Below are 144,179 nucleotides of genomic sequence, written 5' to 3'. Positions count from 1 at the left end.
CCAAACCAACGCCCATATTTAAAAGCATAGGACCACCATTAGTATATAGGGGTGGGTATGGGGTGCTATTAAAAACCACATGAAGCTAAGCCACAGCTTCAGGCTAATACAATGTACAAAATTGGGGGGTTGTGGAAGCACTCCTAAGGCTAAATCAAAGTATATTTAAGTATAATGGAAGTGCTACTTACAATGCACTTCCCTGGGCCCCTGTCTCATAAGTAATTCAATATAAATGCAAGTGCATGTGTTTACAAAAAATTGGGAAGCAAAAAAGTAACATTTCAAGTTCGGAATTCCAAGGCCCCCCCCTTTGTACCGACTGCGGCAAGCTGTAGAGAAATTCAATCTGGGTCTCCTACCGTTCCATACAAACATATTAAAAGACTTTTGTAACGTGTCAAGCAAACCTCTTGGAGGGTAGGTTGGCAAAGTGCGGAAAACATACAACAGAAGTGGGAGAGCAGACATTTTCAAGGCCATAACCCTCCCCAACCAGGACAGGTTAAGTTTACCCCAGGATGTTATCATGGCTAATACTTTATGATCAATTTTAGTGTAATTGTCTGAGGCCAGAGTAGAGAAGTGGGAAGATATCAGTGTCCCTAAATATTTAATGGTTTTCGCCTGCCATTGAAATTCAAAGTTTATTTCCAGGAGCTTCCTTTGATGGTCAGGGAGGCAGATGTTCAGTGCCTCTGATTTAGAGGAGTTCACCACTAGGCAGGACTCTATCTTAAGGGATAGATGGGATTTCCTGGTAGAAAACAGGTCTGAGTGCTCATATAATTATGGAGTGAAGCCAACAATGACATATATGTAGAATTTTCTTTAGTTGTACTTATTGTCTTTGTAGAATTGATCTATGTGTAAAAATACATGGATGGTTAGTTACATGAAGTCAAGAAAGAAGATAGCAAATAGCACCGTTCACCCTGGCAGATATTACATGTTTATACCTTTGGCTCCTCCTCCTAGAAATCATTAATCTACATGCTGTTTTTTCCCCAGCAGGGCTCAGATAACATGTGTGCTATGCAAATTTTCTTGCAGCTCCTGAACCTATTGCACACACCTAGGGAAAGTCCCATTCTTCTGCTATCTATATGGGCAGAGGTGTGGTCAGGTTACAGGCATATATAATTAACTTGCTGCAATATTTAGTTTCATTCTTCTGCTCCTGCTTTCAGATTACCCTGTGGATTATTTCAGTTACTGGAAATGCACACAGGTATAGTAAGAATACAGATTGACATCTATTACTGTAGATAATAAAAATGCAATATTTATGTTTAAGAAAGCAAATTTATCCTAATCATACCCAGTGGAGAAATTAATTTGGTTTCCGCTTTGGTTGCCTGAATTGTTTATGCTTTGGATATTTATTTAGACGGTTAAAAAGCTGTGTATTCATTTTATTGTTTTCCATGCTTACATAGTATTCCTTATGGCTGAGATAAAGGAAAGAACATTCTATATGTTTTATGCATCAAGATTTTTTTCAGATTACTTCAGGGGTTTTGCCAGGGGTGCTTCGCCAATGAGGCGAGTTGAGGCTGTCGCCTCAGGCGGCAGCGCCCCACTAGGTACCAGGGGCAGCAAAAATGCTGCTCCTGGTACTTTAAGAGCGAATTTCTGGGGGAGGGGGGGCAGCAGCAACTGCTGCCTCAGGCGGCGGAGGGGCCAGGATCGCCCCTGGGTTTTGCAAAAATGTAAAAGAGATACCCAGTCCTTCAGTCTGTTGTTGAACTGTCCTAATGAATCAACAACTCTTCCTGTACTGTAGGCTATGAGGAGTTGCTAGTTGCTAGGAGTTGTAGTTATAATACAGAATTTGGGTTTTCAAGTTGGAAATACAAGCTTTTGTATCATATGCAGCACATGAGAACATAAAGGCTTTTAAACAGCCTAACTCTTGCCTTCTTGTGATATCTATAGATACAGTATTAGTGTTGTTAAATACTAGAATTCCCAAATAATTTATTTTTTATTACATTGTAGGCATTATTTCATTTTTAAAAGCAGAAAAGCATTGTGGTTACAGTTTTGATCCCATTGCTTGCAATGTTTGGTTATAATCTACTCTGATTAAAATGTACTCAGCAGCAGTTTTGCTTTGCTTTTACTATATTTTTGTGGTTGTTGTACTCTTTCTTTCATGAGCTGTTTTGTCTAGATATTTAGAACAATGAATGTGAGATACAGTGCCGATAGAGAACTTATATTCCTGTGTTTAACCTTAGAACCGGCAATGGCGACAAGTGAGATTGGCAACATCTTCAGCACTTACTTCTCTACCATGTACTCCGTGTCTCCAGTGCAACCTGTGCCAGACAGTTTAATGCCAACCCAGGATGGGGACAAGTTCCTGACATTTGTAACACAAGACCTCACCAGTGAACTAACAGGTATCAATCAAGCAAAACATTGCGAATGGGGCTATTTAGTAATGATACAAGAGAGTATTTGAAGATTAAACCCCTACCCCTTTGGTTTAATGTTTATAGCTCAGCCTTCTGGGTGGTCCTCTGATGTGCCCGACATGTGGTCCCAGCAGCAAGTCATGGACTGGATCAGTTACAATGTGGAGAAAAACAAATGGGATGCCAGCACCATTAATACAAGTCAGTGTGAAATGGATGGACAGCATCTGTGTCAGCTGAACAAAGAAGACATGACCAGAATATTTGGGGGACTTGGAGACAAATTATATGATCACCTTTGCCATCTTAGAGAATGTAAGTGATATATATTTTATTTCTTGGCCATTAGATATTGCATAGTTAAAAATGAAACCTTACCAGTGCATATAGTATAAGTGTCATTATTCAGTGTAGTTCTATGGCCATTATCAATGTAAAAATATAATTATGATATATTGTAAAAGCATAGCTATTAAAACCAGGCAACGGCAATTATAGTCTTCAGAATACAAAAATAAGAATCGTGGAATAAATACACAACAGAACCAATTATAGCTCAAGGATGACCAACATGTGCAGAGGCTAACTTCCATAATGTGCTTCTATTTGAGTATTGACACTCATCAAAGGGCAGTTTTTCACCATTGCCAGTAAAAAAAATATTTTGTTACATTATAAGGAATAATTTTAATTATACCCAATTTTAGGTTTTGTTCAGGACATTATCTGACACCATCTAGTAATTAGAGATGTCGCGAACTGTTCGCCGGCGAACTTGTTCGCGCGAACATCGGGTGTTCGCGCTCGCCGGAAGTTCGCGAACGTCGCGCGACGTTCGCCATTTTGGGTTCGCCATTGTTGGCGCTTTTTTTTGCCCTCTCACCCCAGACCAGCAGGTACATGGCAGCCAATCAGGAAGCTCTCCCCTGGACCACTCCCCTTCCCTATAAAAACCGAAGCCCTGCAGCGTTTTTTCACTCTGCCTGTGTGTGCTGAAGAGATAGTGTAGGGAGAGAGCTGCTGCCTGTTAGTGATTTCAGGGACAGTTGAAAGTTTGCTGGCTAGTAATCGTTTTGATACTGCTCTGTTATTGGAGGGACAGAAGTCTGCAGGGGTTTGAGGGACATTTAAGCTTAGGTAGCTTTGCTGGCTAGTAATCTACCTTCTACTGCAGTGCTCTGTATGTAGCTGCAGTGGGCAGCTGTCCTGCTTCTGATCTCATCTGCTGACTGCTGCAATAACAGTAGTCCTTGTAAGGACTGCTTTTATTTATTTTTTTGTTGTTTTACTACTACTACTACTACTACTACTATAAGAGCCCAGTGCTATTAGTCTAGCAGTGTTGGGGAGTGGGACTGGTGTGCTAATCTGCTGCTCCTAGTAGTTCAGCAGCACCAACTTTAATTTTTTTTTTTTAATATTCATTTTTTTTTTATTTTACTTTTTTTATTTTACTACCGCTGTAGTAGTGTATAAGTTGACCTTTTAGGCATTATTTGCCCTGTAGGCATTATTTGCACACTGTTTTCTTCAACCCGCCATCGAGCTGTGTGACCTTGTTCACATTCTGTCTAAATATCCATAATATTACCGTCTCCAGAAAAAACACCGGAGTCACTTCAGTGGCTGCGTCCAAAAAAACTGGGCAAACAATGTCTACAAGGTCAACGTATGGCGAAAAATGACTATTTTCAGCATTTATATGGCATATTTTTTCTGGCAACTGTGCTTCAGTGGCTGCGTCCAAAAAAACTGGGCAAACAATGCCTACAAGGTCAACGTATGGCAGTTGTTTAAAGAGAACAGTAGATTACTAGCCAGCAAAGCTACCTAAGCTAAAATGTCCCTCAAATCCCTGCAGACTTCTGTCCCTCCAATACAGAGCAGTATCAAGCAGATTACTAGCCAGCAAACTTACTATCATCTGTCCCTGAAATCACTAACAGCTCTCCCCCTACACTATCTCTTCCAAGCACACACAGGCAGATTTTTCAGATACATTTTTGCCCTTGATCCCCCTCTGGCATGCCACTGTCCAGGTCGTTGCACCCTTTAAACAACTTTAAAATCATTTTTCTGGCCAGAAATGTCTTTTCTAGATGTTAAAGTTCGCCTTCCCATTGAAGTCTATGGGGTTCGCGAACCGTTCGCGAACCGCTCGCATTTTTGCGCAAGTTCGCGAATATGTTCGCGAACTTTTTTTCCGACGTTCGCTACATCCCTACTAGTAATATGGTGTACTGTACAGTGTGGAAACTGAATGTATAAATGCAGCATAGTGATAATATGTGTGTTCCTCACAGGGACATTCTCTTGTGACTCTTCTCCTGGCGAGTATATGCTCAAGTTTCATCTTACAAAAGGTGAGTTATTCACACTGAAAAACGCCTGCATTTTTGCCACTGGCTATGTATTGCTCTCACTCACCAGTATAATTTAATTTGTTATTCAGATCCTTCTGACTGGGATTTGATATGCGATTTTATCAAAAGTGAAGATAATCAGCTTGGGATCAAGAAGGAAATAGGTAAGAAGAACAGGAAATGACTATTCAGGTTTATAAAAATAGGATTACTGTCACCTAGACTACTGAGTTGCACATATTGTCGGAAGGGGTCATCAGAAAGCTGGTTGCTTTAGCACATATTATCCCATTTTAATCACATGCAAATAAAGTCTCTTGTATATTTCATTTCAGAATATGATGACTTTTCTATAAAGATGGCAGACTATGGCTATTACCCTGATCCAATTTCTCCAGCAAGCTCTGGATCCTGTGGCTCTGGTAAGTGGAAAAAAAGGAACTATTACAACCAACTATAGGCCAGTTTCAAAAGTCAGGAAAAATCTTGTGGCTTTTCCAATGAAAACGCAATGGGATTCAAAAGAGAATTTGGAACTGAATTATTAACTCATTATGTTGAAACTTGCTCTGTATTGGCACTATACACAATTCAAAGCGTTCTGGCAGTTCACTCAACTCTTTTTTCATTTTTTCTATCAGGTATGGAAGCATACAGCCCCCAAACTAGAGACTCTCTGGGAAGTGACCTTGAAGTGGAAGTCAAACATTCCAGAGGTAAAGGGCAACAGAACATTTACATAAAATGCACAAACATTTCCTTTCTGCCCCTAATGTGACAAAAAGACTGGATTCAGTTTGAACCTCCTACTCCAATTCCAGAGGATACAGTCAAAAGATTGTCATTGATCTATTACAATATAGTGACAGTGTGCAAGCAATATCAGCCCTGAACATTAGTTTACCTGATTTAAGTATAAAAGTCTAGTACACGAAAGATAAAAGTAAAGCTGACCATGCACAAGTTAGTAATGGCTCCCAATTAGGTCTTTTATGACCAAGTTTACAGCCAATAAGTTGGGCAAAATCAGCAACTTCCCTGATCAATACATAACCAGGGCTCATCAATAGCCTCAGCGTTCATCAATTATTTGGGGCTAACTTGGTGGTCAAACTGGTTAGCAATCTACTCATTTACTCATATATGGCCATATTAAGGCAGCATCAGCCCCTTGGTAAAAAAAAACACCAACTAAATCTAATGGTTATGGTACAGAAACAGTTTGACAAGGCCACCTATTTATTTTATTTCAAAGAGAAATGCCATAGGACACTGTTGACCTATGATTATCGACATGTAATTTGCATCTATAAAAAGTAGAAATACCTTTATCTGATCTTAATAATGAGTTATAGGCCATTTTCTCCTTTATAGTATCATAGTAGTGTCCTGCACCTTTTTGAGTGCTAACACATTTATTTTTTTGTTTCAGATGACTTTTTAAGTTGTAACAAGAATGATGGAGCCCTAAATAAGCGTAGGAGGGGCAGACCACGAAAACTCAACTTGGATAGTCGGGATATCCTGGAAACGAAGAAAAGTAAGAACTGTAAGTATAATTTTATGCATTGGGAATACACAGATACACAGACATGTACACAAACCAATTTAAAGTAAAAAGGAATCCTTGCCTAGGCCTTAGGTTAAAGTCTCTCTTCCTGCAGCTGCACGTGGTAGTCACCTTTGGGAGTTTATTCGGGACATCCTTCTGCATCCAGATTTGAATCAAGGGCTCTTAAAATGGGAGGACCGGTCAGAAGGGGTGTTCAAGTTCCTGCGATCAGAGGCAGTAGCCCAGCTGTGGGGACAGAAGAAGAAAAATTCAAGTATGACCTACGAGAAGCTTAGTCGTGCTATGAGGTTAGTGTCACCCAACAAGGATAAAATTCTATACAGATGACGCTTACTTTTTTTATAATTCTTTACTATGCTTTACAAAGATTATACATCATTGACATTTGTGCCTCCTCAAGTGGAGCTTACAGTCTAATTATTTATTAATTACTAGTTCCTGTATTATCAGGAACCAATTAACTTGCAGGAGAGCATATAGTGTCATACTCAACTACTGGACAGCAGTAGTACTAACCATTATGCCACCAGGCTGACCATGCTATTCACCCAATGTAAGTGAATAAAGCGTTGACATTCCTCTGAAGAACAGTCTGTACAATGTTTGCTAAATACGACCCATGGGATTAGACAAAATGTACTTACAAAGGAGTAGCTTGCATTATGTTTTGGCATTACTTGACATCTACACAATTTGTCATGCATTTAAAGAAAGAGCAAAACCAGAAACAGTACTACAGATTATATTAACAACCTGTTGTATAACCATCGGAGCAGCCATTCAAAGCAAAAGTTACATAGCAGATATCACATGCACTATGTTGCATCCCATTATATTCTATTACACAGCTTATCTGTTATGGCCCAAGTTGCCTGTGCCTTTTCTCCTTTTATAGCTTGAATGGCTGCCCCTATAGCCAAACATTAGCCTATTTACATAAACTATATTTGTCTTTCTAAAGCAAACACATAACGTGTACCAATGCAAAACAACAGTACATTATATTTTAAGTGCCTTAAAATTATTTTATCTTTGGCTTTACTATTCTTTTAACAAACCCTGAGGAAACATGTACTTAGCTATTGCAGTATGACCAAATGATGTATTTGCCAGCTCCTTCACTAATATTTGGAGTTTTATAGTTAGCAGCCTGTACTTACAACTGTTTTGTCCAAAGAGTTTTAATTCAGTTTATTCTTGTAATAAAGTCAGTTTCAAAAAATTAACATATAAAGCATTTTTCAACATGGCAACATTTCATCAGCTTAGTATCTCTGTATCACTCTATGATCTTGTTTTATGCAGGTACTACTATAAGCGAGAAATCCTGGAGCGTGTTGATGGCAGACGATTAGTATATAAATTCGGGAAGAACGCCAGTGGATGGCGTTTGGGGGATAACGGGATCAGTGGGAGCTAAATCAATGGACCCACAGATTATGTGGATAGTTCCCAACGCAGACTGCTCAGTGTCCTGCGATCAGGAACCTCCTGAGTAAATGTATTTGTCAGACTCCAACCTTTTTTGAAGGACATTCACGTAGCACCATTTTTGCGGTGCCTGTATCTTAAGCTGATATTTTAGCTTCAGTAGGTTGTTGTAAACCAGATTTTATTCATGTTTTTAAAGTGCTTTTTTATTTTGTTCATATTGAGTTTCTTGAAATGTAATTTTAAGACTGTAACTACAAAAATCCCAGTTATTCATTCAATATATGAGAGTGCAGGTTATTAGTGTTTTGTACCTGGTGTTAGCAGGGCATTTTTACTACAATACACTTACAATACTTTATACGATATACTTTTTAAAATAAAACATTCTGTTACTAGAATGTCAAGCTCCAAATAGAGGATAACAGAAAATACACAACATTCATGTTTCTAACAAAGATATACAGGGCCAGATTCAATTGCATGAGAAAACATTATTGTATGGTTTATCACATCTAAAGTTTTTCAGTGAAATTCGGTTTGAGGAGAACTTTCCTCCTAATGCAGTTCCCATTTTCCCCCTTAAACTTTAGTAGAGTTTTTATGTAATAAACAGCAGGATATGTTTTTTTCTCACTGAATTGCTTCTGTTACATGATCAAATCTAAAATTGAATTAGGAGAAGTCTTTCTCTTCTAATTGAATCTGACCCTTTAAGTAATAAAGCCTTTCTTTTTTTCTCTCATTAATGCAGATATCTACCTCCTGCCCTCTAAATAGAACATATAACAATAAACTGTAAATTCAGCTGAAGGAGGAGTCACAGTCTTGTGCAAATTGTAAATATTTTACAAACAAAGAAATAAAAACCTCTTTATATCTAATAATTCCTACCTTTCAACAAATTAGCTTGCAGTTATAAATTAGATATGTTACTGTGAATTTATCTTTTATGTAAATAATACATAGATGTACATATAATGTAGATATATATGTCTATATGGATCATATAGTATCTTTATAGTTACTTTTCAAAAGCACTTATAAAAGGCTATTTCAAAATCTCAAAGCATTCTCTTCCCTTGTTTTTTTACACATAAATTTTTTTTCAGCTGGACTGTCAAAATGTACACGTTATTTTTTCTGTATATGTATGTATATATATTGATAATTTTTATAACTTTGTGAGCTGAAATAGATTTTGTGAGAATTTTAATGTTTGTGAAAATAAACTACTTATTGGAACACAAAGGATGGGAGAATCAATTATTCTGCACTGCTTAGAGGCTTATGATCAAAGCAATGGATTGTGCAGGTGGCATCTCAACAATCTATAAATGGAGCCTTATATTCAGTATAAATGACTGTGGCAAAGAACTTGGTCAAACGCAGAACATTACTGCAAAAGTTGTGCTTTTATTGATCCACTACATGATAACAGAATCAAAGAACACACAGTTAGGTTAAACCATGAACCCCACCCCGAATTAGTGAAAAAAGAGGTAGTGGCCTAGCCACAAAAAATGTAAAATTCACAAAGGCAATACAGTCCACTTATAATAATCCCAACATAGTGAAAATGAAACTTCCAGTATAAAGCTGGCCATAGATGCAAAGATCCGATCGTACGAATCATCGTACGATCGGACTTTCCCATCTCCCGACCCGCCACTAACCATTCAGATCAAAGTCTTACCAGTCAGATTAGTAAAAGAACAGATCAGCAATGTTCTGCCCCTGACAGAAATCGTACAATATCTAGGTCCAACCAAAGCTAGTGACAGTCTCCCACTGAAAATCGTACGATTGGCAATACACGCAGAGATATTATCGGCAGCCGACAGAAATTTTCTAACCTGTCCGATTGACCAAACGACCGATCTCCGCCGGACGAAAAATGTCGGGACTCTCCACACACGTTCCGAAAATCGTACGAATCCTCGATTCGTACAATCAGATCTTTGCGTCTATGGCCAGCTTTACACTAGCTAGGGGCCGATTCACTAAGCTCGAGTGAAGGATTCGAATGAAAAATACTTCGAATTTCGAAGTATTTTTTGGGTACTTCGACCATCGAATTGGTTAAATTCGATCGAATTCGATCGAATTCGATCGAATTCGAACGATTTGAACGATTCGAAGTAAAAATCGTTCGACTATTCGACCATTCGATAGTCGAAGTACTTGCCCTTTAAAAAAAACTTTGACCCCCTACTTCGGCAGCTAAAAGCTACCGAAGTCAATGTTAGCCTATGGGGAAGGTCCCCATAGGCTTGCTAACCTTTTTTTGATCGAAGGATTTTAGTTCGATCGTTGGATTAAAATCCTTCGAAACGTTCGATTCGAAGGATTTAATCGTTCGATCGAACGAAAAATCCTTTGATCGTTCGATCGAAGGATTAGCGCTAAATCCTTCGACTTCGATATTCGAAGTCGAAGGATTTAAATTCGAGGGTCGAATTTCGAAGTATTTTTAACTTCGAAATTCGACCCTTAGTGAATCTGCCCCTAAGTCCATACAAGTAGATAGGGATAAGTAGAAGTAGTCTTTATCCTAAAGGTAATCTTCAACGGAATACTTAACATTCAACCCTGGCTCTGCAAAACACCTGCCTAGAAGTTCAATATGCTTCATTCAAATCTAGAATATAGCTAATAAAGAAAAAGGAACCAATCTTACCCTTCAGTAGTACATTCATATTCAAATAAAAATAAAAGGTAGTTATTTGATCTGATGAAGGAATAAGGAATAGGTGGATTAACAACATGTAAGGTGAATTATGCATACCTAAGTAGTAGTCAGTTTTGTGTATGCATAATTTACCTTACATGTTGTTAATCCTCCTATTCCGTATTCCTTCCTCCTCAAATAAAATGACTACCTTAGAAATTTTAATTATGTACTACTGAAGGGTAAGATTGTTTCCCTTTCTGCGTTTGACCCAGTTCTTTGCCACATTCGTTTCTACTTAATCTATAAATGGCTTGCTGTCATGATAACAGCAGTTGAACAGTACTAATGCATACAGTAAAACTGGCCATGGAAAGATACAGAGAAAAGGAAGAGATTAAGGGGTATATTTATCAAAGAGTGAAGTTAATAGTGAAGTTCCTCCACTAGAGTGAAATTCCGCCACTCTCCATTCATTTCTATGGGATTTTTATAGGCGTATTTATCAAAGGGTGAACTTTCACTTTCACCCATTGATAAATACGCCTTTAAAATCCCATAGAAATGAATTTTGAAAAAATACAATGTTACTAGTATTAATAATGAAAATGCAATGTTTATCTAGGGTCAATCTGAATATTTAAAAAAAAGAAATACTCATTATAACCTCTTTCTGTCTGCCCTGTTGATGCCAATATATCCTGACAAGCCTGAGCCTAGTATAATAGTATTGCTTTTGGTTGAATTTTAAAGAGTCTTGGGAGTTTAAACATAAATGGAATCCTTATAATATGGAAAGATTGAAAGACAGGATGGTCAATGAACAGTTGAGGCAGATAGGTCCAATCCATCAGCATTTCTTTAACTGTAACAGTACATTTAGCTAACCCCAATTTTTTATGCTTGTATATAATATGAAAGTTCTGTTTACTTGCATCTTCCCAGTATCCTGTTTAAATAAAAAGGAAAATATATCCCTTTTTGAACTCGTTCATTTATAGTTCATGTAGAAAAGGTACTATACATAAACACTATGTGAACCTCCAAAAATAATTATACATTTTACAAATGTATAATTATTTCCACAAATTGAAAGGAAACCATAATATCATGTCAACATAACCTTCATCTTGTTCCATTGTAAAATGATGGATCTTGGACCTTGATGAGAATCTGTTTACCATCCACTATAGATCCCAGAATGCACCACTTGGATTTATCACAATGGAACAAAAGAGATATAGGTAAATGGGTTGTCAGAGTAACTAAGTTTTATTGCAATCTGTAGAATTGGTTATGTTTGTGTAAATAAATATATGTATTTATTGGAGTTTAGTTTATTGTTCATAGTTAGTGTGTCTCTTCTACATAAACCAAAGGTATTAATCCCAATCACCTGGTTCTGTATAGATAAAGAATTTAAGTATTAAATAAATTCAGTAGTTATGTAAAAAATAAGTATGTATCTAGTTCTAATTCTATAGTATGACAGAGCTACTATTTGTTTTGCCTATCTATTCATGTTATTTTGCAATTTATGTTCACTCTAAAACAAACACAAATATAGTTTTATGTTGTTGCATTACCACATAAACACTGTAAACTAGATTGAAATGAGATATTAACCCATGAAAACTCTCAAGAGAGTAATCCAAGGGAAGTATACTAAAGATAATAAACAATTATTTTGAACAGTCTACTAAAAGAACTTTCTGCTTCTTCTTGTTATTATTTTCTCTTTCAAATAGGAAATCAGTCTGAAGAAGAACAGGTTAGAAAGGACAGAAACCATGTATTTATAACCTATGAGTGCTAAAACAAGTGCTGAAAAGGGATATATGATTGGGTACTTAGAGCTTACCATTTTTGATTTTTTTTATTCATCTCTTATATCTGGTATAGTACCAGGATTGGACCTGGTTATAATACAATATTTAAAAAGAGTTTATGGTGACAATTAGTCTCTGGACTTTTTCTATTTCATTCATTTCTCTTTTGAGTACTAGAGACCAGGGGGCAAATTCACTAACCTGTGGAGTTGCGCTAGCGCAGGCTTCGCTGCACTTCGCCAGACAAAGTTTCGCCAGGGCGCCACTAATTCACTAAAATTTGAAGTTGCACTCAGGGAGGCGAAAGGTAGCGAGGTTGCACTAGCATTAATTCGTCAAGCAAAGCAAAGTTACGCTAGCGATGCCTTATTTGCATACGGCGCCAAGTTAAAGTACAATGAACGTATATGTAGCAGCAAATACATTACACAAGCCTTGGAAAGCTTTATAAAATAAAACAGAGGTGTTATTTTGCCTATACATGTGCCCACTGTATAGTTTAGGTGCCATATGTTAGGAAATGTAGGGGGTAGGAGGGTACCCCCCAAAAAAATTTACGATCTTTTTCAGCCTATCACCCTTAAAAAAGGAAAAGACGTCAGCGTTTTTTGGGATGTCAACTATCTACTCTATTGCACTTCGCCTGGTCTGAGGTGGTAACATTCAGTAAATTGCGGAAGTTAGTGAATTAGCGTAGTTACGTCCTTTCACCATAGCGCAACTTCGCCTGGCGTAAGGGTGCGAAGTAGCGCTAGATTATGTCCACTTTGCTAGTGAATTTGCACTAGCGTTAGCCGATTCGCGCTTTAGTGAATTTGCCCCTCAGAACTTTGCTTCTAGATATGGGCCTATTAGTGATTTCTAGTTGAGAAGAACTAGCCTCTTCTCCTGTAAAGCTATACCCCTCTAAATACAGGTTGATATCATACTGGGCCCTGCTGCTGCCCACTGGGGACGCTCCAACAACTGGATCTCAGCCTGACTTGGTCACTCGTGTGCTGGGCCAAATCCGATATTCTGATCGAGAACCGTTTATCGAATTATACAGAGGTGACTGTGGAGACCTGTCAAAGACCGTATGAACCTGCTGATGCAGTTTTTGACTGATAGGATTTTCAAACCTGCAAGATAGATATCTGCATGATTTTTGACAGATAGCGCTCACACTGGCTGGACATTGAGTTCCATGTACAGGCCAGTAATCTACAATCTCGATCTGGAGAGACCAAATTGCCAGTTTTTATAGGCCAGTGTTTGGCAGACTTTAGTTCCTTTTCCATCACGGATTTGCATTTTTGTAATCTCATTAGGGGAATAAGTAGCCTGCATATTTTTAAATTCCAAGCACATAATAATGAATTTCATCTGCCACTTAGCAGACAAGTTCTCAGATAAGTTCCCCTCTGCAAGGATGACACAAGTTGGAAAAATATATTACTCTAAATGCCCTTTGTAAAGTCATTAATGAACAGATGAAATTAAATTACACCCAGCACAGAACCCTCTGGCACATCATTTATGGTCCCACTTTGGCCATAGAAGAAGCTATACAATATGGTTTATACTTTATCCACCAGTTTATATTTTTAAAAGACCCATACGCACTGATATTAGAAAGTCTCAAAGAATGGGAAGACTGTACACTGTACCCTTTAAAGGGGCGACCAGCTTTTGAGAGGCAGAACAAAAGCTACAATATGATGTAATGCTACTGTTCAACAATACCTTTTGGATGCAAAACAAGTCTAGAATTACTTAATATAGTATTGCAACATTATTCTCTAAACATATATTTAGAATTTACTGCTCAATCCAACTATAAAAGAGTGCATTCATGACAAGATGCATGTAATTACAATGTCATGCCTGGTTTCATTAACAGAAAATGTCACCCTGGATAGATATCAATTCACCTGAGTTTTTTGTCTGATAAAGCAAAACTTCAACCATGTGTTTGGGGACTTGGGTGAGTGCCTGCTGGCAGCAAATTGTAGAGCGTGACAAGGAGTAAAATGGTAACCAGGTCACAAAGTCACTCTAATTACTTAGAAAAGCAGTAAAGGATTGTTTGTTTGATTAAAAGGCCTGGCATGACACAGGTATCTATTATAACAGGTGTGTCTCTGTAAATGGTAATTCGTTATAACATTAGATCTCGCATTAAAATCCATAAAGAAAAAACAAGAGGGCTGCATATAAACATGCCTGTAGTGTGAAAACTGACATTGTAAACAATGTCAAAAAAGTAAAATGAGGTCACTGCAAAAAGCGAATGAGTCAAAATGTGCATTGAAAATGCTATTGATGCTGATTGTGATGTTGCATTTCTAAAGGGCAACACCCTTGACCTGATATTTGTGACAAGTTCTGTGCCAACATGGCAAATCTGCATTGATGTGTGTTAGTGATAAAACCCTTTAGAGCTCACATTATGGTCCAAGAGCAAAAGTGCAGCAACAAGAGCTGCAGGGCTGTTTAATATATGGACAAAGCAATATTTGTACAGAAAGGGGACCTATAAGTCTGTTACAATTTTTTTGTGCCACCACATAAGTTGCCAGTTTCAGACTGGATTACAATGTAATTCTCCTACCGCACACCTGTAGTTCACCAATCCTGCAAGGTGGTGGTGCGTTCCTTCCGTTGACCCGGCCGGGTCCCTTAGCAACCAATGTGTAAAAGAAACGGATCCGCACACACACCGATTAGTGCAGTCGGGGATTATCCCCTTTTATTCAGCCACCAAACATCAACGTTTCGGGGGGAACACCTGATGAAGGGTGGGTGTTTGTTCCCCCCCCCCGAAACGTTGATGTTTGGTGGCTGAATAAAAGGGGATAATCCCCGACTGCACTAATCGGTGTATGTGCGGATCCGTTTCTTTTACACATCAGTTTCAGACTGGGCCAGCAAGTAACTGGCAAAAAACATGTTGGGCCCCGCCAACCCAGAGCCACCTGAAACATCTGCTCTTTCACCTGACCTCCCCTCCCAACCACAACCACAATGAATACTACAAAGTGTGCTCGAGGAAATAGTGGGGAGGGGGTTATGGTGTCTGTGAGGGACCTCCCGGCTGTGGTGGTGGGTACCTGAGCTGGTAGCCCTGGATCCCCCCCATAGGGACTTTAGGGGCTTTAGGGGCCTATTATTCAGTGTAAAACAATTAACGCCAGAAACATGCGAATAGCTGTGTAAAATAAATGGAAAATTTATCAAGATTTATCAAGATTACACAGCTTGATGAGTACTTTGTTTTTTTTATTTATATTGTCATAGCATGATACTGTAAATAGGCCCCTGAGTACCCTAACCCATAGAGGGAACAACACATCAGATAATTTTGTGGCAGATATCCTTTTGATCAGTGTCACTACTAAGTTCAGTTTTGTTACCTAACAATCCTTCTGTTTTACAAATGAAGTAAATCCACAAGAAATTATAATTACATTATGGAATTCTTGATTCTCTTTTAGAGCAAAAGTAAATTTCCATAGCTATTTCTAGTGCAGTAAATGTGCAATCTTCACGACTGCACTCTTTCTTTGAGAATTATTTTAGTATGGGGGACAAGGTAATGTGTGCAGAGTAATGTTAACACCTTTTATAATATAGTTGTTTTTCAGTCTCGCTCAGTTTTGTCTACCTGTCAGACAGGTGTGCCTGGCTTCATTCCAGTATCTCAGGTTACCTGAGTCATTTACGGTAAGAGAGGATGTGAGAGGAGGGGGAGGGGAGAGAAAGGCGGGGTGCTGAAGACAAGAGCTGTCCTTCTAGTTGAGCAGACAAATAGCACAGAATTGTTTATCGCTCACCAAAAGGAAGTTTACCATTAAGGTCATGGGTTTTTCAGAAATGAAACTAGAAAGGGAGTGGTTGTTGCTTGAGGGTGAAAAAAGAGATGAGAGAGACCTATAAATGGGCAGAGAGGTAATATAAAAGAAAATTAGTCTAGTTACACCGCAATATCTACATAAGGGATGATTTTTAATATATCCAATTTCTCCTTCCGGCAAACATCAACAACCAGGGGTGTCCAAACTTTTTGCAACGAGGGCCAGATTTAGTGAGGTGAAAATGTGTGAGGGCCGACCATTTAGCCTGACATCCATTCTGAGTTAGCTAGCTTGCTATCAGGATCATTCACTCCTGGAGTTGTATGCGTACACAGCGTTTAGGAAGTGGAGTCTGTTTGGACTTATTCTCCAGGCCTCATTTAAATAAGGAATCGGGTGGTCGTAATATTTGGACACATTAGTCATTAGTGAAATGATCTGCCACTTGGTCTATACTGCTGCCTCTGGTACGTTGTAACGCGCCGCTCTAACCTACTTTTTTAGTTTACTGTACTAGCAAGTCCGTACGTCTATTGCACCTTCAGCCCTAAAGAAGTATGTGAGAGAGGCACATCACTATGTACCAATTCGTGTCTATTGCTAACACCTTCAGCACACAGGCAGCAGTATAGACCAATTGGCAGATCATTTCACTAATAAGCCCAAATATTACGGCTACGCGATTCCTGATTGCACTGTGCCGGAGGGCCACATTATTATTAATTTTATAACAGAGGCTGAGGGCCAGTGTAAATTTGAAAACGGGCCACAATTAGTCCCCGGGCCACACTTTGGACATGCCTGTGTTAAACCATTTTGCAAGAAGCCAGTTAGGGGTCATTGCCTGATGTCGCTTGAGGGTTGTGACTGGCCAAAAATGATTGGTAATGGAAAAGCAGTATTGGTGATGTTTTCCCTCCATCAGTTCTGTAGAAAAGTTCTTCATACAATAGTCCCAACTTTATAAATCAGCAACAAATTTCACTCTGGAGAAATATATAAATCATCCAGTCATCAGTTTATTGTGAAATGCACAACAAGTTTTGAAATGTCACTTGTTTTTATTCGTGGGGCCACATTATTATTAATTTTATAACAGAGGCTGAGGGCCAGTGTAAATTTGAAAACGGGCCACAATTAGTCCCCGGGCCACACTTTGGACATGCCTGTGTTAAACCATTTTGCAAGAAGCCAGTTAGGGGTCATTGCCTGATGTCGCTTGAGGGTTGTGACTGGCCAAAAATGATTGGTAATGGAAAAGCAGTATTGGTGATGTTTTCCCTCCATCAGTTCTGTAGAAAAGTTCTTCATACAATAGTCCCAACTTTATAAATCAGCAACAAATTTCACTCTGGAGAAATATATAAATCATCCAGTCATCAGTTTATTGTGAAATGCACAACAAGTTTTGAAATGTCACTTGTTTTTATTCGTGGGGGTTTATAGGTGACTTGGGCGTTGTTGAATATGCACCCGATGAAGGGTTGTTGGATCCAAAACATATTGTGCATAATGTGGTTCTTCAGAGTGACATAATTTATTGCTGATTTATAAAGTAATGGTAAGCAGAGATTAAAGTAAAGTAATGGTAAGAGAGAGCTACCATAAAACTAAGCCACCATCAAACATCAAAACAGTTGTTCTCAGGCTCACTGGATGCTATACATTTCAGTGCAGATAAACTTAGATGTGGAAGGGTTTGGATCCAGTTCTCTCAGCCTGCACAAAAAAGATAAGCCGAGAGCAGCCGAGCCAATACTCTTTTTGCCAGGGAATACCCCACCATTTATGTGGCAGTTGACTTACTAGATATTGCATGATCTGGAGCAATGACCATAACAAAATAGCCAAAAACGTTAACATTCAGCTAGAATAGATAGTGAGAACGACTTCTTGCAGATAAACGAGTTTCCTAACAAGAAAAGAGAGCCAATGCAATGCTCAGAAGGAAACCTCTGCTTGAAACACTCACAGATAACTTGAAACAATGTTACTATTACTGTTGTTAGTGCTAACAGTTGGTTGCTATAATCCTGGATTATGAGATGTGCCACCACCTGCAAGGGACAACAAAAATGTATTTTTGATTTGTAGTAGCAAGATCAAAGTGACAGAATGGTTCAGCCAGCAGTAAAACTATAGTGGATACTACTTGCATACAACAGGATTTTTGATGATGATCTATGCTAATGCTTCTTATTGAAGCTCAATAATGAGAACAAACAATATTTTGCTTTCTTGAAACTATTTATAAGTGCTGTTTATCACATATGCAACTTGGTTTAGCTGGTCAACCCTGCTAAAATTGTCTGTTAGGGCGAGAAGGAACCTTATACTTGCCTTCTGCCATCTCTATACAGAGTTTAGACATATGTGACACAAGACATTTTCTTGGCTGGTAGAAAAATGCTGATACAGAAAGTGCAAATCTGCTCCTACAGTCTTCTCCAGCCACATGGGGTGGATTTGAGCACAAAAATACACAAGACAATCTAGACAGAAGGAAGAAAGTCTTGATAAAATGGACTTTGTATGTATGCATTTCCCTACAAGGGCATAGGCCAGGCCAACCGAAACATTGGTGGCTCAGTGGTAGAATGTTCTCCTTGTAGGATCAGGGCTGCTTTAATAAATGGGCAAATGGGCCATCCCATCTCATGTGGTCTAAACTTTTTAACAAGTTATTAACCAGAAACATAAATTAAAGCACCAGTAGCAGCATGTAAGCCAGAGGGTCAGTTCAGGTTCTTTAACAGTTACATAGTTAAATCGGGTTGAAAAAAGACAAAGTCCATCAAGTTCAACCCCTCCAAATGAAAACCCAGCATCCATACACACACCCCTCCCTACTTTCACACAAATTATATATACCCATGTCTATACTAACTATAGAGTTTAGTATCACAATAGCCTTTGATAATTATGTCTGTCCAAAAAATCATCCAAGCCACTCTTAAAGGCATTAACAGAATAAGACATCACAAAATCACCCGGCAGTGCATTCCACAACCTCACTGTCATCACTGTGAAGAACCATCTACAATGCTTCAAATGAAAGTTATTTTCTTCTAGTCTGAAGGGGTGGCCTCTTTTACGGTGATCCACTTTATGGGTAAAAAGGTCCCCTGCTATTTGTCTATAATGTCCTCTAATGTACTTGTAAAGTGTAATCATGTCCCCTCGCGAGCACCTTTTTTCCAGAGAAAACAACCCCAACCTTGACAATCTACCTTCATAAATTAAGTCTTCCATCCCTCTAACCAATTTATTTGCACGTCTCTGCACTCTCTCCAGCTCATTTATATCCTCTTAAGGACTGAAGTCCAAAACTGCACAGCATACTCCAGATGAGGCCTTACCAGGGACCTATAAAGAGGCATAATTATGTTTTCATCCCTTGAGTTAATGCCCTTTTTTATGCAAGACAGAACCTTATTTGCTTTAGTAGCCACAGAATGACACTGCCCAGAATTAGATAACTTGTTATATACAAAAACCCCAAGATCCTTCTCATTTAAGGAAACTCCCAATGCACTGCCATTTAGTGTATAAAGCTGGCCATAGACGCAACAATATCTCTGCGTGTATTGCCAATCGTGCGATTTTCAGTGGGAGACTGTCACTAGCTTTGTCTATCGTACGATTGCTGTCAGGGGCAGAACATCGGCTGATCTGTTCTTTAACTACTTTATTTGGTCGGAATGGTAAGACTTTGATCTGAATGGTTAGTGACAGGTCGGGAGATGGGAAAGTCCGATCGTGCAATGATTCGTATGATCAGATCTTTGCGTCTATGGCCAGCTTTACTTGCGTTTATATTATTTTTGCCAAAGCGCATAACCTTGCATTTATCATTGAACCACATTTTTGCTGCCCAGTTTCCCAACTTGAACAAATTACACTGCAAAGTGGCAACATCCGTTGGGCTAACTGGCCTATAGTTTTGAGGCTGAGAACGGGATCCATTTTTTAATCGAAGCACCACATTAACAATTCGCAAGTCTCTCTGCACTATGCCAGACCTCAAAGAATCCTGTAAAGAGTAAAGAGGTTTGGCAATCACAGAGCTAAGCTTGCTAAGTACCCTGGGATGAATACCATTTGGCCCGGACCTTTATTTATCTTAACATGTTCTAGTCTGTTTTGAATTTCTTCATGTGTGAGCCACGCATCATTAGTTGTATTACTAGAATTGGGACAATTAATAAGGAAACCTTCATTAACTGGTTCCTCATTTGTGTAGACAGATGAAAAATACGAGTTCAGAATCTGAGCTTTTTTTGTTCTCATCAACCAGCTAACCACCCTCTGATATTAAAGGTCTCACCCCTACCTGCTTAATTTTTTACTATTAACATATTTAAAAATAATTTTGGATTCTTTTTACTGCTTGCTGCAATATCCTTTCGATTTTAGCTTGCTTGATTTATTGGCCTCCTTGTACCTTAAAAATGATTCGGCTGTCCCAGCTAACTTGAAAGCCTTAAAAGCAAGTCTTTTCGTACCCACCTCAACACCAACACTTCCATTGAACTGAAATTTTTGCAACGACGTTCCTTGCTTATAAGGGAAATATACTGACATGTATATTTATTAAGCAGCATTTTTAATGCCATGTTTTTGTTTTTGCTTAGCCTTCCTAAGGGTTTAAATGCACTACAATTTAACGGAAGAAGCTAATCAGATAGAAAGCAATCTAGGCCTGGCACTAAGGAGGATCTGAATGATTGCACTTTTATATTACTGATCTCAACTAGTGGCAAGCCTACTGGGGTTTTATGTCTGAATATATTTTTGGGAAAGTTCAAGCATTAAAACAAAACATATAATAAATAAGAAGCAGAGGTAGAAGCTTAATTGTGTGTGCACTGGGAAGGTCCAGGTAATTACTATTCAAGTAAACAAAGGGGCAATTCCCAGAGTATTGTTGTCTTCCTGCCCAATTGCCCTAAGACCAAACATCCTGAACGAAAAAGTTAAAGCAAGAAATCATCCTGGTAAACAAAAGAATTTAATGAAACTGTTGGTATCTGGATACTGAAAAAGAAGCTAGATGAGAGCAATGAAGATAAAATTAGGGATAAAGACTTGCGAGTTGAGAGTGCTTGCTTATTGTTTGTTGCAAAAGATTACACCTGTAACATACTTTGCACCTTTGATTACATAAATCTCGGTAGCCAAGGAATGAAAGAAAATGGACACAGAAAACACACAGAAATCTATGGAAGTGCTGATTGCAGAGTTAGGAAGCAAGTTCCATGGTTCTTAATTCCTAATTCTTAATGTCAGAGTTATGAAGCTGTTAAGATAACATAAAGAGCTCTGTGAATTCATTTGTTATTAAGCTTTTGCAGTGCAAGCTAGAGTACGTGCAAGCCACCATTTTGTTATCCTAAGGAATGCCCACAGACTGGTGTTACTGCTTTTGTTGGAGCATTTGCTCCTTTACATAAACCAAGCACTGCAGGGTAGTGTGCAAAACATGACAATGACCTGGATCATGTGTCAAAAAAGGAATTCATCTACACAAACAACATAATCTCTCATATAGTGGATTTTGTAACTAAGGCTATACACTATATAAACCTTAAGTTGCCAAAAGTTTATGTACACCAGGTATTTCAGCTTCTTATGAAATATTTTATTACATCAATGATTCAGTACTCAGTAAGGCCTGTAGCAATTAAGATAGGTTCCTATTTTTAACCAAAATATTTACTGAATAAAATTTTAGATATAAAAATAAAATAAAATTGTACCTTTTCATATTAGAAGTGATGTCCCCTTATTTATGTGTGTAGTGGCTATATAAAAAGTACACAAGTATTTTCCTTCAGAATAGCACTAGTTCTGGAATACTGGAATACAAGTTCTTCTGAACAACATATAGCTGAATAATGGACAATACTTTAAAAGGGGGATGAATATGGTAGATATCTACTGTATTTGCCAGTCAGCTCTCTAGAACATCCCATGAAGGTTCAATGATGTTTAGATCTGGTGATTAGGGAAGTGTTGGAAGGCATTTGACAACATATTGGTGTCCATAAAACTACTCTTGAAATTATCATCATCATTTATTTATATAGCGCTGACAAGATACGCAGTGCTTTGTCTTGGAAACTGTCTTCGAATCTTGGAATGTGGGGACATTATTACTCTTTTAGTATTTCATTCACAGGATATTGTGGATTTGTAAAATGGGCTCATATTCCTTGACCATAATACAATGTAGTAGTGATGTGAGGGCTGACCCGAAGTCCGTGGGGCAGGCAGGTTCGAGTCTACTGCTGCACAAAGGTTGCAGGCCATGGGTGGGTTGGACTTTAACTTCAGTCCACCCAGCCCCGTGACCTCCTAGTGCCCCACTTCTGCTATATGCACTCCTTTTTATATACTTGCATGTCTGCGTACCCCGCCTCCTTTTGTGACATCACAGCGGAGCTGGCAGGGGTACATAAACAGGAGCACTCGGTGGATTAGTCAGGTGCTTGTTCTCTGAGATCGGGTTAGGGTTCGGTCTAGGTTGAGTTTTTCTCGACCCGCACATCACTACTCTGTAGCTATGACCTTGAGTGGGTGTGGTCAAGGGGAGTGGTCAAAAAGTAGGCATGATCGAAATAAAAATTTGCAAGACACTTTTAGGATCACTGTTAAAGTGTGGTAACCTTGTTTAATACATTTACATCAAGTTGGTTTTGTCATAGGATGCCAAGTGGGGATAATACCTGGAGAGTTATAGATATAGTGGATGTAATGCATCCAGCAGTGGCCCTTAGCTTAAGCGGAAAAAGTGTTTGATTGCTTAGATTGCAACTATATGTTGAACCTTTAAAAGCACATTGGTTTCAGGGGGCCTTTTCTTATATAAAGTATGACTTCTATACTCACATCTAGTGATGGGCAAATTTATTCGCCAGGCGCAAATTCACAGCGAATATGCCCGTTTCGCCGCCGGCGAAAAAAATTGCGAGTTTGCCGCGAAAAGTTTTTTCCACACTGTTGACGATAAACGGACGCCCATTGACCTTCAAATTTGACAAATTTTCCCATCACTACACACACCCCAAAGCCTATCTTACACTAAATGGAGATGGGGGATTTCCTAATAAATAATGGGACCTGACAAGGATATCCGTTATCTCCACTATTATATGCAATCAGCATAGAATCTTTAGTTGCTAAAATATGACAACACTAAGATATTACCAGGATAGACATTGGTACAGATACCTACAATGTTTTTCCATTCACAGACAATGTTTTCCAAGGGTAAATACTGCTAGTAGCAGCTACTTGTCATGGCTACAAAATAGACAATAGTTATAAATTACTTTGACATTTTTGCCACAACAAGCAGCTGCTGCTAGTAGCCCCATGTGTTTTCATCCTAATACTTAGTAACACAGTCATCTCACTAGGGATAGGAACAGAGGCCCCTTTAATGGTTTGACAACAAAGCTATTATAAAATATACTACCCAAATAATTATATTTATTTGAGACCTTGCCGATCCCCATCCCTGTGGATAAATCTTTAGATTTATCTGGGCAGATACAAAAGGTAGGATACCTAGATCAGGCTTATTGTCAAGTAGACACCAAGGAGAATTAGCAGTCTCAGTCATTTGCAAGTATTATGGCAAACTCTGGCATAGATGCTGTTGACTATTGATTGGAAAGGCTAGAGTGGAAGTTCAAACTTGACCCATCCAATTCCTGTACAGCTTTAATGGGACTTAGACTTCAGTGATCAATCAGCAGTACAGAAAGAGGCACCTAAGCAGGGTCGGACCCGGGGTTCACTGGAGCTGCTGTCTCAGGGCCCCCCTCCGCCCCCCCCTTCTGAGCCGCACATTGTGTTTTTGGCGTGACCAACCAGAAGAAGGGAGGTCACGGCAGGAAGAAGAAGCACAGGAAGCGGGTCTGGGCCGACGGGGCCCACAAGAGCCGGGGGCCTACCGGGGTTTTCGTGGTGTCCTGCCAGCCCAGTCCGAACCTCCACTTAAGCTTTCGTCCTCCCTTCTGAAGTCTGCATTTCCTTGACAGCACTGGGGGGCTCTTAATGAAGTAAGTAAGGTATGGGGAACTCTGGCCACCAATGTTTTTTATTAATATGTAGGGGAAACCCTGGCCACCAATGTTTTTTTTTTTTTTTTTACTTTTAGGAGGGGGCGCTGGCCACCACTGTTTTTAACTTGTAGGGGGGCCCTGGCCACCAATTTTTTTTTTAACTTATAGGGGGGCCTGACCACCAATGATTTTTGTTTAACTTGTAGGGGGGGCCTGGCCACCAATGTTTTTCGTTTATTTTGTAGGGGGGCCTTGCCACCAATGTTTTTTTTGTTTAACTTGTATGGGGGGTCTGGCCACCAATGATTTTTGTTTAACTTGTGGGGGGAGGGGTGGCCACCAATGTTTTTTTACTTGTGTAGGGGGGCCCTGGCCACTAGTGGATTTTCGGACCAACTGATTAAACCAAATGACTCTGATAATCAATGCATGAACTACATTGGGGATTAAATATTCTACCCCACACCGGCTCCGCTCCCACATACCGCAAGGCATATTATTGATTAACCCTGTGGGACCAACTACCTCTCTTGCCACAGAATTAAGCACCTTAGTGGCGACACATACCACTTTAGATATCTCTACATTTAGATGTCAGATGTGATGGAACATCGTTATCCTCCTTACATGAACATCCATTCATGGGTTTACCTAGACCAGGGATCCCCAACCTTTTGAACCCGTGAGCAACATTCAGAAGTAAAAGGAGTTGGGAAGCAACACAAGCATGAAAAATGTTCTTGGGGTGCCAAATAAGGGCTGTGATTGGCCATTTAGTAGCCCCTATGTGGATTGTCAACCTACATTGAGGCTCTGGTAGTGAACCTGGTTTTTATACAACTAAAACTTGCCTCCAAGCCTGGAATTCAAAAATAAGCTCCTGCTTTGAGGACCCTGAGAGCAACATCCAAGGGGTTGGAGAGCAACATGTTGCTCATGAGCTACTGGTTGGGGATCACTGACCTAGACTGATGCATTGTGTACCGCCAAAAAATTAGTTATAATTGGGAACAATCTGGCGGTTTTTACCAACAGCGTGCACGCAGTTCCCATCATTTAATTGTATTCAACAGTGAGAGTTAATTGGGGTATTGGGATCCCTACCCCCCAAGCAGCGCTGTTTTAAATGGTTTTAGTATTTTTGGCATGGTGAAAATAAATATTGCTTTTTAATTCATTTACTTTTGTATGGCCATTGGTTATCTAATATTGCTTGAATTGCATTTGGAGGTTAAGTCCCATATTGGTGTGGGTATATATGCCAAATGACTCTTATTTGTACCATCACAGACATAAAATCAACACCAAATGATGTAATACACCAGTGGGGCAACACTTCTGCAGTCAAAATCGCACACTATGTGACCTGACTGAATTCAGACTCCTGGACTATTTACAGCCCACCCTAATTCATTGTATTATGTCTACAATTGACCTCTCTCTATCTGTAATTTCCTAATTTATTGCCCATGAATACCTTTCACTAGTCTGAAACCCATGGGATTCACATGTTTATCTATGAGCAGTATAGGTATGGGCCAATGATTAAGGAGAGGCATAAGCCAGGGTTTTTAAAGTTCTTTGCCTGTCTTGTTGATGCCACTAGCATTCTGTTTGGTTGGGCGAGGTAGAAAAACAATGGCAAACTTTCAGGCTGGGTTGGACAAATTTATAACAGGGTCAGGCACATGTCAAGAAAATCCTTATCTACAAATCATAAGTAAAAAGAGCTTCAGCCCTCCAGTAAGTCTAAAGCGCAAGTGCAGTGTGCAAAGTCGACATTTTTTTTTACACAAATGCAGCATTTCTTCAAACAATTTGAGTGTAATTTCAGACACAAGGTGGTGATGTACCTGCAAGTCTAGCTATTGCATTAACACATGAAACTGAATGTGAATTGGATGCAATTGCACTGTTCAGATGTTGTCATTCCTGCCACTCAGCTTCAAAATTACACCTGCTCTAGATTCTTTAGGAGCACAACATGATTAACAAGATAAGGCAGGACAGAATTAGCAGCATGAAGTGCAAGCAGAAATGCAGAGTGGCTTTAGCACCTTTTTTAAAAGTACCTTCAAGTTACATTATGCAGAAAAAAAATGGTTTGGGTGGAGATCGCCTTTAGTGATAAATGACAATTGGATGGCAAAAGATAGCTAAAAATTCATGGAATGACTTGAGTCATTTCAACCCTATCTAAAATCTGAAAGTGTAAAATATGATAAAAGTCAAGAATATTAAGTATTTCCAGACTGTTTACATTCCCCATAAAAAAACTTTCTCTGCCCTTGCAAAGACTGCAAAGGGCAAATAAATTATTTTGCATGTAAGGGATAGTTCAGGTAACTAAGCTTTTAGCATGTTATAGAATGTCGTGTTCAATTGTTCTATTTTTTTAAATTATAGTCATAAACCATCACATATATACATACTTGGTTAGGAACTGCACCAGGGAGCAGGATGGCAGGCTGCCGCTGAGCTCTCAAAGCAGGTACAAAACTTCCAACAGACGTATATTATAAACTTGTTTATTTAGTGCTAAGAATCTAAAATGCAAACCCTAAAAATGAATATGTCTAAAAATGCCATATTTTATATACTGAACTTTTTGCCCCAGACTAAAGTTTCATCTTCTCAATAGCAGCAATGATCCAGTGCTTCAAACTTGTCACAGGGGGTCACCATCTTGGAAAGTGTCTTTGACACTCACATGCTCTGTGGGCTCTGAGCAGCTGTTGAGAAGCTAAGCTTAGGGGTTGTCGCAAATTATCAAGCAGAAAATGAGGTTGTCCTGTAATATTAGCTGATACTACAAGGCTGATTATTAAATTATGATGCTAGTTGCACTGGTTTGTGTGCTGCCATGTACTATTTATCTGTATTAATTACTAATCAGCCTTGTATTGTGACATGTATTCTATGTGTACTGTATATTTTGAGTCAGTCCCTAAGCTCAGTAAGTAACAGCAGCACAGAGCATCTGCAGTGAATTAGCAGAAAAGATGGTGGGGAGCTACTGGGGCATCTTCAGAGACAAAGCACCACAGAGCGATCATCTTCCGGCTTCTTTTTTCTTCAACTTTCCCGGGGCAGACGCAGTACAAAAAATAGTCAGCTTTTTCATTTAAGTTTGGCTTTTCGCTCTACTGCGCATGCGCAGCCACGAGAAGGAAGAAGCCAGAAGATGATCGCTTTGTGGTACTCACTTGAAAGAATTCAATCCTAAAGTAAAAAAAAAAAACCCTAGCCCCTACCCAACATAGACCCCCTCCCTCCTCAGCCCCAGCCTACCTGCTACCCCGGGCAAATAACCCCCTAACTCTTTACTTACCCCTCGGTGCAGATTGTGTCCAGCTTAGTTCACGGCAGCCATCTTATTCTCTTTGGTAATCTACGGGTAGTAAGTGCCATATTGGCGCATGCGCAGTTGGAGCATTTTCCCAAGTCGTGACAACTGTGAATGCGCCAAAAGTGATGAAAATTGCCGAAGCACCACTCTCATTCAGAAGATCACAGAAGAGCCGGAAGATGGCTGCCGTGAACTCCACTGGACAGAATCTGCACCGAGGGGTAAGTAAAGAGTTAGGGGCATTTGCCTGGGGTAGCAGCTAGGCTGGGGAGGAGGAGGGAGGGGGTCTATGTAGGGGGGGTATGGTTTTTTTTACTTTAGGGTTGGATTCTCCTTTAAGAGTCCTGGGCCTGTACAGTTTCTCCTAATAGGTGCACCTGCCCAGGCTTTAAGGTAAGTACATGTGATCACTTGGGGTGCCTACATTTTGGCACCCCCAAGTAAAAAGACCTTTACATCTCCTTTAAATTGATCATATCTATATGTTTACCTGTATATACTTTATGGTGTTTGAGAAGTAAAATATACTTTAATATAAAAACACATCTGGGTTTATAGGAGCAAAGAGTTCACAGAGAGTTGTGGGAGAGGTCATATACTCCTGGGAAATTATGTGTCCACCTACTAAGTAAACACATGACTAAATACTAACATCATCAGACAAAACAGGACTTTGATCTGTTCCACAATCCCTAAGAATGACAAACGTGATATATATATATATAATTATAACTGCATTCAAATCAATAGCAAATCCACAAAGTAATACGCAATACACATTGGAACATGGTAGATTGGGTTAAAAAAAAGTCACTTGCCCATCATGTACAACCTTTTTGCATAAGTAACACTTGCCTAACTGCTAGTTGATTCAGAAGAAGGAAAACATTCTGTAGCCTCTCCAATTTTCCTTGGAGGAGAAATATTCTTTAATTTTTTAAATAAAAAAAACATTATAAAAATAACATTTGACAATGCTATTACATGTGCAGCAGTTCGAGGAGGACTACCAAGAGGGTAATCGGATCAGGACAATAATATTGTAATTAATATTATTACAATGTTATGGTAATATGCTAAAATTACGACATATATATGGTATGTAGTGAAACTATATATGTACCTTCTTAATTTTTGTATGTGTCTAATATTAATATAAAACTTTTTTTGTGTTTGGTTCTCTCAGATTGTATGACTTAGAGCTTTTCATTTGAAGAATTTTACTTTTTGCATTTTCAATTCAGGTTATGTAAATTCTGTTTACTTAAATCTTGTGGTTACAAAATGAACTCAGCACATAATGCATTCTGTGAATACAAAAATTATTTTGTAGTCAATAATGTTTACAAGTTGTTATGCTACCTCAAAATGCATGAATCAAATCATTGGTATTATATACTGTAGCTGTGAACTGGGCATTGTTAAAAGGGATTGTGCACCTTTAAATTAACTGTGAGTAGAAGGTAGAGCAGGGGTCCCCAAACTTTTATACACATGAGCCCCATTCAGATGTATAAAAGAGTTGGGGATCAACACAAGCATGAAAAAAAGTTCCTGGGGGTGCCAAATAAGGGCTGTGATTAACTATTTGGTAGCCCCTATGTCGACTTGTGGCATACAGGAAGCTTTGTTTGGCAGCACAGCTCGCTTCTGTGCAACCAAAATTTGCCTCCAAGTCTGGACCTCAAATATAAGAACCTGCTTTGAGCCCACTGGGAGCAACTTCCAAGGAATTGGTGAGCAACATGTTGCTCGTTTTTATTTGTGGCTTTTAACAACCTGGTTGCTAGGGTCAAAATTACCATAGCAACCATACATTGATTTGAATAAGAGGCTGGAATATGATTAGGACAGGACCTGAATAGAAAGATGAGTAATCTTTTAGCAATAACATGAAATTGGTACCCTTGTTTTTTATATAGAGTCAGTGACCCTCATTGAATGCTAAAAAAATAATATAAAAATAATAATTTAAAAAAACTATGAAAATAAATAATGAAGAGCAATTGAAACGTTGCTTAGACTTGGCCATTCTATAACATACTAAAAGTTACTGTAACTTAAAGGTGAACCACCCCTTTAAACTAAAAGAACGGGGTTCTGGAAGTTATAATTTGACATCTAAAATGCCTTTGGTTGGCATTAGTTTACCATAAATTAGACATTTCTGAGATCTGTGGCTGTGCTTTTATGACCCTGTGGCCCATAACACACAGGTGTTTTGACTGCCATACTGTGGAACAACAGCTACAATTAAAATACCCCTGTCACAGATTGTAATGTTACAGAATAAAAAGGGCTCTCTCTGGTGCACATGGGTTGTCAATTTTCCTGCTACTTTTTCGTGGTCAAAATACACTGTGTGCTCATGTCCTTGATAAATGAACCCTCAGAGAATAGTCATACATTTTAAATTTACCTGCTCAGTTCCTTCTTTTGCTATCAGTGTTTATGGATTTTTAGATAAGGACACAAGATTACTATGTAGCCCTTTGACCTTAGACTGTATGTCACAGATATGTCATTATATTATATACATGTATTTACAGAGGCATATTCAGAAACCAGACAGTGTACAGAGTTGAAAAAATACAACCTATGACAAGATTAGGAGGTTCTTAATTTAAAAAGTAGCCATGTTTCCCCTGTTTGTTTTTTTCCAATTTTTTAATAGCCAACTAACTTCAGCACTGAGTTTGGACCAATTTTCTTCTTGAAATGGTAGTTCCCTAATATTAATTATTAACTTAAGAAGTCTATGTAATATAGCCTAGAGGTCAAACTTGAGACATTCTAAGCTGCTCTAGGTAAGTATAACACCGCAGAAGTATAAGGTGGGAAGTATATCAGTCAGTTTTTTGGGCATTAAAGGGTGCTAACATTTTGTGGACTCATTACAAACTTCTGTGGCATGTCCCATTCACCATAAATAATTTGCAATGATAAGAACACATGGCCGTCTTGTTTTGTTCCTTATATATGGGTTCAAGGCCATAATGCACCTGCCATAGGGAGCAACAGGATCCTTGGCATTATCACCTATATTCAAAACAAGAGGCTGTAAAAGTGCTCTCTTCAGCGCTATGAAGTTTCCTACAAATCTTTAAAGAGGTATATCCATGTTCAGACTCTATCAGACACATAAGGCGTGGGAAAAAGCTTGTGCTGGACATGGGCCAGTATATTAACTTGTCGATGGCATGATTGCAATCATGCAATCAATCAGCTTGCAAGTCACATGACTGGATCACAACAGGTTTGCAGGGGAGGTTTCTGCAAAATTACAAGACAATCAATTCTGTACCACATTAACCAATGGCATCCATTTTTGACAGGTGTTCCGCGATTGACTCTTTCTGTTGCCTGAGGAGCCTGTCAAGAAAATTTTACTTGGTGATTCAACCAGTCTATAGTATTAGCCTATCACCAAAACATTTGCTAGCCTGTCTGGGTTTGACAAAAATCAAGGATTATCCATTATCCATAACTCACAGATAGGCTGGGTAAAGGAGGGAAAACTGGATATTTCTAATATATCAGAAAAAAGACAGAGAAAAATCAGTAGGATATGATCATCAGTAAGCAGACCTTTGGTTTTCCTATAGACCACAAGAATGGCTTCTTTGTCCATGAAATGAATACATTTTGCAATCACTGTGTCAGGGAGCCGGGAGCTCCCTCCAGGGAGGTAGTCAGGATCGAGGAGGAAGCCATCTTGAGGGAGCAAGGTCGCGGTGTCCAAAGGGTTAATCAAAGGAGTAGTCAGAATCCAGGCAAGAGTTCAAGGGCAGGCAGAATAATAAGCAAAGTCCAAAGTCCAGGCAAGAGGTCAGGCAACAATCAGGAACAAGAAATAGTCTCAAAATAGCACACAGGAAACCCAGGAAACACACAGTAATGATTCCTATACTTGGGAGCCATTCTGGCGTCTTGGTAGGGTTTTTATATTTGGCGCCATAGTCCTTGCGCCGATGTCGACTTGCTGATGTCATCGCGCCAGCGCCGCTACCCACGTGACGGCCATGGGCGCCGCCATTTTGGGAGCGACGCCGGCAGGGGAGGACACGCCGCCCGGAGCTCCTGGAACTGCTCCGGGCGGCGATCGTGACAGTACCCCCCCCTCACGGGGGGCCTCCGGACCACCAGGACTTGACTTCTGGGGAAATTTGGAGTGGAAATCCCTCACAAGACGAGAAGCATGAAGATCAGAGTGTCCTTCCCAGGAGCATTCTTCAGGGCCAAAGCCCTTCCACTTGATGAGATACTGAAGAGAACCCCTGGAGATTCTGGAGTCAAGGATCTTTTCCACCTCATATTCTTGTTGACCATCCACAGAGATAGTAGGAGGGGGAGGCTGGACAACAGAAAAGCGGTTGGAGGTAGCGGGTTTCACCAAGGAGACATGAAACACGTTGGGAATTCGCATCTCAGGGGGAAGCTGAAGTCTGACAGCCACAGGATTGATCACCTCAGAGATGGAGAATGGACCTACGAACTTCGGACCCAACTTAGGAGATGGCACCTTCAACCGAATGTTCCTGGAAGACAACCAGACTTTATCACCGACCTTGTAGGGAGGAGAGGGTCTACGTCTACGATCTGCAAACGTCTTATGAACCAGAGCGCTCTTCTCCAAGTTCGACTTGGTTGCAGCCCAAATAGCAGACATGTGGGCTGCATGGTCATCAGCGGCCGGAACATCAGAGATCACAAAGTCCTGAGGGAAGGCTTGAGGATGTTGACCATACACCGACATAAATGGGGACCTTCCAGTGGAAGTGTGGCAGGCATTGTTATGAGCGAATTCCGCCCGCGGGAGGAGATCAGACCAATCATCTTGACAAAGGGAAACGTGGTTCCTCAGGAACTGTTCCAAAGCTTGGTTCACTCGTTCAGCCGCTCCATTTGTCTGGGGATGATAAGCGGAGGAGAACTGGAGATTAATACCCAGATCTTTGCACAGGGAACGCCAAAACTTCGCCGTGAATTGGGAACCTCTGTCAGAGACAATCTCAGCCGGGAAGCCATGCAGGCGAAAAATGAACTGAATAAACAACTGTGACAACTCCACTGCAGATGGAAGCTTCTGTAGAGGGATGAAGTGGGCCATCTTGCTAAAGCGGTCAATGACAACCCAGATCACGGTGTTCCCACTGGAGGGAGGAAGTTCAACTATGAAGTCCATTGCCAAGTGCGTCCAAGGACGAGAGGGGACAGGCAATGGCTGTAGTAACCCGCTAGGGCGAGAATGGCTAGACTTGGAAGTGGCACAAACGGTACAGGCAGTAACAAAGTCTTTGACATCTTTACGGATTGTCGGCCACCAGACTAGACGCCGTTAAAGTTCAAGAGTTTTAGCAGGACCAGGATGTCCAGCTTGTTTGGAGCTATGAGTCTGTTGCAGGATAGGCAGACGAAGTTCAGGTACAAATGCCATTCCGATGGGGGTATCAGGAGGGGCAGAAGATTGACCAGCCAGAATTTGATCAGCAAATTGAGGGTACAAAGAAGCGATGATCTTGATAGGAGGAATAATTGGCTCTTGTCTTTCAGGAGAACGATCCACTGGAGTGAAACTTCGAGACAGAGCATCGGCTTTCCTGTTCTTGGAGCCAGGGCGATTAGTCAAGACAAAGTTAAATCGGGAGAAGAAGAGAGCCCACCTTGCTTGTCTGGGATTCAATCTCTTGAGAGATTGAATGAACTCAAGTGTCAAGACCGCCGGGAGCGCGAGGAGTCTCGTCCGCTCCCCGACCCCCTGCCTTGCCCTGGACTTTGTTTGTATTCCGCCTGCCTTCTGACCTGTGCTTGGACTTTGATTATTCTCTTGCTTAACCCCTGGATACCACGACCCTGATCCCTCCTGAGGGGCTTCCTCCTAGATCCGGACTACTCCCCAGAGGGGGCTCCCGGCTCCCTGACATTATTTTCGGGCCATGGATCCTTCTGAGGAAGCCACACCTGATGTCGGTCGAGCACTCCGCGGACTGGCATCCCGCATGGAGGACTACGAAAACCAGCAGGTTCGCATTGGGCAAGCACTCGATGTCCTGCTTGCTCGAGTGCCTTCTGCGCCCTCCGCTGCTCCACCTACTGGAGATTCCCCCATGGCGGCAGCCTCTATGAACGCAAGCTACCCGACAGGTGAGCCTCGCATTCCACCTCCCCTTCGCTTCAGTGGGGACCCACAAGCCTGCAGGGGATTTGCCACACAGTGCCAAATTCAATTTGAGTTCCAACCCACACAGTTTCCAAGTGAGCGTTCCAAGGTGGGGTATGTTATGTCTCGATTGGAAGGCAAGCCACTGGAGTGGGCAACGTCTCTTTGGGAGAAGAATTCCCCGGTGACTTATGATGTTAAAGACTTTCTCCAAGCTTTTCGCATTGTCTTTGATGCTCCAGGTCGGGTCACGAACGCCCCTGCCCGTCTCTTGCAGCTCCGGCAGGGAAGCCGCAGTGTCAATGAGTACGCTATAGACTTCCGAACACTGATGGCGGAGACTTCCTGGTGTGATGATGCTTACAAGGCCGTATACTACCAAGGCCTATCCATCCGCATCAAAGATGATCTCGTCTCCAGAGAGACTCCTGACACCCTGGAGGGACTGATCGCTCTATCTATTAAGGTGGACACCCGCCTCAGAGAACACCAGGTGGAGAGAGAGCGCAGCAGACGATTTTCTCCCATGTTGGCCCCTCGCTTTCAAAGGCCGATTCTGCAAGCACCCGCTGCCCCTGTGACTCATGTGTCCACGTCTCCCCTGGAGGAACCTATGCAAGTAGGAAAAGCTCGCCTCTCCGAGCAGGAAAGACTCCGAAGACGAATGGCAGGTCTCTGTTTGTACTGTGGTGGGCATTCCCATTTTGCCAACGCCTGTCCTGCCAAAGCCAAGAGTTTTGTACCCCGAGGTATGTCTCAGGTTTCTCATGTAGGGGGCATCACTCGAGGTCCTCAGGGGAAGTATCAAGAAAATTCACGCAGACTTCTCCTTCCTTTGCAGATTCACCTGGCAAGTAAGTCTATCTTCGAAAGGGCCTTCCTCGACTCCGGAGCGGATGGCAATTTCATGGACGCCTTCTTTGCCGAACGCATGAAGATTCCCCTGCTCCCATTGTCTTCACCCCTGCGAATTTCCGCCATAGATGACAAACCCCTGGAGTTTGAATTCGTCACAATGTTCACGGCGGAACTATCTGTACAAGTTGGGGCGCTGCATCAAGAAAAACTTTCATTCTTCATCATCCCCTGTCCTTCTACTCCAGTAATATTGGGTCTTCCGTGGTTACGTCTGCATAACCCCACCATAGACTGGTCCACTGGGCAGATCTCTCGTTGGAGTTTATTTTGCCTGCAACATTGCCTTCCGCCAAAACCCCTCGAGAAGGTGAATGTCTCCACTGCGGAACTAAAGACTTTGCCCTCCACTTACAAGGGATTTTCCGATGTGTTTTGTAAAAGTCTGCAGAGTTCCTTCCCCCACATCGCTCCTACGACTGTCCGGTTGAACTCCTGCCAGGAGCCATGCCCCCCAGAGGGCGCACTTACCCTCTCTCTCCTGCAGAGACTACCGCTATGAAGGAGTACATCCAAGAAAATCTCCAGCGGGGGTTTATCCGCCCTTCTACCTCTCCTGCAGGGGCTGGGTTCTTCTTCGTGGAGAAGAAGGACGGAGGCCTTCGGCCTTGTATAGACTATCGGGGCCTGAATAAGATCACCGTGAAAAACAGGTACCCCCTGCCCCTGATTGCCGAGCTCTTTGACCAGCTGAAAGGGGCAAAGATTTTCTCCAAGTTGGATCTCCGGGGGGCCTACAACCTCATTCGCATCCGGGAGGGTGACGAATGGAAGACGGCATTCAACACTCGGGATGGGCACTATGAATATCTTGTTATGCCCTTCGGCCTATGCAATGCCCCTGCCGTCTTCCAGGAGTTTGTTAATGATGTGTTCCGAGATCTCCTAGGAAGGTTCGTAGTCGTATACTTGGACGACATCCTGATCTTCTCCAAGGACCTTGAAAGTCATCGCTCCCAGGTGAAGGAGGTACTCTCTCGTCTGAGGAAGAACTCTCTCTTCGCCAAGTTGGAGAAGTGTGTCTTCGAGGTATCCAAGATCCCCTTCCTAGGGTACATTATCTCTCCAGAGGGATTTGAGATGGACCCCGTGAAAGTGTCGGCCATCCAGGAATGGCCTCTCCCAATGAGTATCAAGGCAATCCAGAGATTCATCGGATTTGCTAAATATTATCGACAGTTCATCCGGGGGTTCTCTTCCCGCATTTCACCTATCCTGGCCCTCATCCGGAAAGGGGGTAAACCCAGCCTGTGGCCTCCATCTGCCATAGAAGCCTTTCAGTCCTTGAAAGAGGCCTTCACGTCCGCTCCTGTTCTCCGACATCCCAATCCTGCACTACCCTTCTGCATCGAGGTTGATGCTTCTGAAGTCGGAGCCGGAGCTATCCTGTCTCAGAGACACTCCACTGATGGAAAATTGCACCCCTGTGCGTATTTCTCCAAGAAGTTCTCATCCGCAGAGCAGAACTATGATGTCGGAAATCGAGAACTCTTGGCGGTCAAGCTTGCCCTTGAAGAATGGCATCACCTCCTGGAGGGCTCTGAAATTCCTGTCCAGATTTACACTGATCACAAGAATCTGGAGTTTATACAGTCCCTCAAGAGGCTAAATCCCAGGCAAGCCAGGTGGGCCCTTTTCTTTTCTCGATTTAACTTTGTTTTGACTTATCGCCCAGGTTCCAAGAATCTGAAGGCCGACGCCTTGTCTCGTAGCTTCACTCCGGTGGACCGTGACCCTGAGAGGCAGGAACCAATCATTCCACCAGTCAAGATCATTGCCTCTCTGTATCCCCAATTTGCCGACCAGATCCTGGCTGGGCAGTCCTCGGCTCCTCAAGATACTCCGATTGGCATGGCCTTCGTCCCTCCAGAACTTCGCCTGGCCATCCTGCAACAAACCCACTGCTCCAGGCAAGCTGGACATCCTGGTCCGGCCAAGACCCTCGAACTCTTGAGGCGCCTAGTCTGGTGGCCTGATATCCGCAAGGATGTAAAGGACTTTGTGGCTGCTTGTAATGTCTGTGCCACTTCTAAGCCTAGCCATTCCCGCCCCAGCGGGTTGTTACAGCCTTTGCCGGTTCCCTCTCGTCCGTGGACGCACCTCTCTATGGACTTTATTGTCGAACTTCCTCCCTCCGGTGGGAATACTGTGATCTGGGTTGTCATAGACCGCTTCAGCAAAATGGCCCATTTCATCCCTTTGAAGAAGTTACCCTCTGCGGTGGAATTATCCCAACTCTTTATTAAATACATCTTCCGCCTGCATGGTTTTCCGGTGGAGATCGTCTCCGATAGAGGCACCCAGTTCACCGCCAAGTTCTGGCGTTCCCTATGTAAAGACTTGGGAATAACACTTCAATTTTCGTCCGCCTACCACCCGCAGACGAATGGGGCAGCTGAACGTGTGAACCAAGCCTTAGAACAGTTCCTGAGGAACCACGTGTCTCTTTGCCAGGATGATTGGTCTGACCTCCTCCCGTGGGCGGAGTTTGCTCATAATAATGCATGTCATTCCTCCACAGGAAGGTCTCCATTTATGGCGGTGTATGGACAGCACCCTCAAGCCTTTCCTCAGGACTTCGTGTTGTCGGACGTCCCGGCTGCAGATGATCTGGCAGCCCATATGTTTGCTATTTGGGCTGCAACCAAGTCTAACCTGGAGAAGAGTGCTCTAGTCCACAAGACTTTCGCGGATCGCCGCAGAAGGCCCTCTCCTCCCTACAAGGTGGGTGATTGTGTCTGGCTCTCTTCCAGGAATATTCGCTTGAAGGTGCCATCTCCCAAGTTGGGTCCGAAGTTCCTGGGTCCGTTCCCCATCTTGGAGATAATTAACCCTGTAGCCATCAGACTTCAACTCCCACCAGAGATGAGAATCCCCAACGTGTTCCACGTCTCCCTGGTGAAGCCCACCGTCTCCAACCGTTTCTCTGGTGTCCAATCTCCTCCTCCTGCTGTCTCTGTGGAGGGTCAACAAGAATTCGAGGTGGAGAGAATCCTTGATTCCAGAATCTCCAGAGGATCCCTTCAATACCTCATCCATTGGAAGGGCTTTGGCCCCGAAGAATGCTCTTGGGAGGGACACCGTGATGTGCATGCTCCTCGTTTGGTAAGAGACTTCCACTCCAAGTTTCCCCAGAAACCAAGTCTCGGTGGTCCTGAGGCCCCCCGTGAGGGGGGGGGTACTGTCAAGACCGCCGGGAGCGCGAGGAGTCGCGTCCGCTCCCGGCGGCGAAGAATCCAAGATGGCGGCGCCCAGGCAACCCACGTGGGTTCCGACGCCGGCGCAGTGACGCCAGCGCGGCGCGACGGTCGCAGGCGCGCTGACGCTAGCGCAAGGGCGCCAAATTCAAAGATAAAAGAACGCCTGAGGCGCCAAGATGGCGCCCGAAAATAGGATCCTGTTCCCTAAGAGATTCCTGGGTTCCCTTGCTGTTTTCCCTGCTATTTCTGCCTGATTCCTTGGAGTGACCCCTTGCCTGGACCTGGACTACGCTGTTACTCTGCCTGCCATTGACCCCCTGCCTTGCCCTGGACTTTGTTTGTATTCCGCCTGCCTTCTGACCTGTGCTTGGACTTTGATTATTCTCTTGCTTAACCCCTGGATACCACGACCCTGATCCCTCCTGAGGGGCTTCCTCCTAGATCCGGACTACTCCCCAGAGGGGGCTCCCGGCTCCCTGACATCAAGATTCGTGTGATCTGTGTAGATCGTGACTGGGATCAAGGAACCTTCAAGGAGGTGACGCCACTCTTCTAAGGCAAGCTTGACAGCCAGGAGTTCTCGATTTCCTACATCATAATTCTGTTCAGCAGGAGAGAACTTCTTAGAGAAATACGCACATGGGTGCAACTTTCCATCAGAGGGATGTCTTTGGGACAGGATAGCTCCAGCTCCAACTTCAGAAGCATCCACCTCGATGAAGAAAGGTAACTCTGGATCAGGATGACGGAGAACCGAAGCAGAAGTGAAGGTGTCCTTCAAGGATTGAAAAGCTTCAATAGCAGGTGGGGTCCATGAACTGGGTTTACCCCCTTTTCAGATGAGAGCCGGTATTAATTGGCAAAACCAACGAATCTCTGGATAGCCTTGGTGCTCAGCGGTAGTGGCCATTCCTGGATTGCAGACACTTTCACAGGATCCATCTCGAAACCCTCTGGGGAGATGATATAGCGCAGAAAAGGAATCTTGGACACTTCAAACACGCATTTCTCCAGTTTGGCAAAGAGGGAGTTCTTCCTCAAACGAGAGAGTACTTCCTTCACCTGGGAGTGATGGCTTGCAAGGTCCTTAGAGAAAATCAGGATGTCATCAAGTTACACAACCACAAACTTTCCCAAGAGATCCCGGAAAATGTCATTCACGAATTCTTGAAAGACAGCGGGGGCATTGCAGAGACCAAAGGGCATCACGAGGTATTCATAGTGCCCATCACGAGTGTTAAATGCAGTCTTCCATTCGTCACCTTCACGGATGCGGATGAGGTTATACACCCCACAGAGATCCAACTTAGTGAAGATTTTAGCCCCCTTCAGTTGGTCAAAAAGTTCTGCAATCAGAGGCAAGGGATACCGGTTCTTAATGGGGATTTTATTAAGACCCCGGTAGTCAATACAAGGACGTAGGCCTCCATCCTTCTTCTCCACGAAGAAGAATCCAGCCCCTGCAGGAGAAGTAGAAGGGTGAATAAACCCCCTCTGGAGATTTTCTTGGATATATTCCTTCATAGCAGAGGTCTCTCCTGGGGAGAGAGGATAAGTGCAACCTCTAGGAGGCATGGTTCCAGGCAGGAGATCAACTGGGCAATCGTAGTGACGATGAGGGGGAAGAAATTCATCGGAGAATTCCTTGTAAAAGGAGGGAATCGTCTTCAAATCAGATGTAGAAATATTCACCCTCTGGATGGGTTCAGCAGGAAGGCAGTGCTGTTGGCAGTATGGACTCCAACGGGAAACCTGCCCCGAGGACCAATCAATGATAGGGTTATGCAGGCGTAACCATGGAAGCCCCAAGACGACTGGAACAGAAGGACAGGAAATAATCAGGAACGATAGCTTCTTTTTGTGTAAAGTCCCAACCTGCACAGGCAATTCTCCAGTCGTCATAGAGATAAACTCGGATTCAAGGGGTCGGTCATCAATGGCGGTTACTCAAAGTGGAGGAGTTAAAGGAAACAGGGGAACATTCATATACTTGGCAAAGAGAGCGTCCATGAAGTTTCCGGCAGCTCCAGAGTCAATAAAAGCAGAGCCAACAATGGTCTTAGTGGACAGACGGATTTGTAAAGGCAAAAGAAACCTGTGAGAGTTCTCTTGTGACTTGGGAGTAACGCCCCCTACATGAGTCTTTCCAAGGTTACCTTGAAGAGGGGAACTCAGAGGCTTCACAGAACAGGAGTTGGCAAAATGAGATTGACCATCACAGTAGAGACAAAGTCCAGCCGTACGTCTCCGGAGTTTCTCCTGTTCAGAGAGACGAGCTCTTACGACTTTCATAGGTTCCTCTGGAGGAATAACAGAAGGCTGCTGGGGGGTAGGAGGTAATAGGGGTCTTTGAAAGCGAGGAGCCAACATAGGTTGAAACTTCTTGACTCGGCCCCTATCAGCTTGATGTTCTCTCTGACGGGTGTCCACCTTGACAGACAACGCAATGAGGTCTTCAACCTGCGAAGGTAATTCTCGGGAGACCAGGTCATCTTTGAGGCGAAGAGAGAGACCATTGTAGAAGGCAGCATGATAGGCATCATTGTTCCAGCGAGTCTCAGCAGCGAGAATGCGGAATTCAATGGCATATTCCGCTACACTACGATTCCCTTGGCGGATCTGGAACAGGCGAGAAGCAGCGGTCGCCACTCGACCGGGGGCGGTCGCCACCGTCCGGAATTCTTTCAGGAAGGCTTTAGCATCATCAATAAGAGGAGACTCCTTCTCCCAGTGCGGAGATGCCCATTCAAGTGCTTTCCCTGCCAGACGAGTGATCACGAAACCAACCTTAGCTCGCTCAGAATTAAATTCAGCAGGTTGCAGAGCGAACCGGATCTGGCACTGATTCACAAAACCACGACAGGCTTGTGGGTCGCCACTGTAGAGAGGCAGTGCCGGAATACGTGGACCAGAAGAGAAGGACTGTGTAGCCATGTCGGCAGCAACTGGCGTGGGCGTTGTCGGCGTAGGAATAGTCGGCATCAGCATGGATAATTTTTCCAAAATCGTCTTCAGCGTGTGTCCGACATAATTTTGCCGGGCTTCGTACGCCTCCATACGAGAATGCAGACCTCGAAATGCCAAACCGAAATCAGGCTGAGCTTCCTCAGTGGGATCCATGGCCCAAGTATAATGTCAGGGAGCCGGGAGCTCCCTCTAGGGAGGTAGTCAGGATCGAGGAGGAAGCCCTCTTGAGGGAGCAAGGTCGCGGTGTCCAAAGGGTTTATCAAAGGAGTAGTCAGAATCCAGGCAAGAGTTCAAGGGCAGGCAGAATAATAAGCAAAGTCCAAAGTCTAGGCAAGAGGTCAGGCAACAATCAGGAACAAGAAATAGTCTCAAAATAGCACACAGGAAACCCAGGAAACACACAGTAATGATTCCTATACTTGGGCGCCATTCTGGCGTCTTGGTAGGGTTTTTATATTTGAATTTGGCGCCATAGTGACGTCATCGGCGTCCTTGCGCCGACGTCGACGCGCTGACATCATCGCGCCAGCGCCGCTACCCACGTGGTGGCCATGGGCGCCGCCATTTTGGGAGTGACGCCGGCAGGGGAGGACACGCTGCCCGGAGCTCCTGAAACTGCTCCGGGCGGCGATCGTGACACACTGGCCTTTTTTGGGGTCTGGCCTTTCAGTGCCAATTCTGTCAAATTGTTCAACAATGTAACCAGTTTCAGTAGACTGTAATTGTAGAAGTGCAAGAACTTGTTGTGCCAACAAATATGAAAGGAGTAATATAATGTTTGTAGGTATTGTTATTTCTAATTGGTCATCAGGTGGCACTGCTGGAAAGGGGAACTCCCCATGGAAAGGTTATATATATTCTTCCTCTTTGAATGATACTGGAGGACTTGAGGCCTACTACAGTCCCTCAGAGAGGTACTAAGGTGAGCAGTAGATATAGTATATAATGATAGGGTATTTTGGTGGAGCTTGTTGCAGTTCCCAACAACTAGGTAAAGGTGTGCAGTGTCTGTGCACCAGTGGATTCTATTGTCATAAAAAGAATTATTCACTCTGCCTACACAGTAAGCTTCTAGAATGGGAAACCAGAGTGAAAATGGCTGAAAATTATAAAATTCAACCTGATGAGGATGGATTAGGCAAAAGTTACTGAGGAGCAGTTTAAAATATCTTTTTGGCCCACCCACCAGAATTCTATTAATATGGATTTAGGCAGCTTAGGTAGGATCAAGTACAAAGCACTGTTTATTATTACAGAAAAAAAGAAAAGAATGTAAACACTTAAATTATTTGCTTAAAGTGGATTCTACGGAAGAAAGACTTCCTTGTAATTCGGGATAAGGGGTTACTGGAAGAGGGTAATAAAATACAATATGTTGTGAATACTACCTTAACTATTTTGAATTATACCGCTCACTGGCGCTTGAACCATTTTAGCCATTTGAACAATAAACTGGCATAATAAGGCATAGTAATTTCACCAGCAATATTTCAGCACATTAACCACATAATGGTGTAATTACAATATTTGCTAAATACACCTCACTTACTAACTTGAAATTGTGAATAAAAAAACACCACATTTGTGAGTTAATTGACAAAAAAGTGCACAGGTGGCAATATTTTTTGCAATGATTGTATTTGTGAATAATATGATATTTTATAACAACCCAGTAAGCTGAAGAAAATGATGTTGTTTGATATTCTGCAATGTGCAACAAAACCTTGAAAAGCATGTTGGGTAAAAGATCCGTGGGATGGCTACGTGATGCTGTCACTATAAATTAGTTAAGATAAGCACAAACAAAGTTGTTCTTTGATCACATTTGCATAAGAATTTCCGGGAATTTCCCATAGCTTTAAAATCTCTGCTGAGCCCTGGCAAAGGGCGTTCATCTCTAGAGCTGTGACAAAACAATATAAAAAAAAAGTGGCTCACATTACATGCACATGATCATGACGAATATGTCTAATTCGCCCTTAAAGCTTTTCCTGCCAAGGACAGGTGCGTAAGAGGATCAGCAAGGAACCTGCTCACAGGTGTACCTCCCTCCTACATTTACTGTAAAGTTAATGTATGATTTCTCTGTGTGTGAACATACAGCAGTATCATCAAATGAAAAAGCATAAAGCAGATTTAAAGGGAAGGTTTACTGCAAAAATATTGATTAGCTTCACTTGTTCCTACTATTGTGTGCTCACACACTCAAGTTTGGAGGCCAGAGTACAAAACAAATTGAAAACATGTGAGTCATCCGACTCTCAGAGGGTTATTTATTAAGCTTCGAATTTTTGCAGTCTGACTTTTAAAGGGGAAAATGCAATTTTTTCGGAGAAAAAAAAAACCTAGATTTTTTCGGGATTTATTAAAGTCTGATGGTGTTAAAAGTCAGATGAAAAAAAAACTCCAAATCAGACCTGTTGAGAACAATGGCAGATGTCCCGTTAACAATTGGAAGATTTTCTGAGTTTCGCTGAGTTTCCGAAAAAAAACTTAGCTTACGGGCAATTTTGATAAAAAATCATAGCTTTCAGAGGCAAGTGCCGAAAATAATCGTAGGATTCGATTTTTTCGTTTGGAAAAGTCCATGTGGATTTGGTCGGAGTGGTTTTCAGAAAAAAGTGAGAACATTTAGATAAATGATCCCCTCATTATCAGTCACCCAATGCTGTGCAAACTGAATACTTTAAAGGTAATTTTTTGCACGCACACGGACACAGCCAGAAAAAAATTAAAGGGGACCTGTCACCCATAAAAGGCTGTATAATAATAGTCCTTCTCAAATTAAACTTGAAACCCAATTATTTTTTTAAATTAAAACAGTCATAGCTGTTAAACTTGTTTAAAAGTCTAAGCTATCAATCATATTTTGCCTGCCCCTCCTTTATACCTTAGGCATCGAGGTGGGGCAGACAATTACTTTCACTTTCCATTTTGCACTTCCTAGATGTCACCTTTCCTCCTCACATTCCCCCTCTCTATTCACCATCTAATTGTGAAATCGGTGCATGAACATCAGGTACCCAATTCTGGCACATAAAGAAGATTTTGGCATGATGCAAAGCTTGCCCTGATAACAGTGTACACAAAATGGCCCCTGCCTGCTGCTACACTATTACTTTTATAGTGTAAGTAAAGTTTATTTTGTATGACTAACATCATAAAAAAGATTTGTAATTATTTCTTTTGGTCACAATTTGGAGTAAAAGAAGAGATTCATTTCAAAGCAAGAAAATTAATCCATTTCTTTTATGAACTCAGAGATCATTATTCGACAAGGCTATTCGTCCAGCAACGTGGAGAAACTACGTAGGCTTATAAATCCAATAATATTACTATTAAGACAAAAAGGGCTCCTTATCCGCTGCACTTTTCCATTTGGACTTCAAGTTACTATATATGGACAAACAGCTACTTTGATTACTATTACTCCAGAAGACATATCTAACTTTTGCCAGACATGATGGGGCCCATTTACTTAGCTCGAGTGAAGGAATAGAAGAAAACTTCGAATTTCAAATGTTTTTTTTGGCTACTTCGATCATCGAATTGGCTACTTCGACCTTTGACTACGACTTCGACTTTGAATCGAAAACTAAAAATCGTTTGAATATTTGACCATTCGAAAATCAAAGTACTGTCTCTTTAAGAAAAACTTCGACCCCCTACTTCACCACCTAAAACCTCCCGAGGTGCAATGTTAGCCTATGGGGAAGGCATAGGCTTCCTAGCAATTTTCGTAGAAAAATTGTTCGATCGATGGATTAAAGTCCTTCGAATCGTTTGATTCGAAGGATTTAATCGAAAAAACGTACCCGAACCAATTGTACTGGATTTTCCATTTAAAGGGTTTTTCACCTTTGAGTTAACTTTAAGTATGATATAAAGTGATATTTTGGCACAATTTGCAACTGGTTTGCATTTTTTATTATTTGTGGTTTTTGAGTTATTTAGCTTTTTATTCAGCACCACTGCAGTTTGCAATTTCAGCAATGTGGTTGCTAGGGTCCAAATTACCCTAGCAACCATGCACTGATTTGAATAAGAGACTGGAATATGAATAGGAGTGGGTCTGAATAGAAAGATGAGTAATAAAAAGTAGCAATAATAATACATATGTAGCCTTGCAGAGCATTTGTTTTCAGATGGGTCAGTGACCCCCATTTGAAAGAGTCAGAAGAAGAAGGCAAACAATACAAAAACTATAAACAAAATAATGAAGACTAATTAAAAAGTTGCTTAGAACTGGCAATTCTACCACATACTAAAAGTTAACTTAAAGGTGAACCATCCTATTAAGGAGGCCTTAGTTCTCTTCCCAGAAAAGCAAAGAAAGGAAAACAAAATGTCACCTGAGAAGATTCTCAAACCTGAGAGATAAATAAAATGACTTTCAGGGGCAGCTTTATCAAGGGTCGAATTTCTAATTTGAAAAGCATTAAATAACTTTAAGAAGGGGCTGGGCATTTTAGCAAGTGAGGGAATACATGGTTATGGTATAAATTCATTCGGGGACTGATTTGATTTCCATCTTGGAGTCAATAAAGAAGTTTTCCCCCCTTTAAGGCAAATTGGAGAGGCTTCAGAAGTTTGTTTTTTTTGCCTTCTTCTGAATCAGCTAGCAGTTAGGCAGGTTTTATATAGACATAAAAGGTTGAACTCGATAGAAGTGAGTCTTTTTTCAACCTAACTTTCTATGTTATGATGATACAGTAAGTTTGAAGGAGACAGGCTAAGTGCACCTACGTACTTTATAAACAAGTATATTGATCCTAAATAGTTTTAAGCTATCGGACATTCACTTTATTTATACAGTTAATTATTAAAATAGAATTCTTTAATAGCTGCCAGCAGGCAGAATACCTTAAAAGCAACACCACTTTTATAATGCATTAACTTTCAGTTATCTCAGCTGATAAACTAATCATTTAGATTAGCAAAATAATCAAAAGCTATATTCTAAAAATAGACCCATATGAAAAGAATCATCTCTTTCTCCTTGGATATACAATAGTTCTGTTTGTCTGTATAAAAAAAAAACCTGATAATTTACAATACTGTCATTGTCCAGAAGAATTTAAGGGAAAATGATTTGGGCTATAATACCTTTGAAAAAAATATTATTATAAGTATGTTCTAAAGCAGTATCTTTTAAGGTTGTGGTTTTATTTACAAAGCTTCTCATAGTTATCATTACAAACATCCCAGCCTTCACATCTGAAATATAGCATCAATAACAGATGTAAAATTTGCTTTACAAGTGCAAGCAGATATTACAATACAATTATACATTGCTGGAATACAATGTTTTATTTTTACAAATATTATTGGAATTCCCACCTGTATAAAAACAATAAGATAATACATTTATTGGGGAGCCAGTTTGTTTGACATTCCTCAATGACTCTAAGGGGCAGATTTATCAAATAGGATATTGACGTTTGCCACTGAAAAACTCACCCATTTTCTATAAATTCCTAAGAGGTTTTTAGAAGCATATACAATGAATGAAAGTTAGAGTTCACCATTTAATACACCATTTCTCCTTTAATAGGAGCAACCTTGCAAAATTACAATCATTGATGACTGGGGCCACCATATTGCTGCTGACATCATTGTCTGAATGTTAAGGAATTGTTCAGTATAAAAATAAAAATTGGGTAAATAGATAGGCTGTGCAAAATAAAAATGTTTTCAATATAGTTAGTTAGGCAAAAATATAAGCTATAAAGTCTGGAGTGACTGGATATATAACATAATAGCCAGAACACTTCTTCCTGCTTTGCAGCTACATTGGTTTCCAATGATTGGTTACCAGTCAGTAACCAATCAGTGACTTTAGGGGGGGACATGGGTCATAACTGTTTGCTTTTGAATCTGATCTGAATGCTGAGGATCAATTGCAAACTCATAGAACAGTTATGTCCCATGTGGCCCCCTTAAAGTCACTGACTTGTTCAGAGTTAGAGCTGAAAAGCTGGAATTGGTTTTCTGTTCTGTTAGACATCCACTCCAGCCTTTATACATTACATTTTTGGCTAACTGTATTGGAAGCATTTTTTTTATTTTGCACAGGCTGTCTATGTACCCAGTTTTTATTTATTCGGCCCATCAGTTGGATATACTATGTACAGTATGTCATGTTTAGCTTTCCCAAACCAAAATATCACCATCCACATGTAGGGACCCATAGGGTTAATGTGCCCCTATGGCTTTAAATGCCTACACTTCCCGATCTCCCTAGTTGCTGGGCATATGCCCTTGTAGCTAGTTGTAATTTGCATGGTTATATTATTGGCCAGGAGGCGCTTTTACCACATCCTGCCACACTTTGGAGTGAGAAGGGGGGGATCTTCCTCTTTGGCTCCTGGTGTCTCACCCATCTGGATGTTTCCAGGGGAGCCTGGGTACAACAAGGCCCAGTAAAGCCGGTTTGCCCTAGAGGGACCTGAACCTCTAGTGTGGAAGTCGGGGAGCAGCACCCCCTCGAATGATGCTAATGAGTGGCAGGAATATAATTGTTATAGACTCACTATGAGAGTAAGACAGCGAGGGAAGAGAGAAAGAGCAGCTTTGTGCTCCATCAAGGAGGAGTAGCAGGGAGTAACTTCCCAGGCTGTAAGATTTGCCGACAGAGAAGGGACCACAGTGGATAGGGTGTCAGGCTTTAGGTTCTCCTCCCTGACCACTTCACTGGGTGAGATCCAGAGCATGTGTGAGGTATTTCTGCCTGGAGGGAAGTTGTACTGCCTTGACTACATCCTCAGGGAATGCACCTGCATCTACCTCTGATATACTGTCTGAGCTGAGTGCCTATATATATTCTGCAAATGCCTCTTTATTGATGTAAGTAACCTGTGGATCATTTGTCTCTGACAAATACATTTATTTTGTTCAGTTTGATTTGCAAGAACCTCCTGGCGTCCATTTTTTTATTGGTTAAAGCACAGTAGCCTGTGAGAGTTGTACACCACACCTTCAATACTTTCTTTGCGTTAGAGTCCAGTGTAACCCATGCTCTAGTATGCTAGCTGGTTGTTAACCCCATTGGCCTGGATAGTCCAAAAATGTGTTACACACATGTGGTTGCGCCACCACCATCTTCATTCATAGCATAGTCATTTTTCTGACTTTAATATATAATGTATATGCACAGGTCCTGCCCAGTGCAAGAAATCCCTGGGAAAATAAAAGAAGACAGCACGCTATTGGAAAGTACTCAGATGACATTTAGGGGGCACATTTATCAATGGTCGATTATCGAGGGTTAATTAACCGTCAAATTCGACCCTTCGAAGTTAAATCCTTCGAATTTGAATATCAGATTCGAAGGATTTAGTGCAAATACTTGAAATCGAACGATTCAAACGATTTTAAGCGATCGATCGAAGGATTTTTCTTCAATCAAAAAAAGGTTAGAAAAGTGATGGAGAAGGTTATAGGCTAACATTGTACCTCAGTAGGCTTAACCTGCCGAAGTATGTAGTCAAAGTATTTTTTAAAGAGACTTCGACTATCGAATGGTCGAATAGTCGAACGATTTTTAGTTTGAATCGTTCGAATCGAAGTCGAAGTTGAAGGTTGTAGTAGCCTATTCGATGGTCGAAGAACCCAAAAAAATACTTAGAAATTCGAAGTTTTTTTCATTCGAATCCTTCACTCGAGTTTAGTAAATGTGCCCCCAAATGTATCGCAACACAAATGAGATCACAATTCAACAGCTATACTCAACACCGGAAAATGACTTATCGAATTGTGAATTGTTTTGTGCATATGTGAAATGACACAAATGACAAAAAATGTTCTGGTCATTTCAGATTTTTAACATGAATCAGCGAGTATGAGTATAACAAGGGAGGTATGATTATTTGTTTTATTATTAGTGAACTGATAATAATAAAACATTTAAATACTGTTTTGGATATAATACATTTTATAATATATTGGAAGACATTACTTAAATAGAAGTAAAGCTACTGTACTTCTACACTGGGGGATGCCAAATGTCATAATCACTGATACCCTGTGCCAGTGCTCCTGTTAGTAGAAACCCACATCAGGCTGGAGTACTTTGTAGGAGCACTATGATCAGCTTCTTCTGCTTCATCATCCTTCACTGTACCCAGGCCAGTGCATGCACAGTAGAAAAAAGCTGACTTTTTTTTAAGTTCCACTCACTTTTCTGCGCATGCGCACCCAGTGTGGAGACGTAAAGATTGTTCAGTGCTTCTACTACAGATGTACCACAGCCTGGTGTTTCTGTTTGCTAAAAACAGCAGAAGAAGATTCTATCAGGAAAGCTATTATAATAACTGGGGGTACCCCCCTGATTATAAGTATAATTTGCTTTGTTAATCGGCAATGAGTTAAAAACAATTTATACTTTAGTTAACAGACACCTGGGTCTGAAACTGCTTTGGCAAATTTAGCTGGATGGATCCAACTGTAGTGATTTTTAGATGTTTTAAACCCTTTGCAATTTACCAAGAAGAGAAATGGGACAAAAAAAAAATCTGAAATCTTCTGAAAATATTAACCTCCTAATAACAATGGATTTTGTCTGTTCAAATTATTATGGTCTTTGACCTGTTTTTCTACTGATATGCAGTGTGTTTTTACGTAGCATACACACCTTATGTGTCACTGATTAAACTCACCGTTTCTATATATAGAATTTTATTTTTAGTAATGCCTGGACAAAATTTAGTGTCAACAACCTTCAGAAATGAATGCATTACTTTATGACGCCATTACAGGAGAGATTTCACTTCTATATCAGCATGCATTCTTTCCATGTACAAGAAAAAAAAATCTTATAATCAGCATTGTGATGTATTTAATACATGTACTGTTTGTGTGCTATGGAAAATTATATGGAAAAGTGTATAATTTCAATTTGTAAAACCTGTAATAAAATACAGTTTTTTTTGCTACTTTCCATTGAATTTTGTTTGTATTCCATTCTGAACTGCTTGCTATCTGTGTGGAGTTTAAATGCTCCAAGAAAATATTGGAGGTTATTTGGCTTCTGATGATACTGACCCATGTTCTTATATTTGTTGTTTTTTAAAGGTGCATTATACTGTACAATCCACTGAAGCAGGGACTGAATTCTGTAAATAATTTCAGTAAAGTGTGTTGTAGCTCTACAAACAGTGGAGTAAGTACAGTACAACAGATACTGTCTAGGGCCCAGGCTGTGGGGACTGTTGTATAATAGCCCCCTCCCCAGTCCCTCTCCTACCTTAAACTTTACTGCTTGACACAAACTAGCGGCAGTAGATAGTTATTAGTGGATAGGTATCAGATAGGAGGGTGGTGCTAGGTGTTGCTCTCAGGAGGGAATATACAGTGTATGTGTCTTGGAGGGGGGCCCAGAACTTTCAAGTTACACCACTGTATACAGATAAAGCATAAAAGCAATACTGGGCACCTTGTAAGAACCATTTTTTGCTTGCAGTGGTTTGCTATTATTAAAGTTTCCTGAGGACCTTCAGAGAAAATTTTACTCTTAAATGTCACCGCTCTTTAGGCTACTGCACGTAGTTGAAGCAGTGACAGATCCCTTTGAATAACAAGGAAGTGCAGACTCTACTTATGGTATATGTACAGTGGCATAACTACAGTGTGCTAGGCCCAACAGCAAAAACAATGTTCGGAGGGGCTGGTGTACAATAAAGTTGTCTCCCCATCTGCTCCCTTCCAGCGACAGCCCTCTCCTCTCGCCTGCCTGCTCACTCCATTTGTGTCCTGGAGAGCAGGCATGGAGGGGGGATTTCTCTCAAGCTATAGAGGAAGCAGACCCGAAGACCTAGGCCCTCCTGCCACTCAGTGGGTTATACTTACGCCACTGTATATGTGTAATACTCACGTTATAAGGAACATTGCACAGTGACGGATACACTCGAATGCACAAGTGGACCTTGTGGGTTCCGGTGTTCACTGACGCCCGTTAGGGGCCCTGGGCTTTCTGCTGTGGAAACCAACAAGGATGTGCGTAGCTAGAAACAAGTCCGTAAGCGAGGTACAGGCAAGGAGTTAGAGAAGACGTGGCCAAGAATCAGATTCAAGGCAGGCCACAAGAATCGTAGTCAAGGGTCAGGCAAAAGTCAAAAACCAGGAGATCAAAGTCAAAAATCCGCTTTAGCAGGAACAGTAAACTGAAGCCTAGCTTTGGGCACTGACAAAATGGTAAATCCAGCTTTTAAAAAGGATTTGGAGGAAAAGATTCAAAACTGGCGCTGAGTAGTGACGCTACACTGGAAGCGCGAGCCTGCGCACTGGAGCAGGAAGAGAGGCACCCCGGGAGTTAACAAAGGGATCAGATCTCCCGGCAAGTCTTACAATATGTATAAGGAAGTATTTTATTGAATTTCCCAGGTACAGGTACAATGAGGTACATCACTTTCAGGATACATATGTGTATATATATATAATTATATATTCCTAGAAATCACTGTACTGTTAACAATAGTTCACTGCACAAAATATTTATTGTGCTGGGAGAAATTGTCCCAATTGTCCCAAAATGGAAACCTCACCTACATGCTGGACAGGATGCAGTTTCTGATGTGATGTGGAATCCCTGTGGGCCCCAGACCCCTGAGTCCTACCCTGACTTTGCACTGCTTTGGGACATTTGGAAGTAGAAGGTAGCTCTCAGGGGTGTAAGTACAGAGGAAGCAGACCCTGCAGCAGCTGGGGGGCCCAGGAGGTATAGGGGCCCAATGAGGCCCTATACAGTTTCATTAAATACTGGTAAAACAGGTCAACCTCCTGACATTTTGGGGCCTGAAAAATAATTTGCTGTGGGCACCGGTAATATCTAGTTATTCCACTGGTAGTTCTAGATAATATATGATCTCTCCCTTAGTGGATGTGGGTTTTAAGCTTTGGTTGCAGGCAGGTTTCCCAAATGAACCAGGGCCAGAAATATGGGTAGGCTCTGAGGTCGTAACAGCAGCAGCGGCAGGCGGCTAGGCACCGGAACCATAAATTGCAGCCATTGCTTACATATACCAAACACCACCAACAAAGACCAACAGAGTTTTGTTACTGACCACTAAGGTACTAAAATGGTTAAATTGCTCCAAAGCACCAGCAGCTATTTCCCATTCCATTCAATAAAAAAAATCATACCCTATAACATGTATTGGTGGGGAACTATGAAAACAGCATTCTTCCTATAGTGGGACGCCCTCTCTTATGTCCATGTAACTGAAATGTATTTTAATGTAATCACAGTGACCTCCGGTGGCTGCTTGAAATTTAGGACGATTTACCATAGGTTTCCAAAGGAATTCCACACAGTGGAGTGGGAAGTCTGAAATCAAATTAAGTTTATATTTTGTGTAAATCCGTTTGTTTTCTAGAATATCTCAGACATTAATGGCAAGCAATTGCAAAAAAAAGCACTTTTCCCAAATAAAGTTTAGAAATTGTCTACCTAATTCCCAGTTTAGGGTGTCTCCAAAGTGAGAAGAGGAAATAGATTGGCATAAACTGCTTTCCTTTGCAAATAACTTTGAAATCAATTAATTTTTAATCAATATACAGTATATTCGAAAGTTGCTTAGAGTTGCATTAGGGCACTTTCCTAGATGCGGTGAGCAAAGTGCAAATTTGAGCGCCATCAATGTTTTTTTCTGAAAATACCCAGAAATTAGCATCATTGCAGACACAAATTGTAATTTTCATTGCTCAACCCATAAGTGATGTCAGAACAAGTGCTCCATTTATTAATGCAGAGTTCCCCCTGACTCAGTAGGTGAAGAAGCACCCAGTTTGGGAACTATAGGCAGGGAGGACTGAGAGGTGCCGAGCACAACTACAGGAACTACATCTTGATGCAAAGTGGTCTTAGTCACACAACTTACCATGGGTAGCAATTTAGAGTTTTTAGTATTCAGTTGAGTAAGATTCTGTACTTTGTATGGAAAAATATGGAAGCCTTGGTTTTAAGTGCTGTTGGAGTTAGGGGGAAACCCCTAATAGTCCATGAAGTTCAACTTATTCTCAGTGCATATATGGGGGTGTCTCAGGGTTCTGTACTTGGCCCTCTGATGTTCTCCTTGTACACTCTCTCTTTAGAAGATCTTATATCTTCATGTGGACGTACATATCACCTGTATGCTGATGGTATCCGATATATTTAGACACCCCTTCACTAGCCACTGACGTTCAGACCCAGATTGCAAATTACCTACTAGCTATCTCCTACTGGATGAACTAACGTCATCTCAAGCTCGACCTGGCTAAAACAGAATTCAAGGTCTTCTCATCTCCTTATCTAATCATATAAATACTACTGGCAAAAATCTGCCAATTTTTCCTCTTCAATATAGCCAAGATAAGCCACTTTCTTTTACAAATAACAGCCAAAACATTAATCCATGCCCTTATCCTATTCTGTTTAACTATGGTGATCTCCTACTAACCTGTCTTCCTGACTCTTACCTCTTTCCCCTTCAATCAATCTTAAACTCTGCTACTAGGATCCTCCTGTTCTTTACTAAGAAGAAGCATGTCCAACCCCAATTAAAATCCTTAGCATGGCTGCCTGTTAAGCAAAGGATAGCATTTAAATCCTTATGCTAACATTCAAACCCCTACACTCCTCTGCTCCTCACTACATTTCTTCATTGTATGTTCCTGGCTTTCTATTCCACTACTCTCAGAGCCAGCTTCTTTTACACCACCCACATCCACTGCCACCTCTCATGTCAAACCTTTCTATCTTGCTGCTCTCACACTATTCAAGAAAAAACTAAAATGTTTCCTTTTGGAGCACTAGAGCTTTACTCAATTACCCCCTTTCCACTATGTCACTTACCACATAACACTTAAGCTTGGTGTCCTTATATAACTCTGTCTACTTTCTATATTTATCTATATTTATCAATGGGCGTCAATATTATTTTTACACAAGCAACTTTTTTGTTCTAGCAAAGACTTTTGCCAGCGAATTATTGCAGCAGTTTAGCGAAACAATTCGCAGGTGGCGAAATTCAGAAAATCGCCGCAAATCCATGCCTGCCAAATAAATTTGCCCATCATTAGTGACGTGTCCTCCCTGTGTGTACTTTTTATACATATGTAATAAAGTTATACATACACATATCAGTTCACTTGAATATATAAATATATATGAGATTACAATAGACCTGGATATTGTGCTTGTCCCAGAAGTGATCTGCGCCACTCTTACCCCAATACTATGTATATTTCCAGATGATAAAACAACTTAAAATGTCACCTACCTCTGCTACAAATGTACCCAATTAAAATCCCACAAGATATTAAAAAACTACTACTCCATTCCAGGGCTCATTTAAAAATACTGGGCAAATTTGCACATGGGCAGTAATCCAAAGCAAATAATCAATTATTGACTTTTTTTAACATTGAAACTAAAATGTTATTGGTTGCCATGGTTTACTGTGCAGGGGTAGATTTGCCCAGTGTTTATAAGTGTTCCACAAGAAAAAAAAATGTGTATCTCTAAATATGCAACAATTCATTGACCAAATAAACTACATAGCAGCAATGGAGAAAATGGCAGCAATAAAAGAAGACATTTTATAACACAATTTGGGATTCATGGCTCAACTGACAACAAGACTTCAATCAACCACGACCCAACTCAGAAATGAAACAGAGACAACCTTATCTACGTCATAATACTTAAAGGGGTTGTTCACCTTTGAGATAACTTTTAGTATGATGTATATATTAGTAGATATACCAAACACAACCAACAGAGACCAACAGAGTTTTGTCACTGGCCAATAAGGTACAAAAATGGTTAAATTGCTCCAAAGTACCAGCAGGTATTTCCCATTCCATTCAATAAAAAAATCATACCCTGTAACATGTATTGGTGGGGAACTACGAAAACAGCATTCTTCCTCTAGTGGGAAGCAGCTGCTCCCAGTTGTAGGAGGCAAACCTTTTCTACAGCAGTTGTATTGAAACTTGCAGAAGAAGACAGTGAAAAAAATATTCAACTATGGGAAATGAAAATACTAAACTGCAAAAAGTAGATTTCACTGCTGAAACCTTTGACGCCCTCTCTTATGTCCATGTAACTGAAATGTTTTTTAATGAAATCACAGTGACCTCTGGTGGCTGCTTGAAATTTATGACGAACTAGCAGAGGTTTCCAAAGGGATTCCACACAGTGGAACGCAAGTCTGAAATCAAATTAAGTTTATATTTTGTGTAAATACTTTTGTTTTCTATAAAATCTCAGACATTAATGGCATGCAATTGCACAAAAATTGTCTAATTGAAATGATATTAATAATTAAAGCATGTGTTTACCTAATTCCCAGGTTAGGGTGTCTCCAAAGTGAGAAGAGGAAATAGACTGACATTAACTGCTTTCCTTAACTAAACTTAACTTTGAAATCATTTAATTACTTTTTAATTAATATACAGTATATTGGAAAGTTGCTTAGAGTTGCATTAGGGCACTTACCTAGATTCGGTAAGCAAAGTGCAAATTTGAGCGCAATCAATGTTTTTTTTCTGAAAATACCAGCATCATTGCAGACACAAATGGTTATTTGCATTTCTCACCCAATTAGTGATGTCTGCCCCTGATTCTTTCAGAACAAGTGCTCCATTTATTGATGCAGAGTTTCCCCTTACTCAGTAGGTGCAGCAGCACCTAGTTTGGGAACTAAAGGCAGGGAGGACTGAGAGGTGCCAAGCACAACTACAGGAAATGCAGGTTTAATGCAAGTACCTTAATTTACCCAATTTAAATCCCACAAGATATTAAAAAACTACTACTCCATTCCAGGGATCATTTAAAAATACTGGGCAAATTTGCACATGGGCAGTAATCCAAAGCAACTTATCAATTATCGGCTTTTTTCAGCCAGCTGAATGTTGAACATTGAAACAAAAATGTTATTGGTTGCCATGGGTTACTGTCCAGGGATAGATTTGCCCAGTGTCTATAAGTGTTCCAGGAAAAAAACTTGTATCTCTAAATACGCAACAATTAATTGACCAAATAAACTACATAGCAACAATGGAGAAAATGGCAGCAATAAAAGAAGACATTTTATGACACAATTTGGGATTCATGGCTCAACTGACAACACTAACAAGACTTCAATCAACCACGACCCAACTCAGAAATGAAACAGAGACAACTTTATCTACGTCATAAATAGTGATAGGCGATTAAATTCGCCTGGCACAATTTTGCAGTGAATTTCCACGTTTCGGCGCCGGCAAATAAATGTGCGAATCTCCCGCGAAAACTCGCTGGCGTCAACATTTTTTTTGACTTGCGTCCGAAAAGTTGCTCACGTCAAATTCGGCGCACATCAACATGTCCATTGACTTTAACGCCAGCGTCAGCTTACACGCGGGCGTCTATTTCCGATTTTCACAATTTTTCTGTGAACATGTCAGATTTTTACAATTTTTACGTGAAAATGTCTGATTTTCAAGATTTTTTCCTTAAAATGTCCGAATTTCATTATTTTTTTCGTGAAACTTTCCGATTTCATGATTTTCCCGCAAATATTTTGCCGTTTCGCGAATTTCTCAAAATTTGTGGGAAATTCATCCATCACTAGTCATAATACTTAAAGAGGTTGTTCACCTTTGAGATAACTTTTAGTATGATGTAGAAAGTGATATTCTGAGACAATTTGCAATTGGTTTTCATTTTTTATTATTAAAGATTTTTTGAGTTATTTAGCTTTTTATTCAGCAACTCTTCAATTTGCATCTTAACCAATCTGGTAACTAGGGTCCAAATTACCCTAACAACCATGCAAATGTATCATAAAGGTTAGGAATCATACAGCAGGCAGAATAACTGCTAGGCTTTTATCTTGTGTCCACATGACATGTTTCGGGGTTCAAGGGCCCTTTCTCAAGTGTTCACTTGAGAAAGGGCCCTGGATCTGTAGTTGGACAATCAAAATAAATTATAATGACATTTTCGCAGAAATTATGTACATTAGCATCATTTAAGAATGGATTGCAGTGCAGTGTAGAAAAGTATGTTACTCTATACTAGGTTCAAGGGGAACAAGGGTGGATTGTGTTTATTCATTTCAGGGGGCACCCAATCATAGCTTCTGCCCTTATTGGACCATAGAAGTGGTAACCAGTAGTTCTCAATGTTACCAATGTCTCCCGGAAGAAATTGGCATTATTCACAAATGCAAGCATCATCCACCAATTATGAGTTTATGTAACCTGGTCATACCCCTCTTTTCCAGTAATAAGAAATAAATCTTGGAATTTTGTTTTATAAAACCATCATCATTTTCATCAATCATTTTCCAAAAATATTAAATAGAATTATTTTATCTTCTGACTAGAGGTGAGTAAAGACATGCTTCAAATGGGATGCATTTTAATATTAACTAATCATTTCAACTGTAATTCTAATCTATTCTCCTTCTGTATTAACAAAATAGCAAATAAAATAATTTATTAGAATTATAAAATTCATTAGATCAATAGACAAATGTAGATTAATAATTCCTTTGGCCATAGGCTGAAACCTCTTGCCACCCCCAAACTATCCATGCCCCATTTCACTGCACTCAGCTCACAGAGAGTTAACAGCCCTGGCTGACTATCCTGATTGCCTTCATATAATGCCATCCCTATATTAGTTATGCAAATCTAAAGTGTGTGTGTGTTTTTTTAACTGTCAACTGAAATGCTTATTATATAACTGATAACTTTAAATTTCATATTTTAAACAATTATCTGTTTGGCCTTACTGGCCTCAGCCTATTTGCACTTACCTAATCATGACGTTTGATTTTTTTTTTCATTTTATTTTTAGTTCTAACTTATATCAGAGTTTAAAAACGATATGAGCACAAGAACATCTATAAAAAGAAAAATATTATGTGATAATCGAAGTGCACTTGCACCAACAAGCAAGAAATCAAAACTGCTCCCAAATAATGAAAAGATAGAAGAAAGTGGCCAAGAGCAATATGAAGCAGAGCAGTACAGTATAGAAGACAAGGCCACAAAAGAACCAAGAAAAAGCAACTGGGAGAATGTGTTAAAACGCAAAGCTGACAGTAGTTCTGATGATGAAATAGAGAATTTTACTTACCTACTTGACGTAAATTCCTTTTCTTCTAGTTCCGACATGTCAGTACACATGGGGCATTGCCCCTCCCAGACCTGGAGGTAGGACCTATAACATAGCCAATCAAAATGAATCATGACCTATAAGACCACATGACCTCCTCCTCACCACAGTTATACTTTTGCCATAGCAGTACAGTAACCAAAATAAATAATTGGGATGGGAAACCCTGTACTGACATGTCGGGACTAGAAGAAAAGGAATTTACGTCAAGTAGGTAAGTAAAATTCTCTATTTCTTCTACGTCCCTCCATGTCAGTACACATGGGATCTACCAAGCCATGCACCGAAAACAAGGGGTGGGAATAACCAATATAATGCAAAAACCAAACTGATGCTAAGGAGGCCCTGAGAAAAGGCCAGCATCACATCCATCCAACAGGGGAGCTGATAAATGTATATCTCCTGAAAAGGGTAGATAAAAGGCACAATAACAACATGTCCTAGGACATGGTAAACGATTAACAAGAGCTACAAAATCAACCACAAAATTACAGAGACCGGTACTTGAGGATCAAGCATTGCAGATTAAGAATAAACATATTCTGTTTAAAAAGGTTCCCTCAGTGACTAGAGGGATACCTGCAATATGGTTATCTGACAAAACCCCACCTGGGGAAGAACAAAAATCCTGCAACTGTTAAAACAAAAAAGGTGCCTAGGACAAAACCAGAATGATGGCAATAGCCATCTCAGAACTAAAACACCCTAGAAACCACCAGGAAATCAATCAGATCAGAAACTAAACACAACTTGAATGCATCTATCACCAGTGCTGGAGAAATACACGATCCTCAGCAATAGCAAGTGGCCCTAAAAAGACTTGGCCCACATTAGCCTGGTCCTGCATCTTAATGGAAGCAGCTCAAACCAGTGCTGACCGGAGTCACCTCTACACCAGAGATCAGTCCAAGATCCACTAACTCCATGCTAATAATACCTAATGAAGACTTAACTAAATGAACACCAACTCTGGGTTATCATAAATCAGCATATCATTGTAACCATTGTAGAGCCAAGCTGGTACAGCCCAGTAGCTCCACCAACCACCAAATCTAAACTGGGTATACAACAGCACAAGGATAAGCTGCTGAACCAACCAATGTGACTTAAAGCCATCTACCAGTAAGCTATGCTGTTGCCCCAGCCAACTGCTACACAAGCAAGCAATGGGACCCAAGCCAATTACAGTTCTAGAAAACACCCACAAAAGCCGAGGCCACTACAGCTCAAGCTGCACAATGCTACAGTTTATGCAAAAACTGAACCAAACCTGTGACCATACATAGAAGCTACTGAACCAGCCAACAGCTGGGATCACAATCCAAAATCAGGCATGCCAGAAGCTTATTGCCTACAAAAACTGGTACCAACCAGCAATGATGCACAATCCAGTGGCAGAGAGCCAGCCACCATACATGCAACCAGTGGTGGACCAGCCAGCTATTATGTATTCCAACATAGATGTGCAAGGCCATTGTCACACTAGCAGGCCAAGATGCCCGTCAGCTGAAGTGTTTGCAAAAAACCAGAGTGGAATTCGAATACACAAGCAATAGTAAATAAGCCAGCTATTGTGAATGCCACCCTTAGGGACAAGGTAACCAACTGCACTGGCACCTGACACAAAAGTCAATTTCCATACATGCAACAACGGAGCACGTCAGTTGTTGAACTTGCAAAACCCTGGCCCACAAGCCAGCCTTATTGATAATAAGCAGTGGCATACAAGACCAAAAACAATGCATGTAAGGCAGAAGAAAAGGTTAGCTGTAAGCCAACATATGACCAAGATCAGCTGCTGAATACCAATCAGCAACAAAATTAGCTATGGGCTGTGAAACTCAGAGCAAACACCAGCTGATGGTACAACCCAACTAGTCAATCATGCCTACTGCTGGTGTAACCAGAACCATACCTGCAAGGATTGCAGACAAGACAAAACCAATGGCTGTTGTCCTGCCAAGGATTGCCGCAAGGCAAACAGACATGCCCACCAAGGGCCACAGCAAGAATAGTAACCATGCCTATCAGCCGCCACAGCCTGGCTGGCACAGCCAAGACTGGCAGCCACAAGCCCACAAGGACTATAATAAAAACTAGCGGCCACCTTAGCCAGGGGCCACAGAAAAGGCCAACAGCCCAAGAACCCTGGTAAAAGGCAAGCAAGCACCTAAGTTAAGGGCCATGAAAACAGGCCCGCAGCCATAATAACCCAGGTAAAAGGACAACCAAACAAATGTGCCAAGGGTAAAAGACCACATGAGCCAAAGGCTCATGCAACAGGCCAGCAGAACAAGGGCCCTTGTAAAAGGCCAGCAGACCCAGGAGCCGAGGACCATGGTAAAAAGCCATGGACCAAAACAAGGGCTCTAACCCAAGCCAAGGACCATAATGAAAGCTAGAGGCCACACAAACCCAGCTCCCTGGCGAGATGCCCGAGGCCACACAAAGGGCCATAGACTACAAGCTGGCTTCAAGCACCCTTTAATCTACCAACAATTAAAGAAGGGAAACCTACAGTCACAAAAACTCAGTAGATGTAGTATAACTACAACTGAGCTCCCAACAAAAGCCACCAGATGGGAATAGAATATCTAAGAGAAGGCCTATATCACACAAAAAGACACCATATAACTCGGAACACTGCCTGTTAAGTGTGGAAACATCATAGGAAAAAATGGGGTACAATGCTGCTACAGCAGAACAAACCCCTAGCCGGTCCTGGAAATACCAGGTGTAATAAGAGCACACTTGCCTACTGTGTCTGCGCAGAGAACTCGGGCTCACAAACCTAAGACCTCAGATGACAACTATACAAGAAGTCAGAGGAATACAGGCACCTAACCAGATAATATGCGCTAGACAGTAGGAATAATCCAGACAGATCCTTGGTGGCAGACTGCTTCTAAGGAGCAGACTCAGGGGCGTAACTAAAGAGGAAGCAGACCCTGCGGCTGCAGGTGGGCCCAAAAGGTATAGGGATCCATGAGGCCCAAATAAAGAGCAATTTCAATACGTATTGGTAAAAAAAGCACAACCTCTGGATATGTTAGGGGCCCTAAAATGAATTTGCTGTGGGGCCCAATGACATCAGGTTACAGCACTGAGCAGACTTAATGTAAGGAAGGGGCTACCATACTGCTTCAGCAGTGCAAGCCTCCAGCCAACCCTGCAAGCACCCAGTGTAATAAAAGGCAAATATAACCTCTGTGTCTGCACAAAGGACAATAGAAACAACAGAAGCAAACTGAGGAGTATCTGCACATTACCTGATAGCAATGAAAAGTCCTCAGGTTGGAAACTTCAGCTAGAACCCGGATAGCTTGCAGCTGAGGGACATAATTAGCTTATTAACATGCAGACTTAGTACCTTGTGTAACTGCATTTTGCACAGAGGACTCCAGCTCACAACATACGACTTCATATAATATAAGAAGGAACACAGACAGCTTACCAGATAGCTCAGACTTGTCAGCAGGAATATCCAGTCCAGTGGAACACTGCTTGTTAAGACTCATAAGAAAGGAAGGAAGGAGGTGCCATACTGCTTGAGCCAATATAACCACTGTGTCAGCCAAGAGGATGCAGGTTCACCCATACAAAACTTAAAATATTAAACAGCAATAGCAAATGGGCCAAAGGAACACCTGCACCTTACCAGATAGTGACTAGTTAGCTTGATGGAAACTCCAGCCAAAGCCCTGATAGCTTTCAGCTGAGGGACATATTAAGCATTTTAACATGCAGACTTCCCAGTAAAATTAATGTTTCAAATACACAATGGATACTGAGAAATCAAAATCTCTGGATTCAGGTACCACACTGCTTAGGCAGAGGGATTCACCAGCCAGTACTTAAAGTGCAGCAAGAGCCAATACTGTATTTTGCACAGAGGACGCCAGCTCACAACATAAGACTTCAGATAATACAAGAAGTCAGGGGAACACAGGCACCTTACCAGATAGCTCAGGCTTGTCAGCAGGAATATCCAGGTGGAACACTGCTTGTTAAGAGGAGACTCATAAGAAGGAAGGAGGTGCCATACTGCTTGAGCAGTGCAACCTCTAGCCCTTCCTGGAGGTGCCAATATAACTTCTTTGTCTGCACAGAGGATGCAGGGTCACCCATACAAGGCTTAAAATATTAAACAGCAATAGCAAAACGGGGCGAAGGCACACCTGCACCTTATCAGAGTGGCTAATTAGCTGGATGGAAACTCCAGCCAAAGCCCCAATAGCTCTCAGCTGAGGGACATAATTAGCTAATTAGCATGCAGACTTCCCAGTGCACTACACACAGTAGATAATGAAGAATCATACTCACCAGCTTCAGGCAGTTATAACTAGCCCATATGCATACCCACGGCCCTTTTGCAGAAGTTCTGTAAAGTCTCACATAACTCAAAAGAAAAGGGGAGTCCAAAAAGCTCACAGGTAACAATGTGGGAAGCCCACACCTGTGTCTGTTCCCAAAAAAGCACTAGATTGAATCTTGTGCCTCGCTGGGCATATAGCAGGGGGGCTGTTTTAGCACAGGGCTAGGACCATGGGTATGCCCACACCTGCACTTCTTCCCAATAAGCGATAATTTACAGATTATGCGTCTTGAGGCATCAGGTAAAATCTTCTCCATTACCTGGGAATCATCCCTCTGTGTCTACACAGAGGTAAAAAATAAATAAATAAATAAACAAACAAAAAGAAAATGCAAAAGAAAAACAAAAACTGTGTTTGATTTCTCTCAAAATTCAACAAAAAATAAAAAGTGAGGAGGGAGATCCTACCTCCCTGTCCAGTAGGACAAAAAATAACTGTGGTGAGGAGGAGGTCATGTGGTCTTATAGGTCATGATTCATTTTGATTGGCTATGTTATAGGTCCTACCTCCAGGTCTGGGAGGGGCAATGCCCCATGTGTACTGACATGGAGGGACGTAGAAGAAATAGACATCGAGACAAACCCATGCGAGTCTGCAAAAGATATTCTCCTTTGTATGCAAAATAAAAGTGTCTGGATCCCTGAACTGAACCTACTGATGAAGGATAAACTAACTCTGCAGACTACCGATAAGCCTTTGCCTTGCAAGATTGTGAATGCTGCCCAAAGACTTCTACAGCTACAGTTTCAAACTGAAGGGCTTCAGCCTTCATACGCAAAGGCATACAATATGCAGCCCGTGTCTGGACCAGCTGTACAAATTCATTCTGATCTATTAGCGAGACACTGCTTTACAACCTGTTATAGAAATGGTCGACAACAGATTGCCGATAGTGATCCGGCTAAAATGTCTTTACCAGTTCGTGATCAGATTGAAGTCCTTTATAAAAATGTGGTTAAAAGCCCTTTGAATGATATGGAATATCTTCAAGCAGATATACAGTCATAAGAACCCTTTGGTTGTCTATTATATGCCATAGCTTTTGCATATGAGCTACTAAGTAATGGCAATGTCAACAGCAAGTTTGACAATACAAAAATGAGGGAGCATCTTACTAAGTGTTTGGAGAACAGATGGATGACTGAATTCCCAAAACTGTCATAATGGCTGCACAGTAATATGTATTTGTCTTTTGCAAGCATAAATGGAAATATCATCCCTGCAGAGTATATCAGGAGACAGTAACAGTATCTCAAGATGGAGGATTGTCAAGTGTGTAGAAATTCTACAGTTCCTAACAGTGTGAGCCACGCAGGCTGCTTGTACAGTGCTGCAGGAGATGACGAAAAAAATGATACAAAGGCTGTAGTCTGTTATGATCTTATCAATCACTGTACTGATTACCTACAAAGTGAGCCACTTACCTGAGCCTGTATAAATCTGGATGTACAGTAAATAGCCTGACAGCTACTTGCTCACTCTTTTGCTGCTATCCTGCAGTTCCTTCCACTAGGCACTGCATTACTCACTTTTTTATTTTTAATCTTTTAAAATAAAATATAATGATATATAACAAAAATTGTTTTTTAATTGTTACAGCACCAAGATTTGTTCAAGTAAATACATTAGGTAGATGTATACTGTATACCTAAAAGATACATTTGCCATATAAATACAGAGAATATTTGTATGAGACCAGCATGTTTTGGTGCTGTGAGCTTATCCTTCACTAATTTCTTTCCAGCCTTATTCTGTATGATACAGGGGCTGGGGGTGACTTCCACCAGTCTAACAGCCCGATATAGCTTTATGACAAGTGTTATGTGATCTTCCTGCATTGTCTTTGCCTGGGGAAACACATTTAGCAAAGCTGTTTTAGAGCATAGGGGTAACGTCAATACACAGATTTCACTTTGAAAATGATATAGAAATTCTCTATATCAGTGCTGTCCAACTTCTGTGGTACCAAGGGCCGAAATATTACCGGCCTACATAGTGGAGGGCCGATAATGGAAGCCAGTGTTGACCACTCCCTCTCTTTATAAACCACACCCACTTTAAACCACATCCATGTTACCACAAGACCACATCCACATTAATTGTGGTAGCAAACCAAAAAATACAAATGGTTAGTGCTCACTGCAGGGATATCACTTATCACTCATATGCAGTGGCGTAACTAGCGAGGAAGCAGACCCCACAGCCACAGGGGGGGGGCAGGCTAGGATTTTAAGTGATGTGTTATTTTTGGCCACATGAATGAAAAAAACGTCCTTACTTGTACTTCCCTGCATTCTGTGCAGGAAGCCTTTTTTCCTGGCTGCATGTAGGCTGAACAACTATTTTGTGGTTGTAGGGGCGGGCAGACCAGAAGAATACTTAGAATACTACTGGCTGCAACGGGCCTCAAGCCCCACCCTGCTGGGTCCACCTGCTCCATTTACACAAGGCCTAGGAGGTGAGGGAGCAGAGCACTCTGCACTAAATGGCCACACAGCCAACTAACATGCACACTGGCCCGCCCACCCATCAATAGCAGCAGAGCACTCTGCACACAAATATGGCTTGGAAGTTTTAAAGTCCTTCCACACTAACCCCAAAATGCCTTTCCATTGCTGAGTTGCTGGCTGGGCTTCTGACCTGACTGGACATCTGTTGTAATGTGACCTTAGCGACAGGTTGTGAAGGGACTGGATGGGGGTGGGGTGGAGAGACATGGGTTGAACACTTGCAGGTCACTGGCTGCTGGACCATCCTGGGCCCACCCACTTACATTCAACTGACCAGTAATGTAATAGATGATTTACTAGTGGACCCACCCACTCCTCCTGCTGTGTGTTAGGTGTGTGGCTTCAGGAGTCATGTGACTGTCCCATTGGTGTGCTGTCTGTGTCTTTCACCTGTGGCTGTGCCTCTCTAAACGTCACTAGCTGCAGCCTAAAAACCAACACACCTGACCCAGACAGAGAGTGAGGCTGAGTGCGTGTCTTCGTACAGCCCCAATCAGCAGCAACAATAACCTCTGCTCATGTCAAAATTGTCTTTTGGGATTGTCAGGGGGTATTACCATGATATGACTAGACTCTTTGTGATAAACTTCTTGATTATCAGCGGGTTAATGTTTCTGCTGAGACTCTAGCTATCTGTATAACAGACTATTCTGTCCCAGTGGTTGCACTGATCCTATCTGATCCCCATTGTAAGCAGCAGTCCTGCCCTGCTTTATGGCTGAGATTCTCGCTATCTGTATAACAATAGCAATTACATATACTAGTCATTAACACAAATGACATTGAAGTAAAAAAAGTGAGTGATAAAATATTCTTTATTTGTACTTTGCAGATGTTTGCCTACGCCGTAATCTGCTCTACTGGAAGACGGAGAGTGGGCTAAGTTGAAACATGTTTTTTAATAAAGTATATTTTGATGTTTTAAACCTGTAGGGATGTGTTCCTTTCTACACATTATATGCTTGTGGCTATAACAGGGCTTTGTGGCCTTTGTGTTGCATCGACTAGGATAGATTGGGGTGGCCCATATTTTTTTTTTTGCAGAGGGGCCCTGTGACTTCTAGTTATGCCACTGCTCATATGGGGAAACAATTGTCATTTTAAGACATACCCTTAAATCCATATACCTCCTCATCCCCTTGGATAACACAGCACCCCCAGCACATGATTAAACACCTTAGGGGCCCCTAACAATAATTTATTTTCAAATACTAATAAACCCGAGAACAAATACCAGTCGTATGTTCCACAGGCAGAGCAGGGCACATACAGGGAGAGCATGTCACACATACACACATGCAGAGCTTGGCACATACAGGCAGAGCATGTCACACACACAGGCAGAGCATCAAAATACAGAGGGAATTAACCCTATATGTTTTCAATATACATTCAAAACCGCATCTGTGGGGCCTTTTTTATCCTATTATATCATATATTCCAAGGCCAACATATAGGGTTAATTCCCTCCTTATTTTGATTGGTTTTAAAGTAAAATGGCGACTGCGTCATCCCCCCCACACCCCCTGCAGTGATTGTACGTGCATGCGCACTTGATCTTGTGGCCATTTGGACTAAAAGCCCAAAGGATCTGGTTTTTTTAAACAAATGATAATAGAAATAGTGTCTTTTTTCTGCTCCCATTTCTACAGGTAGATTCAAACTATAATACCCATCATTCCCTCCCCCATAAATGTAAGCAGCCAGTGTGATCATTGTAGCCAGTGATACCTTTTGCTGTTCAGCATGTCACAGAGCTCACACTCTATATCAAGTAATCAAATACAGGCCCGAACTGGCAATCTATGAATTCTGGCAAATGCCAGAAGGGCAGCTATAAGATGCCATAAAAAATCAATATTTAGGGCTGGTGGAGGGGGGTTGTTTGGACCTCATATTTGAAATGCCAGGGCCTATTCTGAATTCCAGTCCAGACCTGATCATCTACTTTTATAATCTAGCAGCCCACCTAGCAGATATACTGCCAAATGATTTTGCTACTATGTTAATAATGACGAAAGTGTTTCTTTATGTTTCTTCTTTTTCTTCTTCTCTCATATGGTTCAGGTGGTGTCTGGTTTAACCCCCTGGTTGGGGTGGAACTTCGCATCACATGTCCCATGGGGCTAAACGGGATTGGGTGAGTGGTAATTGGTTGTACATATTTATTGATACAATGTTTTTTAGTGTGTTATTGGTCTTGATAAAGGTCTCAGGAACAGACCGAAACGTTGACCCTTTTAACATGTATTTAATAAAACTTATATTTTAAATTGTACAAAGGATTCCAGTGTGCACCTTAACTTTTGGATTTTTGTATGCAGCTATATTTGGTAGCACCTGGGTCAATTTTTTTTGGAGTAGTGTTGTGCTGAACTACATGGAATGTATATATATTTATATATAAACATTCTGTTCCTGTGTTCCTGTGAGAAAGTGGTATAATACGTTTTTTATTACTATAAAATACAATTCTAAAATGATCTGCACTTTATTAATTGACTCTTTTTTAGAATTGTATTTTATAGTAATAAGAAAAAATAAAATACAATTATTTTTTAGAATTGTATTTTATGTTTTCTTAATACTATAAAATACAATTCTAAAAAAGAGTCAATTAATAAAGTGCAGATCATTTTAGGTTTACATAATTATAATCTAAACTTCACTTTTAAGCATAAAGGATATGTATTTTGTCACCACTTGGAGGTGCCAGAGGGTAAAAAGCAGAGACTGGTACCCATGACATAGGAATAGGGAGGAGGAGGACCTGGCAGAGTGTGTAATCTCGTGGGAGACACTGTAAAGCATTCAGAGAGGGAATGAGAGCTGCATTGTGCTTCTTTGCAGCTGGGATCCTTCTCCCCCTTCCTTTTTTCCATTCTTTTTTCTGTATCTCTCTCTCTCCATCCCCCACATTTGTTCCCTCTGTATCCCAGAGCAAACTTCTTACTCAGGAAGATGAGAGTTTTAAGGATTCAGAGAGTATCCCTGGTGATTGTGGGCATTTTGCTGACAAGCATAGTAACTCCGGTTAGGTCTGGAAAAGAACACGACGGGGAACTGGAACTAGAGGAGGAACTTGCAGCAAAATCTACTGAACCTATAAGGCTTCGAGCAAAACGAGGATCACAACAAGAGCCAAGAAAGAGTCAGGTGGCATTAGGGTACCCAAGGCTTATCAATCCACCACCAAGTAGAACGCCTATGCTCAATCAGATTCTGAATGATACATCCATAACTTCTACCTGGCACCCACAGTTACAGAACCCACTATATCCTTTAGGTGAAAGTTCGTTTAGTGCCTATGGTGTGCTGTTGCTATCCTTGGTGGTTTTTGCTGTTGGCATCATTGGCAACCTATCAGTAATGTGCATTGTGTGGCATAGCTTATATTTAAAGAGTGCCTGGGACTCTATATTGGCCGGTCTTGCACTCTGGGATTTTATGCTACTCTTCTTCTGTTTACCAGTGGTCGTCTTCCATGAAATAACTCGACATAGACTGCTTGGTGTGGTATCCTGTCGGGCTGTGCCATATATGGAGGTGAGATATTTGCCTTTGGCAGATTATAGTAGGAAAACGTTACTAAAGTCTTCAGTACTGCCTGTGTGTTCATTTCTAGAATCTCAATATCTCAGAAAAACCAAGAAAGACCTGTTATAACCCATAGGCTAGTTCTAATAGCAGTACTTTCTTTATTCTTGTCTTTCCTTTTTGAACAAACACTACCACAGTAGAATTTAAAATAGTTAAAGAGGTTGTTCAGTTTTACCTATCCTATAGCCTATTCTTATCAACCTTTCAATTGGTGTCCATTTCTTAATATAATTTTTGAAATATTTATCTTCAGCCTCTTTCCAGCTGCTAGCACTGTCACTGAACCCAGAAGGCAAAAAAAAAAACATTTCTCTGTGAGGCTACAATTTTGTTGTAATTGTTACTTTTGATCATTTATCTTTTTCTTCAGACCCTCTCCTATTCATCTTCCAGTCTCTTATTTAAACCACTGCCTGGTTGCTAGGGTAAACTGTACCCTAGCAATCAGATTTGTAAAAAGAAAAAAAAGAATTGCAAATAGTTTCATAATACGAATCTCTACTTCACACTAAAAATTAAGCCAAAGGTGAACCACCCCTTTAAAATAAAAATCCTAACTAGAACACATACCCATTGTGGGTATATTGAACATGCCATGGGGTACAACAGTATACATGCTGTGTACTAATTGGGACTTTGCAACCATGACATAAAAGTTGGCACTGTGAAAGCTGGCAGCTGGCACAGCATGTGATCATTATCTCTGTACAGCTCTGTGTTGAACACTGGCACATTATATGCTGTAAGAAAAGCTGATCTAATACATGTGATTTTAAACACACACAATTTGTCTTTTTTATAAGGTATAAGACACTATAGCTTTTAGCATATATTTTCAGACTGGCCCATTGTTTTCTGGAGTCAAATATAGTGATTACTTGTAGCTCATAGGACTTTCCCCCCAAAAAAAGAATGATAATTTACTGGCCAGTTTTCAAGCACAAAAAGCTAGTTTGGTTTAACACTGATGCTAGTTTTCAATGTTTGCTTGGTATTGTATTTATTGTTTTAGTTTTGTGAAAAATATGCTTCTGCTTTTCTTCCCAGGTTTCCTCCCTTGGAGTTTCAACATTCTCACTATGTGCTTTGGGCATTGATCGATTCCAGTCAATCACCTCACCTCAGGTGGCACCCCGACCAGTGGAAGGATGCCAGTCCATTCTGGGCAAACTAGCCGTAATCTGGTTGGGGTCGCTGATACTTGCCCTTCCAGAGATACTCCTGTGGCAATTCACACAAGAGCAGTCCCCAGGGTCCAACATTGTTATTGATACATGCATTATGCTTCCTGCCCCCAATCTACCACCAGTTTTGCATTCTCTTGTTCTTACCTACCAGCATGCACGCATGTGGTGGTTCCTGGGATGCTACTTTTGTCTTCCCCTTCTGTTCACCATTACCTCTTTGCTGGTGACACTTCGTATTGTTGGAACAACAAAGGACATCAAGTATGGACAGTGCCAACGACAGCTTAGCTGGATAGTTGCAAGTCTGGCTACAGTATATGGTGTCTGTACTCTTCCTGAAAATATCACTAATGCCATAATCACTTATACAAGCTTGGATGTTCCAAGGGATCTGCTGTCACTTATCACTCAGTTCTTCTTGTTCTTGAAGTGTGCAGTGACACCAGTTCTGCTTCTATGTCTCTCCAAACAGCTGGGGCAGGCCTTCCTGGATTGCTGCTGCTGTTGTTGTGAAGAGGCAGTTAGGTCAGACTCAAAGCAACACGCTATATCAGAGAGGAAGGAACCTGCAGAGGAGCCGCTGACTCTTCCATACAATACAAGGGAGTCAGAGCTTCATCTGGGAACACCATGTTAAGAGAAAGAGGGGGACAATAAATGTATGTGTAAATACAGCATATATGTACAGTATATGGTCTAGTAAAAGAACCCTACAATATGATATGAGAGATGCAGGATGCAGCATTGCAGAGAAAAAGAAAGGAAGTGCGCATAACTTGCATTGGCACAGGCAAGCATGCAATGCACTATGAGTCGACTGTGTGCGTAAGACAGAAACATGTGTAGCTATGGCAATGGGAGCAGTAATTAAATATGAGTTAAATCATTTGAAAGCATATGCAACATATGGCATTGGAATTAGATGCTCAGTCTGGCATATTGTAAAAAAAAAAAAAAGCTTAATAGCATGTTTTCTTAAATAAGATTTCATTTTATACTTTAGCCTTTGACAATAAACAATAATTTCTTGTAATTTCAATCAATTTTATTTATAGAAGTTGATCATCTTTGTAAGCATGTTACTAATACAAAAGTACATAAACTAGATTTAGTGTAGGCTAGTAAGCAATACAACATTTGAGTATTCTCCTTTTTTAATTTCATTTTTGTATTTAGTATCAGCAATCTGATACCAAATACTTTATTTTAAACTATTTGGTAAGTATTTTTAGAATTGTTATAGGTGCAGAAGGTCTTACTTGTCCATCTGGGTCAATCCATTATTAGTACTTGGAAGTGGAATGAGTGGACTAGGTCAAATATATTGTAAATGATGCACATAATTAATACCATCACTGTTGGCTTGGTCTGTAGTGTACCAGTTTTGCTCTACTACCTGTTCATCTCTGTTTAGAGTAAATCCTGTACTAACCATGCCATGATTGTCTGGAGTGAAACCTCAGCATTTTAGCACCCCTGTTCACATATTTTATATCCATCTACAACAGTATTTTACAGATGGAGGTCAACAAAACAGTTATGGCATTCCAACAAATTGTAATTGCCTTCAGCAAGACCAAGTGCTCTACTAAACACTGTGTATGAAACCATTTTATTATATAAGATGCCTCAAACATGGATATAATCAACTCAGTACATGACAAATGGTACAAAGAAATGTGCTGCAAACATCACAGTTTGTATTACAATATAAAGACACTTAGTCATGGGGCAGACAAAGCCTACTACATTATGCCTTTGTTCTCCATACTGACACTGAACGTAGGCTAGAAAATGGAGGGCATGGAGGACAAATGGAATGGAGGGCAAAGGTTTTTGCGGGTGAATATGACAATATAACAATGTTTTTTGTTCTATACTCAACATACCCCAGCCCTTGGACAGAGACGAGTCTATAAAATACTCTAGATTTGTTGATTGTTGTTGTGGTGTATATTTGCTTGATATATTTGTATTTAAATTAACGATGTTAACACTGAAGCTCTTCTGGCATCTGGCAGGTTTATTTGTTGTTTTTTGCTGTTTACCAGACAGATGGCCCAGAGTGGATAAATTAGTAATTCATGTAATTTCTTTCTTATTGGATTGCTTGGGAATTCCCTCATCTCTAACCATTGCCCTGCTAGGAAAATACTCTAGCTTTATCCCAAACTACTGGGGTAATATAATAACAGGTGCACTATAATCTTCCAGGGGGTCTAGTTACCCAAACCAACCAGTCCAATGTTTGCTTTCAAATGCCAGACCAGTCCCTGCTGATAGATTGCTGTGGGTTACTAAAACTAGAAAGTAGTACACCATGAGGGCAACACACTAAAATTAATTGTGGGCTGCCTCAGATGCCTTATTTCTTTAAAGTAACATCTGATTATTTAAGTATAGAATTGTGTAATTGTTCAAAACAATAAACAAGAAAAAGTAGAAAAAAAGAAAATCATGCCCTTATATATGTAACTAACCAAAATGTTTTTTATGGAAAAATTGGTATGTTGTATTCCATCATTTTTTAAGAAGTGCAAGGGATTAAATGATTTGAAAAAAAAGAATAAGAAGGAGTTAAGTTGAAGCCTTGCTTCCTTTCAGAGGGATCAGCTTGCAAAAGAAGAGGACTTTTTGTTCTGCCTTTGTATGTGAGTGGGGATTGGTTCTTTGACAACAAGAGACAAACAGACAAGAGAAGAGGGGGGGCAACCTAAATCGGTGATGTTGCCTCAGAAACCTCAGACTCCTTTTTTGTTTAAGAATTTACAGTGAATTAATAGTATTCAGTGTTTAATATTTCACAAATGTATGGATAACCTTTTCCCACTCTTTAGGAGATAAATATTCACAAAAATATTGGCCACAAACACCTGCCAATTGGGTGTGCAGTGTGAAATCCCTTTTGTATACCCTATTATGCAGCAGGAAAGGACAGTCTATGTCAGAATCAACTGTGTCTGTGCAAATCAAAAAGACAAGGCAACAAAGCCCTTAAACAAATAAGACAAGCCAAGAAACCATAGGTGGTATTGACAACTCTGGAAGAGAACAATTCCATTTTTGTGTTTTCCCACAAACGCAATATACACCCATATAGTTCTCCATAACAATAAATGACTTATTTATAATTTAGATTACTGGTTCCCTTGTAATAATGGTTGATGTTAGAAAATAAATTTTCATTTTGCTTGTATTTCTAGTTTAGGTTTACTAAACCATCTTTGACCCAAGATAAAAGACCCTAAAATTACTAAAGTGTATAGAACTGCCCCATCTCCTACACATAGGTTTTTTAAGGTATATCTCGGTAGGCCTTATAAGTGCTGACTTTGAAAGTAGTGTGTGCATGCCCAGTGGCTTTGTCTGGCTGGGGTACATATGAATGCAGTGTGGGGGTTTTTCTTTTGTAGTTAAGATTTTTTTAAGAGGAGATGGACACTTTAGACCACCCAAGAGTGTTAGACAGAGCAGATATTTCAACAGTGCAAGTATTATGAATCAGAATTTCTAGGGTTAGTTAAAGGTGGAGGGTGCGAGAAAAATTGACAGAATGATCTGAACAATACAATGGCTCACAGTAAAATACCAACAGGGTTAGTTTTTAAGAACAGATCATACTTATGGGTGGTTCTATCTGTCCACTGTTGGAGATCAAAGAAGGAGGTTAGCTGGAGATCATGACTAGGAATAAGAGGGTTCATCAATATGGTAATTAAAATCACCTAAGATAATTGCATGGCTGTCTAAACATAGGACAAATGTAAAGTTTCAAAGTCTAAGAGGAATGTGGCAGAGAATGTGGCAGAAGGAGGTCTGTAATAAACAGCCACACATACAGAGAGAATGAAAAACAGCAGAACTGCATGCTCCTCAAAAGAAAAAAAGATTATGTAATAAAGTCGATTTGTTAGTTACAGAACGGGTATTGGAATAGCACTAGAGAGGAGTAGATAGAATGAGAGGAGATTGGGTATCTGTATAAGGTTAGACAAGTTAGAATTTGACACAGACCAGCGTTGGGTATATGTCAAGAGAGAGATGTAGGAATGGCATTGGAAATAGTCTTGCTTTCTTAAAACAGTAGTTGAAGATGCTACATTTATCATAAAGTTATATAAGGGATCATTTATCAAGTACCAAAAGCCCTAAGGGTGCAAGATTAAGCACATTAGTGCTCCCTTATGAAGCACTTTTGGCCCAGGGACCACTGCTTTCTACAGAGGACTGTATAAAAAATCTGGCAGTCAGTGCAGAGAGCAGTGTCAGGTGGACCAGCCAAGCCTTGTCCTTACTGCCTGTGTCAGGGGCCTCTTCCTGATGTACTCTAACTTGAAAACTACCATGAGAAAAAAAGACAAAATTATTAGAAAGTATACCAATATTTATTATTTAAAGGGGAACTATCATGAAAATGTAATATAAGCTTCCTCATATTGAAGTAAGATTTATATTCACTATTCCTCTCTCTGCATCTGTTTCTCTTCATTCTGTCTTAAAGGAAAACTATACCCCCAAAATGAACACTTAAGCAACAGATAGTTCATATTATATTAAGTGGCATATTAAAGAATCTTACCAAACTGGAATATATATTTAAGTAAATCTTGCCCTTTTACATCTCTTGCCTTGAGCCACCATTTTGTGATGGTCTGTGTGCTGCCTCAGAGATCACCTGACCAGAAATACTTCAACTCTAACTGTAACAGGAAGCAAAAGACACACAACTCTGTCTGTTAATTGGCTCATGTGACCTAAAATGTATGGTTTGTTGGTATGTTTGTGAGTACAGTGAATCCTACGATCCCAGGCGGCGGCCCTTATTTTTTAAAATGGCAATTTTCTATTTATGATTACCCAATGGCACATACTACTAGAAAAGTATATTATTATGAAAATGGTTTATTTACATGAAGCAGGATTTTACATATGAGCTGTTTTATGTGATATCTTTTTATAGAGACCTACATTGTTTGGGGGGTATAGTTTTCCTTTAATGCAGGAGTTGGGTGTCAGATGAATGATCCAATATATCTTTTAGGGGGGGCTATATACAATAGTCATATGGAACAGGTTTGGGAACCCCTGTCACCCTCCATAATAATGTACTCCACTTTCAACAAAAAAGATAACAGTGGTATGTCTTTCATTTCCCAGGAACATCTGAGTACTGGGGTGTTTTGTGAACAAAGATTTTTATTGAAGCAGTATTCAGTTGTATGAAATTAAATCAAATGTGAAAAACTGGCTGTGCAAAATTTAGTGTACCCTTGTAATTTTGCTAATTTGAATGCATGTAACTGCTCAATACTGATTATTGGCAACACCAAATTGGTTGGATTAGTTTGTTAAGCCTTGAACTTCATAGGCCGGTGTGTCCAATCATGAGAAAAGGTATTTAAGGTGGCCAATTGCAAGTTGTGTTTCTGTTTGACTCTCCTCTGAAGAGTGACAGAATGGGATCCTCAAAACAACTCTCAAAAGATCTGAAAACAAAGATTGTTCAGTATCATGGTTTAGGGGAAGGCTACAAAAATCTCTCTCTCGGAGGTTTAAACTGTCAGCTTCAACCGTAAGGAATGTAATCAGAAAATGGAAGGCCACAGACAGTTGCTGTAAACCCAGGTCTGGCAGGCCAAGAAAAATACAGGAGTGGCAAATGCAGAGGATTGTGATAATGGTTACAGACAACCCAAAGATCACCTCCAAAGACCTGCAAGAACATCTTGCTGCAGATGGTGTACCTGTACATCGTTCTACAATTCAGTGCAATTTGCACAAAGAACATCTGTATGGCAGGTTGATGAGAAAGAAGCCCTTTCTGAACTCACGCCACAAAAGCTTGTTGTATGCAAAAGCTCATTTAGACAAGCCACAATCTTTTTGGAACAAAGTGCTTTGGACTGATGAGACAAAATTTGAGTTATTTGGTCATAACACAAAGCACTTTGCAAGGCGGAAGAAGAACACCGCATTCCAAGAAAAACACCTGCTACCTACTGTCAAATTTGGTGGAGGTTCCATCATGCTGTGGGCTGTATGGCTAGTTCAGGGTCTGGGGCCCTTGCTAAAGTCGAGGGTCAGATGAATTCAACCCAATATCAACAAATTCTTTAGGATAATGTTCAAGCATCAGTCACAAAGTTGAAGTTACGCAGGGGTTGGATATTCCAACAAAACAATGACCCTAAACACAATTCAAAATCTACAAAGGCATTTATGCAGAGGGAGTAATATCTTTGTTGGGGTTTTTAGTAGTTCCCAGTTTTCTTCCACATCTTTCAGGTTTTGGTTGCCATTTTAAAGCATTTCAGATAATTTTAGCTGATCAGTCTATCATTTTCTGCATTTCTTTATATGGGTTCCCTTCACCAATAAACTCTTTAATCATTGTTCTTCTGAGCAATGTCTGGAATGACCCATTTTACAGAGAGAAATGCACTACTATCAGCATGCACAACATTTGCTGCCTTCCTTCCTTAAATAAGGGCCATAATTGACACCTGTTTTTTCACAGAATGAATGACCAAATGAATGATCACTAATTGAACTCCATACTGCTATTGTTTGGAGCAAGCTATTATTATTCAAACAAGCCTCAATTAATGATTGCAACGGGGCAGTGGGATTAGTAATGGGTCATGGGGGAGGAGTGAGGCGGGCATACAGTTTACCATTTTAAGAGGTCCCTCTGCTACAAGGAAAACAGGCTTATACTAACTCAAGATATAATTCTCTGTTAAGTAATGCAAATTTCAAAAGGAAAAGTAGTAACCTCAGCTGTATGCTGGCAAATAAACAAAATACAGTTTAGAAAGCGCACACCCAAAAAGAAATGCTAAGGTGCTAATACCTAAGGGGGCCGCCCAAAGAAGCCTTCTAACATATACGAGCTCAAAAAGTAAGGATTGCACACTCAGTCTTAAAGATACAAAAATAATTTTATTAAACACTTACATAATAGCAGGTCGCCCTGCGCATTTCGACCACGTGTGGTCTTCATCAGGGGCCAAATATTATACAAATACAAAAAGTATAAAAAGGCAGAACGATTCGCACACTTCTTGTCATTGGCCTACACCAGGCGGAAATTACGTCACACGCCGAAATACATGCGGTTGTGGGGCAGATGCTAGTTTCTAAAGGTATTTAAACTGCCAACTGCTTACAATCGTTCTGCCTTTTTATACTTTTTGTATTTGTATAATATTTGTCCCCTGATGAAGACCACGCATGTGGTCAAAATGCGTAGGGGGACCTGCTATTATGTAAGTGTTTAATAAAATTATTTTTGTATCTTTAAGACTGAGTGTGCAATCCTTACTTTTTGAGCGTATGCTGGCAAATGCACGAAGTTTGTCAGGTAAAATGGGAGACCTAGAATTAATTGCACGCTGTAAAAATTATGATATAATTGGTATCACTGAGACCTGGTGGGATGCAACATGTGACTGGACTGTGAATTTAAATGGTTACACCCTTTTTAGGAGGGACAGAGGGATCAAAAAGGATGGAGGTGTGTGTTTGTATGTAATGCCTGAATTAAAGCCATTAATAACCATTGATGGCACTGGTGAGGATGTGGTATGCCTCTGGGCAGAGATTTCAACTGGGCAAAAAGGTTACAAAGAAAATTATCATTGATGTATGCTATAAACCACCTTGTTTAAGTGACAAGTGTGAAACCTAACTACTTCTACAAATAGAAGCAGCTTTACAACTAGGTCAAGTTATTACTACGAGCGACTTCAATTATACAGACATTGACTGGGGTAATGGGGTTGCCAAGAAAGAAAGAGCTAGCAGGTTTGTAAATATGCTGAATGACAACTTTTTATTCCAGCTCGTTCAAGAACCTTCTAGGAATAACTCTCTTTTGGATCCTAGGCAGCCTGGTCGTGGTGCCGGCTGAGCGTGTGCATGCGCAAATTGGCACAGGTGCGCATCCGTGCACGCATGCGCATAAGAGCCAAACGGTGTGCGTGCATGCGCAGAAGCGCTAGAAGATGGGGAGAGAGGGGACCGGACAAGGGGTAGGCGACAGAGCAGGTACGTGCCTGGCGTCCCCCCAGCTTTGCGCACTAGGCACGTGCCTACTCTGCCTACCTTTAGTTCCGGCCCTGGGGAATAGTGATCATAACATGGTCTCCTTTGAGATTCTGTTGCAGAGGCAACTCTATAAAGTACTAATAAAGTAACTAAAACACTAAACTTTAGACGTCAAAATGTTGTTAGTATAAGGGAATCCATGCAACATATTAAGTGGGAAATGCTTTTCACAGGGTTAAACACAGAACAAAAAAGGGAAGTCTTTAAAATGGGAAGTCAATATATTCCCCTTTGTATGCAAGGAACGTCATTTCAAAGCAAAACCTTTTTGGTTCAATAGAAGTGTTGGTGTTGAGGTGGGTAAGAAAAGAAGTGCTTTTAAGGCTTTCAAGTTCTCATAACCACCACTATCTCCCCCTTCTAGACTATCCCTCTGCTCTTATACTTTCCCTTCTTCTGCGCTCTTTCAGTCTTCTTTCTCCCCTGTGTTCCCAAGGGGTAAAATAAGAAAACTCTCCAGTACAGTGTATTCCTGTGTTATAGTGGAATGTTTTTGCTGTAAACATGTGCTGGAACTAAAAACACATTTAAAAAAAGATGTGATGTCGACTGCTATTATTCTAAACGCAACTTTATATATATATATATATATATATATATATATATATATATATATAAATATATATATATATATGTGTTATTCAAAGGTCTGTATATGTATATATGAACTGGGGTTCATTCAGAATGGCTGAATTGACTATTGTAATTTTTCTGGTGTCTTTGGGGGACACAAAACTCACTAAATTAAGATCCTCTTACTTCCTCGTATTATATGCTTTGTACTTAACCCTCCCTAATCTATGTCCTCCATCAGGAGGTAGATACTTTACCTCTAGGGAGGCTCCATATAAGGACTCTTCAATTAGCGGCTAACACTGACACCAGGAGTGAAAGTCAGGTACTATCCTGGTCTCAAGGAGTTAACTCATTACACTGAAAACGTCTACAGAGGACTATAGGACCTCTCCTCACAATCAACTGCTCCCTGCTCCTGCTTACCCATCTAGTACATTTCGGGCCTTTGGAGATCACACCACTTGGTAGAATCCTTAGTGTGCATAGTAGTAGCTCCCACATCCAAGTAGATGCTATTGATGATTCATTCTACCTCTTCTCGCTTAACCAGCACTGATTTACTGATTGCAGTGTTCTGCTTCTCCTCCCATTCTGGGGGAAGCATGGTACATGCAAGTGAGTGGGGGGGCAGTTGATGAAGAAGAGCATGTTTCCCAAGGGAGATAAAGTGAGGGTCCCAGCCTCTATAAAATATTTTACTTGTGCCAGCTGCAACACTATATTGTCTAAAGACTAAGGGGAGTCCATTTGCATGGCATGCAGCACTAAATATAAGAGATCAGCAGACAAGATGAAGTCTATGGTATCCCTTTTGCCAGAAGACTCCTCAAAGGAGGAACAGTTATCAGGTCTTTCTGAATGCAAGGTATACTTAGCCTCTAAATGGGTTACAAGGCCTGTTAGAGACATATCCCACAATGGTGGGGGACTGATCAGGACTATTAAGGAATCTTTAAAAACTGAGGAACCATCCCAGTCCAGGTCCAAAGGTCCATTCAAATGCCAGCATAAACAAAAGGCTTAGTAGACAAATGAAGTGTTCCTCCAGTAGGTAGATTCTTTACTTGACTCCTTACAGAGCACAGCAAGTTCCTGCAGCAGTGATCTTTTAAATCCTTATGTTAAAGAACCAGAAGGAATTTTTTTTCTTTTTTTTTGCTTTATTGAATTTTAAACAAACAATATAAAGAAAGAGGAAAGTAGGAAGTTAAAGAGGAGTAGATATTGCAGAAGAAAAGACAGAGATGGCCATTCATATTACATTAGCAAATCTTTGCTCTAAGAAATCTATGAGTTCATGGATAAATGTCTCTTTGTAAAGGAACTAGACAAAACATATTTCTCATGCCACTGGGGGAAGAGTTTGCTTACTAAGTCCAAATGACATTCAGTCTGCAGGCTTAAATTGGGTAGACTTTTCCCAGGATTCCCTAGGATTTGTTATCCAAAAACCAAATATCCAGAAATCTCTGAATTATGGAAAGGCCATCTCCCATAGACTCCATTTTATCCAAATAATCCAAAACAGTACCTTGTACCTGATCCAAACTAAGATATAATTAATCCTTATTAGAAGCAAAACCAACCTATTTCACCAAATTGCCTCTTTCCAGGGATCCTCCAAAAGAAACAAAAAAGGAAAACATTTTTTGAGATAGTATGGAGCCTCATCCTTTAAGGGGTGGTGTTTTTAGTCCCTTCAGCTCAGATCTTTGATGGGCGATGGGGAGTTTCTGGCATCCCTAGACATCAAGAACGGATACCTGCCCATTAATATTTAGCCAGGACTCTACAGGTACCTTTAATTCACATTAAATAAAATTATGCTGTCAATAACAGCAGTATTACATATTCAGGGGTTACCAATTATCCTATATTTAGGCAACATATTGGTGAAGGCAGACTCATTTCAGAAGACGCAAAAACATATGGAGATCTCTGTAGCATCACTGGAGCGCTTGCGTTGAAAGAAGTCTTCTTTTCCCGTCAGGTTGGTCCATTTCTCAGGTGATTTTGTCATTAGAGAGACAGACAGTAATCAAAAGTATGACCTAGAAACTTTTTCATTGAAGGTTGCTGTAGGTAAACTCTGCTTGAAAGTATTGGGGATTTGGTCATATAGGTGATTCTCTTTGCCCAAAGGTTCACCCAGGGCAGTTGGTCTGAGAGTCCAGGCTGTCTATACATGTACTGGAATTGAAGGTAATTCTTCTTATGCAAAGTGCAGTTGCCTTCAGTTCCTTTATGCCAAATGTGGTAAAGCAGTGGCATTCCCTGGATGTTAGGGCACCGATGACTTAAAGAGTCATTATATTAAACCATCTCTCTCAAGACGGTCTTAAAAGTATATACTTAAAAGCATACATGGCTCTTTCTAAGCATCCCTTAAGAGAGGTCAGGGTTCATTCTACCAGTGCTCTCAGTGCTTCCTGGGCATGAAGGAATGATGCTTTTGCAGATCAGCTGTTAAAGGGTTCCACATGATTTTCTATTCATTTGCTTACCAAATTCTATCATTTTGATTTTTCTTCTACTGAAACAAAATGGCATAAGATTCTCCAGGCTGTGGTTTCTTGAGATGGTTTACTCTAGCAGCCTTCTGTTCTCATGTTTCCTCCCTCCCTTGCCTTTGAGTGCGGACTAGTTTTGTAGGTCCCAATGTTTCCTGTGTCTCCTAAGGATGTAAAAGAAAAGGATTTTTTGTATATCTTACCATCATATATCTTTAGTCACTTGGTGGGGAATGGACTTCCCTCCCGGGAAGTGGGTTAGTTTATGTAAATGCTACTGTTCCAGTTTGTGCTATTCAAAAACAGGTTGGAAAGGTTTAAGAAAGAATAAAACAGGGAGGGAAGAGGAGCTTTTTTTTTTTTTTTTTGATATCCGTATCGTCCCTCATGAATGGAGGAGGGTAATGCAGTGTTTCCTGTGTTCCCAAGTGACAAGAAAGAAAAAGTTTTAATGGCAAGTTATTAAAAAAAACAAAAAAACTTTTTTCTCTCAAATCAAATTAACTACATAACTTTAGTGTATCTACCTCTTTCCCCAATCATACAACCAAATATAAAGAGCTTAAAAATCTCAAAATATTTGGCTGATGGCAGATGACATATGGAGAAACCTTCAAAAACTTTGGAAGTTACAAGAAGGCCATCTTTGTCTTTATAGGATGTCTAACTTTTGATCTCACTTTCGTTATCTGAACATTTAAGTAAAAAGAAATGTGTAGTTTACTGCAAATTAGTTCTGAAAATATCAAAAATGTTGCCATTCTAAAACTTCAAGCTGTTGATTCAAACCTCAGAGGTCTAGTTTAGATCAGATTTGCAATATCCTCATGAATGCGGAAAGTGTAAACACCTAATGCTTAAGTCACTAGTGCTATTTAACTACCTTCTTATTAGAGCAAATAGTAAAACACTACATATTAACAAAAACATTTAGATCATATTGAAAAATGGATACATTTAATAGAATCGTAGGTATTATTTCCATGATGTATTGCATGGAAAAATTAGATATATAAACTGAAAAAAGAAAACTAAGATTTAATTTAAACCTTTTGTTATAAGATCATATTCAGCTGCAGGAATGTAACGGCCTATTTGTTTCTCCAGAGGTCACTCATTCAAAACGGCAAAAGAAACAAACACCACAGGGCAAAGTTGAATGAGTTTTGGATCAAATGATTTTTACCTTGGAAACATGATATAATTATGCCAGTTTTCTCAGAAATGCTATACTGCCCTCCAGAGGTTGTTTCTCTTTAAAAAAACCAAAAGAGAATCATAGATAGCAGAGGTGAGCCTAACACATAAACAACAATGCTTTCTGTAAGCTTTCCTCTGAAAGCAAAAAGGAGGGTTTAGAGGCTACAATAAAACCTCTTCAGGTGATATTTATTCTAACATGTTCATATGCAGCGGTAATTTTAAAATTTAAAGGGTGGGTTTGAGTATATGTCTGAATGTTTCTGGACAAGTACTTAGTAAAAGAGCATCCTATCCTCAAGTTGGAGGATCGCATGGTCTATATTGTCTATTTTTGTGCAGTTTTGCTATAGTACAATATAAGTGTCATTGGATGGTCAAAGAAAAAATATTTAAATATTAACTATAATTTTAATAAGCTTGAAGGTAAAAAAATATAGCAAGAATTTGACAACATTTGCTAACTTCAGTGAATGCGTCAGCACATAACTGTGCAGACCATTATATAGTTCTTTCAATCTTTATTTGCAAATATTGCCTCAAACTAAATCTCTGAATTACAAAGCTCAATGCAACACTGCAATGCGAGATCCCAGATACTCATGCTATGTAAAGAATACAGTCTAGGGTGCTATGTAAAGAATACAGTCTAGGGTTTTGTCAGATTTGCAGTCCATAGGATTCCATAGGAGTTATGTGATGACGTCCCACATAGTATAGACTACTACGGATTCATCTTCTTTTACTTTGTATAATACACCTACTTATATTAAAAAAAATTATGTACTTCCTTCAGAAAATTCTAAGGGATATTCTAAATTATACCACAGATCTGTTCCCTGTACAAATACAACTGATTTGTGGCCTTGTTCCTTATGGGTATGAAGCTTTTTCCCCACACAGGCAAACCTATGTACTGCTCTTACATTCAGAATTATCAACATGTGTTTTACAAAGAAACACGCAAACGCAAAATTAAACAAAACAAGGAAGTTTTATTTCTCCTGCCAGTAAAGAAGAACTGAAATCCACAGGATTAAACTCATCTCGCGTCAGGTAAATAAGAAAAAAATGAATTTAAAAATAATTATCAGTGAAAGACTTATACCTTCTCAGAGATACCTAGAAAGAGTCTCTGCTGTTGGAAGGGTACAAAAGGCACAGCATGTTTCTATCTGTACTCCAAGCTTTCCTTACAGTTTTTGTCTCTCAGTTTAAGAATGAATCCACTTTCAAAGTTTCCATTGATGTTTAAGATAAAAAGAAATAATATTCCAAAGAGAAGCCTTTTAGGGAACTGACCGAAGTTAAATAAAATAAGGGAAACCAAAACATACTGTATAAAAATAGAAAGACCATATTCCTTCTTGACGCACAAAACAGAGAACATTACATGTGAGAAAACATTACAAGTTATCCATCTGTCGTGGAAAAACTATTGACAGCCATAGCCAGTAGATGTAACCACTGTCAAGGAGAAGGACCTTAATGATATAGTTATACCATTAATGTGACTGGCAACATGTCCATATCATGATAAATGTAAGAGGATCAGGAAGGACAAGGTTCCATGTACTGTCCATGTAATGTACAAGGTTAAAAGCAAAGAATGGGATGATGGTACTTCCGATGGCAAGCGAAAACTTGGACTTTTACAAAAGCTCAGAGATAGCGGCACCGCCTCCTGAAAATGAATATAAAGCAGGTTGATATATCATATATGATTGTAATTCTTGGGACAAGGTAGCAGGAGGCACACACCAGCAAAGCAGAGGGTCCCCAGCTGAATTATAAAGCAATACAAAGGCAGTCTGGAAGCTTTTTGGAAGTTGTGTTGCCTATCCTTAAAGGATAATATTAAACTGGAAGGAACCATTAGGTATAAGGATTAATAAAGTCATTTTTATCCTATTGATTAAAAAGTAGGCATAAAGCGACACTATAAAAACTGTTCTTAAAAGAAAATCCATAACATTATGGACACAAATTGCTGTCACCCCAATTTATGTTGAAATGCCAATGGTTATTCTACCACTGCTGTCCTGGAGGTGGAAATAGATGGGAGGTGTTAGGAAATGAACACTGCTAAATCTCTTTTTCTCAGTCCAGCATCAATAATGCACTATTAGCATTTCAACATGAATTGGTGGCCCTAATGTTATTCATTTGTTTCTAGGATAGTACCATGTGTTTTTTAAGTGCATCAATTTATAGAACTTTTTATAATTAATGCTATAAGAGACTTTTTATTTATAACTAATAGTGCCATGATAAGAGATGGGGAAATAAGTATCAAGTTGCATGCCTCCATTTAAGGTTTCTTTTTGACTTTATGTTACTTTAACCTTGGAGTAACCTGTTTTTTTACCTTTCCCTTTATAACTCTAGTGCAATATCCTGGGGTGTAGCTATAGACTATATTCCACAGAGCATAATACCTTACATCAATCTGGGAAGCTCATATTAAAGTTTAGACAAAAGACAAAAGAAAAAAAAAAGAATTAAGAATATAAGTATCGTTTTGCAATTTACGAGGATACATAATAGATCTATAGTTTTATAAAGTTAAACAAACCTAATGAATAGCTGCTATTGAGAGTGGGGACAGGCTTATGAAAAGATATATGAAGTTGAAGTCTTCTATTGCAATTCCATCACAAAAATGCAATTTAGAAGCTGTCCCTAAAAAATTCTTGAATTATGATCCACTATCCTATTAATGCATATAGTCACTTCCCATTTATATAAATGGTTATTTTCCATATACAGTATACCAATGGAATTTACAAGTACTTAAACTGAGCTCTGATGCAATAACATTATGAAAGGGAAAGTTGTTTTCTCACAAACAAAAAACCCAGAGTTTTACAGTCCGGGCCATACCCAGAGTAGTTCTAAAACACAACAGTCTTACTCCACTAAACCAAAGGCAGTGACTGGTGTTCTAGAATACTGCATTTCACCTATGAAATCCTCATAGACACTACACTTTCTATAAAAAATAATAGTTATGCTTCACTAACTGTTCTCATGGGGGACAGGGTCATGTTATATACCTTTAGCTGTCGATTTACATGGATGTTGATGTGCTTTTTGTCCAGCTGCCACCTGGTGTGACAGGCTTAGGAGGAACTGCATAGGGATGGTGCCTGCGTGAAGCCAAAGCCACGGAAGCAGATGGGAGGGAGACAGGTTTTTTTTTATTCTCCTTACCTGTCAGCACCTGGGCCAGCTCACTTGGAGCTTTGCCTTTCATTGCTGCTTCTAATGGCATGCCCCTGTCCCCTTTGGAGGTTTTCGGTTTAAACGGAGAGTCTCTTTCTTTACCTTTAGCTCCTTTTGGCCGGCCCGATTGTTTCTTCTTTGATTTACTGTCCCCTTTCACGCCCAGCAATGGATGAACTTCTGCAAAATTGGCAACATGATTTAGTATTATTGGGCCCTAAACCAGAGATATACATATAAATAAAATAAAACTCACATTCATTTCAGACAAAAGAAAATTGTACAGTGAAAGCATGTTATTCAGCAATATTTCAGTGTTTTGGTCCAGATTCTGGGCCCTTTTCTAAGACAAGTATTCCCTGATGAAACCAGGAATATATAAAGGAGAATGTGTCCATTTTTTCTTATTGAAATCGTTGTGGTTTTCTGGAGTGAAATTTGTCCTGAAAAAAGGTAGGCATGCGCAGTAGTTGTGAATGGCAAACTGGCTCCATGTGCAAAACAGCTTACAGTAGTAACTGCGGCCCTTTAGCGAACGTATCTGAAGATACTGAAGACGGAGTCCGGGAGTGCCACTGTGCTACTCCACTACATGGAGAGGTCTCTTCAATATTCAGGGCCACTTATTTAAAAAGTGGACTTTGCTGGGAGGAAGCAGGTAGAGAGGCGAATGGGGGACTAGTGGATGGGACTTTCCCTTTGGGGGGTTAGTTCATTTTTAACATATCAAACTTATAAAAATGCTTCTGTAAGCTAGGCTTAAAAAGGCACTTACACAGTCTGGCAATTCGGCTGTAACAACAGACTCCACAAACCATTGATCTGTGTAAACTTATGTCAGCCAACTTACAATGGCATGTGCTAGAAGACATGAAATTATAAAGATGCCACAATTAGGGTTACATTTTTAAGATGCATTCTGTGGCTACATTCTGCAGCACACATCTAAGCCATGTGATCATTTCTGTGGCACCACTGGGCATTGGGCACTTAACCTTGGACCTTTGCTGTCTGAGGTACTGCTAAACTTACCATCATTAGGTACTCCTTGGATCTCAATTGTTGTGGTTTTAGGCTTCTTTTTAGGGGGCTGAACACCATCAGAGGAGGCCTGCCTTTTCTTTTCTGTCCCAACTCCATCTTCACTCAGTGACATTTGTACAGCATCAGGAGGTGGCCCATAGGGATTCTCTTCTGGGTCCTCCACCTCAGGGGCAATGGGTAGGTACAGTAATGCTTTGGTATCTTCAAGCTCATCATCACTGTAGGAAAAATATGCTTTTCTTCTAATTGCAGCATAATACAATGTCAAACAACCTCACACAACCCTCTCTGCTGACTTGTTACTGTTCTCTGGGTCTGACTATTAAAACAATGTACCAGAGGTCAACTCTCCCCAATATGTTTTAATCATTACATTTCCCAAATCTTTGCTTGCATTTTCCAAGCTGCCAAGTTTGGTGGCATGCTTTCCTCACTATGGAACTACAGGAACAGCCAACCAAGGTTGTGGGTGGGGAATGACTTTACTTGTACCCCAGTGGTTTAGAAGCAAGAAAGACAAAAGGGTGCAAACTGTATAGAAATTAGCAAGTGAAATACTTATTAGTGCTTATGTGCAGAGTGTAATATGGAAAAATCTCTAAGAGTAGTCAGAAAGTGGCTCCAGAGATGTCTGGGAAACTGCTCGAGGCTGAGAGAGATGCTTTTCACAGAATGACGATGAAGGGATGTGGGGTGCTCAGAGTCTAAAGGGGAATAATTGTAAGGCACACTACCTCTAAACCAGGGGTGCCAAAAAGGTACATCGGGATCTACCAGTAGACCTTTAGCTTGTAATCAGTAGATCCCAAGACACTGTCAACAAACAGCTTGTCTAAATCACCCTCCTGTTTCATGCTTTTCATTCAGATATTTTTTTTCCGATAAGGTTACATAAGAAATGGGTGTTTGTTAAATATAACATTATTCATTATCTCATAAATCAGTATTTAAGTAATATTTTCCATGGAACAGAATGCTTTTATGGATGTAGATCATAATGGGACATTCTCACTAAAAGTAGACGTCACATTAGTAAAGTTTGGGCAATCCTGCTCTAAATCAATAACAATAAGCCAGGGAAAATTATAACAGTGAGGTTAGGAAACAGGCCATATGATATCATGAGATGAGTAATAGTGAATTGGGAGTAGAAAATAATGCATAACCAAAAACCGGCCAATTTAGTAACTAAGATTATTACCCAAACACTAGATACAACCAGTTAACTCTGGAAGTGTGCGCAATGTAACGAGAGTTCTACAAAAACTATATAAGCAATGAAATACCTGCTGCAAAATACTGCAATTGGGTCCACACTGGTAACATCTACCTCTTCATCCTCTGCAGCATCACCTCCTGCACAGAAAAGCAGAAAGTTAGCAACATATGCAAATCCATCTTTTCTTGCACAACCTACAAAAAGTCATTTTGGCGTCCACTGCAACAAGGCAAGGAAGCAAACCAAGTCAAATCCAAACATAATTTAATTGATACCGGTCTGTTCAGGTTCACTCTTGTCTTCATCCTCTATGTCAAATTCAGACTCTCTCTCTTCATACTCCACATTCTCATCCAGTTCTTTGAAGTCAGGGGCAAATGCACTCCAGTTTTCCTGGAAGGGAGAACAGCTGGGTAAGTTTCTGAGGAGGACGTAGGGAATATTTTTATTAATCTCTGCAGCTGTCAACAGGCGAAATCCCCAAATGGTTTTTAAGACCTAATGAGGTTATTAGGGTCAGGACCTTGCAAAAACAATGTTTATGACAAGTGGAAGGGTGTCCAGACTTTTACACAGGCCACAATTACTATTTCTTTATATTTTAGTTTGTGAAGTAAAATATAACCATGCATTAAGATTTGCAGATGCCTTGTTTTTTTATCACACTGAACGAAAAGTAGTAAACGTACTGCAGCACAAAATTAACTAGATGTGTAATTTGGCAAGGGGCGTCCCAACTTTTAAATTCAACTGTATATATACATATGAATAAAATGAAACTCACACTTATTTCAGACAAAAAAATTGTACAGTGTAAGCATGTTATTCAGCTATATTTCAGTGTTTTGGTCCAGATTATGGGCCCTTTTCTAAAACAAGTATCCCCCAATAAAACCAGGAATATATAAAGGAGAAAGTGTCCTTTTTTTCTTATTGAAATTGTTGTGGTTTTATGGAGTGAAATTTGTCCGGAAAAAAAAGGTAGGCTACTTATATAGTGCTACAAAAGTATTGAATGCTTTGGGAAAAAATAAGTTCCTGTTATCAAATCACTTAAAAATTCAGGGACACGACTAAAAAAAAATCCTGCTAGAAGGCTGCACTGATTGCAGTGTAATTTAAAGGCAATCACTGCAGTCCTGCAACTTGCATATCAGATTTGTCCTTAAAATTTAAAGTTATCTGGTAACCCCAGTGACACACGCCAATGCCACCTGTAAACGTCTCTATCTTATTAATCAAACATATTCAAGTGATGGCGTGAAAAACTTTGTTCTCACTGGACCACGTCTAAGTAATTTCTTTTGTTTGTTTGTTTTTTAAATTTCACCTACCATTCAACCTGTACAGTAATGCACAATGGACAGAGGAAGAGAAAAACAAATCACCAGCTGGTTTTTGGGACAAAAAAGGAAATTAAACATACCACTTGATTCTGAGCCCAAATTGAGACCACACCACTGGAGATTGAAGCAATAATCGGGCGGACTGGATGCCACTAAGAAATAAGATAGTAGAAAAGACTAACTGAAGCTATATGAACTTTAGCTGCTTTATGAATCTGCTTTACTTTCCCCTAAAGAGATTTAGGATGCTTTGTAATGTTTACATCACTATCTTTACACATGTTAAGAAGGCCTGACCTGATTTACCAAGATCAAATGGTGAATCCTGCAGGTTTCCTATGCTCCTAGCCTTTTGATATTCGATAAAATGACAAATTAATTAATAGGTCAATGCAATTGATTAATTAAAATCTACATTAAAACACTGTCCTTTGACTTCTGAGATTCCATATTTCAGACCCCAGAAAAAGAATCTAGTTCAGTGCATTAGATCAATACAGTTATAAATTAAAGCCATTGGAAGCACAAGATCGGTTCATAAATAATTCAATCCTTACACTAATATAGTGTAGGCATACTATATTGAGTGCTGTACTGCAAGCTGAGTAACATAACTAAACACATATTAAGTCCACTCACAGCAACATCTAAAAGCAACTCCCCACGAGTTCCATGTAGGATTTTCACTAGATTGCCAATACTCTTTTCCCAAATATATAATGCATGCTGTCGCGCAGAGCCAGCCACTATGTACTCTCCATCACCCGAGAAGCAGCACTTCTTCCAAGGTGTCCTGTCATAAAACAAGAATATATTAAGAATATGAATCACAGAAGGATGCTTGTTGTTGGATGTCCACAATACATTATGCATCAAATGTTTTCTCAGTTCAGAGAACACTAATAATGAATTAAAAGCTTATCTCTTAGTTTGGCTGAGTAATACCTTGTTCAGTAGAACAGAGTTGTCTTTCTAGAGTACATTTTTTCTGAATACCTGTTCACCAAATCCTGGAGTTTTTGCATGGGTTCTGGCTCACCATCCCGCCCACATGTCAGTATCTCCCGTCCATCATAAACTCGAATTATTCGGTCTGCTGTGTTTATCAGAAAACAGCTGTGTGAAGAAAAGAGACAATAGTTTCAATGCATGGAAGAAAACGTAGGAGTTCAAATACAATGTTAAGCCAAATGACAATCTTAGTATGTAATCTTAAGTAAAATATTAAGTAAAATATTTTGATGCAAGTGTACAAAAAACACAAGTGGTTTTTGATGTTTTACTTTTAGAAAAGTTCAACCTATGAATCCATGATATTGCTCACTGCACCTGCTACAATGAAACAGTCACATCCCCAAACTATTACAACCAATAAAGCTCTATGACCTTTCCCATCAATGTCTACAAAATATAACCATAAGCAAGGTTTGAAATGAGTGATACTCATCAGCAAGATGTTAACAGTGCAGAATGTCCCATGGTCACAAAATGAACCAATTGATAACAAAAGCTTTTACCTGTAATATATTAACTTTCACTGTTAATGGTACAAATAATATAATTATTATTAACCAAATTAAGACATTTGCATTGTTCTCTCTCACCTCCCCTTTCGTGCAAATTCTATGGACTTTATAGCGGTGGTGTTGCTGGTGCCGGTTGTAACTCTAAAAGATGCCACCAAGTCCTGAGTGTTTGTCTTCAAAACCAGGATCTGAGAAGGAACATAAATATGGACAAAGCCATTACTTTTTGTACTAAATAAACATTCAGGGGCTTTGCCCTGCTTGTAATTACCATTATGTGCAGATATTCTTTATACAATATTGACAAAGCTAATCACAAACAACATTGCCCTTAAGTCAATACAATTTCCCAATTTGTTGCTTTTAATCAGCTACTTTAAAGTTGTCATGTTTATGCCTCACCTTTCCCTTTGCATTCCCTGTGTATATATAATCTCCTCGTCGATCAAAGGATGCTACAACATTGAGGTCAGAATCATCATCCACAGGAAGGACCACATGGCTGGAGTCTGACAGCGTTAACATGACAGGTGCAGATTTCATGGGGCACACTAGAACTCTGTTTCTGTTTCAAAGAGAAGATATTCATAATTACTTACTGTACATCTGACCCTTTAAGGTGTAGTCAGTGAATTTCAGTGACAGAATTTTAATAGAAAATGTAATCTTAGTAATTCATAGGTGTTTTGTAGGGAGAAAAACAATAATTAAAAAAAAAAAACAGTTTATACTAAAACTTTGTGTAAAATAGAGTAACACAATCCAAATGTAAACAGAAACAAAGACCCCATATACTGTAAACGTAATTTGCATTTAGCTCCATTTTTTCTAGCACCCAAATTAAGAGTTTATTTAAAGGTAACAGCGGCAGTCAGAGCACATATAAGAATGCAGGGTACAGAGAGATAAAGCAACCTATTTTCATTCATAATTATTAGTAGATATTAAATTGTTCCTATAACAGGAAATATCAATTAACAGAATTTTTAGTATGGCTAGGAAAAAAAACTAATTGATCTAACAAGATTTTGTATTAACATGATATGAAGTCCACGATACAATATATTTTTTTCAAAGAATCAACTGCCATGATGTATTATCTTGAAAGCTTGATAGTGGAGGTATTTGACTCATATGGAATAAAATGCCTAAAATCTGCTAGAAGGTTAGGGGAAAAACTTTTTTCTTTTAATTTATATGCATGTATGCTGGCTTAGTTAATATCAAGTTCAAAGTGTTCATTTAACTCAGTCAAAAAGTTTTAAACATCACAAAATGTGAGATGGCATTTTGTGATTTATTTTTTTACTGTATTTTGTAATTATTAATGCATTTAACAATATAACAAACTACAAGATTTCATTTTATACAAGTTTGTATTCCTCCTTATGTGTCTGTGTGAGTTTTCATCCACACACCCAAAATTTGATAAAGTTGACCATAGTGTTTGTGACAATGTGATTGGGAATTTAAATGTTAGCTCCACTGGGGCAGGGAACCATTTTTGTAATGTGCTGTGTACCGGTAAGTGAAATGACATAAATAACAGATAAATAAATACATATGGGTCAATTCAGATTAACAAGCAAGTCTACCAAACTGAAAAATTCTGCTGGTAGGATAAAAGCTGGATACCCTTAAGCAATGTAGTAGGATACCCATATGCCATGCTCTCTCGTGCATCTACTTACTGATCTCTGGGGTGAAACTGGACTTTAAGGATTGGGGAAGGGAATCTGAAGCGCTGGTCACAGTCTCCTGACAAAACATCCCACAAGGAAACCATGTTATCTGTTGAGGCACTAACTAGCTTGTGCCCATCTCTGCTCCAGCTGAAACAGTTGTTAAAAAAAGATGTTAGTGTTGTTTTGCCAGCAAGAAAATACACAAAAGAACAAAACATAACATATGACAATCAATTTCCAATTGTATTAACATTCATTAAACAACATCTCTAGAGCTTTGTTTTAAAAGACAAAAAACCCTTACAAGAGCTTTGCATCTCAGCAAAACTTTTCAGTTTTCAGGTTACTGATTTTTCTTGGATGATCGAATACCATTGGTGGATACAGGAATGGACCAAACACAAAATGGAAACATACACGTTATACATTATTATTTCAGAGTTATACATACCAAAGAGAGCACACTGGGTGGATGTGGGCGCTGATGATCTTAGCAATACCTCTTGTAAGGAAATCCCAGATAACAATACGTCCATCATTGCAACCCACAGCAAGCAGAGTGCCCCATCTGTTGAAGGTGCAAGTAAGGGCCATGCTAATGCAGTCCAAGGTGCCATCTGCCTCCTGCAGCAAAAAGATTGCATTAGAATAAATATTGAATCACAAATGAATGCTGCTGAAACCGCAGCATAGGAATTGATAAAACACAATAATATGATAAGTTAAAAAATCAACATAAAAATCTGTAAAAGCAGATCAAGTAACAATCTGTTCACATAATGAATGCACAACAGAGAGGCCAGGCAGGTAAATTACCTTATAGTTATTAAAGGCATCTTCATATTAATATTCATTGCATTGCACATGCCCAGCAGTCTGTTTCCCTTACTGTATTGCAAGGAGCATACAACCAAAAGAGAATATAATAGATGTAATCTATTTATTATTTGTATATACAATACACATTCATTTTTCTTTTTTATTCAAAAGTATAAATGTATATAGCAGATAAGGTGTTACTGCCACTACTACATAAAATATGTTAAAATAAGTATTATGTGTTATTTCCAAAAATGTGTAAAATCGTTGCTGTACCTCCTAACAGCCATGACTCTCTGACAAAATATATGGTCAACTTTTTCTTTGATCTTTAGTGGAACTTTTTATCCACGTTTTGTACAGCATTTCTGCCACATTTAAACAAGGGTACAGCCAGAGATGCATTGTTAAAATATATTGTTTGGTATAAATAAGCAAACATTTGATCTTTTATGTATTCATGGTAAATGCAGCAGCCATTAAACATGAACATACCGGTACTCCATGTGCAGCATAACATCTCCAGACATAAGTAACAGAGCAACTACAGTGCAATAATGTGAATACAGTTTTTTAAACATATTAATAATATTGTTTGGATGAACTGTTATTTACAAGCTATAAGAAAAAAAGCTTTGCATTTCAAGTGAATTCATGCCTACCATTAAAGGGGTGGTTCATCTTTAAGTTAACTTTTAGTATGTTGTTGAATGGCCAATTCTTAGCATCTTTTCAGTTGGTCTTCATTATTTATTTTGTATAGTTTTTTTCTTCTAATTCATTACAGCTTTCAAATGGGGCTAACTGACCCCATCTAAAAATCAAAAGTTCTGTACAAGATTATTGTTTTTGTTATGTTTTATTACTCCTCTTTCTATTCAGGCCCTCTCCTATTTATGTTCCAGTCTCTTTTTCATATAAAGGTATGGTTGGCAGGGTACTTAGGACCCTAGCAACCAGATTTCTGAAACTATACAAACTGAAGAGCAGCTAAATAAAAAGCTTAATAATTCAACAACCACAAATAATAAAAAATTAAAACCAATTGCAAATTGTCTCAGACTGTCACTCTGTACAACATACTAAAAGTTAACTCAAACTATCCCTTTAAGCCTCTTTGCATTACTATAGTTCCAAGGCAAAAAAAAGGAAGCTTTAAACTTACCTCTGGGTAATTCTGCCCAAAAGATTCTAGAAATGAAATAAAACAAAGATTGTTATAAAAAGTTGTATGTCTTTGAATTATTATCAAAATCATATAATAGAGAGCTATATGACTAAAAACATTTCAGGAATTTTGCTGCCTACCTAGGAACAACCTGAAAACTTCACAGGAAAGAAAGCTTATAACTCGTGAAAAAAAAAAAAAAAAAAAAACCATGAGCTATGAGCTTTTGCTTAAAACTTTATAGAAAAGAAAGCTTATACAGTGGTGGTAGAACATTTGTGAAAAATGTTATATGAATGTGACCTAAAACATCATTGGATTTTAAAACAAGTCCTAAAAGTAGATGAAGAAATCCTAGTTAAACAAATTATACTAAAATTATTGTGATTCTACAGTAACTCAAACAGTTATGTTCACAATATATTTGAAAGTAGATCAACACCCTTTTTTTTTTTTTTTAATTATGTAAGAAATTCTAGCCAACTTTCCAATATACAGTAACCAAAGATGTAATGGTCCCATTGTTATCTGTGAATTAGTTTATAGGAAAATTTGTTGATGCCTTTCTACTCTCTAGTTATGACTCTTGAAACATGGTAGCAAAAGTCAATTTTCCTTTGGGTCCCTTAATCAACTGGCTTCTGCTACATAGTATTAGGAGTAATACCCATTAGTACAGAGAATATAAATAGCAAGACAAATGTTGCTATAAACATCGATACATTGAAAAATAACATTTCCGAAAATGTTCCATTATAGAATATTGTATTGGAAAATTGCTTAAAATTACACTATTGCTTATAATTTGTATTTCTAAAGTGTATTTTCACAAAGATCAGTCCCTGTACTAGTTGTGCATACAATTTAAGCCTCTATCACACTGACACACACACACACACTAGAATCAACTGTATCCGTAATCAAATACAATTCCTATGTTTTTTTGAGGTGTAGGACAAAAATCTGAGTACCCTGAGCTCATGTGGTACATTGAAACAATTTGTAGGTAGTAGTTTCTGGAATGGAACATAAGATGCCAGCACTGCATGACAGCAATGCCAACCACTTCAGGAACCATATTTTTTTAGGCACAAAAATATACTCCCCTGTAACAATACTTTTGGAGTTTGATGGTATTCATTCCTCTCAACATTCCACTAGTTACTGCATTTGTATTATCACGTTTGTCTGGATTGGCAAAATATGTTTCAGACAATATAAATCAGACCGGGAGGTTTATTTATTAAAACATGTGTTTGAACTGTTCCAGTTGATTTACTCACTGTAACACATAGGGTTGCCACCTGGTCGGTATTTTACCGGCCTGGTCGGTAAAAATGATGGTTGATCACAATGTTATAATTGGGAAAAAAGATAAATATCTAGGAAGGCAGGTATTTTTTTCCGGACAAGGTGGCAACCCTAGTAACACATCAATAAATATTTTTTCTACAGGTACCTACAATCATGAAATTCAGCAATTCAGCCTATTTTAATTCTCAGTCCGGACCTGTGTGTATGATCCTATCAGAATCACAACAGAAGCGCTCCTTGGTATCCATCATTGTTTGGCAAATGACAGAGTAAACACAATGCAGTCACACTAAGACTCTCATACCGCACGTGTACAACCTACGGCAGCGCATATGTTATTGTTGAAACAAGACCCGGTGGTAGCGAATAGAGTTGTAGTTCAATCATCTTTGGAATGGAATGCCCGTTTCCACGACACGGTCATTCATTGTTCCCACTCACCTAGCAGTTCTAGATTCATCTTTCCGTAGCAGGTTTAGATTCCCTTTAAGCTATGTAGGGCCCCGCGGGGGCCACAATCTTTAAGCAACGGTCGCAGTAAGGGTGCGATTGTAGGGCGACAAAAAAAAATAAAGCTATAGGACACCAAATACCGAACAATTAGGTAGCACCACAGTAAAACATAAATATATTAAAGCAGGGTGGAAACCTGCCTAGGCCGGCCTTCTATTGAGCGTGCAGCTCTGTTAGTAGTCCGACAGAAAACAGTGGTGAGGAATGAAGGTTCCGGATGTGTTCAGATATGTCAGGGGAGGAGCTGACCGAAACCACAAAATTGCTGCAGCTCTTCAAATTTTATAATGCGTGGCGAATACTAGTGTGAAAACGTGCGTTTCTGTGGGTTATGTGTTTTTTTGCTTTCCCGAATTGCTTAACACGCACTGCTTTAATAATATACACGTCGGATCTTGGATTTTACGGTCATTAGCTAGAGGCAAGTACAGCTCTTTCTCGGGGCCTCATAGCGTAGCTTTTATGGCACAGCAACAGAACGCCTTCACAGACATTACTATTATATCGCTCAGGGTCTTTATGTCTGGTAGAGACGTATTACCAAACAGCCGAACCATCGCTTCCGGTTCCCGTGGCAGTTGTCACGTGGTATAAAACCCTGCCCTTTGATTAGAATATTGCCGCGAAATGTTAGTGGCATAGGCAGTTCTGCTAACTTGTCCCCAGGAACAATCTGTCTGTCCGGGAGTCAAGTTTCTCATGTTGTGTCCGTGATAGCTGTTCTATTTCATTTTCCTGGTTTGGTTTGGTAAGGTACCACAAAGATCTGATAATGTGTCTGCTGTAGTGTAGGTTTGCCTATTGCTACTTCACCAGTTTTGCTAAATATTGATTTGTTTTAAAAAGGCTGACTGCGTTAAAAATCTAGATAAAAGTTGTGTGTGCCTTCGTACAAAAACAGAGGTCTATTATTTATAAAAAAAAAAAAAAGATATATTTTGAGGATTCTTATTCTCTTGTTGGCACTGTGATCATTTGTGGGCGTGTGTTGCAGAAGTTCTTTTGTTGGTAGGGTTGCCACCCAACTGGTATTTTACTGGCCTAGCTGGTAAAACACCTGGCAAGGCTGGGGCTGGTATTATGAATTGATCGGCGATGTAGCTGCCGATAAATTTGTAATATCCCTAACAAAAGCCATTGGCCCGCCCCCAATCCGCTCAAAACTCACATTTTCTCCGCCTTCTGGCCATTTTCGGTTGTGGGCCTGCCCCTTTTACATCACTACCCGCCCACCACCATTTCCCAGTGGAAATTTTTTAAAAAGGTGGCAACCCTATTTTTAAGGCAGTGTTCTAGCCCAGTCAAACACATTTTTGTGAGACTTGCTATATTCCTGGTGGATCGTTTTGCGGACCAGAAATGACCCCAATTGAAGGTCCGTTAAGACAGACGTCTCCTGTCTGAGGTCCCTTTCCTGTTCATTTTAATGTGTTTGAGTAAAAAGTAATAGTTTAGCTCTTTTACATTTCATTTTAAAGTATACAGTCAACACTTATTGGCAGATTTACTAAGGTTCAAATGGTAAATTCAAATCTTTTGTGGCCAAAACTCACAAATTCGAATTTAAAACGCATATATTTTGAAAAACTCGAATGTCTGATATTTATTAAGCAAAAAAAAAAAAAACTCAAAAGTAACAAGTCAACAACTAAAAGCTGGCGAGTTCATGGGAGTTGTCCTAGGCAAAATTCAAGACATTTTTTAATACAAAATTTTAAAATCACAAATTAAAGTTTTTTTTAAGCCTATAAACTCATAATTTGAGGTGTTCACGTTTTTTTTTTTCATAAATAATCAGACGTTCAAGTTTTTTTTTAAATTGTGAGTTTATTCGAAGTAGGAAAAAAACCTCACATTCGATTTGAGATTTTTTTTTTAAGCCAATAAATACTAAAGCAGATGAACATTCTCTTCTTGAGCATTCTCTGTAATACTTCAGAAGTTTTATCAATTTCCCTTACCTAATTATTTTCTAGAAAATGCAGCGAGTTTCACGTTTGAAGAGGGAACTACAGCTTCTTAACAAAGAACCACCCCCTGGTGTCATTTGCTGGCAAAATGAGAGCAATATGGATGACCTCCGTGCACGTGCGTTAAAACAGTCTTATTATTCACAAATATACCAAATATGTGCAATTTTGAGCCCATTACGATTGTTATGCACCCAAGTGCTGCTATACAATGTTAAATCCATTCATTACAAAATACTACTTCTTTTTTTTTTTTTTTATTGCAAGTTTTTAACTATTAATACATAGTATCTGTGGAAAAATAAATAATGTGGATTTTAGATTATTCCCTATATGTCCCAATGCTTAGGCAGGATTATTAATGGGTATTAATTTAAGCGCCAGTTGGAGTCTGAAAGTCTCATTTTGGAGTCTGAAAAGTCTCATTGTAACACCTAACTCACCACATTTCTAGATCACCTGTGATCCAGAGTCTCTCTTGCAGAGATTACTGCAGTTTTAGAATTGGAGGCCCTTCAGATAGAAACATACATTGTCATTTAGAATGGGTGTTCATTTCTCTGCTTTTAGAAAGCAAAGATACCACTTATGACACTAACCTCATTGCTTTTTTTATTAAAATCAATTGAATGCTCGTTGACCCATTATTTTTTCATATTCAACTGTAACTACTATATTTGTTGTGGGATAACTGTGGGCATAAAATTCACCCCATCAATTGCTAATCTTTTTTGTAGGATTTTGGTAGGATATTAATGAAAATAAATACAGATCATTTATTCAATATTACAGTTATTATAAATGATTTCTTCTGATCTGGTCAGGTAATTTGTAATAAATGTATCTTAACTACACTCCTACTAAAGAGGAAATAACATACTCAAAGGGGCTAACATACTGGCCCACAAAAGCAATGGATAAAACTGAACCTTGCAAAGACATGGAAGAATTCTTTAGGAAACTGCACCTTAAGAATTTTTTTTGTGACAAGCCATACAGTGATTCTGACACCTCCACACAACAGGAACAATTGGAAAAAAAAAAAAAAAGAAAGTCAAGTTGACACCTCCTGTAGGCATGAATTCCAAACTAGATCAATACATAGATTCATTTAGGGACAGAATTAAAAGAACCATCAAGGCCAAGCAGAAGAAAAAAGAACAACAATTTGAGTGCCCAAGAAAGGAATGCTATTAAATGCCTCAAGAACAACAAGGTCATCATCATCAAACCAGCCTATAAAGGGGGTGCAGTGGTCGTTCTGAATACTTTTATAGCTGTCTGTAGGCCTCTGCGATGTAGTCCAAACTCCAATCACTATACTAAACTAGATACTGACCCCACAATGGCTTATAAGAAAGAACTCAAAAACTTTATGAAGACACTACCAGCCACACAATCATATCTGTTAGATTTGGTACCAACGACTCCCAAAACAGGCACATTCAATATGCCTAAAATCCACAAACAAGGCAACCCTGGACGACCTATTGTAAGGGGTACAACAAACTATTTACAGGATACAACTGATCTGCTAAACAAACTTGCAGGCATAGGACCATTTTGGCAACTATGGATGTGGAATCATTTATATACAAGACAAGGATGGTATAGATGCCTGCACACATTTCTGGAAAAGCATGACCTAACATCCGAAGCAGTTGTATAAGTGATTGAGTTTACATTAACACACGACTGCTTGTTTTTTGGCCAATAAGTATTTCTGCAATGAATGGGAACCACTATGGGTACACCGTTTGCACCCCAATATGCCAACCTCTCCATGGCAAAACTCTCCACCTGCAACACCAAGTCTTGGACATACTTCCGCTACATAGATGACATCGACATATGGAACTTTCATTTTGCAGTGGGCTCATGTGTAGGGCATTGTATTAACTCTCTTGCCTTTATTAAGGTTCCCTGGACATGTGTAATATAAACAGCTAACTTAAACCATTTGCAGCAACATTTATAATAAAGACGTCTATACAACTTTAAATTTCCCACCCTATTCAAATTGACCTAAGCACAAGATCACTAGCGAAGTTTCACTAGGCACAAATGAATGCTAGTGCATGAAATGCTTGCACAGCCGAAGTAATGCTAGTGAAAAGTCACCAGCTTTCGACGCCCATGACTTAACTTTGCATTATAGTGAATAAGTGTATTCGTTGCGTATTTGCGCCTGGGGAAGTAGTGAGATGGGTGCAAAGCTGATGCTGGCGAAAATTCGCCCTTTAGTGAGTCTGCTCCTATGTGTTTAACAGGCACAAAATTTAAGTGCTAAACACACAAAACCGTAAAGCAGACCATTTTATATATGAAGTTGCATGCTGGTACATTTTCCATAAAGAAATTTTACAAAGTGTTGTGTACAACTACTGTACATGTCTTTGGGTATGGTTGCTCTGTGCAGGCAAATATATGGTTCTGTTTTTAACTTGCCATCTTAGAGTCCTATACTCATGCTGCTGACATGCCATAATGCTTATCTAGTGAATACATCACTGAGTACATTAGACATCAGCAACAGGCATGGAAATGCCAAGTAAGGAGGATCCTGGATTGGCATATACAGGATGGGTTTTATTGCTTAGTATCTGCAGTACTTGTATAATGAAGCAATTCTTTGCATTTGACAAAACAAATCCATGAATGAGCGTGAAATGTTACTTGTCCTTAAATAGCTAAATAACAATTTATTTTATCTTACCTTTAGAGATTATTGGTGGATCAGGGTCTCCATACGAGGGTGGCATCTTCAATCTGGAAATCATTGTCCCAGAGAGGTATGAATATCCGATATATAGGGCTATTTATGACCTCTTAGGCAGAGTGCAAAAATGGGTACAATGCACTCGCCTTGCAGAATTGCTGCAGGTCTCTGCACCTCATTTTGAAGCACAGAGACCTGCGGCTGGCAGAATAATATATCACTAACTGCATTTGTCAGAACAATATTTATGACTGGCTGGAGGGGGAGGCATGTAGGCATCCAACTCCCACCCCCTTTTCATCCACAACTTTGCTGGTCATTTATGCATACAAGCTATGGATTGGGAGAGGACACATGTTGTAAGAAGCGGGCTGACCCTTGATTCAGGGGTCACAGTGTAGAGAGGTGCACAGTGACGCTATTTCCCCAAGTAGAAGTGCTGCCTGAATGAGCGCTTGCACTTCTGCCAAGGAATACACAATTGATCTATATAGTATTATTTAAACTATATTTACATTTGTGTCCAGAATAATAGCAGTCCAACATCATTAACCTGATCAATCACTGTTTTTGGTAGAAATTATATTTCTACATGCCCAATAATTTACTAGTAGGTGTAGTAGAGAAATAGAAAACCAACAGTCATGACATGCATGCTGCTAATTCTGTGCAACTGAATCATTAATTGAGGCTTGTTCAAAATAATAATACCTTGTTCCAAATAATAGCAGTGTGAAGTTCAAATAGTGAGGTCATTCATTCTCTGACAAAACAGGTGTCAATTATGACCCTTATTTAAGGAAGGATGACTGAAAATCTGAGTAAAATGGGTCGTTCTAGACATTGTTCAGAATAGCGTACTTTGATTAAAAAGTTGATTGGAGAGGGGGAAATATACAAATAAGTGCATAGAATGATAGGCTGCTCAACTAAAATGATCTTAAATGCTTTAAAAAGGCGACCAAAACCTGAAAGACAAAATTGAAAACTACCATTCGAATGGATAGAAGAATCGCCAAAACAGCAAAGACTCGGCTCCGGGAAGCCAGTGATCAGCTCCAGGAAGATAAAAGAAGGTCTAAAGTTACGTGTTACAATTAGAAGACGCCTATGTGAAGCCAAGCTATCGGCGAGAAACCCCAGCAAAGTCCAATTGCTGAAAAAAAGACGTGCTGAAGAGGTTACAATTAGCCAAAGAACACATTGACTGGCCTGAAGAGAAATTATGCAACATCTTGTGGGCTGATGAAAGCAAGATTGTTCTTTTTGGGTCTAGGGACCCCAGACAGTTTCTCAGACAACCCCTGAGAAACATGGTGGCGTAAGCATCCTGATATGGGGATGTTTCTCATACTATGGTGTTGGGCCTATTTATTGCATACCAGGGATCAGGATCAGTTTAAATACATTAAAATACTCAAAGAGGTCATGTTGCTTTATGCCATCGACAACGATTCCAAACACAGCAGTAAATGAGCAACATCTTGGTTCCAGAACAACAAGATTGACGTTATGGAGTGGCCCCAGATTTTAATCCAATAGAAAACTTGTGGGATGACATCAAAAATGCTATTTCTTAGGCAAAACTAAGAAATGCAGAAGAATTGTGAAATGTTGGTCCATGCAACATAGATATGCAGCAGTTCTCAGAAACCGTGGTATATAACTAAATATTAATTCAGTGATTCAAAGGAAAGCTAAATCTTGAAACATTTCTCAGTTTATACAGTGAATGTTTGTAAAGAAGAATGCAGACTGCTATTTATTTTTTTAACAGCTTAATATTTCATTTTCTTCACTTTCTGTCAAGGAATAACACAAATTTGATTTTTTTTTTTCTTCATGTTTTGATTTGGAATAGAATGTGCAGTGTCCCCAATGCATATGTGTAATTAGAAATAAAATCTATTATAAGGAGTTTGAACATTAATAACTTTTTTAAACACACTGCTATTATTCTGAACACAGCTGTATAAGGCAACTTACATCCATAATTATTTTTGTTCCAGTTTAAAGAGATATTATTTAAAAATTGATCAAAATACTGAAAACCAATGAATATATATGATATATATTATCACTTTTTTTTCAGGTTCTAGTTTCCCTATCCGTGTATTCATTTCTGTCACACAAATCAAATGGACATTTTCTTATGCAAAAATTCTGTTTGTTTATTCTTCCATATGTTTTATACCATATGTTATTTTCTATAAGCAGGATTCAGTTTTCAAAACCACTCAAGCAAATTGGTAATACTATCAGACTAATCTACCAGGGTTCAGCAAAGTTGGAACTGGAACTACTAAACTATGACGTCTTCGTGAGCTAGCACACGGGCAGATTCAGGGAGATTTAGTCGCCTGGCGACTAATCGCCTCTTCTGCGGGGCGAACTGCCTTCACCCGCCTGCCGCCTTCTATAATGATCAAACGCCAGCGACAATGCTCTCGCAGCGCTTCAATTTCTGAAGCCACCCGAAGTTGCTTCACGAGGAAGTGCGCTGGCGTTTTGTCATTATAGCAGGGGGAAGGCAGTTCGGGGAGATTGTCGCCCCGCAGAAGAGGCGATAAGTCTCCAGGTGACGAAATCTCCCTGAATCTGACCGTGTGCTTGAACCCTTAACTGTTAATGTTTATTTTACAGATATCCATTTGAACCACCGAAGATTAGATTCCTAACTCCTATATATCATCCTAACATTGATTCTGCAGGTAGAATCTGTCTGGACATTCTGAAATTGCCTCCAAAGGTAAGATAAACTGAACATTAAAATATCACAACAGAGTCTGGATGACCAGAAGCAGTTCATTTATTGACTTGTTGCTGCCAGCTTCCTGCTCCATTGTGCATATCATACAACTTCAGCATTTATCATTTGGAAAGATGACATCTTGCTTCATTTGGCATTTGCATCCTTCTGAGTAACAGTAAATTAATTAATTCTTTACCCATCTGAGGATATGTCATTGTATAGTCTGCAACCAAAACAATTAAATCTCTCTTGTTTTGCAAAACCACTAAATTCAAAGGTATATCTTTTTTTTTATTTATTTTTTTGTAATGTGACCACTTTATATTCCACTATTGTCTTCAGGGTGCATGGAGACCAGCTCTCAATATATCCACTGTTCTTACATCTATCCAGCTTCTGATGAGTGAACCTAACCCAGATGACCCTCTTATGGCTGATATTGTAAGTACAACCAGAATAATGCATTATATATGGGTACATGTAACTGGCGTGTACATGTAGTGTGACTGCTTGGGCAGTAGAAGCAATAGTTTTCGGCATCTGAGGCTCAACATTTTGTAGGATGAGAGAGGGGATTATTTTTATATTTGTTATAACTCTACTTTCTCTGTTTAATTTTTTCTAAAAATTCAACCATACTATCAAAGCCAAATGCCCTTAATTTACCAAAACTAGTTTTCTATAAAATTGGTGTGACAAAAAGTTGCTATAAAATCAAACTATTTTTAAATTGTCGCTCCAAAATTATCGAGAATCCTGAAGGTAAAAAACATTTTCCAATTGTTAAAGGGACCATCTGCCGTTGACTTCCACATGATTTCGACCGGTCAGTTTTAGTGTTCAGTATCTGATTTAATAGACTACAGTACAGGTTTTGAATCTTTTTTCTCTTGCCTAGATTGGGGGACACAGGCACCATGGGGATAAAGATCCTGTTGCTTGGTGAAAGGACACTAAAAGGTTAAAGTGGCTCCTCCTGCTCTGGGCTTCATCCCCGCCTACCTCCTCAATCCTCAGTTTTCTTTTAGTGTCCTCAGAAGGAGGATGGACACTTCGTGGCTGGGAGCAATGGTACAGATTTCAGTATCATGCCACTACTGGGGTCAGTGTTTCTCTTCCAGAACCCCTGTAGCCAAGGACTACTGATCTGAACATGCTCTGTAGCCTTCCCACTCTACGGAGGCTGCAGGCTGGGGAGCTCCCCCCCACACTACCCTGGGCAACTGGTTCCCGCTCTCCGGAGGCTGCACCAGTAGCCACAACGGAGGGTATACCTTTTATTGAGCATTCCTGGCTGGCACGAGGAGGTAAGTCAATTCCCTACTCCCTCCATTACATGCTGCCTGTCACTTTCACTGCTATTCTCTGACAGAGATTTCCCTAGGCATTTAGTTTCACTTTCACCGCTATTCACTTTCACTGCTATTCTCTGACAAAGATTTCCCTAGGCACATTAGTTTCACTTCTATTCTCTGATGGAGAATTCCCAACAGGGGGACATAGGACACAGCTTCTTCTATTCATCTCCCTCTTGTGCCTGTAACTGCATTTTTACCTTCCTCCCGGGTTCTCAGTGCCAGCGACCTTTTGCGCCACTATCTGGCGCTGCACCTATTTAATTGTGCACGTGTCATTGCACACGCGCCTCACGGGCGCCATCCTACTAAGGTACTATACCAAAGCCCGGGAAACCTCTCTGGTGGCCATTTTGGATCCGCATCGCTCTCCAGTACTGAGCGTTTCCAGCCTCACTGTCTCTCACAGGGAAGAACAAGGCACCATTCCTTCCTACCTTGGTGAATAGGTAGTTACGCTTCCCTTACTCTTTCTCTAGGGGATTAACACTTCCCTCTCTCTATGGGACCTACTGTTGGGTTTTTCACTACTTCTCTCTGTCTCCACAAATCGCAGTGGGGTCTCTCTGCATTGCCTGGCTAGCTCAGTCGGTAGAGCATGAGACTCTTAATCTCAGGGTTGTGGGTTTGAGCCCCACGTTGGGCGAGATTTTTCTCTAAGGGAGAGGTGGTTCACTCCTCTGGACTCTCCTAATATTCCCCAATATCTTTACTTACTGGGTGGCACTATCTACATACTATAGCCATGACGGGCAGGGCAGATGACTAGTCCCTTCCCAAGCAGGCAACTGCATGTACCACCAACGCAATTTAGTATTTGGCATAGGCTACTTGCAGACCTAAATTTGCTAGTGTTTCGGCTGAGCCAATATGTGAAGCCTGTAAGACTGCAGCAGTCACTGCACAATTACAATCTCACACAGCCCTACCAGCAAGCTCTGCGACAGCTACGGCTAATCAAACGAGCTCGGATTCTGAATTGGTGTGCACTCTATCTCTAGCAGGTCTACAAAACCTAGCCAGAATTCCAGAGACTCTAGATAAGGTCCTACAGCAACTATCTACACAGGTCACTCAGCAGTCGGCCACAAAAGCAACCTCCTCTTTCCTCACCTGTTTTGCCTGATAAACAGGAAGAGGCATCGGGAAGAGGGACAGATCCTATCCGCAGATGAATAGGATCAGGATACCCCTAGATCACAATGAGAGGTCGAGAGCCTGATTCAGGCACACCCCACCTTTAGCAGAGCCAACCAAAAACTTTTTCAAGATGCAAAAGAAGTCTTCTTGTGTCTTTCCAGCCTATGAGCAGCTGGATGACATTGTTAAAGCACAATGGAAAACGCCAGACCATAGAGTCCAATTTTCCAAGCGCTTTACTCAAACTTATCCTTTTACTGTACAGACCTTGGTCTTCACCTCCAGCAGTGGACCCACCGGTCTCGAGATTGTCAAAGACCACCACCATTCCAGTAGCCGATGCGGCTTCCTTTAACGATCCTTTCGACAAACGTCTTAAGGGTTTCTGCAAGTCGATTTTTACAGCAGCAGGCGGAACTCTCCGACCTATTTTTGCCACCCCATGGGTATCCAGGTCAATGGAGGTTTGGGTGGAACAGGTGGCCCAACTCATGGCTCAGAAGACCCCTCCACAGAGGTTTCTAGCTCCGATAGCGGACACAAACATATATATTTGCGTAGCAGTCCTGGACGCGGCTAAGCTCGTCCCAAGGGCTTCGGCATAATCCATTGCAGCCAGACGTTTCCTTTGGGTAAAGAACTGGTCAACAGATCTTACCTTGAAGTGGGCTCTGCTTGGTCTCCCATTCTCGGAAAACAACTTTTTGGCGCTGAACAGAGAAGGTAAATTCTCAAGCTACAGGAGGCAAGAGCACTGTACTTCTGCAAAACAGACCCAAGAGGACTACCTTCAAAAGGCAACTATTTTTTCGTCCCTTTCACCAAAATCAGAGCCAGTGGTCCCAACATAAAAAAACAACAAGCTCCAACCGCCCCAGATTCCAGTCAAGGCAGAGCACAGGACAAAACAGCCTCCGCATGATTAGGTGCCCACCCCTGACGGCAGAGTACTGAACCCCTGGGTCCTACAGATCATATCTTTCTCATAGTATTCGCTCACTACCTCCGAGGTGATTTTCCATCTCAAGGCTCCCTACCGGAGAACCCAGGCACTCCGCGTTCCAAGGGGTTCCACACGCCCTGACTGCCTCCGCGGTAGTAATGGCGGTCCCTCAAAGGGAAAGGGGCTTCGGTTTCTACTTAAACCTGTTTATAGTACCCAAAAAGGATGGATCTTTTCGCCCGCTGCTAGACCTAAAGGCACTAAACAACCATGTAAAGAAGCACCACTTCAAGATAGAATCCATCCAGTCAGTCCTAATGTCCCTGGACTTTATTTCATGGCGGTGATCGACATCAAAGATGCATACCTGCATGTCCCCATACATCCCAACCACCACCGGTTCCTTCGCTTTTCAGTGGCAGGAGAACATTGGCAATTCCTGGCAGACTAACCTCCGCTCCAAGGGTATTCACAAAGGTCATGGCTGCGGCTCTAGAGGACCTGCGACTGCAGGGAGTGAGTGTCATACCATACCTGGACGACCAACTGGTAAAGGCCCGTTCCATGGCACTGGCCGCAACTCAGACACTAATGCTGTTAGGCTGGCAGATAATCTTCCAAAAATCTTGATCCATACCTTCTCAGAGTACAGAATATTTAGGGCTTGATCTAAATTGTTCATTGGGAAGAGCCTTCCTTCCCCAATCCAAGATCACCTCAATGCAGGGGCTCCTGTCAGCTCTGCAGAAAGCGGATCAGGTACCTTTACGATTGCCATGAGAGTGCTGGGGACTACTGTCATCCTGCGATTCCATATGCGCAGCTCCACACCAGAGCCTTACAGAGACTGTTACTCCAACACCAGAGGATGAACCGAGCGGACCTAAACTGCAGGATTCCTCTATCAGAACTAGTTTGAACCTCTATCAATTGGTGGCTTTGACCAACAACACTTCAGTCAGGAAAACCCTTCCCCAATCACCAGTGGACAGTCATCACAACAGATGCCAGTCTACAAGGTTGGGGAGAAGTATTGGGAGACCTAACAATACATGGACGTTGGTCACAGAAAGAACTACTCCCCATCAACATCCTGGAATTAAGAGCAATCTACCTGTCATTGCTCCAATGGTCAGGCAGACTTCAAGATCTACCTGTAAGAATACAGTCAGACAATGTGACAGCGGTGGCTTACATCAACCACCAAGGAGGCACAAGGAGTCAAGCGGCCCTCTTCTGTGGGTGTAAAACACAGTACCAGCTATCTCCGCAGTTCACAACTAGATAGCAGATTTTCTCAGCCGAGAGACCTTCGATCAGGGCGAGTGGAGCCTACACCCAGAGGTTTTTTCAACTGATTCTGGCAAGGTGGGGCACTCCGGAAGTAGACTTAATGGCATCCAGGTACAACAACAAGCTTCCGAGGTTCTTCACAAGAAGCAATGACCCTCTGGCCCTAGCAGTGGACACAATGGTGGTTCCGTGGCAGTTTCACCTAGAATATGTCTTCCCACCAGTGGCACTTCTGCCAAGGGTAATCAAGAAGGGTAGAAACAGTTCTAGTGGCACCCTACTGGCCACACCACACTTGGTTCGAAGAGACTCATAAGTTTATCAGTGGATGCACCATTCTACCTTCCAGACAGAATGGATCTGTTATCTCAGGGACTGATCCTCCACCCGAGTTCACCATGGCTGGCTTTAACGGCATGACACTTGAAGCCATAATCCTAGCCAGATCAGGAGTTCCAAAAAAAGGCCATACCGACCTTACTAAGGGCCAGAAAGCCCGTCTCTGCACGCATCTACCACAGGGTATGGAGGACATTCATATCCTGGTGTAAATCTAAAGCCAAAGACCCACAGTCTTGGGACGAAAGTAGCCTATTGTTATTCCTTCAGGAGGGTTTAGAAAAAAGGGCTGGCGCTCAGCTCACTGAATGTTCGGTTATCAGCCTTATCTATCTCTTTTCAGCAGCAGCTTGCAATGCTGCCCAACATCAAGACCTTCCTCCCAGGGAGCATTGAGGATGATACCTCCATACCGTCATACAATCGGTCCCTGGGATCTCAATATGGTACTTTCCATATTGCAGGAGCAACCGTTCGAGCCATTGGATTCAATTCCATTACCTCTGCTGACTCTTCCACCATTTTTGATTTTTCACAAGGACAAGGCGGTGTTGAGACCTACCCTGGATTTTCTTTCTAAGGTGGTGTCAGAGTTTCATCAGGACCTGGTGATTCCTTCATTTTGTCCTGAACAAAAGACAAATGTGGAACAGTTACATAACGTAGATGTGGTTCGTTCCCTCAGAACGTACACCTTGGCTACCAAGAGTAGAAGGAAGCTAGACAACCTCTTTGTCTTACCAGAAGGACCACGGAAAAGCCTTAAGGCATCTAAGGCCACCAATGCAAGATGGATTAGGTCAACAATCTTGAAGGCCTATGAGGTACGAGGTAAAGCCACACCCTTCCGGGTTCAGCTCATTCTACTTCTGCGCTCAGCACTTCTTGGATGGTTCGCCACCAGTCTTCAGCAGAACAGGTCTGTAGGGCTGCAGTGTGGTCATCCACACACACTTTTTCCAAATTCTACAAGGTGCATACATTCGCCTCAGCTGAAGCGAGCTTCAGCAGGAAAGTGTTGCAAGCGGTTATTCCCTGAACACTAGGGGTAAAAAGTCCCACCCTCATGGGTAGTTTTGGGACGTCCCCATGGTGCCTGTGTCCCCCAATCTAGGCAAGAGAAAAATAGATTTTTGTACTTACCATTAAATCCTTTTCTCTTGTCCTACATTGGGGGACACAGGCCTTCCCTCCCTGTATTCGTTCAAGTTAACGTTGATCAGTTAAAATCTTATATAAATTTTATTGTTCAAATACCAACAAGTTCAAACAGCAGGTGGTTCATACCGTGCTTAGCTTGCATTGGGGAGGTGCTCCTTCTCTTCACATGGGCAATTGGTAGGGCTCATCATCTCTTCTTCGGTCAGAAAACTGAGGATTGAGGAGGTAGGCGGGGATGAAGCCCAGAGCAGGAGGAGCAGGAGCCACTTTAACCTTTTAGTGTCCTTTCTCCAAGCAACAGGATCTTCATCCCCATGGTGCCTGTGTCCCCAATGTAGGACAAGAGAAAAGGATTTAACGGTAAGTACAAAAATCTATTTATTTGAGAACCTGCTTTCCCACAAAGCAATATTTTAATAACAATTTTTTCAATCTTGTTTACCATAATGTTTCACTATTTTTTTTTTTTTTTTTACTGTCTTTAAATGATGTAGTGGGATGTTTCTGTATTTTATTTTTTCATGATTGAATAAAAAAGTTAAAAATATTATTCTGTCCAATTTATACAGGCACAATGTTTTATATAATAGGTTATTTTTTTTAATCTTTTATTCCAGTCATCAGAGTTTAAGTACAACAGGGCAGTATTCTTTTCCAATGCAAAAAAGTGGACAGAAAAGCATGCGTTACCAGCTCCACAGGTCAGTTAAAATGACAAAAATTATACAATTTAGTTTTATTTTTTAAGAGTTTACATTAAATGTATTTCTTTGACTTTTCATTCTGTAGGGCTCTGATAAAGAATCACAAGAGAAGTCTGGTTCTTCTGAAGGCACTTCACATAAACGCAAAAGTGCAGAAATTGCTGAAGAATCTAAAAAACCATGCAGAGAACCGTGACACGCTCATGCTGTTTGTGCATTTGTTTGTTTTCTGTGAATCCATGTTTGTATATACTTTGTTGTTTTTGGAATGTTTACTTTGCAGTTCTTTTTTTAATAAAATAGTAAGCATTTTTGTTAAAAGCGATTATTAAAAACAAGAAAAACTTCTATGGTCTAACAATTCTAAGAGTGCAGTAGGACAATGGAAGCAGTAAATTTGTTTTCTTTCTTAAACAATATATGGCAAGTGTATTTTGTATTATACCAACCGAAATGTTTGTGCAACAATATGGGACATTTGAGAACACTACAACAGGTCTGAAAACATTTTTAGCAATTCGTTTTTTGGGAGTTTTTTTTTACAAAATGGCAAAACAGTCTTAATAACAAAAATGTTTAATGCAGAAACCTTTTTTTCAGCATCAAGACAACAACTATAGATAACTTTCTAATGGTGTTTCAGAGTAATATAAAATTTCCATAATTGTTTAGTAAAATATCCCTTTAAAACTATATTGGGGGAATTTAATAGATGTTGCTAACGGACAAATTGTTTGCAATGCAAATAAATGTTTGCAAAGTGAACAATTTTGCCGTTGCAAACAATTTGCCCATAACACAACAGTAAGATATCAATTGTGAATTTTATAGTTTGCACAGTGCGTGTAAAAATGAAAAAGTTATCACATTTGCTCCAAAAGTTTATGCCACCTTCAAGCAGGTCTTAAAAGAATTGTTTATTAAAAAAAAAATTGGCAAATAAAAGATGTTTTCAATATACAGTAGTTAGTACAAAAATGTAATCTATAAATGCTGGAGTGACTGGATGTCTAATATAATAGCCAGAACACTACTTCTTGGTTGAGGTTGTATTCTGTTCTGTTATATGAGACATCTGCTCACTTCAGCCTTTGTAGATTACATTTGTGTCTAACCTACAATATTAGAAACCTTTTTTTTTTTTTATTATTTACTATTTACCCAGTTTTTATTTTTACACTAAACTGTTCCTTAAAAGTGGTTGTTCACCTTTGATTTAACTTTAAACATGATTTACAGAGTAATATTCTGAGACCATTTGCAATTGGTTTCAATTTTATATTGGTGGTTTATGAATAGAATAGAATTGCCCATTCAATAACATACTAATAGTTAACCACGCCTTTAAAGGTTTGCAATGCTCAAAAAAGATGTGCAATGCAATAAAAGCCTAATGAATGATATTACATTGCAACGTGAATTTTTATTTGCAAATTTGTTCTCTTTGTGAATTGTATTACATTTCTCTCTAAATCTCCTTCAGGGTATATTTCAGAGCTGTCTGTTGTGGTTCTTGTTCAACAGAAATTTTCCCCACACACTGGGTGGCCTTCTAAAATTAGACGGCATTAATGTATTTAAAGGGGAACTTTACCTTCAGATACATTTTTACTAGCTGGAACTGTTCTAAACTTTTCATTTTGTTTCCAATCATTTTCTGTGATTTTTTAAACTTAAGCTACAAGTTATGGTGCCTGTATGAAATATGGGCACATACATTTCCATATAAAAGAAAAAAAAATCACATTATGTGAGCCTGTGCGAGTTTCTCACCAGTTTCAGTGATGTTCAAGGTTATATATACTGTATGTCCCGCACCATTTGCATATTGGGTTATATTAATTGCTATTACTTACTGTGTGAGGGTCGCCCATCCGTACTATTTTTTTCAAGGATACAATAATGCACAAATATATATTGCTCCTGCAACATTAAAAAAGATATTTATACAGTTAAATCTGGTTGAAAAAATACCAAAATCCATCAAGTTCAACCCCTTCAAATGAAACCCAGCATCTATACATACACTCACTGACCCCTCCATACACTCACATAAACTACAGTATATACTCATACACTAACTATAGATTTTAGTATCAAAATAGCCTTGGATATTGTGCTTGTCCAAGAAATCATCCAAGCCCCTCTTAAAAGCATTAACAGAATCAGCCATCACAACAGCATCCGGCAGTGCATAATACAACCTCACTGAAGAACCACCTACGTTGCTTCAAATTAAAGTTCTTCTATTCTGAAGGGGTGTCCTCTACTACGTTGATACTCTTTATGGATAAAAAGGTCCCCTGCTATTTGTTTATATTGTCCTCTAATAAACATGTAAAGTGTAATCATGTCCCTTCGCAAGCGCCTTTTTTCCAGAGAAAAAATCCCCAACCTTGACAGTCTGCCCTCATAATTTAAGTCCTCCATCCCTCTGACCAGTTTAGTTGCACGTCTTTTGCATTCTCTCCAGCTAATGTATGCCATACTTTTATCAGAACTCAAAATATAAAATGCTTGGTAGAATAAAAGCTTTTATGTCTTCTGAAAAACTATACTGCATGCATTTAGCATACATTTTCACAATGCATCAAACCATGTAAAATAGAAGAAATTGTTTTTATTTGAATACTTTTTGGGTTAAAAACATCTGTATTAGCTTGAAAACTGTGCTCAGCCCTCCCTTTGCAACTTTCTGTCCAAGACTTTCCACTATGTGACTGTAGAGCCACCTGCTCTTTCTGCCTAAGCCACAGAGCAACAGCTAGAGTTGCCACCCGGCCGGTATTTTACCAGCCTGGCCGGTAAAACACCTGCCGGGGCCGGTATTACAAATTTACCGGGAATGCAGTTGCCGGTAATTTGTAATACCCTTTTACAAAAGCCCTTGGTCTGCCCCCAATTCGTGCAGAACTTACCTTTTTTCCAGTGCTGTGGACATCGATGCGGTGTTGCTCTGCCCCTTTTGCGGCACCCCATGAGGCTCAGCCCCCTTTTGCTTCACGGGCCGCCGCCTTTTTGTGCCCGCCCCCCACTGGCCATAATCTTTTTCAGTAAAGGTGGCAACCCTAGCAACAGCCAGTGAGAGAGAGGAGTGGGCGTGTTTGTGATGTCACACTCAGTCCTTCCCTGCAGACATCTGTTAACCCTTACTGCTTATTTTCGCTTCCCTGAATTGCTCCTTTCTCTCCTCTGCACTGTTCCTTTCCCCCTTCCTTCCCTGCACTGTTCCTTTCTCTGCCCTGTTCTCTAATTAACGCCCTCTCTAATTAAAAATGTCTACCGTTTTTAAAATCAACCTGACTGTATACTGTGAAATTCTCCCTTCATTTACTTACTCTGACTGCTGTGGATAGGAAACTTCAGAAGGTCCCTAACTGCTATGCAGGGAAACAATCATACTTTCAAACAGTAGGGGGAGCCCCTCCCACCTTCCCAGAACTCAAGCAGCTTTATTTGTTTCCCTGTAGAGCAGCTGGCCACCGTGTAGAGATTCGTATCCACAGCAGTCAGAGCAAGTAAATGAAGGGGTAATTTCACTACATACAGTCAGGTTTCTTATAAAAACGGAGAGGATTTATAACGGATAGGTTTCTTTTTCAGTTAATAAATTAAAAATGTTATTTTATTTTTGCCTTTACATCCTTTGTTAACAACTCCAGCTGCAGGGACAAAGATAATGGAGCCAAATTTAAACAAATAAACTGGGATTCTATTTAGAGGATTATTTTGCTGCACCAACTGTTTCTGGAGAGTTGTAGAAAGTTTTATTAAACATTACAAAAACTATAAACTCCACGTTAGATCACATGACAATACAGAACCCAGTGTAGTCTGCATATTCTGATTATTAATCAGTCTTGCTGTATCGGCTTCTGGTAGATATTATTTGACTTGTGCTGTTTTAATAATTTGATAACCCTTAAGCTTAACCTCCCAACTGAAGCCCAGACCACACTGAGCATGTGCATGGTCTTGGTCTAGTAAAGATGTTTAACAAAGTGACCCCCTGTGGCCAGCTTTGAAAGCATAAATCAGGGGTGGCCAAATTTTTTGCAACGAGGGCCAGATTTGGTGAGGTGAAAATGTGTGCGGGCCGACCATTCAGCCCGACATTCTTTGAACCATTAACTTTAAATTACAGGAATCGAGTAATCGTAGCGGTAATTGGGCACATTAGTGAAATGATCTGCCACTTGGTCTATACTGCTGCCTTTGTGCTGAAGGTGTTAGCAATAGACAAGTACTGGCACGTAGTGATGCCATCAGGGGCGATCCTGGCCCCTCTGCCGCCTGAGGCAGCAGCAGTTGCTGCTGCCCCCCCCTCCCCCAGAAATTCGCTCTTAAAGTACCAGGAGCAGCATTTTTGCTGCCCCTGGTACCTAGTGGGGTGCTGCTGCCTGAGGCGACAGCCTCAACTCGCCTCATTGGCGGAGCACCCCTGGATGCGATACTTCTTTAGTTTACTGTACTGGCACGTCAGTAAGTCTATTGACACCTTCAGCCCTAAAGAAGTCTCTACGTGCCAGTATGTGTCTATTGCTAACACCTTCAGCACACAAGCAGCAGTATAGATCAAGTGTCAAATCATTTCACTAATGTGCCTTCATATTACTGCTATGGGATTCCTGATCGTACTGTGCTGGGGGGCCTCATTATTATTAATTTCATGATGGAGGCTGAGGGCCATTGTAAATTTGAAAACGGGCCATAATTGGCCCCCAGGCCGCACTTTGGACATGCCTGGCATAAATCATTTGTTTAATTAGGCTTCTGGTGCATTAAGTTCATGTTTATGTTTAGTATACAAAATACAACATTTCTAGCATTATTCTATTTTAGACTTTAGTTTCCCTTTAAAGGAGAAGTAAACCCTAAAAATGAATATGGTTAGAAATGCCATATTTTATATATTGTATTTATTGACCCAACTTAAAGGTTCATCATATCTATAATATTAATGATTCAGGACCTAAAAGTTGTCACAGGAGTTTCCCCTTTTGGATTATGTTAGGAGTGTCTGTGACACACACATGCTCAGTGTGCCTTGAGCAGCTGTTTAGGGCTGCTGGCATTGTAAAAAATTCACTTGCAAATATTACATTGCGCATTATCGCAAAGCAAAGGTTACTGTTAAAGACTAACTCCGGAGTTTTGCTAAATATTTTGTCACAAAAAACAATTTGCGATTGCTAAGTTTTATTTTTAAACACTGCGCATGTTCACAAAGGCCATTTGTTCGCAAACAAAGTTGTTGAGATTTGGAATCAGCCAAAAAGGACAGAAACATGGTTGTTATCGTTCACAAAGTTATTTGTGAATGTTTTTTTGTGCTAACTAAACATATTATGTTAATCCTGTTATATTGCCTTAACACAGCTAATTATCACTGTTGTCTATTTTGTAGCTTTGACAAGTAGCTGCTATTAGTAGCTCTGTTTTGTACACTTCCACTTGAAAGATGAAAAATGAAAAACATTTTTGAAAACGCTGTTAATAAGTAAAAATATATAAGGCCAGAGACACACGCTGCTATTTCGGGATATTAGTCGTCGGGCAACTAATCTCCCTGAACTTCCTCCCCTTGCCTCGTGAGGCAACTTTGGCCTACTTCGGAAACTTAGAGTTACGAGTGCCATCCCGCCGGCAATTTACATTCTAGCTGGCGAGAAGGCAGTTCGGGGAGATTAGTCGCCTGAAAAAAAAGTGATTTGACGCTGGGTGACTAATCTGCCGAAATAGCAGCGTGTGTCTCTGCCCTAATATTTAACTGGCTCTTTTATCAACTGATAATTAATGGTAATCTAAAATGTACACAGAGTGAATGTTTAGAGTACACAATAAGCTATAGCCTATACAGTAGGATTGCCACCTTTCTTGTAGTAGGCGTCTGGACAGGGGCCATGTTAGTGACGTCATGGAGAAAGGGGTTTGTGACATGTGACGTCGTGGGCAGGGCTATGACATGGCAATTGTGCGGCAATTGAGGAGAGAGGCCGGGCATCCATTGGGCTGTCCGGGTCAAAACCAGACAGGTGGCAACTCTAGTTTGGTACGTGGTTTCTGAAAAAGAATACAAAACGTAATAAGTACACCATTATTCTTTTCGTAGCAATGCCTGGCAATGTGTGGGAAAACATGTTTTATTTACGTCCTACAGGCAGCACATCACAATTGGGTAATAGATTCCATTCCCCCTGATAGGACAGAATAACAAACAAGCTTAATTAACCCCTATAAGAGTCACCTCCTCCTTCCAGGCATCAGTGTTTTTTTCTGTCCTTCCAGGATAGGACATAGAAGATGGCCGGAAGGCTGAAGATCCAGGCTTGATAGCTTGAAGGCCGTAGAAGTAACCACGCCAGCCAGGGCCGGAACTAGGGGTAGGCAGAGTAGGCGCCCGCCTAGGGCGCAGTCATAGGGGGGCGCAATTTTGAAAAGAAAGAAAAAAATTATTTTTTCGGTTTTTTTTTCTTTAACTTTGAAATTGAACTGTTGTACTGTTCGTTCTCCAATGTGGCTGCCCCAGGCCCACAGCAGTGTTCCTCTCTGCTTTCCATCTCCCCGACCCTCTTACTTACCCTGGCTGGCTGGATCTGGCTTCTTCAGAGCGTAAGTCGACAAATGTGCATCTATGCGCCTGTAGTAAGCGACACACCGACAGGCATGGTGACGTCACTCAGGGAGGGAGCTGTGCGCCTGTGGTGACCTGGCCTGGCGCGTTGGAGAGAGCCCAAGCAGTGCGTGTGCTGCATAACCAGTCCGGGTGGCATTCTTTGTTCTTCTGACTGAAACTGTGGTGGCTGGCTGGTGTTATTGGAGTTGGAGAAACAGCTGTTTGGCACAACAGGTACAGACTTGGGGGGAGGGGCAATGCATTGTGGGAAGGGGCAGTGAAGGTCCGCGCTTGCTGAGTGTTTAGGTGGTTAAGCAGCACCGGAAAACAGGATGGATCCACGTATCCACATAAGAGTAATCTTTAAAACAAAAATAGGTGCGCTGTGCTGAACTAACAAGCGTTTGCCTAGAAAAGAGAATAGAAGGACCCGATAGTGTGTTATCCTGTTTTGAAAGGGTAACTTCCGATATAGAACTACTCACAAAGGGTCGTTGGATTATTTCGCAAAATTGGATGCTCGTAGCTTCAGTCTCCTGCTAGAGTCGGTCTAGTCGGCGTGGTAACCGGACACTGTTGGTTATTGGCACTCTGAACCTGTGCTGGGAGCGGTCCTGTAGCGCCGTCCTCCTGGGATTTTTTGCCGGTCCGTTCAGCAGTCTGGAAGGTTAGTTTGATCACAGATGCCGGTCACTAGCGGCGGGTTGCTTCCGGAAGTAGGTTTCCTCCTCGTGTCCGACGCTTCTAATTGTAGCGTTTGTATGCGCGAATACTTTTCTCGGGCGCTAGTTATTACAACACGGTGTTTGTAAAAAGATATCATACTTTTATTCACATAAATTAGGAAATTAACAGAGCCTTAGTAAAGCCCAACGCGTTTCGTATCTTGGAATACTTCCTCAGGGGCAAATTTCCCACACTCCCATTCGATACAATTTATCAGGTTGGTGGGTGGGTGTATCAATTTACTTAATTGATGTAATTAAAACCTTTAGGCTGTAAGTGAAAGAATTGCTCGTTTTAAAAGGCATTTTGCTAAATGTAAGAACAATTTTTTACAAAGTAAAAACAAATTAATCATTTTAAAAACATTTCAGATCTATTTCTATATTCAATCCTTTTGGTGTCAAAGTTTTTAATTTATGGATCCAAAACATTTCTTCTTTGGAAATTAGATTAGTTATATTGCCACCTCGCCAGTGGGTCTTTTTTTGGGTTATTCCCATAAAAGTTAGCAATGAAGGGTCTGAGTTGTGGTGAGTTTTAAAATGAGCAGAAACACTATGTTTTAGAACCCCTTTCTTGATATTATTAATGTGTTCCCTTATTCTTGTTTTGAGGTTTCTACCAGTCCTTCCTATGTATTGTAATTTACATGGGCACTCAAGTAGATATATAACATTATTACTGTTACAATTAATACGCTGCTTAATGTCAAACATTTCGTTCGTTATGTTTGACCTAAATTTGAAAATCTTTTTCTCATTCTCTCTTTTTCTCAATCTTTTTACAAGCTTTAAAATCCTTGCAAGAGAAAAATCCGTTACTTTCCTGTAAGAGGAAAGTCTTGATCTGTTTTTGTTTCTGTTTTAATGGTATACAACTTGGTGCTAGGATTTGTTTTAAAGTTTGGGTTTTTTTTATATATTATTCGTGGATTATCTGATATGTGGTCAGATAGGTCTTTATCTTTTTTTAAGAGATGCCAGTGTTTTTTCAAAATGTGTTGAAATGACTTATTAGACTGGTTATATGTGGTGATGAAAGGAATAAATTTATTTATTCCGTCAGCTTGTTTTTTGGTTTTGGTTTTCAGCATTTCGTTGCGATCTTTCAAATCGCATACTTGTTTTGCTTTTGTGACTATTTGGTCATTATATCCCTTCTCTTTGAATTGTTTTTGCAAAAGTTCGCATTCCTTATCATAGTCCATTTGTTTACTGCAATTTTGTTTTGCTCTATTGAATTGGCTTAGAGGGATGTTATTTAGCCATTTCTTATCATGACAGCTGCTATTAAGAATAAATCCGTTGCTGTCAGTAGGCTTGCGGTATAGACAAGTATACAATTTGTTGTTTTCTACTGTGATAACTAAATCCAAAAAATTCACACTTTTTGTGAGTAGTTCTATATCGAAAGTTACCCTTTCAAAAGAGGATAACACACTATCGGGTCATTCTCTTCTCTTTTCTAGGCAAACGCTTGTTAGTTCAGCACAGGGCACCTATTTTTGTTTTAAAGGGGCAATGCATTGTTTGGCACAACAGGTACAGACTTCTGGGGGGCAATATTTTGGGTGCTGCTGGCTGGCACAGGTACAGATTGGGACAATATTTTGGGTGCTGCTGGCTGGCACAGATTGGGGGCAATATTTTGGGTGCTGCTGGCTGGCTGGCACAGGTACAGACTGGGGCAATATTTTGGGTGCTGCTGGCTGGCACTGCTACAGGTTTCTTTATTAAAAAAACTGTAAGTGATTAGGTGGGAAATGGTCCTACAGAATGGGGGGGGCGCTGATTGAAGTCCTTGCCTAGGGTGCCAAACTACCTTGGCCCAGCTCTGACGCCAGCGTAGGTCACTTCGGGGAGGCAGGAAAAACTCCCTTAGGCAATGCGGAGTCTTCACTAGTAACCTGATTGCGGGGAGAGAGGGTGAGGACCTGCAGAGAGAAAAAGAATGTGTCTGGATGCGGTTCAGCGATACACGCCGGTATTACCGGGCGTATGCTGATGACGTCGCACTACCATTCCGTGTAGGTGCGCATCTAAGTGGACAAAGCAGTGTAAACCAGGAACTTTATGGAAAGCAGGTAATCTTGCAGCGTTTATTGCCTTTGTCGTTTGGGTCAGTTATTGGAGCGGAAGCTGCCAGGCTGCTAGAATTTGACTAGGCTGCTAAGGTACAATGGGTAGCCTTAGCAGAATTACTATGGGTCATAGAATGGGAAGAACCATTGCCTAAAGGCTATTCCCACTCACTATGTAAATCATGTACTCAGAGGGGGACCCAGTAAAAAAAAAACCCTGAACAGTTAATTAGCTGGTTCAAGGAAATGTTATCAAAATCCTTTGATGAAGTTAGATCAAGTATTAAGTCAAGGGCGAGTCCAAGGAGGACCATGGCCATGTGTGCCTATCTTCGCAGTCAGTCACAATAACATGCATACAATAACTTGGTGTTTACATCCAAACAGGAGTATGGGGCTCTCCTCACTGTGATCTTTGCAGTCTGACTGATGGCATTCAGATTGTGCAGCCTTATCTCAACTATAGTGGATTGGATCCACATCATTATGGAAAGTTTGGTAACCTAGCCTCTGTAATATTAGCTGTGTTTTTTTTTTTCCTCTGCCTATATCAGCAAATGTGCTGTCCCTTTAAGGGAAAGGCTCCTAATGCAAAGGAGCCTGGTGCACTAATTGCCTCTGGCATGCAAATGACCTTTTTGGGAGTGCAGATATTTGAGCCTGACGTAAAAAATTAGCTGTTCGGCTATATCAGCAAAAGCATTGGAACTGTTGCGGTTATGGTTAACCAAATCCCTGGGATAATCACAGTATTGTCACTTTCTCAACACAGTGTTTCCCAACAATATGGCTACTAAACCAGTTACTTGTTATGGTTAGTAGGAAATGGTTGGTAAATTACCACATGAGACTCCAATTTTAAAAATGTTTGTTCATTCCTGAATTACAATGTCTACCATTCAGCATATGAATTCTAACGGCATATATGGTTATTATTATTACTATATGTCTGCAGGCATAAGTACTATCATGATATAGCCATACAGTGTGTCAGACTTACCACACCCTTGCTCTCCACCAGGATTCTGTACCACAATACCTGTATTAAGCAGTATCATAATACAACATATCATATGTAATGACCGCATTCAAACTAAGTGCATGGCTATCTTCATTTTGCTACCATACGGCAACATCTGCATTAGCCTGTGCTACCATGAAGCTGCCATGCAGCATATGGAGCTCCCTATACTACCATAGTGTAATGGCTGCATTCAAACAGGATTAGCAGAATAGCCATGCAGTGTATGGATTAAATGCACTTCTGCACAGGGTGTTATACTAAATGTTCAACTACTGCTCCCCATTCTACTATAGTGTAATGGCTGCAATCAAACCGTATTAGCAGAATAGTCAATCGGCATTTGGATTACGTGCATTTCTGCAGATACTTATTACTATATTACAACTTATATAACTATATTCTATTGGTAATCAAAGTTATCATTGTATAGCCATTCAGTGTGTTGTGCTTCCATAGTTCGCTATAATACCATATCGTCACGTCTGCATTTTACCAGTAATAGCAGAATAGCCATTCAGTATATGGATATTAAGTGCACTTCTGTTTTTCATTATTACTTATTTACAATTTATGTAATGATATGCTATCGGTATTGATCAAAACTATCATTGTATAGCCTTTCAGAGTGTTGTACTAAATACTCGCCTACAGTTCTCTATACTACCATATTGGAATGTCTGCATTTAACCAGTAATAGCAGGATAGTCATTGAGAATATGGAGGCCAGTTGAAGTTCTGCAGTTCATACAACTATAGGTCTGCAAACATCAGTATTATCATGATATAAAAATTCAGTTTTACTAACACACCCTTGCATTATATTAAGGGCACCCTTTACTTCACTTGTTGCCTTACTATGACATCTGCATGTAACCTGTCCATCATAAGGTAGACATTCAATTTTTCGGATCTTATGTGCACGACTGCAGTTCACCTTTACTATACTACAAGTTAGGTTGCAACGAAAGTTATCGTATAACCATTCACGGTGCTGAATTATTTGTATTGTGCAATTCAATATATTAACATATTGCAATCTTTACAGTTGACCGCATTTAAGCAGATGAATACAAAGGGCACTCCAGAAATACAATGTGTTTACCACATTGCAATTAATGCAGACATGAGCACTTTTACAATAGCTATGTAAAATGTTAAAAGTAAACATTTTCGGCAGTTCATTGCTATGGCATTACAGCGTTGAAAATAGTTTCATGATGGATATTCTGAATTTTTTGGTTTATGCACCATATAAACATGGTGCTTCAGGTCTTTTTATTTCCTTCTACAACTACTTAGTATCTCTCTAGGTCAATTCAGCTACTATCACATCCCAACTTCTGAAGTATTTGTACTGTGTTTGTGGCTTTTTCCGTGTTTCTATCCTATGGTGTACTCTGTACGTTATCTTGACTATGCTCAATAGCTAAGTATATCAATACTAACTGTACTACACTTATGGATGCAATGATACAACTACCCAGTTGTAAGTGACTAGCTTTAAGTGACATATAGATCCAAACATACAGAATACAGAGCTGTTCTTTTACTAATGTTCTAGTTAAGGGGTTATTAATATAATGTAGTTATAATCCCTCAGCATGCGAGGTATGCCGGTGTAGATTGTAGCTAGTGGTACCTTGTCCATTACGCTGCATTCATTTTTATACGGCACTGCAGTTCACCCCCATTAAATCATGACCTTTTAGAGTACAAGGGCAATGCATTATGGAACTTTGAATTTTATCGTCTATATTACAAAGGTATAGGGGTTGCAAATATCCTATAACTCCTTTACAGTTATATTTTAATGGTATTGCATCTGCAGTTTACCATTTCCAATGAGTGCTTAGAAATTTCTTATAATGTGATGTTCAAATGATTGCAAATTATAATTGCTCTTACCATTCCTAGGCTGTCCTGCATTCTATTATCTTTACCAGTATAAAACTGGTACTTGTTAGGGAGTATCATTCATACAACATGCATGCAAAATATGGTGAGTATGAGGAGTTTAAGATATTTCCATGAAACTCACAGCTAAGGGTGTGGTTTACCTTAAGCAGGTATTTTGCAGCATTTGCCATTTGTGTGTCAGTTCCTGTAGCGGAAGCTGCTAGACTGTGATTAGGCTGCTAAAGGTACTATGTGTAGCAGATTTACTGGGGTCACATTTACAAAGTTAATATGTGTACTTATGCTCACTTTTCATATATTTTAGGTGTCTGGAGAAAGATCTTCCAGGAAAAGAAAGAGAAAATCCAAATATAATATTTGTTCAGGATGTGATCAGCCATTGCCTTAAGATTATTCTCAGTCAAATTGTGAATCATGTATTTCAAGTGGGGACCCAGTAAATAACACTGAACAGTTTGTTAGCTGGTTCAAGAAACTGTTGTCAAAGTATTTTGATGAAGTCAGATCAAATATTAATACACGTATGTCACCTGCTGACATTCTAGAGATTTGTAATCTAGTTTAGAATCTTGATTCAGTTGCTGATAGTGATTCTTCCTCATCAGTACAACACAAATCTAAGGAATAGGGATGGGCGAATTTTTTCGCCTCGTTTCGCCGAAAAAATGACGCCCATAGACTTGTATGGCGGCGTATGTCAAAAAAAAAAGACAATTTTTTTGACGTCCATAGACTTTAATTGCCGTCTGCGTCATTTCGCCGGCGCCAAATTGTTAACGAAACGGGTCAAATTCGCCCATCCCTACTAAGGAACAGTTTTATTTATTTCAGGTGGAAAAGACACCCAAATTAATAAAAAGATTCTGATTGATGTTTCCTATAGATGCTAAGGAGGCACCCTGGGAGGAGCCACTTCAGGTGGATGTTTTGATCGCAAGACTTTCTAAAAAGAACAACAATTCCTGTGGAAGAGTCACCATTTAAAGATCCTTTGGATAAGAAAGCTTATATGGCAGGGAGGAAACCTCCAGCAGAGTTAAAAGCACGTTCAAGGATAGTGTCCACTTCTTGGGCAGAAAGATCACAAGTGCATATTTGAGATATCTGCAGAGCAGCCTCTTGGAGTAATGTACATACTTTTGCAAAGTTCTACAAGCTTGACATAGCAGCCTCTCAGGAAGCAGCCTTTAGCAGTACAGTTTAGGTATCGGCCTTGGCAGAGAAATAATGATCCCTCCCTGTGTTTAGCTTGCTAAATCCCAATTGTGATATGCTGCCTGTAGGACGTAAAGAAAATCAAAAATTTAGTCTTACCTGAAATTTTCCTTTTCTTTAGTCTGAAAGGCAGCACAATAATCCCTCCCAATAAATTTAAAGTTGTGGTGTGTTTTTATTTAAGAAGCTAGAAAATGAACACTGATGCCTGGAGGGAGGAGGTGACTCTTATAGGGGTTAATTAAGCTTGTTTATTATTCTGTCCTATCAGGGGGAATGGAATCTATTACCCAATTGTGATGTGCTGCCTTTCGGACTAAAGAAAGGGAAAATTTCAGGTAAGACTAAATGTTTGATTTTGTCTCTGTTTTCTTACACAGCATAATAAATATTTAGGCCCCTAAATGGTAACCTGAAATAGAGCCTCAACAGGCCAGAAGTGGATCATTATCTCCCACATGACATGAGGCCAGAAACAGAAGGAATGCTCATTAGGATCTCACAAAGCTATATCATTAGACATTATACTGTCAAGGGGAGCACTATGGCTGCTTTTCACTATACAGTGTATATACACATTTACCCTGTAGCATTTCGGGGGGGGGGGTAGTAATCACACATCTGATCTGGAAATTCTATGCAGTTTGATATTTTAATAATTTATTGTATGTTTCTTGTCTTTCAGAAACATTTTTCTGTACAGTAACACTCAAATTTATGCAAATGTTGCATGCACTCCCGAATTTATGTTATTTGTGCCATTTATATTTGCAACTACTTGTTTCGTCCTGCTTTTAGACTGGGTCAGATTGGCCCATCAGGGTACCATGTGTGATGGGAGGATACTGGTAGCTTGGCAATACCAAGCATGGGCGTTGGTGGACGTTTGGTATCAATGGTGATGGTGCCTCCTGTGGGCCCCAGATACTCCAGTGTTACCATAAATTTAGCATCTAAAGGGATGCACTTTTACACCAAATTGTTCCTTTAAGCAGTAAAAGCTGTTGACAAACTCTTTACAAATGTGGCCTGGGAAAGGAACTAAGAAACAGTTTTCTCATACCAGAAGGGGATGCCTGCTGTCTCCCCTCATTTTCACAATGGCTATGGAGCCACTGGCAAGCCAAATACTCAACTCAACAGAAATGATAGCCCTGGGATAAGGATTGATATTGAAGAATGCATATCCTTAACTCTGAACATATTACCATACAGTAACCACAGAAGGACATTGCCCAAGGCATTGGCAATAGTGAAACAATTCAGACTTTTCTCCCTACAACAATAATTGGGATAAAAAATAATTGGGATAAGTTGGTACAGTGGCATAGCAAGAATACATCTACCCCCATGGCCACAGTATAGTTCCCATTCCAAAAAAATTGGTGCCTGGCAAACTATGGCTAGAATGGTGGGGGGGGGCATGTGCATGGCTGTGGTGATAGTGGTGGGCCCAATCATAGTTATACCACTATTATAGTATAGATCCAAACATACCTTTACAGCAGTGCCCAAGCATGCCTTTATTTTGGGTAGATTCCTTTAGATATCTCACTTTTTGGTAGGTCAATTGCATAACATCTAGTGGAGGTTGAATCCTGACCCCTTCAACACCCAGATAACAGTGATAACATTTATCAAGGGATTAACCCCTTTATTAACCCCGAAACATTGCCTGCTGCAATAAAAATTTAAAGCAAGGGTTTCACCCTGCCAGCATTACCTTGTGTGCCAGTGAACTTTCCTGCAGTACATTGTTGATAGGTTTCTGTTACCTATATTACTGAGCACCAGAGATTTGCTTTTTCTGGGGGGCCAGGGTGTGCGTTTGCATTAGGATATGTTAAATCAGGAAATGGAAGGCCACAGGCACAGTTGCTGTAAAACCCAGGTCTGGCAGGCCAAGAAAAATACAGGAGCGGCATATGCGGATTGTGAAAATGGTTACAGACAAGCCAAAGATCACCTCCAAAGACCTGCAGATGGTGTATCTGTACATCATTCTACAATTCAGCACAATGTGCACAAAGAACATCTGTATGGCAGGGTGATGAGAAAGAAGCCATTTCTGTACGCCACAAACAGAGTTGCTTGTTGTATGTAAAAGCTCATTTAGTCAAGCCACAGTCATTTTGGAACAAAGTGCTTTTGACTGATGAGACAAAATTTTAGTTATTTGGTCATAACAAAAAGCTCTTTGCATGGTGGAAGAAGGACACTGCATTCCAAGAAAAATACCTGCTAACTACTGTCAAATTTGGTGGAGGTTCCATCATGCTGTGATGCTGTGTGGCTAGTTCAGGGACTGGGGCCCTTTTTAAAGTCAAGGGTCGGAAGAATTCAACCCAATATCAATAAATTCTTCAGGATAATGTTCAAGCATTGGTCACAAAGTTGAAGTTACACAGGGGTCGGATATTTCAACAAGACAATGATCCTAAACACACTTTGAAATCTATAAAGGCATTTATGCAGAGGGAGAAGTACAATATGCTGGAATGGCCGTCACAGTTCCCCAAATTGAATATTATTGAAAATCAATGGGATGATTTGAAGCAGGCTGTCCATGCTCGGCAACCATCAAATTTAACTGAACTGGAGAGATTTTGTATGGACGAATGGTCAAAAATACCACTATTCCGAATCCAGACACTCATCAAAAGCTATAGGAGACGTCTAGAGGCTGTTACATTTGCAAAAGGAGGCTCAACTAAGTATTGATGTAATATCTCTGTTGGGGTGCCCAAATTTATGCACCTGTCTAATTTTGTTATGATGCATATTGCATATTTTCTGTTAATTCAATAAAGGTTATGTCACTGCTGAAATACTATTGTTTCCATAAGGCATATTATATATTAAAAGGAAGCTGCTACTACCAAATTTATACCGAATTCTACAAAAATTTGGGTCCATCTCCGGATTAGTATTAAATCCTACAAAGACTGAAGCCCTTAACATCAATCTCCCCCATGACTTGTCAAATTATTGACCATAAACTTTGAGTTCCCCTGGTGTAAAAATTTTATCACAATACTAGGCATATGGTTTACCACATTGTTTTAGTCAGTTATACCAAGTTAATTACCCCTACACATAATACAAAAAAAAATACAAAAGATCCTGGAGGACTGGAGCAGGTATCATATTTCCTGGATATGTAGGATGACAGCAGTAAAGACTCTACCTGTTCAGAGTGCTCCCAACAAATATCAAAATGAAAGATCTCAAAGGGTTTGAAAAACATATTATGTACTTTATTTGGAAGGCCAAACCCCCAAGAGTTAAAATAACTACTCTTCAAATGAGACCCCTAGAAGGAGGCTTAGGCCTTCCAAGCCTAAGAAAATACTTTATAGCATCACAATTAGCCCAGATTCCTATGCTTCATATACAATGCCAACCTCCACTATGGGTTGAGCTCGAAAATCTCCTGACCCACCCTTACTCTGCTACGCACTAGTTTGGACATCATAGTCAGTGCGACCCCAAATACTAAGCCCGCACTTAGTACACACACACACACTGACACTGTGGAATCAGAATGCTAAACAATATTCTTTGGTGTCCTCACATACCCCGGTAGCACCAATCACTGGCAAACCTCACTTCAGCCCAGGGGTACAAGTATATCCTTTTGCCTGGTGGTTATCCAAAAATATAATCACAATTGCCAACCTTCTCAGTGTCAGGGGCCCATACACAATGGCCCATCTACTGTAACAGAAACATATAACCTACTGAGCACTGAACTTTTCAGGGCATCTCAACATCTTCACTGAATTCAGCTGTTATCTGTTAATAAACCATGGAATTATACATTTATTAGCCTTCCCAAACACAACAAAAATCACCATCCCCATGGCTTTAAGAAATAATAAAGCCCATTTATGTACAGGAGTGAGATGCATTATCTGAAAACTCATTATCCAGAAGATTCCAGTCAATATTTTTTTTATTTTTTTTTTATACTAGGACCAATAACTTGATCCTATGTACTTGATCCTAACTATGCTTCAAAATCCATTTTGGTGGCAAAACAAACCTACTGTGGAATGTTTAAATAATTTTAGCAGACGGGGGGGTTATTTATAAAAATCTGAAAGTTTTGATAATTTTCTGAAAAATAGTCTGACCAAATCTGCAAAGATTTTATCCCTTTATTTATCTATACATTTCCAGATAATTTCATGTGTGGAGAAAAACTTGATATAATCATGAAAAAATTTCGAATCATATAAATTTGTTGGATTTGATACCTGAAGACAGGGCAGCCATCAGGGGGGGACAGTTGTAGGGGGCCCTGAGGGTAAGGGGGGCCCGGCCACGCCACACTTACTTGATTAGCCGGGCTCCCCATCTTTCTGAGAGCTGCTGACTTCAGCAAGGCATGGACGTTTAAGGGGCCCTGGCCACCAATTTTTTTTTTCTCATGTGGGGTCCTAGCCACCAATATTTTTTAATGGGGGGGCCCTGGCCACAAATGTTTTTTTTATGGAGGGTCCTGACCACCAATATCTTTTAATTTTTTCTTAACATTTGGGGACCCTAGCAACCAATAGTTTTTTTGTTTTTTTACTGTGTGGTGGGGGCGGACCTGTGGGGTGGGGAGGGCGGACCTGTAGGTGGGGCTTTCGGCGGGCGCAGCCCAGGGGGCCCAGGAAATTTTGTCGTATGGGGCCCTGTGATTTCTGATGGCGGTCCTGCCTGAAGAAAATTTTTTCGGATTATTGGCCGAAAATCACAAAACCTTTGGATTATTGCAAGAAATCCAGCGCAGATCAGGATTTCTTTGGGACTTCTTCCATTGACTTCTACATGAACTCAGCAGGTCTGAGTTGGAGAACTTTTTTATTTGGACTTGGCGTTTAATAAATTCCAAAATATACGAGGTTTTTTTTCCCAGTAAAAATTCAGATTTTCTAGGAAAAAGAACTCAAATTTTTCGAGTTTTTGGCATTCCGACTTTAATAAATAACCCCCTTTAAAGTGTGTTGATCCAAATTACAGAAAGACATCTGAAAACCCCAGGTCCCAGGCATCCTGAATAATAGATCCTATACTTATATTATACTTAATGTTAACTAACATGAATTTATACTTATACTATTTTTTCTAATAATTAAATATTTTTAGTTGCTAAAAACTTTACAGAATGCAGTTGACCTTCATGGGTACGGTGGGATCCATGAAGGCCGGGGCCCATCGGGTTTTTTCCTTTTTCCAGTCCAACATTGATAAATATTGGTAATGTGGATCAACTGCATGTTTTTTGGGGTCCTAAAATGAATTTGCAGTGGGGCCCAGTGGCATTTAGTTACCCCCTTTTTTTTTTTTTTAAAGAAATATGCAAGAAATAATGTACCGCATATTGTGAAATCTAAGATGTTAGAAGTAGGGATGCACCGAATCCAGGGTTCGGTTCGGGTTTCGGCCAGTGACGTAACTAGAGGGGGCGGGCCCTGGCGCGGGACACGCTGCCAGGCCCCCCGCCCCCCTCCGTACACCCGTAAACGACCGGGAATCGTGGTGCGTGAGCTGCCGGGGGACCCTGAGGGGGTGCTGGCCCTGGCCCAATCGCAACCCCTGCTCCCCCGGTAGTTACGCCACTGGATTCAGCCTTTTTCAGCAGGATTCGGATTCAGTCAAACCCTTCTGCCCGGCCAAACCGAATCCAAATTTGTATATGCAAATTAGGGGCAGAGAGGGAAAGGGTGTGACTTTTTTGTCACAAAACAAGGAAGTAAAAAATGTTCTCCCCTTCCCACCCCTAATTTGCATATGCAAATTAGGATTCAGATTTGGTGCGGGATTCGGCCAAATCTTTCCCGAAGGATTCAGGGGTTCGGCTGAATCCAAAATAGTGGATTCGGTGCATCCCTAGTTAGAAGTCACTGAGACGTTTGATGAACATCATTCACTTTAGTGCTTTTTAATACTACATTTATTTAATTTACAACAAACTGCTGCTTTATCAAAAAAAAAGATTACAGGATAAAGTGAGATTGGGCAGCCCTGTTCGCCACAGCCTACCTCATATAATTACAACACAAGTTTCCAGTTTCACGTGACACTATCCAAACACTCTGTCAGCTGCTATTTCCTTCCTTTTGGCCTGGCTGAAGGAAACAGCCCCATATTTTTCCATTATGAAGATGTGAAGGCCACATGCACTGTCGTCCTGATTCCTCCAAGGCAGAGGGCAGCAGGACTGGCATAACTGAGAATCCACAAGGAGCAGCATCACTTGTCCCCTTTTGTCTTTGGAAAGGCAGGAGGAGGGGGCAAGTTGGAGGCGGAGGAGAGGGAGCAGCTGATGGGTACCGCTTCTCGCCCCACCCATATGTGAGCGGATCCTGGGAGATAGCAGCAATAGCAGCAGAATCTACACATCACACGGAGACACAGGATACCACGACTGAGATTTCTTTGATTCCTCGCTGGCCGCAGCATCTTAGCACTGGTACTGTACAGCCAGCACGTATAATTCCACCCTCACCCGCCCGCCTTCCACCACCGAGACACTGTAGTGTTAGAGAGCCGCCCCTGCACACAGCGACAAGAGGTGTATTCGGGGACTGCGCGCAAGGCTCTGGTTTGGGTATTCGGTCGCCGTCGTACTGGAGATGCTGGCCTTATTCAACAAGCTCTTAGACTGGTTCAAGGCGCTTTTTTGGAAGGAGGAGATGGAGCTCACCTTGGTGGGGCTGCAGTATTCCGGGAAGACCACCTTTGTCAACGTGATTGCGGTGAGCGTGATGGGGAGAGAAGGAGGCCTGGCGGGGGAGGGACAGGGAGGGAAGCATCAAGGCACCGACATATACCCTCCTGTTGTACCAAATACACTCACCTACACTGGCCTACTGCCTTCCAGGGGAGAAAAAAAAAAAAACAATGTAATCATTTGGGCTTTACTCGTTGAGATTGTGTGTGTAGTTATTGCCTTTAGGTGGGCAGGCTTTACCAGAGATACACAGGGCCCCAGTGGGTTCAAAGAATTGGATCCTTCCCAGATTTTTATAAATAAAAACTCACCCACATTCTATTCATTCCTGTGGGATTTTTAGAAGCGTATTTATCAATCAGTGGAAATTAGAACTCATTATTTGATAATTACGCTTCCCAAAATCCCATACAGGTCTGGGCTGAGAATTAAAATAGGCCCTGCCATTTCAGGTTCACAGAGGCCCAAACAGCCCACAAACAGGCCCAAACAGCCCCCACCAGCCCACTAAGGTGTGACTTTCTATGGCACCTCACAGCAGCCCCTCTGCCAGAACCCACAGATAGCCAGTCCTGGCCTCATCCCATAGGAATGTGGGTGAGTTTTTATTTATAAAAATGTGGACTCGCATTTTGATAAATCTGCCCCTTAAATATAGAAAGAGAATAAGCGCAGTCAAGAAAAACAGCACACATTCCCACAATGCCAGGGTGATAACAGCGGGGGTCAGTAAGGGGCTGTCAGTGACTGGGGAGTTTGGGGACGATAGCAAGGGCAATCAGATGCAGGCCTTGTCCTTCTGTCTACTGGAAACTGGTTCTTACTTGATAAGGTGGGACAGAGATGCACAGACACAGGGCCCATCTGTGGTTTTATAGGGAGGAGGCACTATACAGATTTGTTATATCCCAGGGGAGGAGTGAAGACTGCATAAAAGTATTTCAATGCTTTTTAGAAGCATCTGTTTCCACACAGATACTGTATCCAGTGTATCCAGATACCGTATCCAGTATTTTTTGCAGATGTATGAATATATTTATATACTGCAGTAGCGTATATTTTGTGGATAGATAAACATATTTATATAAGGCAACTATATACTCAACATTGTAGTTTTTTTAACAATCCATTAATAGTATAAACACGGGGGAGCAAATGTTGCAATGAATAAGTTACAGTGTTGGACTGGCCCACTGGGATACCAGGAAAACTCCCGGTGGGTCCAGGTGTCAGTGGGCCCTCTTGCTTCTAATCATTTGGCCTATTTCATGGTCATTCCTTATTTCTTTATGGGGGAACATGCTTAATAATTGAAGAATATAGTAATTCGATATAAAAGACTAGGAGAATAAAGAGGTTGAGTGAGGGCAGGAGCAATAATAATTTGAAAAGTGGGCCCAATGTCTAAAGGTTTTTTGGTGGGCCCCTGGCATCCCAGTCCAACACTGAATAAGTATAAAAATACACAGTTACCAACACTTCTCAATTAGGTGGGCTTCCTCATTTACAGCATTTACAGTATTGATACATATATAAGGGTACCACTATTATTGTCTGGTGCTTCTCTGTGGACCCGGCGGGCTTCCCCTCCACGCCTCTTCATGATGTCTGACTTTGTTTTTCCTCCTCTCGCATACTTACCTGTAACTCTTTTACAGTGAATGCTTACTGTTTTTCATTGTGTTTGACAAATGGCGTAATCCTTTTATTTTGCTATTTTCTTTTGTTCTTATATTCTCATGTTTGTGATTTGTTCTTTTGCACATGTCACCAGAATGTATCTTTCTTTGTATACTATTTCCTGCAACACTGATTCATGATACCAAAGACTGATTATGTAACATTGCATTTTGGACGTGACTGGTGGGTGTGCGTTTGGAAAATAAAGAATTTATAAAAAAAAAAATACACAGTTACAGATACTAAGTACCATGTGACAAATGTCGCTATCCTGTAGAACTTAAACTCTAAGGGGGTTATTTATTAAAGTCCAAATGTCAAAAACTCAAAAGAATTGTGTTTTTTATACTATAAAATCCTAATTTTTTTGTGAAAAAAAACTCGAATTTTTCTGGATTTATCATACCCCAAGAATGAAAAAAGTCAGAATCCGAAAATCCAGCCTCTCAGACCTGCCGAGGTTGTATATAAGTCAATGGGAGAAGTCCCAAAGATATCCTGATCTGCTCTGAGTTTCGTGCAATAATCCAAAGATTATGTGGTTTTTGGGCGAAAATCAGAAAAAATCTGAATTTTTCAAAATGTTTTTGTTTTTTCCTGCACAGGAAATTTTTGGGAAAATGTATTGATAAATAGGGGGAAACTGTGTTTCTTGAAATGTGCACACAGACTGTAAAAAAAAAATATACGACCCCCCAGTTTCGTATTACTGCAACTTTGTTGCTTAAAGATGAAGACGTTTCCATTAAAGTTGCTGTATCTCATTTACATTTAAAAATATTTTTGATACTGTGATGCAAATGCCTCTCAGTTTTCATTGAAATAGATTTAGTATTTTGTTTGTGACTCCGTTGGGTTGAAAAACCGTGTATTACACTTTAGGACTTTTTTTCTACATTTACACCATTTTTGAAAACCCCTTCGGCTAACCAAAAGGTTTTTACAATGAAATGAACACATTAGCTGTCCAAACAAGCCATGGGAGTGGTCTTGTGACAGCTGGGCCACAGGGATGTTGGATTGAATAGTCACCCAGGGTAGTGAGGAATAAACAAGGAATCGTGCACCAGTTACATATGGATATAGTGACAGTAGGACTTTTCTTGTTTCAAACCCCACCTCTTGAAAAACCAGTCTATTTTCAGGACCCCATTAGCTCATAATATGGTTACAAAGATAGAAAAAAACATTGCTGTATCAGCCATTTAACCAAAGTTCCAAGAATACTTGGAGAAGAAATATAATTTCAGTTCCATTTCTTGTCCTTATTAACCTTATATCTGGGTTTTCATGGATGTTTAGAAGAGAGATTAACCCAGAGCCCCCTCTGCTACTGCTCCAGGCCCCTCAGAGAGGCTTAAACACAGTTTGGTAACCACTGATGTACCCTATATTGTATATTATAAATTATTTCTAGCAGTTTGTTTCTAGCAACTTTTTATAAGGCCATATTTTACAGGTTATTTTTAGATTTTGTATACATCTACTGACAAATAAATACAGAATGATGAACCCACTATTGTAAAATATAGGTATAGTATAAGTCACGGAGGAGTATTATGTCCTTATAAAGGAACAAGCTGAAAGTCGGAGTGCTTTTATAAAGGTCATGGAACTCTGAGGTGACAACTAATATCCTCATATTTTATGAGTATAATTTATTAACTGATTACATCACTAAGCACAATTTCTGTGGAGGTATTTACATTTGCCTTTCTCTCTTTGTTCCTTAAATGATCTTTTATTCACCTCACAATATTCTCTTAACTCACCACCCATCTGCTGTATCTTTTTTATAAACATGAAATGCCCACCTTAACCCCTACCTGATCATAACCCACACATTGTTGCCATTGTAGAACTCGCACCCAACCTGTATCCACGTCTTCTTGCTCTGTAATCTACTTCTGTGCCTCTTTTTCCAAGACATTGAATCTTTGGATGCGGAGGAGCAGTGTACTTCCCCTGTCTGACCCATACCCAACCCTAACATGCAATGTTCACCCAAATTTCAACCAAACCTGTCAAACTGGTGGTTAACTCCCTGGTTTTGGGTCAACACGCATATCACTACCACATATGGATTTTTTGTGTACTGGATATTTTGTCGGGTTCTGATTAAAGGAGAAGAAAAGGCAGTGGGTGGGTGCCAGAATGTTAGATACCCCTCAGTGATTACAAATGCTCTTGTTGAACCTAATGCTCCTGTTCTCAGAAAAACTAAAAAGGCCCCCGGTATTACTATTACCACAATTTTCTTTCTGTTTTTGGATATTCTCTGCAGCTCCAGTTCAGTATGCAAATGCTTTTAAAAAAAAAAGTGTTTATATGTTCTCAATCTACTGTGAATTTGTAGGATCCAAGAAGATTTAGAATACAGTGAAGTGGTGCTCCTACTGTTGAGCCAAACATTTTGCTAACCCCAGTTATTATGGTTTTCCTTTTTTAAATGGGTTGTTCACCTTCCAAACACTTTATCAGTTCAATTGTTTTCACATTGTTTCCCAGAAATAAAGACTTTTTTCAATTACATTCCATTATTTATTTTTTTTACTGTTTTTCCAAAATCTAAGTTTAAAGTTGAATGTTTCTGTCCTCTGGTGTTTCAGTCTGGCAGCTCAGTAATTCATGTGCCCTCTAAACTGTTACAATTTTGAAACATTTTCTTGATACAACCCATTGATTCTGCTCAGCAGGGACACGGATAAGAAATGTATCAACTAAATGTATCAATTTAGAACAGTTTACAGGGTCGGTGACCCCACTCCCAGAGCTGCTTTAGAACGTGAAAATTACACTTTATACTTCAATATTAGAAAAACGGTCACACATTGGAAAAGTCGTTATTTCTGGTGAACAATCTGAAAACAACTAGTTGTTTGAAGGTGAACATCTCCTTTAAGTCTTGTCTACGGCCCCAGAAAAATCCGTTATCCGGACAACCCCAGGTATCCAAGCATTCTGGATAACATGTCCCATAAACCTGTATACAAATTATATGCTTATCTCTTATATTGCATTTCTTTATTGGCTTTTATCTGTTTCCTGTATCCCATTCATTTTTCTATAATTCATTGACTTTTTTTTCAATTTTTTACCAACCATTTCCATTACCCAGTTTTCTTATTTCTCTGTCTGTAATTTCCATGTTTGATCATATTCCAGCCAGTCCCAAGCCAAGATATCTTATATGTTTTTGTCCTCTATCTTGCAGTCGGGACAGTTCAATGAGGACATGATTCCGACTGTTGGATTTAACATGCGGAAGATCACCAAGGGTAATGTAACCATAAAGGTAAGTTGGTACCTGCTCTGTATCCCTTAAATATGGTTACTTGTGCTGTGGTTACTTGGGCAGGTGTGTTTGAATTTGGAATAGAAGATAACATTTCTTCTGTGTTTTCATCCATCTCTTCAGTGTCACTGTGCCTGTCAGTGGTTCAGTAAAGTTTTGGCACTGATATCAATGTGATAATTGATATGAATTCAGCTGTTAGGTATATATTTGGTACATTACAGCCCAATTCTAGTGAAAATAATATCAAAGTAGTCAGAGTAACCAGTGATGTAACTACTGTGGGGGCAGGGATTGTGATTGTAGCCAATCCCAACCCCCTCTTGGGGCAGGTGATACCACAATGCAATTATGTGGGTAAGGGCAATGATAGACAAGAAAAACATATGCATTGCTTTGGATTTCCGAAGTTGGCCAAAGTTACTTCACAAGGAAACTTTGGAGCGGCTTCAAAAAGCCGAAGTGTTGCATATGTTTTGTCGCCACAAGCGATTCACTTGATATCATATTTATGATTCATCATATTGTAGCACTTAAATCAATTTTCTCTTTCTTTTTTTAAAGTGAGGGCATAACTCTGAACTTCTGTAATTTTACATTTGTATTTTTACATAATAAAAACTATATATACTTGCTTGCTTCTCTAGGTATCCTCCAAAGCTGCTACAAAAATAGCACCCAACATGCTCATAAAAATGTTGTTTTGTCCCAAACTGGATTGTAAAATGGTCTAAAAATAAGAAAATAACATTAAAAATTAGAAGATTGTGAGCAGCTGAGTAGTTTGCACTGATATTTGTATTTGGAAGCTAGCTAAGCTTTACCCTGCTTTTTTCAGCTCTGGGATATAGGAGGGCAGCCACGTTTTCGAAGTATGTGGGAGAGATACTGTCGAGGAGTTAGTGCTATTGTGTAAGTATAAATAACAGTAAGTGAATAATATTATATGGGAAAGTGCACCCCTGCCACTTAGAGCTGATAACTTAATGTTTTAGTGCCTGATGAAGAGAGACGATCTGCTGTAGTTTGCTAAGAACTAAAGGTAGTTTATCATAGAGTCCTTACTGTTTTAGTTCACTCACAGCATATCAAAAGACCATAGTCCATAGTACTGATTAAAACATGTTTATTAAAAACTCAATATTAATTGTAACACAATAGTACAATAATATATAATATAATAGTATTGTATTATGCAAAAATTGTTTGCATAATAAAAGAGCAGGATTGTACAACTTTTGGCCTCTGGGACAAATTAACTCTTCCAAGGGACTTTTTGGCACCCAATCTGTTTAAACGGGCAATATACTACCTTTTCAGTATAAGTTTGATGAATAGAGCTTGGGCTGATCATAGTTTTTGCCTGTTGTTTTAATTAGAAAAAACAATGTTTTTTTGTTATGTTTGAACTAATCATACTAAACAGTGAAATTAAAGTACTCCATGATTGGTCCTTGTGAGGAAGGACCAGAGCTCAGACAATCCCCTATTTTGTAGGGGATGTAAGAGGTAATTTCCTTTTTAATTTGCATCAAGATGGAAGCACAACCCCCACCCCCAGCAGCAATTACACTGGAATTGAGAGAAAACCATTGTGTAAAAAAGTGTTGAATTCTGGGTAGAAATAACATAGCAAATTGTGTTGAATTGCACTTTGCGTTTGTAATGTATTCCTATTGTGATCAAAATAAGCCCTCTAGTGCTACAGTGGAGTTATACACTCCATAAAATATATAAATATATAACCAACAGATAATTTCATATTAAGTGGCCTTTTAATATATCTTAGAAACAAGTGTATATTTATATCAGTAAATATTGCCCTTTTAAATGTTATCTTGGGCCTCCATTTTATGATATTCTTCGTGATCCTTAAAAGGTCACCTGACCAGAAATAATGCAGCCTTAATTGTAAGAGGAAGAAGTGTTGGGCTAAAAGACAGAACTTTGTCCATTATGTAACATAACAAGCCCTTGGTTTGTTTGTATATGTTTTTTTATTTTATGTGGTCTGAATGCCACATATGAAACCATTTTATTTCACCACTTCACAGTCTGTTAATGTTGGGAAAAACGGGAACAATTTAAGTGTCAAGGAACACTACATTGATATTACTGTATATTAATCCATTACAAAATAGACATATGATTAGATACTTCAGTAGTTTTTGTTACTGTATATTCTATTGCACATTCGATTCACTGATTTAACTTTTCATTTTCAGTTACATGGTGGATGCAGCAGATCAAGATAAAATCGAGGCATCGAAAAATGAACTGCATAATTTACTGGACAAAGCTCAACTGCAAGGAATCCCAGTAAGATACCTGCTGTACCTTTTCTGACATCCGCCTATAATGCCTTATGGGAGAGTTAAACTTATTTTTGGTATTAAAGGAATTGTTCAGTGTAAAAATGAAAACTGGGTAAATAGATAGGCTGTGCAAAATAAAACATGTTGCTAATATAGTTAGTTAGCCAAAAATGTAATGTATAAAGGCTGGAGTGATTTGATGTATAACAAGTCAGTCAGAGCTTCCTGCTTTTCAGCTCTCTTGGTTTACACTGACTGGTTACCCTGGCTACCAGGCAGTAACCAATCAGAGACTTGAGGGGGGGCCACATGGGTCATATCTGTTGCTTTTGAATCTGAGCTGAATGCTGAGGGTCAATTACAAACTCACTGAACAGAAATGTACCATGTGGCCCCCCTTCAAGTCGCTGACTAGCTCAGAGTTATAGAGCTGAAAAGCAGGAAGTTGGATTCTGGGTGTTTTATTAGACATCTGTTCACTCCAGCCTTTATATATTACATATTTGGCTAACTATATTAGAAACATTTTTTTTTTTGCACAGCCTATCTATTTACCCAGTTTTTATTTTCACACTGAACTATTCCTTTAAGGCAGTGCTATGTACTGTATATGGCATGAGGCAAGTAAATACCTTCTGCTTTCAGAAGGCCTTATGTTGATGACATCCTTAGGAGAACTTAGGGCACTTAATTGTTAACTGGCTGTTGTTATAGTTTTCAGTGTGATTCACCCAATAAGCAACTGGCAATATTATTAGGGTGTCCATCCTCACAAATATTATTATTATTAACATGTATTTTTAGAGCGCCAACATATTGCGCAGCAAAGTAATATCCAAATATCCAACCTATTTTCTTGTGTGTTTAATGTGGAACAATGTCCATCAACCCAGCTGATAAAGACTCCAAAATTGTTGTAGCACACTGATCCATAATTGGGGTTTATTAGTTCAAAAGTAGACCTTAATTCTGCCAACGTTTCAGGCCACACTGCAAGGATTGTTTTATGGCAGGATTTCTGTTGTCCCGGTTTGCACCTTCATGGTTGCCATGTGATGGAAAGGCAGATATCTGTTAAGCCATTGTGTGCATGGGTTTTACTGTGTAATTTCCAAAAATACAATATTATACCAAGTTTAAATATTGCCTGCAGCTTTCATTATGTTTTACCGCAAACCCCAGATGATATGCTTTAGATTGTTCTTGTGATTGATCTTTTTATTGCTGTTGTGGTCGCAATCTACCAGGTTATAAGAACTTCTCAGGCAAACCTCAGCAACACATTTTATTTTCCAAGTGTTTCAGATAATACAGCAGAATCTCTAATAGGCAACTCTAATCTGCTGGGCGACCACTGGCCATTGTGCTCTTTCATATACATAGACTATCACCCACCACGCTTCCAGGCTTAGCTTGTGATTTGTGCTCAAATTTCATATTTTGTTTCAGGTTCTGGTGCTGGGGAACAAAAGAGACATTCCTGGGGCTCTAGATGAGAAAGAATTAATAGAGAGAATGTAAGTATCAGATATTTATATATATATGTGTGTGTGTATATATTATTGTTTATGGCATTTCAATCACAAGAAGGTAAACTCTATATGGCGTCCATAACTATTAACCTCTTGTCATATTTCATAGGCTGGCACTTCACTGCATAGTTGCATTTTTTGCCAAATGTGTGTACAGCATTTGTGTCACAGTTTGATCCTCCCCCACTAGCTTTTATAGAAAATAGATCTCCAAGACCAACACCCATTTTTAAAGGCATAATAACACCATTAATAGGTGGATGATGAGGGTGCTACAACCATATGGAGGTTTGGCCGTTATTGCTGCAGCACAACTTTACTAAAATAAAAAAGGGGGTTGTGGTAGAGCTAGGTAAAAGGTTATTGATTTTAGCCACTGGGGATGCCTAACACATTTCCCTCCCCCATGATTTTTGCTTTCATTGTCCTTTAAATGTATTCATTCATTCTCCCATTTTAGCAACTGATAAATGTAGTGATTGTGTAGTGATTCAGGTTTATTACAGTTTGCACTTAGCCTTAGTGACCCGTATATATGTCTTGGATTTATTCTAGTTATAATAATGAAACAGACACATTATGTCATAGTCTCTAATGACTCACAGCTAATTATATGACTGTTACAGCAAAAAATGTAATCACCAAATACAGACTGACTCTGCCAACCCAACATTCTTTGCAGGTGCTTAAAAAGCCATATTTCTTCCTATTAACTGCACTGCAATATGTCACTAGGATCCATTTACCTTATATTGCTTTACATGAAAAAAAAAAACTGCACCTTTAAAGCATTATTCCTCCAAACTACCAAAGGCTGTGGAATTATTTGGGGTCAGTTTCCTTTCATCCCTTGGCATGTCCAGTTCCAGTTTTTTGGGTTGGATGGGAAGGGTATTCATTCTGGCCCTAGCTTTAGTGGGTGGGCATTAGAATTTTAAAATATATATATATTAGGGTTGTTCAGCCTTAAATCATTTTTTGTTGGTAAACTGTCTGCAGGGGCTCCATGGTGGTACTGTCCATGTACCATGGCTCCATTTTAGGTTTGCTAAATAGTTGCATGATATTGATGTTGTAGACGAGATTCATCTTCTTATAAAAAACAAAATGAGCAGCCAGTACAGGATCCATTATTTAGAAATCCGTTATACAGAAAGCCATGTACAGGGTACAAGGTAGATTGCACAAACTTTACCTTTCTTATGGCAACAGGAGGTATTTGTGCACAATTTGTTCACCAGGCAGTGGAACAGAGAATAAACTGAAAGCCCTGAGACGGCAAAGGTGAAGGTTGTAAGCCACTTTAATGTGCATATTGGGTTTCATAGAAAGATGTGAAAGCTCTAAACTGATTAGGATTTGATTTGGTAGTAGGTTTGATATAAAAAGGCAACAAAGATTCTAGAGGAGAAATCAGGAGGTAGTGAACCAGTGAAGTTAAAAAATAATGGGGTCTAGCTAGCAAATAATTGAATAGGATGGCTTGTCAGGAACTCCTCATTTTCATTCACTTAAAAGGATCAATAACATACTGTTTATTTCAAAAGAGTAGGTGTGTCTGAACCTCCCAAGAGAATGTTGTGACAGATGTTATGGCAAAGGTCGAGGCGCATGGTATGTTTCGTCACCTGTGATAAATCTCCACCAATATGGGTGAAAAAGCATCAGAAATGACTTTTGTGTAGAAGTTCAGTGCTAAAATGTTAGTTTTGTAATCACCAGAAAATGCAGCAGAAGGGATTTCCCACAATGTTTTAGCGGTTATACAGCAGCCTGTTCACTGCTTCCTTCACGACATCCAGCAGTGCTGCAAATTAACCCTCTGCATGCTGCCTGTGCTTTCTGGCATAATGGCTTTATTATCCAGAGTGGATGAAATAGAAATGTTAGGCTAATTATCCCCTCAAACTTATAGTCTAACACACTCAGAAGCACTTCCTTAATCATATCTTTTTATCCCTCAGGAATCTTTCTGCCATTCAGGACAGGGAGATCTGCTGCTACTCAATTTCTTGCAAAGAGAAGGACAATATTGGTAAGTGGAACAGTATGGTCTTAAAGGAGAACTAAAGCTTAACTAAAGAATTAGGGCACAAATGTTGTAGATCATGTTTTGGGCTTCTGTACCAGCCCAAGGCAACCACAGCCTTTTAGTAGGGAAGATCTCTGTCTCCAAATATGCCTCAGTGGCTCCCCATCTTCTTTTCTGCTGATTCACTGCACATGCTCTGTGCTGCTGTCACTTACTGAGCTTAGGGACTTGCACAAAATATACTAGATATATATAAATATATAATAAAATGCTTATTAGTAGACAATTGAGATTATTGGTACGTGGCAGCTCAGAAACCATAATTAGCATCGGAATTTAAAAATCCGTCCTGTAGCATCTGCTTAATTTACAGGCCAGCATAATTTTAATTTTCTGTTTGATGATTTGCGACAGCCCCTAAAGTTTAGCTTCTCATTTGGCTGCTCAAAGCACACTGAGCATGTGTGTGTCTGGTTTAATAGGTTTGGTATATAAAATATGGCATATCTAGCCATATTCATCTAGAGTTTAGTTCTCCTATGAGGAAATTTGCTTTTCAGCCTGCAGTCAGCTCTTTTCTAATATAAAAACAGTGCCCCCAAACTCACACATTTGAGTTATATTTTCAAAAACTCAGAAGTCTGTGAGTTAATAAAAAAAAAAAAAATGTAAAAATTTGGTTTTTATCCAACAACTTGATCAATTAAGAGTTTTCGGGACATAAATTCGTTGGATTTGAGTTTTTTTTCGGGATATGAGCTCGATCATCTTGGGATCTTACATTTGGGACCCCTGTTATCCAGAAAGCTCAAAATGAAGGGAAGGCCATATCTCATAGACTCCTTTTAAAGCAGATAAATGATTTCCTTTTCTCTCGATGATAAAACAATAAATACCTTGTACTTGATCCTAAATGAGCTGCATAAATCCAGCAAAAACAATCCTGTTGGGTTTATTTAATGTTTTAATCATTTTTATTAGATATATGGCATTGTGATCCAATTATGGAAAGATCCCTTATCTGGAAAACTCCAGGTCCCAAACATTCTGGATAATAGATTGTATAACTGTAGCTAATTTGTTGCTTTGGGCCCTTGCAGTTTAGCACATTTGTTAGTAAATAAATTAAAAAAAAAAATAAAACATAAGGAAACAGATTAGAAAAAAGATCTAACTGCTATAGCAGGGGTGGCCAGACTTTGTTACACTGGGATCTACTCTCGACGCCTGACCCCCATCAGGAGATCTAGCTTGATAATGCGCAGTGAACATTTTTTGACCACACCCACTTTTGTGGACCCCCCCCTAATTACCATGTTCATTTTACAAAATTTGGAAGGTTTATGAAAGTTTGAACACACTTTCCCCTCCATGCTTGCTGCTCTCAGTTCTCCCTACTCTCTCCCTCCATTCTGTGTCCCTGCCTGCAGCCTGTCCTCCCTCCCTCCTGTGTTTTTCCCCTCCGTGCCTGCAGCCTGCCATCTCTCCCTTCCTTCGTGCTTGTCTCCCTTTCCTTTGAGCTGTTCTTGTGTCCCTGCACTCCCTCTGTGCTGTGCCATTTTGTCTCCCTGCCGCTCTGCTCCTCTCTTCAGCCCAGCCAAGACAGACCACCCACCCTCGCTCACTGCCGACACCAAGCCCCAGATCGCAGTCTACCAGGCATATTAACGCAATCTACTGGTAGTCCGAGATCGACGTCCTGGGCATCCCTGTGCTAAAGTGTATTTATTGTTACACACGTGACAATAAATACACTTTAGCAGCTAGTTCTGCTTTTTATCCTCGCTGATGTACATTATATAGCTAAGATGGCGGTATCCCTAACAAAGACTTGCTGATGATGCAGTTGGTTTTAATTTTGTGAACTTGTGAGTGTATGGGTTTCCTCTCACTTAAAACACATTTGTTAGATCCAGTTTATTGTGATTTCCATTTTCTCAATAATAAATAAATAATAAAACATGGCCCCCCCTTCCCCAAAGCTGTTGCCCTAGGTCCTGGCCTTTGGGTACCTATATATACCAGAATACTAATTTAAACCGCTCATATTTATTTGGACAGTTCCTTAATTCTGCCTTTGTAAACTTCCATCTCTATATTTTAAAATCTTGTGTGTCTTTTTCAGACATCACTCTACAGTGGCTTATCCAGCACTCCAAATCCCGAAGAAGCTGAGAAGACCTAACTCGTATCTCCCATCTTAAAGTATCCTGGACTGTGTTTTGTGTCTGGGACTCAATCATAGAACCGTAAAAAAAGGAAAGGCACCCAAGTCCCTGAAACTCTCTCTAACCCAACATCTCTCTGTGTATTCTCTTTCTCATCTGCCCTCTCTTTCTCCCCGTCTCTTTTTAATGGTATTTTTACACTCTCACTTACCTTTGTAGCATAAGGTTCCTACCACCTTTTAGGCTTGCTCCCTTCTTTCTCTTGCATCCTTTTACCTTTTTATCGTTGTTAAGGTGCGTGTAAGTGTGTATATAAAATATATATATATATATATATATATATATATATATATATATATATATATATATATATATATATATATATATATATATATATATATATATATATATATATATATATATATATATATATAATTTGTTTTTATTTAAACTTCAGTAATTGAGTTTTTGTTGGATTTAGTATAACCTCACAACTGCAATATATACATATTTGTAAAAGACGTGAGTGCATTGACTAAAGCAACCAGCTAATTTTACTTACTGTACTTAGCACACACCATCCAAGGGCTCCACTTCACGGGTCGGCACCAAGA

At 40.0% G+C, this 144,179-nt stretch overlaps 5 protein-coding genes and 1 non-coding gene across 12 annotated transcripts; 5 read left to right on the top strand and 1 right to left on the bottom strand.

The window, feature by feature from the left end:
* The first annotated feature begins 1,126 nt into the window (after positions 1–1,126).
* On the top strand, positions 1,127–9,041 carry elf3.S (E74 like ETS transcription factor 3 S homeolog). The gene is made up of 10 exons (XM_018249348.2): positions 1,127–1,231; positions 2,244–2,408; positions 2,508–2,738; positions 4,727–4,786; positions 4,876–4,950; positions 5,122–5,208; positions 5,428–5,502; positions 6,219–6,335; positions 6,451–6,646; positions 7,665–9,041. The coding sequence occupies exons 1-10, from the start codon at positions 1,222–1,224 to the stop codon at positions 7,777–7,779; spliced, it is 1,131 nt and encodes a 376-aa protein (XP_018104837.1). The 5' UTR covers positions 1,127–1,221; the 3' UTR covers positions 7,780–9,041.
* A 58,587-nt stretch (positions 9,042–67,628) lies between these two features.
* gpr37l1.S (G protein-coupled receptor 37 like 1 S homeolog) lies at positions 67,629–70,644 on the top strand. Its single transcript, XM_018249347.2, has 2 exons — positions 67,629–68,370; positions 69,472–70,644. Exons 1-2 carry the CDS (start codon positions 67,786–67,788, stop codon positions 70,246–70,248), a joined length of 1,362 nt encoding a protein of 453 aa, XP_018104836.1. The 5' UTR covers positions 67,629–67,785; the 3' UTR covers positions 70,249–70,644.
* Positions 70,645–79,842: 9,198 nt separating this feature from the next.
* On the bottom strand, positions 79,843–95,947 carry rbbp5.S (retinoblastoma binding protein 5 S homeolog). Of its 5 annotated transcripts, none has more exons than XM_018248316.2 (14): positions 95,794–95,936; positions 94,036–94,061; positions 92,503–92,675; positions 92,058–92,198; positions 90,769–90,931; positions 90,445–90,554; positions 89,837–89,956; positions 89,480–89,633; positions 88,921–88,992; positions 87,770–87,887; positions 87,562–87,631; positions 86,264–86,493; positions 85,334–85,411; positions 79,843–80,970 (listed from the first exon to the last, which is right to left on the bottom strand). In XM_018248316.2, exons 1-14 carry the CDS (start codon positions 95,810–95,812, stop codon positions 80,885–80,887), a joined length of 1,560 nt encoding a protein of 519 aa, XP_018103805.1. In that variant the 5' UTR covers positions 95,813–95,936; the 3' UTR covers positions 79,843–80,884.
* Positions 95,948–96,155: 208 nt separating this feature from the next.
* Positions 96,156–111,644, top strand: ube2t.S (ubiquitin conjugating enzyme E2T S homeolog). Of its 3 annotated transcripts, none has more exons than XM_018248028.2 (7): positions 96,156–96,286; positions 97,842–97,953; positions 100,558–100,627; positions 103,198–103,303; positions 103,649–103,747; positions 110,155–110,238; positions 110,327–111,644. In XM_018248028.2, exons 2-7 carry the CDS (start codon positions 97,845–97,847, stop codon positions 110,435–110,437), a joined length of 579 nt encoding a protein of 192 aa, XP_018103517.1. In that variant the 5' UTR covers positions 96,156–96,286; positions 97,842–97,844; the 3' UTR covers positions 110,438–111,644.
* trnak-cuu lies at positions 105,235–105,307 on the top strand. Its single transcript has one exon. It is a non-coding gene; the product is annotated as a tRNA-Lys (tRNA).
* An 18,351-nt stretch (positions 111,645–129,995) lies between the features above and the next one.
* On the top strand, positions 129,996–143,883 carry LOC108709469 (ADP-ribosylation factor-like protein 8A). Its single transcript, XM_018249346.2, has 7 exons — positions 129,996–130,568; positions 135,438–135,518; positions 136,357–136,430; positions 137,744–137,837; positions 139,283–139,350; positions 141,330–141,400; positions 143,523–143,883. Exons 1-7 carry the CDS (start codon positions 130,446–130,448, stop codon positions 143,570–143,572), a joined length of 561 nt encoding a protein of 186 aa, XP_018104835.1. The 5' UTR covers positions 129,996–130,445; the 3' UTR covers positions 143,573–143,883.
* Positions 143,884–144,179: the final 296 nt, after the last annotated feature.

Source organism: Xenopus laevis, chromosome 2S (genome assembly GCF_017654675.1).
Source record: "Xenopus laevis strain J_2021 chromosome 2S, Xenopus_laevis_v10.1, whole genome shotgun sequence".
NCBI lineage: Eukaryota > Metazoa > Chordata > Amphibia > Anura > Pipidae > Xenopus > Xenopus laevis.
Note: the sequence above shows the minus strand (reverse complement) of the source record. Positions and strands in the feature narration are given on the sequence as shown.

Excerpts from the sequence above, each read along its gene's own strand:
- elf3.S (XM_018249348.2), top strand. Across the intron at positions 2,409-2,507 it reads CCTCACCAGTGAACTAACAG|CTCAGCCTTCTGGGTGGTCC; the intron begins GTATCAATCAAG and ends TAATGTTTATAG. Across the intron at positions 4,787-4,875 it reads CAAGTTTCATCTTACAAAAG|ATCCTTCTGACTGGGATTTG; the intron begins GTGAGTTATTCA and ends TTTGTTATTCAG.
- gpr37l1.S (XM_018249347.2), top strand. The coding sequence starts at position 67,786 with ATGAGAGTTTTAAGGATTCAGAGAGTATCCCTGGTGATTGTGGGCATT. Across the intron at positions 68,371-69,471 it reads GGGCTGTGCCATATATGGAG|GTTTCCTCCCTTGGAGTTTC; the intron begins GTGAGATATTTG and ends TTTTCTTCCCAG.
- rbbp5.S (XM_041583166.1), bottom strand. Across the intron at positions 88,993-89,479 it reads AGTTGCTTTTAGATGTTGCT|TGGCATCCAGTCCGCCCGAT; the intron begins GTGAGTGGACTT and ends CTTATTTCTTAG. Across the intron at positions 86,494-87,561 it reads ATTGCAGTATTTTGCAGCAG|TGATGATGAGCTTGAAGATA; the intron begins GTATTTCATTGC and ends TTTTTCCTACAG.
- ube2t.S (XM_018248028.2), top strand. The coding sequence starts at position 97,845 with ATGCAGCGAGTTTCACGTTTGAAGAGGGAACTACAGCTTCTTAACAAA. Across the intron at positions 103,304-103,648 it reads TTCTGAAATTGCCTCCAAAG|GGTGCATGGAGACCAGCTCT; the intron begins GTAAGATAAACT and ends TATTGTCTTCAG. Across the intron at positions 103,748-110,154 it reads ACCCTCTTATGGCTGATATT|TCATCAGAGTTTAAGTACAA; the intron begins GTAAGTACAACC and ends CTTTTATTCCAG.
- LOC108709469 (XM_018249346.2), top strand. The coding sequence starts at position 130,446 with ATGCTGGCCTTATTCAACAAGCTCTTAGACTGGTTCAAGGCGCTTTTT. Across the intron at positions 136,431-137,743 it reads CGAGGAGTTAGTGCTATTGT|TTACATGGTGGATGCAGCAG; the intron begins GTAAGTATAAAT and ends TTTCATTTTCAG. Across the intron at positions 141,401-143,522 it reads CAAAGAGAAGGACAATATTG|ACATCACTCTACAGTGGCTT; the intron begins GTAAGTGGAACA and ends TGTCTTTTTCAG.